The following is a 144179-nucleotide window of genomic DNA, read 5'->3' on the forward strand; positions in this document are numbered from 1 at the left end:
CTGTCACACCATGTTGTCGAGTTTTCATGGGCCTTAACAGCCTTGCTTGTTTGGCATCAATGCAGCTTCACACCTTTGCTGAGGTTTCGCAGTTCCTGCCCAGGATTGTACAGCCAAGTGTTAGATCAGTGATGAGTTGGCTTCTATAGCAAAGGTTTCCATGATCCCCAGAAAGAAGGGAGGGGAGAGGAGTGCTAGATATGAGTCACACGAAGATGGGAGGAGTCAGGCATGGCTCCCTGGGGAATTCTCCGTTCCTTTGGCTGTGCTCCGTTAAAGCCAATAACATTGCTCCGTTAAAGCCAATAACATTGACACTCTGTGCAATACTGCCTCTAACAAATGCTCTGTTGGCATTTAATCAAGGCAAGGCAATGGAAGGGGTGTAGGACAAAATGTCTGAACTGGAGCTCACTTGCTCTGCATCACAGGAACACAGGAAGCTGCCTATGACGAAGAAGCTGGTTGGCTTCTCTAGGGTTTCAGGTAGGGAACGTCTCCCACCCCTAGCTGCAGATACTGGGGGTTGAATCATAGAATTGTAGAGTTGGAAGAGTCATCCAGTCCAACCCCCTGCAATGCAGGGATCTCAGCGAAAGCATCCACGACAGATGGCCATCCAACCTCTGCTTAAATACCTCCAAGGAAAGAAAGTCCATAACCTCCTGAGGGAGACCGTTCCACTGTCAAACAGCTCTTACTCTCAGAAAGTTCTTCCTGGTGTGTAGTCAGAATCTCCCTTCTTGTAACTTGAAGCCATTGCTCTCAAGAACAGGAGAAAACAAGCTTGTTCCCTCTTCCATGTAACAGTCCCTAGGATATTTGGAGAGGGCTCTCATATCTCCACTCAGTCTCCTCTTCTCCAGGCTAAACATACTCAGCTTCTTCAACCATTCCTCATAAGGCTTGGTTTCAAGAGCCTCGATCATCTTGGTTGTCCTCCTCTGCTTGTCAAATATCCTGCTTGAACTGTGGTGCCCAGAACTGGACACAGTATTCTAGGTGTGGTCTGACCAAGGCAGAATAGAGTCATCTTAAAAAGCAGAGACATCACCTTGCCAACAAAGGTCTGTATAGTTCAAGCTATGGCTTTCCCAGTAGTGATGTATGGAAGTGAGAGCTGGACCATAAAGAAGGCTGATCGCCGAAGAATTGATGCTTTTGAATTATGGTGCTGGAGGAGACTCTTGAGAGTCCCATGGACTGCAAGAAGATCAAACCTATCCATTCTGAAGGAAATCAGCCCTGAGTGCTCATTGGAAGGACAGATCGTGAAGCTGAGGCTCCAATACTTTGGCCACCTCATGAGAAGAGAAGACTCCCTGGAAAAGACCCTGATGTTGGGAAAGATGGAGGGCACAAGGAGAAGGGGACGACAGAGGACGAGATGGTTGGACAGTGTTCTCGAAGCTACCAGCATGAGTTTGACCAAACTGTGGGAGGCAGTGGAAGACAGGAGTGCCTGGCGTGCTCTGGTCCATGGGGTCACGAAGAGTCGGACACGACTAAACGACTAAACAACAACAAATTGCTTCCCTTGATCTGTAGACTATACTAGAATGGCATTTGCTTTTTATACTGCTTCATCACACTGCTGACTCATGTAAAACTTGTGGTCCACCAAGCCCACAACCTGGGATGTTCTGCATCCAAGGCAGACTCTCTACCACTTCCCCATTCAAGAGCCTGAGATCAATATCTTGTTTTGATCTCCACCAGTCATGCTCTGTGGTTCTTTCTCCCCCGATTTGTTAGAAATGGCTGAATAGTCAAGGCGACTATTATATATGCCAAAAACCAAAGCTCTCTTGAAACAAGCAAATGAGAACACCCACTGAGAAACCTTTTCAGCAATTGCCTTGAATGTCCATTCTGTTGCAAACACTCATTTTTCTTCTATCCCCAGAATCTGATTAATATGAAATAATAATCCTATAGAGGACGGTATGTCATTTTGTCGGGTTGAAGGTGATCACCAGAATAATAAAATGATGTCTCTTAGACTATTGAATAAGATGAGAAATCAAGACAGATGCTTCCTTTCCTCCAAATAGCCTTCTGTGCAAAGGAAATGGGACAGAAGTGTTCAGAATAGCCAGTAAAAGCAGATTTTGAAAGGAGGGAGGGGAGATTAGATGCTAAGATAAATAAGTGGCTTGCGATTTGCTTCAGAACTCTGCAAATGTTAGAAAAAGTGATGCCCCCAAAGTCTCCCTAAAGAATGCAGTGATGCGAAAATGGTCTATACTCATTATTCTGTAGAGATGATTTCATGTGAACATTGAAATGTACAACCCAGGATGTTCAGAGCACAAGAAACCAAGCCTTATGAAGAGTGGTTGAAGGAGCTGGGTTTGTTTAGCCTGGAAAAAGGTTCTTAAGCAGTGGTTGGATGGCCATCTGTCATGGATGCTTTAGCTGAGATTCCTGCATTGAAGGGGGTTGGACTAGATGACCCTTGAGGTCCCTTCCAACTGCCATTCTATGATTCTAAGAAGAGCCCTGCTCGATCAAGCCAAAGACCATATAGTCCAGCAGTCTGTTCTCCCAATATCTAACCAGATGCTGATGGGAAGCTGGAAAGCAGGACATGAGAAGAATAGCATTTTCCCAACTTGCAGTTCCCAGCAATGGATATTCAAAGCCATACTGCCTCTAGTTGTGGAGGCAGAACACATCCACCACAGCTAGTTGCCGCTGATAGCTGTATCCTCAATGAATTCATCTAATACCCTTTCCAGGCCCTCCTGGTTGGTGGCTATCGTAACGTCAGATTTGGCTAAGTGCTCATGTCATGAGGCCAAATCAGAGCGAGAGCAGAAAGCATTTCCCTCATTCTGAACAGGCATCACTGCAATGCCAGGTTTTGTAATGTAAGTAGAGCCCTTCTTGTCCAGATTCCTGTTCTCACAGCTGACAACCAGATACCTATGGGAAGTTTGCGAGCAGAAGAAGAGTGGTACAGCGTCCTCCATGTTTGTGTTTCCAGCAACTGGCATTCCATGGAGTACTGATTCCGACGGTGGAGTTAGAACATCACCACCATTTCCGAGGCTACTAATCCCTTATTTTCAAATCTGAAAGTTGACAGCTATGGCACCAAAGACTTTTGCCGTTTCTGCAATATTTTGCTTGATTTTCAATTAATACAAGAGTTTAAAGGTAAAGGGACTCCTGACCATTAGGTCCAGTCGCGGACGACTCTGGGGTTGCGGCGCTCATCTCGCTTTACTGGCCGAGGGAGCCGGTGTACAGCTTCCGGGTCATGTGGCCAGCATGACTAAGCCACTTCTGGCAAACCAGAGCAGCGCACGGAAACGCTGTTTACCTTCCCACCAGAGTGGTACCTAGTTATCTACTTGCACTTTGACGTGATTTCGAACTGCTAGGTTGGCAGGAGCAGGGACCGAGCAATGGGAGCTCACACCCTGTTGTGGGGATTCAAACCGCCGACCTTCTGATCGGCAAGTCCTAGGCTCTGTGGTTTAACCCACAGCGCCACCCATGTCCCAATATATAAGAGTTTAAGTGGGGGCAAACAGCGGCCACTCCAACTAAGTTGATGGTGTCCTCAGAATCCTGTAGCTTGCTCCTCTGGCAAAATTAGAGAAAGGAGACTTTGCACATAGAACTGCAAAATCATGTGATGGACTCCTGGCTCTGCTCTTCAGCTCTCCCATGTGGTACTGATTTGAGGATCAGCCTGGGTACCAACAACTGACGATTCACCTTAGACATTATGCCATGTGAGATAACTGTTCTAAAGAACACCTGCCCAAGTTGAATTTTGCTGCATTTTTTAAAAAAAGGAGGGGGGGGGGAAGCAGTTGTTCCTGTCAGAGCAAAGTGCCTTTGATGTATTGACCACATATAATTTGATGGTTAATGATCACTTCTCGAAATCTTGACTCAAGGAAAATATAACTTCACAAGCTAACTGAGTCAGGAAACCGGAGATTCCATTATAAACTCCAATGAGGGAAAACTATACGAGCTTGTCAAATATGAAAGGAAAGCAGATGTGAATTCATCGTAAAACAGGAGCCCATCAGTGGGGTCATATTATTTATTAATAAATAGGTGCACGTTTTGCTGTCTCCTTAAGGCAGCCATTCATTCAGGAACTTTGGCATCATGTAGTTGTTCTGTGTCTCTGGCCTGAAATAAACCAGGATTTGAAAATAAAATAAAGAAAATGAACATTCCTTTTTGTATAGACTCATTATTTGACAAATGGGAAGAATCTTATTTATCTAAGCAGTGGTGGCTACTACCCGTTATGGGTGACAGGGCAGAAAGTGGGGAGACCAGCTGTAGATTGAGACCTGAGGTTGATTCCCAACTCTCTATGAAGCGAACCATGTCACCTTGTGGGGCACCCTTGGACTTCAACTCCACCAGGGCCAGGGCCTTCTCAGTGATGGCTCCGACCTGGTGGAATGCTCTGTCCCATGAGACTAGGGCCCTGCAGGATTTAACTTCCTTCCGCAAGGCCTGTAAGACAGAGCTATTCTGCCTGGCTTTCAATTTGAATTTAGCCTGATCTTTTATTCCCCTTCCTTCCCTCCCTCTCCCCTTTTTATGAAGATAACCCGCTCTGGGATCCCACAGCTAATTCTCCCCTCGTTTCCTCGCTGACCCAAATAGGACTAATTTAGCCAGCTAGCCCTGGTGATCATCTAATGTTTATTGGATGGATTTCCCCCCTAAATTGATTTTTGAATTCTGAATTTATTGTTACTCTCGTTTTATACTGTATTTTATGCTGTTACAGTGGTACCTCAGGTGACATACGCTTCAGGTTACATACGCTTCAGGTTACAGACTCCACTAACCCAGAAATAGTGCTTCAGGTTAAGAACTTTGCTTCAGGATGAGAACAGAAATCGTGCTCCAGCGGCGCAGCGGCAGCAGAAGGCCCCAATAGCTAAAGTGGTGCTTCAGGTTAAGAACAGTTTCAGGTTAAGAACGGACCTCTGGAATGAAGTACTTAACCTGAGGTACCGCTGTAAGTGCTTTAAATTTGTTAGCTGCCCTGAGCCCGGTTTTCTGAACCAAGAAGGGCGGGGTTTATTTATTTATTTATCTATTTATTTAGCAGTGTTGTCATGAGGCTTGGAACTGTGCTTTCTAGGCATGGGATGAGCGCAAGCCCGGATGAGCCCCACATCACTCTGATGGAGCAGGGCCCCAAACAGCTGAGTGTAAAACTCTTTCCCTACTGATCTCAGCAGAATTCAGTGATGATGAAAATACAAGCAGACTGGTTTACTGGAAGATGTTGGCTGCCTTATTCCATTATTTATAGCATGGCATTTTGTGGCTAAGCGCCAGGGAACAGCAAGAGCTGTAGCGGCAGCATCAATGCGCTCAGGAAAACGTGAGCAGAGTGCGGCCAGAATAAACATGGGTACCTGGTCTAACAACCCAGCAAAGCAGATACACAGAGCATCAGAACAAGGGCTGTCAAACAGACCACACGGAGCAAGTTTGAAAGGCTGATTTCTATCTCGACAAAGAAAGACTAAACAATTGGAGAGGCAGGTGTACTCCTGGGTACTGCAAAGTTTACCCTGGAATGCTCTTCTGTTTGTTATGGCTGGAGGGATTGGCTTTGTCCAGAGGAACTTTTAGGCTCCTGCCCAAATATGGTACCAGTTTCTTAACTCCCCATCTTAACTCCCCCATCAGGGGAAGGAAGGAAGGAAGGAAGGAAGGAAGGAAGGAAGGAAGGAAGGAAGGAAGGAAGGAAGAGGAAATAATTTGCCATAGGTGACACCCAACACAGCTTTCTTGCGTTACTTGTGCACATCTGTGGATGTCGTTAAAACTGCATCAAAAGGGAAAGGCAGCCGTTGGTATCATACTTGGTTGGCAGATGTCGGAAATGCAGGCGATTTAACTGTCAGTGAAAATGGCCCCAGGGGGAAGAATGCTCCAGAATGATCTTCTACACTGAGATTGCCTTTGGATGCAATCTCACTGCACATCCGAGATGGACGTAAGAGGAGCCTTCTGGATCATGCCAATGTTGGGATACTGCCAGGGAGATAAAGTCCATCATGGCCCCAAGCCGTGTGCCGGACGATCCATCGATCTCTGGTAGGCACGCAGTATCATCGATTAGTGACATGAGTGTCTAGAAAATATCTTGCCACATTCTAGAGCTCATGCACGCTCTATCAGCAGATAAAGTACAGCAGAAGTCGCACGCAGGAGAGCATTATTTACAAGCTTTATTCAGCGTTGATCAGAGCAAAGAAAGACATGACTGCGTCAGTGTCTCCGACAGAGAGAGAAAACAAAAGCAATAGGAAACATAAACATCCTGTGAACAGGACATGCGCAGACTCTCTGACTCACAAAGCCTGCTCCCTTTTAAGGTGGAACGGAAATATCCTAACAGCCAATGGCCCAACTAGCCCAGTATCCTGTTCCCACAGTGGCCAACCAGATGCCCTTGGGAAACCCACAAGCGGGATTTGAGCACAAGGGTCCTGCCCCCTCCTCTAGTTTTCACCACCTGCTTTCAGAAACATGGTTGCCACCAACTGTAGTGGCCGAGCCGAGCCATCATGGGTAGTAACCTTCATTAGCCATGAATTTGTCTAATCTTCTTTTAAAGCCATCAAGGTTGGGGAGCCTGTAGCCCTCCATAGGCTGTTGAACTACAGCTCCCATCTATCTCTGGCTGCTGCTTTTGCTGGCTGGGGATGTTGAGAGTTGGAAATCAATAGGACTTCAGTTGGCCTCATGGAGTCCAGTGGGTCTACAGGACATCTAACGCAGGTCACATCCACATGGTACATTTAAAGGCCTATGGCTTCCCCATAAGAATCCTGGGAACTTTGCTTCCATAAGGGTGCTGGGAATTGTAGATTTGTGAACTACACCTGGTACGCAGGCTAAGACCCTACCTGCCCGTGAACTGTCTCGCCAGAGTGGTGCATGCTCTAGTTATCTCCCACTTGGACTACTGCAACGCACTCTACGTGGGGCTACCTTTGAAGGTGACCCGGAAACTGCAATTAATCCAGAATGCAGCAGCTAGACTGGTGACTGGGAGTGGCCGCTGGGACCACATAACACCGGTTCTGAGAGGTCTGCATTGGCTCCCAGTTCGTTTCCGAGCACAATTCAAAGTGTTGGTGCTGACCTTTAAAGCCCTAAACAGCCTCGGTCCTGAAGGAGCGTCTCCACCCCCATCATTCAGCCCGGACACTGAGATCCAGCGTCGTCGAGGGCCTTCTGGCGGTTCCCTCACTGTGAGAAGTAAGGTTACAGGGAACCAAACAGAGGGCCTTCTCGGTAGTGGCGCCCACCCTGTGGAACACCCTCCCTTCAGATGTGAAGGAAATAAGTAGTTATCCTATCTTTAAAAGACATCTGAAGGCAACCCTGTTCAGGGAGGTTTTTAATATTTAACGCTGTATTGTTTTTAATACTTGATTGGGAGCCGCCCAGAGTGGCTGGGGAAACTCAGCCAGATGGGCGGGGTATAAATAATAAATTATTATAATGTTATTATTACAGTTCCTGAGATTCTTTGGGAGAATCTATGTGTGCTGTAAATGTATGGTGTGGCTGTGATCTTCGAGCCCAACCTTATATACATCTTCTCAGAAATGAGTCCACTTGGGTTCAATGTGGTTTACTTCCTTGTAAGAGGTCTGGATGCAACACCATATGCAACATTGCTTTTCAGATTCAAAAGACAAAGATGGACCATGAGGATTCTTCAACAACAAACAAGATGTTGACCACAGAAGATGGAAATGACAACCCTACTGTAGTTCGGATGTTTTGTTTTGTAAGGCCAGTCCCATGACACACACACATTTTCAATTCTATTCTGGGGACGGACAACAACCACCACCCGCTAATCATGACATGTGAAGAAATTTGGCATGAGGTTTACTTTCACTGAGAAATAACATCTCTCTCTCTTCTTAGTAGAGTTTTGAAAAAGCTGGCTTTATTTAATGCCATACAATGTCCATGATTGTTTGAGCATCAACGTCCTCTCTTCTTGTAAAGATCTTTCATGCTTTTCTTAGAAAATAAAGATCTTCAGTTGGATAATCCAACAACTTTGATGGCATTTCTATCTACTAGTGAAATGACAGGACTATTTCCTACATTTTTGTAGAGTTGGAAGGGATCCTGAGGGTCATCTAGTCCACCCCCCTACAATGCAGGAATCACAGCTAAAGCATCCATGACAGATGGCCATCCAACCTCTGCTTAAAAACCTCCAAGGAAGGGGAGTCTGCCTCCCCCCAAGGGAGACCGTTCCACTGTCGAACAGCTCTTACTGTCAGAAAGTTCTTCCTGATGTTTAGTCAGAATCTCCTTGTAACTTGAACCCATTACCTTGAGTCCTACCCTCAAGAGCAGGAGAAAACAAACTAGCTCCCTCTTCCATGTGACAGCCCTTAGGATAGTTGAAGATGGCTATCCTATTTCCTCCCAGTCTCCTCCTTTCCAGGATAAACATACCTAGATCCTTCAACTGTTCCTCATAAGGCTTGGTTTCCAGACAGTTGATGATCTTGGTTGCCCTCTTCTGCACACATTTCAGTAGAGGGCAATAGCAAGGTCAGGGCAGTGTAGACACACCAGCAGGAACAATGGATGAGCTCTGCCAGTGCATCCCTACAGCCCTGATCCCTGCTGCCACACTGCCTCCCCCCCAATTGCTGCCATTACGGATGGCTGGACTAGCATCCTAAACGGCCTCGGTCCAATACACCTGAACGAGTGTCTCCACCCCCATCGTTCTCTCCGGACACGGAGGTCCAGTGCCAAGTGCCTTCTGGCGGTTCCCTTGCTGCGAGAAGCCAAGTTACAGGGAACCAGGCAGAGGGCCTTCTCGGTAGTGGCACCTGCTCTGTGGAACGCCCTCCCACCAGATGTCAAAGAGAAAAACAACTACCAGACTTTTAGAAGACATCTGAAGGCAGCCCTGTTTAGGGAAGCTTTTAATGTTTAATAAATTATTGTATTTTAATATGCTGTTGAAAGCCACCCAGAGTGGCTGGGGAAACCCAGCCATATGGACAAGGTATGTATGTATGTATGTATGTATGTATGTATGTATGTATAAATAAATAAATAAATAAATAAATATCTAACCTCAGCACCAGAGACAGGACAGCATCCTGACATCTCACTGCTCTAGCTAGTGCCTGCTTGCTACTCACTCAAATACCACTCATGGCATCCCATGAGCATAGTGACACATGTGCATGCTGTAAGCTGAAGTATGTGGCCTGTGTCTTCTGCCTCCCTGTTGACTGATAGATGCCTAGCAGGCAGGTGACGAGGCTAGCCCAGGCCAGCAAAAAGCAAGCATTGCAGACTGGCGGAGAAATTGGCTTGACTTCACCTTTTAACACGAGTCTTCCTCATTTGCAATGACCTAAACACTGTGGGAATTGAATTGCAGAAACCTGCACTTCTCTGAATTTTGCAGTGCCGTTCCCCAACCGAAAGAAAATGTGTTCGGAATGTACCTATTAGGGAGAAAGTGTCCATTAAATGCATATATTAGTGAAAATGACATTGCATATCTTATATCCATTTCGGAGAACTGTGTTTCAATATGTGATATTTGACAGTTTGTTCTCTGCGGCGCTTGACCACAGGCAAAATACGAAATGACATTTAGAGCCGATAGCTGAGATGCAGCCATATTTAATGGACCTGACAATTACCGATGCAACATTTTGAAACGTTCTTAATATTTTGTAGCTGAAATGCTAAGGCATTTTAACAGGATTTGACAACTGACAGCTTATTATATTTCATAGTTGGCACCTGCCAGCATCAAAGCAAGAAATGCCAAAAAGTCTAAAGCACTAACGTTTCCAATTTTCAGGTAGAATTTTACCCCCAATTCAAATTTGAAATACTGCATGCAAACTCTTCAAAGTAAAATTTGAAATGTGTTCATTTCAACTCGCTGTTTGGGTCATAACACACACACACACACACACACACACGGGGGGGGGGGAGAGAAGATCTGGATCAGCCTCGTTGTTAATATCGTTATTTTATTATTTATACCCTGCCCATCTTAATGTGAACCAAAGTCATTTGCACTTCTGGAAAATGAAACACAGCTACCCTTCAAATTTTTCACTTCTCCAAAGTTTGTGAGGCTCTTCTCCAGCCATATGTATATTAGGGGACACAGTGTGTGTGCAAAATGCACATATTTGTGAAAATAACCACATAGAAGTTATATGTTAGATTAGTGAAAAATCTAAAAATTTTGCAAGAACTTCTAGGTTTTTTTAAAAAAAAGGAAATTGGAACATGGCTTTGCTCCTCTCTCCCGTGAACTCTTCACTGGTCACTTAAGTAGGAAGCTGCTAATGCACAAACCTCACACAGAGAGAGGAAAAATGGTGACATCGTCTTGCAAAGGGTGAGCATTAGGCCAAAATTTCATTTCAGCCAGTGCGGTGTTGAGATGCAGCATGGAGCAGTTTAACTAAGACTGGGGGATTTATTTTTTTAAAAAAAGGTAAAGGGACCCCTGACCGTTACGTCCAGTCGCAAACGACTCTGGGGTTGAGGCGCTCATCTCGCTTTATTGGCCAAGGGAGCTGGCGTACAGCTTCCAGGTCATGAGGCCAGCATGACTAAGCCACTTCTGGCGAACCAGAGCAGTGCACAGAAACGCCGTTTACCTTCCCGCTGGAGCGGTACCTATTTATCTACTTGCACTTTGACGTGCTTTCAAACTGCTAGGTTGGCAGGAGCAGGGACCGAACAACGGGAGCTCACCCTGTCGCGGGGATTCGAACCACCGACCTTCTGATCGGCAAGTCCTAGGCTCTGTGGTTTAACCCACAGCACCTTAAATCTGTGGGGATGATTAGGGAGGCAGGAGAGGATATATTATGCAATTATATCCTTCCTAACTTGCGCTAGCAAGTTCCATATTCTGGCAGAGTCCCCTTTTTTAAATTACGCAGTGATCAGCTTGTTGCTGACTCATCTGAGTCTTACTATTAAAGATTCCTTCCTGGTAAAATCCCTTCTGATCCCTCTTAAAAAGGAATAAACACAAGAATCTGATTAAACATTAATATAAAAGTAGTTTACTTACAGATTCATTCAGGTTCACAAACATATCCCTGAAGGCAGGCTTAGGTTGCATAACTACTATAACTATTCCTTAAAGGTCCTTATAGTTAAAGTTATGGTTTTCCCAGTAGTGATGTATGGAAGTGAGAGCTGGACCATAAAGAAGGCTGATCGCCGAAGAATTGATGCTTTTGAATTATGGTGCTGGAGGAGACTCTTGAGAGTCCCATGGACTGCAAGAAGATCAAACCTCTCCATTCTGAAGGAAATCAGCCCTGAGTGCTCACTGGAAGGACAGATCCTGAAGCTGAGGCTCCAATACTTTGGCCACCTCATGAGAAGAGAAGACTCCCTGGAAAAGACCCTGATGTTGGGAAAGATGGAGGGCACAAGGAGAAGGGGACGACAGAGGACGAGATGGTTGGACAGTGTTCTCGAAGCTACCAGCATGAGTTTGACCAAACTGCGGGAGGCAGTGGAAGACAGGAGTGCCTGGCGTGCTCTGGTCCATGGGATCACGGAGAGTCGGACACGACTAAATGACTAAACGACAACATTCCTTAAAGAAGTTAATCCCAAGTGACTGTGACTAAACAGTCACTTCTCCAAACACACAGCAACATACAAAATGGAGAACACACACTGGTCAGAACATGGAGGTCGTGTTCTCCTCCATGCTGGTACAACAGACCACACCCTCTTGCAAGTCTGTCCCAGCTCAGGAGGAAACAGGAATTCTTCTCCTGAGTGGTACAAAACATCCCCTAACATGTCCACTGTAGGAATGCTGTACTTGACTGCAGTTTTACATCCCGCAAAATCCCCACTTGGCCATGATGCTTCTCTGGTGTGACCTTGGGGCTAGTCACTGTCTCTCAGCATGACCCACCTCAAAGGGTTGTTGTGAAGATAAAATGGCCGGAGGGGGAAGAACCACATATGCTGTCTTGAAGGCGAGCTATAAATACAGTAAATACATTAATTGATCCATACATAAGTAAACTCCATTTATATTGACTTGCAGCATGGGACAAAAAAACCAAAAACGTCAGCTGCTCACTCGAGGGAAGATGGAGCCACCTGCTGGGCAAATTGTATTATCTGTATAACATACTTCATATATAATATGCCTGTTTTTCTTTCAGACGTTTGTTCTCCTGTTGGTTAACTGTGGCAGCGGTGGCGGCGGGGGGGGAGGGGGGGAGGAAAGCTGAACTAAACTAAACACCTAGATCTCCAAAAGTTGCATAATCTTGATTAAGAGCTTTATAAATGAAGCTACGTTATGGATACAAGGGAGGTGATAGTCGGAGGAGAGCTGAATCGAAAAGCTTACCCAAAAAAATGTAGTGTGATAAAGCAGGACTGCCATGGATTTTGTTACTAAAATGAGCACATCTCTCGAAAGGTTGCAGACTTTGGCTCGGTAGAGGAACATTCACCCAGAATTTGTGAATTTTGCGCTAGGAGAATGGATGCAACGTTGAAAGCTCTAGAACCTAAGATGCCTCAAGCTTGCCCCCTGTTCAGATCACTTTCCTGCTCTCCAGGGCCTAAGTGTTGGACCTGTATATACAGCCCAGGGAATCCCCTTGACTCCACTGCCCATGAGCTAGGAGTGGGCTGACCTTTCTTGAAGACAGGGGCTGAGTCTTACCTGAAATTTATGAGATGGCTGAGGGTTTGTTTGTTTTTGCTCTGCTTTTTAACATCTCTGACACCCTCCCAGGAGTGATGTGATATCATATTGCATGATGCCGCTCTGAAGACCTTCTGAGATGTGTGTTTCTGTGTGTATAGAATTTGCTTTCTGACTTCTAGCAGTGATGTATCTACAGTTTCACTTGCAAACTGCTTAGTGTGTGGTTTGACTCAGCAGCATGGAAACATTCTGTCTAAAAAACAAACCAGTGTGTTGTGGTGGCCAGAGCGCTGTTCTATGATGTGGGAGACCTGGGTTCAAATTTTCACTCGGTCGTGAAGCTCACCTTGGGACAGTCACTGCTTCTCCACCTAACCTACCTCAAAGGGGTGTTGTGAGGCTAATATGGTGTGGGGGAAGAATCCTTATCATGCCACCTTATCATAGAATTGTAGAGTTGGAAGGGATCCCTAGGGGTCATCTAGCCCAACCCCCTGCAATGCAGGAATCTCAACTAACGCATCCATGACAGATGGCCACCCAACCTCTGCTCATTGGAGGAAAAGGTCAGATATAATCACAAAAATAAATAAAATAACATTGAGTCACTGGCCTAGAGGGTGGGTTAGGCACTTTATTGTACGTCTCTTCTAATGTAAAGGTAAAGGGACCCCTGACCATTAGGTCCAGTCGTGGACGACTCTGGGGTTGTGGCGCTCATCTCGCTTTATTGGCCGAGGGAGCCGGCGTACAGCTTCCGGGTCATGTGGCCAGCATGACTAAGCCGCTTCTGGTGAACGAGAGCAGCGCACGGAATCACCGTTTCCTTTCCCGCTGGAGCGGTACCTATTTATCTACTTGCACTTTCGTGCTTTCAAACTGCTAGGTTGGCAGGAGCAGGGACCAAGCAACGGGAGCTCACACCGTCATGGGGATTCAAACCGCCGGTCTTCTGATCAGCAAGTCCTAGGCTCTGTGGTTTAAACCCACAGCGCCACCTGCGTCCCTCTCCTAATGTACACATTTTAAATTTAATATTTCTGCAAATGCCACATGGGTTTTGCCACACTTGGGAGCAAAAATCTCAATCTCACGGATTCGGAAGCAAGTCGCTCTGAATGCAAATGGGTCTTACTCCCAAGTTGCAGGACTTCAACCGTGAAGAGAAGAAGCCACGTTGTGAGTGGTGTTTGATGGACTTGGAGGGGTTGGCAGGAGATCGCAATTCTGCACATTCTAGCACTTTTCATATTTTCATTTTTGTGTGTGCCGCTTTGGGTTCCGTTTTGGGGGACCCTAAAATATAATAAACCATAATTCTCATGCAATTTTTTTTCAATTAAAAAAAGAGGCACACTTAAGAGGAGTATATTTAATACAAGCCAGTTTATTGCACTCAGGAAGTAGGCATATACACAGAGTTGGAGCAGTTACGTTGTGAAATCATCATTAGTCCTTCCAGAGCTGGACAAAGCTGCCCTCTTCCTTAAAAACCAAGGCTTTCTACCAAAGTCCCACTGAATTCCTGCTTCTTCCATCTTGGGTTGGTGGAGGGACAGTAACATTGTACGAACCAGACCATTCATCCATCTAGCTCAGTATTGTCTTCTCTGACAGTGGCTTTTCTGGGGTCTCTGGCAGGTGATACCCTCAACTCTACTTGGAGACGCTGGGAACGAACCTAGAAACCTCTGCATGCCAAACAGATGGTCTACCACTGAGCATCGGTCTTCCCTCAATCCAGCCCCATAGCCCCCTATTGTCTATGCATTTGTTTGGTCCATGAGTTTGGTCTGGTGCTCTGTTGTTTGCCTGCAAAGTGTCCCTTTCTGCTCACTATGCCTTGCAGAGATCAAGCCCTGACCTACTTCTGGGGGTTTTGCCTAGCTGTTCCAAGGCTAGGTCAGGGCTAGATAACAGGACTTTGCAAACAAAACCTTCTCCAAATATGACATGCATAACCAGTTTTAAGGTGCCCTAAGTATTCTCGTGATCTTTTCGACAAAACGAAATCCTGTGGTCACCAAAAAATGAAACGGCCAGAACTGGCTGCCCGCCGAGTCAGTGTTAGGCAAAATAAGCCACCATACGACACCCATCTCAGTTCAGCAGAGCGTCTAGCCTCTTGTAAGTCATTAACAAGAATTTGTGCAATTAATATTGTTACTAAGCTCAGCATATAAAATCATTTCCATACTTTCAACGTGATATTTCAATGTCACCTGGGTAAAATATACAGAAGGGGGCAGCTATGTACATATCCAACAGAAATAAACAATGACGTAAATCACTTCTTAGGATAGATTATGTAAGGTTCCAATTAGTGAACACCAAAAGGTTTTAAGTTCATTAAAGCCACATAGCCTGTACAGAATCCCTCGAGTTCAGGCAGTGAAAAACAACAACAACCCCAAACAAAGCAGGTTTCGAAATCCAGAGGTTTCTCGTGGAAAGGTTTTGAGGGAAAAGCTTTTAGGGAGTTAAGGATGTTAATACTTTGGCAAGTGTTTTTTCTGGCAAAGACACACAGAATTGTGGGGCGCAGGGTTCGTGTGTTGCTGAGCTGAAGGCAGGAAAAGAGTTAGGACACCCTCCCAGTCAAGAGTTCAGCTGATTCAGGCTGGATCTACACTGACCTGTTCAATGTTATTAGAACGATATATCATTCCAAAACATCACAGGGGATTCTGGCAATTTTAAAGCATTTCCACACCTTGTTTTTTTTCGTAAAAATGCTGTTTCCCTACTGCCAGTTCTTGGTTACTCTGCAGCGCCCTCTTGTGCCACATTTTAATAATGCATTATGAACGTTAAAAGTAGGATGCAATGTGTCCATCTGTGTTATGAAAACCCTTCCTTAACTTTATAAACCATGAGTTTAGATCTATCGTGTGTGAGGCAGAAGTGACTATTACCACTTCAGGCTGCAGGAAGGGGGTGGCCGTAGCTTTTGAACGGACTTCAGTTTATAGCAACTAGCTTATCTAGAGAAAAGGGCTTTAGCCGGGTCTGTTGTGTTAGCTTCCAACTTTCACGAATTTCTCTCTTTTTTAAAAAAAATTAATAATAATCCAAGCCTGCATTCAAAACTGCCACTCCCCAGGGGGAAGGAGATTTAGCTCAGCCAGCTGTGCTAGTTTTCTACTTCCAGGGATTTAAAAAATAATATATATATATATATATGGCAGCATCCAAAAACATCACCTCGTTCTGAAGTCATGCAGCCCCATTTTATCTCTTTAGGACCTGACCACTTCATTCAGAGGCCTGCGTAGACTGGGCTTTTTGTCTGAAGTAACTGGAACACAGGAACATAAGAAGGTCCTTGCGTGATCAGGCTAAGCCCAGGACCCTGTTCTCACAGCGGCCAACATGACGCTGATGGGAAACCCGCAAGAAGGCCTTGAGAACAGCACTCTCCCTGCTTGTGATTCCCAGCAACAGTGGAGGCAGAAGATAGCCATTGTGCCTAGTAGCCATTGATGGACTTATTGTCCATGGAGATGGAACACTATGTCAGGATTTGCTGGAGCTAGTATGTCTGTTGGAAGCAGGCTATCCAAGCCACATACTGGAATATATTCCTGGCAGTAAAGTATTCTTAAGACTCTGGACTGGTCCTGTCCATCCAGGCTGTGCACAGAGGGGCTATAAATGGTTTCCTGTTTGAGCTGGGACCTTGACTGAACCACAAGGTCTTCCTGGCTCTAAAGTGTTTCTGTGCATTCCTGGGCTTCAACTCCCTGCTGACCTGTGGCAGCTGCCCATGGCTAGTCATTGACACAGCAGATGATGTGCTTGATGCATAAATGCTGGGAGTTTATGCAGAATAGGTCTGCATGGATAGTGTCATTCTAAAGTTTAGTCACTAGGTGGCACTAGATCTAGTTGTATCTGAGTGGAGTCAGGCACTTCCCTTTGCTGTTCTGTTCTTGCTTAAAAATCAATGAAGTTCTTGTTTAGCTTCCTGACTGTTGGGTTCTCATATATCAGTGCTATTACCTAAAATGGGAACTGTGTATTATTTGGTACGTTTACAAGTTTGAAAGAGTAAGCTTTGGTAAAAAGATCTTGGGATTTCCTGTTCGCCCTCCTGCACAACTTGCTTGCTTGAGTCTGGTGAGGCCTTATAGCATTGCCAAATTTGTTATTTCAGTTGGAACAGGAGCGTGGGTCTTTGTAGGAACAGACGCAGCAGAGCATTTGCATTTCATGTAACAACAGTAACAAACAACAAGCAACACAACCTTGGTCCCGCATATCTTTCAATGGCCAGCGCCCATTTGTACAGTCATTTAATGGAAGCCCTTCCAATAGGAAGTTGACAGTGTTGGCTTGAATTATCCCTGCCATTGGGTCCTAGAGGCACCATTTAGGCCACATCTCCCTCGGCTTCTGCAGGCATTCGATCTGTGAGTTACCCAGAGTGGTTCATCCAGTGTGACACTGACCAGAGGCCTGTCGCAACAGCATGAAACCGGGAGGGAGTTTGTATAGAATTAGAACTTCACATAAGGCACATATGTTTGGAAATCTCTTGCATCTGGGTGCTACCTATTAAATACCCACCGTCACCCTAGGAGAAAAAAAACAACCCCACCTCTACCCCCGTTACCATGGCTACCTTCCATAGCATATGTTACTGAAGAATGTGCTTCTTTTTATTTTTTCTGTCTCGCTGCGCCACCTGTAAAGGAAAGGACACATCAATTTCCTTAGTGCCATTTTGAAGCAAAGGCGTTGCTTAATTTGGAGCATCATGTACGATCTCTGTCCGCACTGCAATCTGTTTAGCTCTAACACTGCTGCAGCTTCATGTGCCATTTTTTTCCTGGGGAGATGACTGAGAGTTTTAGCAGTCTACAAACCTCCCAAGCTGAAAGGGATACTGAAATTTGAGAGTTCCACTTTGGTTCTATGGTGGGGGAGAGGGAGCAGTTGATAAATATTGCGGATAAATGATTTTTTGCCTTGACTTGTGTTTTCAAGTGAATGCATTACTGGGAGGTGTGGAATGAAAATGTCTCTACAACAGCCTCCAACAGAAACAGCTTGCATGTTCGCCAAAGTCACTATGCGTATAAAGGCTATATTGACAGCATAGCTATTAAGATGAACATTTTATAACTTCTTTTAAAAACTGTACTTGAGCTTCTTGATTTTTGTTCATCTTCATGCACTGATTGGAAGATTTTCCTTTTTTGTGGGCTGTGTGATTGAGAATAGGGAACTCTGAATAGGATATTTACTGAACAAAGTGCTCTTATGGAGAAAGACTGGCCATTTGTGGACAATTATTGGGATCTCTTGGGAGAGATCTTCCATATCGTTTCCAGTACGGGTATTTACAGAGTTAGCTGGGTAAGGGTGTGGGAATGGAAGGCCTGGTAAAACAAACACACTGGTCATATAACAAGGTGTTTAGAGATCACATGTCATTGATTCATTGGGTTATGTTATGGTGGCTTGCAATCAGAAGGCAAAAGAGGAGTAACTATGCAATTTCAGGATATTCTTCTTCTTGTTTCTTGACACTTTGTCCTCCCCAAACACCCTCCATGCATCTTGGACTACAACATCCATTGTGCCTGACAACGGACCATGCTTGCTGGGAGTGATGGGACTTGGAGTGCGGCAACATCTAAAAGGCCACAGATGGGGGGGGGGAATGCCTGATTTACACCACCGAAGGCAAAATCTGAGTGGAGTCTCAGTGAGCAATGGAAGAACTGAAGAGTCCTTTGGATATCCAACAGCAGCGCAAACCCACCATCAGATTATCAGGACTTTGATCCATATTTATGTCACAGCTCCAGTGAACAGAGGAGTCTTTGGTGGTGGTGGGTTGGTGACTCACAGATACGCCCAGTGCTTTTTTTCTGGGGGCGATGCAGGGGTACGCATACCCCTAAACATCTTGTGAATCTTTGTACTTTTGTCCATTTATCCTTGGTTTCCAAACGGCCTAGTTCTCAAACGTTTTGGCTCCCGAACGCCGCAAACCCGGAAGTGACTGTTCCGGTTTGCAAACTATTTTTGGAAGCCGAACGTCCGATGGGGCTTCCGCAGCGTCCGATTGGTTACAGGAGCTTCCTGCAGCCAATCAGAAGCCGTGCTTTAGTTTTCGAACGTTTTGAAAATTGAACGGACTTCTGGAACGGATTCCATTCAACTTCCAAGGTACATCTGTACTGTATTTATTTCCCCCGATTTGAACTATAAAATGATGATCTTCTTGAGTCAAAATGAGAGTACCACTAAACATATTTTTTTAGAAAAAAAGCACTGGATACACCTGTCTGTGCACTGTGACCCTGCTGTCTGGAATAGGGTGGCCATGTGTCCTATTTCACAGAGGAAAGTCCTCTATTTTAAAGACCCGTTTAAATGCAACCCTAAGAAGGCAGAGCAGGTGGGCCATGAAGTTGCTCCTCAAAAACACCTTGTAAACCTGTGGGTAAGGACTGTCTTGTTTTGATTCAACCATACATCTAATATTGTACTTAATGTAGATATACTATTGTGTTTTATGTGTTCTGTTTTCTTCCTACCTTCTCTACTGGCTATTGACCAATGTGCACTTTGAATTAGGAATCTTTAGTTTGAGATTGGTCCAAGTTAAGGGGTTGTGGTAAGGACTGCAAACATGAGAAGTGGTTTCAACCTGCCAAAGCATTGTGCAAACAATAAGAGTTATATTATTAAAGGTGAAGGACCCCTGGATGGTTAAGTCCAGTCAAAAGTGACTATGGGGTTGTGGCGCTCATCTCGCTTTTAGGCTGAGGGAGCCGGCATTTTTCCACAGGCAGCTTTCTGGGTCATGTGGCCAGCAGGAACCAGAGCACATGGAAACGCCGTTCACCTTCCCGCCGGAGCAGTACCTATTTATCTACTTGCACTGGTGTGCTTTTGAACTGCTAGGTTGGCAGGAACTGGGACAGAGCAACGAGAGCTCACTCCGTCGCAGGGATTCGAACCGCCAACCTTCGGATCGGCAAGTCCAAGAGGCTCAGTGGTTGAGACCCGTGTACCTATATTACTAGAGTTATATTACTAGAGTGTTTCAACAATGGAGTGGGCCCAGTGCACAGAACGGTTTGGGCTGAAATCTTCACTCAAAGCTCTATTTTGCCATGAAGTTCAATGGATGGCTGTGGGAAAGCCTCAGTTGCATTCTACTGTTGCAAAGAAGGAGAACAGAACTGAAATTGCATTTTTACAGGATTTTAAGGTACGGAAAACAGAAATCAAGACGAAAAGGACACCCGTAATCCCCACACGCCTGACAACATTAAACGATTCAACAGGAGACGTAAATTTTCCTGTGAGGAAACGATGATTGGCTTGACACAAAAAAAAGGTAAGACCTTGGACCCAATCCTGAGCAACTAGGAGTCTTGCTAGTGACTCCAGTAGCTACAGAGATTGGACCTGGATGGCAAAATTACACACACGAAAAGAATATAGCGCATATAATTAGCCATTACAGAGGCAGAAGCACAGCTTTACGTGGCAATGATCATTAGGCATGGGAAGTCCCAAACGCGACGGTTAGTTCACACAGAGAAGCTGCCCCCGGTGGTTTACATACCTCACTGCAACTCACAACCTCTTTTTGCTTTATTATCTCCAGTATCAACCATCGCTTTTAAATCAGTGTCAACCACTGCTTTCAAATAAAAGAGAGACGCTGAATGTAGCCAGGTGATTAGCAATACCAAAACTGTTAACAACATGGCCATTCGGGCCAAAGGTCAGTGGGATGTCACAAAGAAGTCGCTTGATTAAAGACGTCTAAGCCGGTTAACCTCGGGAGCTTTAGTTGATCAGTCATAATTAATGAACTGATGACGCTTGCATACAAGTTAAGCAAGAGCTCTGAAGCAGAAAGGCAGACATCCATCTTTTTTATTTTTTTTTGTAGGATGGATGTATGCATTTGCAAGGAATGAAAATGCAGAGGTCCAGCTGTATGGCATCATAATTATTCTCTTGGAGGTTCAATAACTATTGTCAATGCCTACCAGCCACAATAGTTATGATCTACATCTATTGGCAGAAGCAGAATGACACTGAGTATGAGTTGCTGGGAATCACAACCGAGGAGAGTACTGTTGCACTGTTTGTGGGCTTCCCATGGGCATCTAATTGGTAGATTAGATGAGGGGGAGGGAAGAAATAATCTAATTTAGGTATACAGTGGTACCCTGGTACTCAAACGGCTTGGCTCTAGAACAAATCAGCTCCTAAACGCTGCAAAGCTGGAAGTGAGTGTTCCGGTTTGTGAACGTTTTTTCGGAAGCCAAATGTTTGACGCGGCTTCCGATTGAGTGCAGGAAGCTCCTGCAGCCAATCGGAAGCCGCGTCTTGGTTTTTGAACTGTTTTGGGAGTCAAATGGAATCCCGGAACGGATTAAGTTCGAGAACCGAGGTACCACTGTAAATAAGCTCAGCTTCCTGTCCATTATATAAAAGTATACCTCCAATAACACTTAGCCAACAATTTTCAGATACTCTGTTTCGAAACGGGATTTGGTGGAGAGGGGAAGACGTTCTCCCAGCCACTCAGATTTCTCACCACTTATTTACTGGACCAGTGTGCGCCTTTTTTTCTTTTTTACCCTCAAGATGCCAGAGGGAGGGCAGGCAGAACCCTCGGAGCTGGCTACAAACATCGCAGGGTGGCCACATCTCATTGGCTGTGTCACAAAGTCAAATCAGAGTAAGGGAACGGAAGCTCTGGAGACCCAGCTGGCGGAACTCCCTTGGTCGGAGTTGACTTCGCAAGGAAGTTGCGTAGCCAATCGGATTTGGCTATGCGATGGCGACATCTGAAGCTACCTCAGGCTAATGCCTGTCGTTGCTGCCCATGGTTTCTTATCTTGCAGTTGCGAACTGCCCTGAGATCTATGGATAACGGGCGGCACAAAAACGTAATAAATAAATAAATAAATAAATAAATGTGCCAGGCAGAAGTCGGGAGTGTGGCTGCCATTCCCAAAGGGGGTGAACGCTTTGCCCTTTTTCCCCATCCCTGAAAATCTCCAAAAGAGAGAGGGCAGGTCTGCCTGAATGAGGCCCGTGAGCGAGCTAGCTAAGTTCGGCTCAGTCTTGACCTCCAGCAATTACAATTCAAAAAGGGCTTACTTGAGTTGCTCTTGCTGTGCCTTTTCTTCTTCTTTCGCTTTGAGGAGCCCCTTTGGCCCTCCTTGTCGGCAAGGGCTTGCTCCGGAGGGACCGCCGCGGAGCACGAAGAATCTGTCACCGGCTCCTCCGAGAAGGACTTCTCCTGAGAGATGTCCACCACCAGAGAGTCTATAGAAGGTTCTTTGTTTTCCTTGATCGCTTCTTTCGGCGCCTCCGGGGTTAGTAGCTCTGTGGTATGTCCAGGATCTTCCTCCTTTCTGCCGCTTTTCCTGACAGCGCCGCTCACCTGGTCATTTGGATTTAAGCCGTTCTGCGAACAAACCAGTTCTGTTCCGCCAGCTGGGTCTCCAGAGCTTAATGAAATAGTTTCGCTTCCAAGGCCTGAGGTGCTGCTTCCAAACTCGATGAAGGAGGTCGACTGGGACAACACCAAGTCATTGAAGTCCACGTTGTCCTGGGCGCTACAAGGGACGGCCCCCTCTTGCATGCTTGTGCTGTTTCCTGATTTTCCACCTCCCTCCAGTGGAAACGAATTCAAGGAATTCGTCTCAGTACCAGGCCGGGTTGGAGAACATCTCCCACTCCCCACTCCGGGAACGGGCTTGTCAGAAGCCACGGGGTCAGCGACAGCCTCCTGCGTCTTAACTGGGGTTACGACATCCGAAGCTGTTTTTTCAACTGGATTCTGGAGCTTAGTTTGCGCAACCACATCCTTTTCCCCTTCATCCTTCGCTGGGTCTTTGGCAGGCTGGACACTTTGGCCTGAAAAAATTGACAAAATACACAAGGATCAGATCCATCTCTGGGTTGTTGTTTTTTTGTGAATGAGAAAGAAACACACTGTCGGACAAACATTGAGGCTGCTCCTGAGTTTCCCTAGTGCCAGCCCCCACCAAGACTTTCTGGTTTCTCCACCTCTCTTTCTTAAAGGTAAAGGGACCCCTGACCATTAGGTCCAGTCATGACCGACTCTGGGGTTGCGGTACTCATCTCGCTTTATTGGCCGAGGGAGCCGGTGTACAGCTTCCGGGTCATGTGGCCAGCATGACTAAGCCGCTTCTGGCGAACCAGAGCAGCGCACGGAAGCACCGTTTTCCTTCCCGCCAGAGCGGTACCTATTTATCTACTTGCACTTTGATGTGCTTTCGAACTGCTAGGTTGGCAGGAGCAGGGACTGAGCAACGGGAGCTCACCCCATCGCGGGGATTCAAACCGCCGACCTTCTGATCGGCAAGTCCTAGGCTCTGTGGTTTAACCCACAGCGCCACCCGCGTCCCTTACCGCTCTTTCTTAGTAATGCGAGTTTCCCTGCCCTTCCTTTATTCTACTGCCTGCCATTGGGGGAGATGGGAAATGTGATGTGATGCCACATGCTGAGTAACTGTTGATCTGGCAGTGTTGTGCAGTGGCTAGAGCAGGCATAGGCAAACGTGGCCCCCCCAGATGTTTTGGGACTACAACTCCCATCATCCTTGGCTAACAGGACCAGTGGTCAGGGATGATGGGAGTTGTAGTCCCGAAACATCTGGAGGGCCGAGTTTGCCTATGCCTGGGCTAGAGCATCAGCCTTGGAACTGGGCAGGGGTGCCTGCCTGAATAAAATATTGGGTGGGGGCAGGTAAGCACCATGCTGCATAACTGATCACATGATGCGGTACGCACACACCATTTGAATGGCAAAGCCCATCAATTTTTGGGGGGCCCAGCCCCCTCAAATATTTTATTGATTCCTATGGACCTGGGAGAAGAGGGTTCAGAACCCCACTCAGCCATGAAACTCACTGGGTGACCTTGAGCTGGTTACTGCCTTGCCACCTATCCTACCTCACAAGGTTGTTGTCAGCATTAAATGAGGAGGGAGAGAACAGCACACACCACCTTTAGCTCCTTGGAGAAGACGGTGGGATTTAAATTGAATGTCCTTGGGTTGCTGCTTTCTAGCTCAGCCTCCTATTTGCCCTAACGTCTAGTCCCAGCCTCCGAAATGGTAAATTCCAGATTCCGCCACACGGGGGCTCAGTCAGATGAAATGCTACTCACACAAAGCAGCATTGCACAGATGTTCTGGGTATCAGTTGCTGGGACCTGTTGTGTTCAGGTCCTACTTGTAGGCCTCCCATTGGAATCAGGTCCCGTAGGCCACTTTGAGAACAGAATGCCTGTCTAGGTGGACCTTTGCCACCTAAGCAAGCAGGAAATCTTATTTTCTTAAAATCCCCACCCCCTGTCGCCACCAAAAAGAGCAATTGTTTATGGGACAAGGCTGCCCATAAAATTAAAAAACCCATTTTCATTGCAGTGATGGGTGGATTTTTGCGACTGCAAGTTGTTTAAATCTGTTTTAATGTTGTATTTGATCTTGCCCTGGGATATCAGGGTAAAGGGTGGGGAATAACATGTTAGTTTTCACAGCAGCAGCAGCAGCAGCAGCAGCAGAAACAGCAACTGCCACTACAGTCGTACCTTGGAAGTCAAACAAAATCTGTTCTGGAAGTCCGTTCGACTTCCAAAACGTTCGCAAAATGGCGGCTTCCAATTGGCTGCAGGAAGCTTCTGCAGCCAATTGGAAGCCGCGGAAGCCCCGTTGGACATTTGGCTTTCAAAAATAGTTCGCAAACCGGAACAGTCACTTCCGGTTTTGCAGCGTTCAGGAGCCAACACGTCCAAGAACTAGGCAGTTCAAAAACCAAGATACGACTATTACTACGACTTTTAGATTTGCTGTTCTTACCATTTTCTTTCCCTTTCTGCGGTTGACTGGGTGATGTTTTCGCGGGCGTGTCTGTATCGGCTTTGTTCCTGGCCGTTTTCCGCAGCTGGAACCCCTTCCTGATGTCAGCCAGCAAAGCATCGATAACACACACTTCATCTTGCTTCACAGCTCCTTTCTTAACTGCAAGTGGAAATGGAGGAGAGGGTTAGCTGGACGATCAGTGTGACGAGCTGCTGACATGCTGGGGCTTCTGAATTTCAAAAGAAGGTACTTATATTTAAGCTCCCACGAGATGTAGTGATGGCTGCCATCCTGGATGGCTTTAAGAAAGGATTAGACAAAACCGCAGAGGATAACGCTGTTAATAGTTGTCGCCCAAAACATCTGGAGAGCATCAAGTTGGTGGAAGAAGAATACAGTGGCACCTCGGTTCTTGAACATAATCCATTTCGGAAGACCATTTGAGTTCTGAAGCGTTCGAAAACTGAGGCGCAAAGGGCTGCCTGCAAATTCAGTTGAGAAAATTGAAAAACATGCAGCGGAAGCCATTCGATTTCCAAGGCACGTTTGAAAACAGAAGCATTTACTTTGGGGTTTTCGGCGTTCAGGTTCTGAAATGTTCGTCAACGGAGACGTTTGAGAACCGAGGTACCACTGTAGTTTAATTGAAACTTTTTACTTAATTTCCTTCCATGCAGTGTGCTGCCTACTGGCAGCCCTACACCATTATTCTTTCCCTAGCAGCTTGGCTATATGATCCCAAAATCCATCATATTGGTGATCCTGAGAGGCAGAACGAGGAAAAGCCGTTAACATCTATTTCGCTTGTACTCCAGGTCTCCTGTAAAAATACAATGTCATAATCTCGGATGAATTTAACAAAGGACGGGTCAGCTCCCTTTTTAGGCCAGCCTGCAATATTCCATGTTAGAAAGCTAAAGGTGGCTTTGGCTTTGCTGGAGTCTAATCTTTGTCAATTATCTTCCGAAAAACTTTTGGAGTTTGCCATTTTTTGTGGCAACTGAATCCATCATACTGTGTTGCACTAGAAGCAGTGGTTCTCAAAGGGTGTGGTGGGAAGCTTCAAAGAAACATTTTAATATTTTAGTGTAATACAGTATAGCATACTATCACCATTAATTATTTTTTTTGCAGAATATGGTTGGGTATCTTTTTAAAGCATAGATACCACCTTGCCAACAAAGGTCCGTATATAGTTAAAGCTATGGTTTTTCCAGTAATGATGTATGGAAGTGAGAGCTGGACCATAAAGAAGGCTGATCGCCGAAGAATGGATGCTTTTGAATTATGGTGCTGGAGGAGACTCTTGAGAGTCCCATGGACTGCAAGAAGATTAAACCTCTCCATTCTGAAGGAAATCAGCCCTGAGTGCTCACTGGAAGGACAGATCCTGAAGCTGAGGCTCCAATACTTTGGCCACTTCATGAGAAGAGAAGACTCCCTGGAAAAGACCCTGATGTTGGGAAAGATGGAGGGCACAAGGAGAAGGGGACGACAGGGGCCGAGATGGTTGGACAGTGTTCTCGAAGCTACCAGCATGAGTTTGACCAAACTGCGGGAGGCAGTGGAAGAAAGGAGTGCCTGGCGTGCTCTGGTCCATGGGGTCACGAAGAGTCAGACGCAACTAAATGACTAAACAACAACCACAACATAATCCTCTGCCTGCTTCCACAATCTTTTCAAAACGAGAGCACTGCTAGGAGTTGTTTCTCTTTGTTTTCCAATGCATTTGTTATCAATAATAAAAATAATGAGTGTGGCACAAGCAAATTTTAATTCTGAAAGTGTGGCCCAAAGAAGAAAAAAAAAGTCTGAGAAACCACTGCACTAGTGAGTACTGGAACAGACTTTCATGATCCATGTTTGTAAAAATCACCTGGGAAGGCAGCAAGGCACTGAGCAGAACTTCCATGACCAAGAGCACTCTTGCTCAAACACCTACTGCATTACGTCAACAAGCCCATCGAGATACTCACTGATCTTTCCATTTTCTCCTTTCTGCCTCTTCGCCTCTTCTTCCTCCAGCTGCTTCTTCCGTTTCTCGGCTCTTGCTGCTTGCTCCTTTCGGTCCTTGTTCTCCTGTGGGTAGGAGACACTGGCATGTAAAGGGCATATCAAATGTTTGCTTTAGTTTTATTTGCAAATTATTTTTTATTGATTTTCCTTTAAAAAAAACAAAAACAAATTGTCACTAAATTAATACAAATTTAATACAAACTTAAAAACTGACTTCCCACCCCCCAGATGTTTTTTTCTTTTCCCATCCTTCCGTTGCTGCTCCAAATACATTAGCTTTCCTAATTTTCATTTCAATATTCAATTAAATTCAACGTAATTATGTTACAATGCTTCATCTCCTCTCCCTGCACATTGGTTGTACAAGTACTAATTTCTGCAGAGACTTTTATATATTATTATAACAAATCCACAAAATAATCAGGTAGAGTAAATCTCTTTTATCTGTCTATAATAATCATTAACTTTAAATCATTTTCCTCTGATACCACTCGGGTAGAGCTCTGCCTTAGAAAAACAAGCTCTACTTCTTTTTTCTAAAAAAACAAAAACACGAAAACAAAGGTTTGCTTTATTATCAGGCTGCCACAGCAGCTACTAACCACGATTGCTAAATTCTATCTCCACTGCCAGAAGCTTTATCTGATTTTTCCTGCGCTTCCTTTTCTGTACATATTGTAATCCTACACACTAAATGATGCTGCTGATGCTGATGTTGCAGTTCACAAACAGATTCCCCACCTTATCTCCTATTCCTTACAGTATTTAAAGGTAAAGGTAAAGGGACCCCTGACCATTAAGGTCCAGTCGTGACCGACTCTGGGGTTGTGGCGCTCATCTCACTTTATTGGCCAAGGGAGCCGGCTTACAGCTTCCGGGTCATGTGGCCAGCATGACTAAGCTGCTTCTGGCAAAACCAGGGCAGCATACGGAAACACCGTTTACCTTCCCGCCAGAGCAGTACCTATCTATCTACTTGCACTTTTGACGTGCTTTCGAACTGCTAGGTTGGCAGGAGCTGGGACCGAGCAACGGGAGTGCACCCCTTCGCGGGGATTCGAACTGCCAACCTTCTGATTGGCAAGTCCTAGGCTCTGTGGTTTAACCCACAGCGCCCACTATTTCATTCTCAAATTCAAACCTTTAACGCTTTGATGTAGAGATCCCGGAAAGTTTTCATGGTGTTAAACATATCTTCCAAAGACAACTTGTTTGGGTCCTCGCAGAGGTAGTTGGCAAGCTTTACTTTCTTCGTTTCAATGACTTCGAACTCGGCCTCCAACTTCTTGTTAGCGCTGATGCTCTCCTGAAAGACATTGGATTTAGGTCCGAATTAAAAAAACAAACCAACAAACACCTCAGCAGACTGCCCTGGCAAAATGGCGGAGGCCTCTAAGTGCAGTGAGCCTGTCGCACACCAACCTGAATGGCTTTTCCATACTGGGCTCTCACGTCTTCCGTTGATGATGACAATTTCCGTTCAAGATCCTGCAACTTTTTCAGATTGGAACTGGATTCAGAACGTATCACATCAAGGTTGATCCTGAAAAGGAACAGGCCACAAGTTCTGGCGTCTGGATCTGCTAATCCTGGGAAGGAACTGGGAGTTATGTGGGGCTTTTGAGGGATAAAATTCCCATTGGAAGTTTATTTATTGATAGGAGATATTCGCACCCCAAAATCCCAAGGCAAAATATAATGTGTGTGTGTGTGTGTGAGAGAGAGAGAGAGAGAGAGAATAATGTGTGTGTGTGTGAGAGAGAAATATATTGCATCAGTTTGCTATGCAAAAACATAAAACCATACAGTAATTTTATTTAAAAAATTAAAAGCAAAATAATTAAAAATAAAGAAACCCAGCACCAACAAGTTGTACATAAAGGCCCTTGCCTATTTTATATAAAAGCTCTTTCCAGAGATCAAGGTCAGGCAACTGTAGGTCTTGGGCAGAGGATTAAAAACTATGAGGAAGTTCACTACAGTACAGTGGCGTAGCGTGGGTTGTCAGCACCCGGGGCAAGGCAAGTAATTTGCGCCCCCTAACCCATGGATTTGCGCCCCCTAACCCCCAGATGTTGCACCCAGTGCGGCCAGCCCCCCCTGCACCCCCCACGCTACGCCACTGCTACAGTACATTTGGAAACAGGAACAGGGGCCCTCTAGCCAAATCTTGGACTACAGTCTCCATCATCCTTGACAACTGGCTATGCTGTTTGGGACTGACGTGACCTGGCAGTTCAACAACATCTGTAGGGGGTTGCAAGTTCCCCACTCTTGCTCTGAAGTATGACATTCAAAGACCAAAGCCCTGACAGTCTCATTTTTTTATTGGCAACAACTTTACATTTTTTAAAACACACCCGGCCACATGCATGCATGCACACAATGCGTTCCTACCCTGCTGCCTTTGAAACATATTCAATGTCTTTGGGAAGCTGCAGCAAGTCTGTGTGATTTTTTTCTACTTCCTAAGCAAAAAAAGAAAACATTTATTATCATCATCATTTAAATTTGTATATCGCCTTCCATCCACAGATCTCAGGGCGGTTCACACAGCATATATATAAAACACACGAAATATCAGGAAATACCTCCAAAATATGGTGGAGCAGCGTAATGCGAGTCTGGTTTGCTTTAGTTTCTGTTAGTTTGAGCAAAGTGCCAATTTTAAAGCCATCAGCATCTCCCGTGTGACTTCCCTGTGGAAAGAAGAAAAACACACCATAATGGACCCATAAGAAGAGCCTTGCTGGTTCAAGCAAAAGGCCCATCTAGATAAGCATCCTGTTCTCACATTAACCAGCCATTTGATTATGGGATGTTTGCAAGCAGGTTCTGAGTGCAATGGAACTCTTCCCAAAAGAGATTGCTAGCAACTGGCGTTTAGAGAAATGCTGTCTCTGACAGAGTCAGTAGGGATAGATGAATCTGCCCATTTTGGTTTCTGCCAGTTTCTCATTTTTCCAGTCGTCAAGTTCCGTTCACCACATTTCCGCATCAGTTTGAGCATTTTTTCTTACATAAAAAAACTCACGAAAAATTCACCTAAAATACCGTATTGGCCCGAATATATGCCGCACCTGAATATAAGCCGCACCTTTAAAATTGGAGGGGGGGAGGAAAAAAAAGAAAAAAATACCCAAATATAAGCCGCTCCATTCCTTGCTGCTCCTGACTGCATACTGGGGGGGGGGGGGTTAGCTGTGCTGTGTTCTGGCAGCCTTTCCCCTTCCTCGCTCTCTCCCTTCCAGGCCTTGGGCGAGAGGAGGGGGACTACGCATGGGACGGGTGCCACTTTGCCGCACTCCTGGCGCTGTTTGCCCTGCGCTCCTGGCTGCATACCGTAAGGTCGCGAATATAATCCACACTTTAACTTTTCATGGTCAGAATGTGGGGAAAAACTGAGGCTTATATTCAGGCCAATATGGTACATGTGGTTTTTTTTTTGCAAACGATTTCCCCAGATAGAAAGGTTTTTTTATGTTATTATTTTAAATATTATTAATAATGAATTTTTACACACACTTTGCCCTAGGGTGTGCCTTTTCTGTGAACATTACCCAACTGAAGAACTGCATAGCAAAATTCAGAGGAGTGTGAATTTTGAGGGATAACTATGTTTTGGTTTGCAGAAGTACAAACGTATGTAGGGTTGCCTTTAAAACTGAACTGAAACAAATCTCTCTCCCATCCCTAAACTGCAGGGAAAGGAAGGGAAAGACCTATCACTTACGTAGTTCAAGAAGTTTCCAACTTTCAGGATCAACTGACAGAAAACAGGCAACCGTTGGCTGGTGAGGAGATCTGGGGGAGGGAAAAAATTAACTGGTACAAAGCCTGAAAACAAGACCTTAGGGCAACGGCCCTCTCCCATCTGTCATTCCAAGCAACTGGTTTTTAGAGAAATACTGCATCTGATAGTGGATAGCTCAGCTGGTTAGATATTGCCGAAGTTGCAAGTTCGATCCCCGTATGAGACAGCTGAATTGCCGAGGGTTGGACTAGATGATCCTCAGGGTCCCTTCCAATGACCACTCTATGATTGTGGCTAGCAGCCATTGATCACCCTCTCCTTCATGAATTTGCCCAGTCCTCTTTTAAAGCCATCCAAGTTGGTGTCAATCACTGCCTCCTGCAGCAGTGAGTTCCACAGTTTGTATTGTGTGGGAAAGTACCATATTTTTCACTCTATAAGATGCACCAGACCACAAGACGCACCTAGTCTTTGGAGGAGGAAAACAAGAAAAAAAAATAATCTGAATCCCAGAAGCCAGAACAGCAAGAGGGATCACTGCGCAGCGAAAGCAGCAATCCCTCTTGCTGTTCTGGCTTCTGGGACAGCTGCGCAGCCTGCATCCGCACCATAAGACGCACACACATTCCCCCTTACTTTTTAGGAGGGAAAAGTGAGTCTTATAGAGCAAAAATACGGTACTTTCTTTTTGTGCATAACCATGGAAGATTCCTATACCAGATTTAGAACCAGGAGTCTAGGAAGTTGCCTTATGATGAGTAAATATCACTGGTCCATTTAGCTCAGCGCAGTTTACCCTGACTGGCAGCGGATCCCCAGGGTTTCAAAACAGGAGACATTTGAATCCCTAGATATGCGGAGAATTGAAACTGGGACCTTCTACATGCAAAGCTCTACTACTGAGCTACAGCCAAATAAAGGTTAGGAAACATACAGAGAGGCGAGGCCTGCCATCGTGCCCCCAGTCCTCCCTTGCAGAGTTATCTTTGCGTGAGTAAGCAAAATGCCTTAATTTGGGGGGTATGGAGAAGAACAGATTTCTAAGCCAGGAAGCTAGCTTTCAAGTGAAGGGCTCATTTATGGGCTGAGGTTTCTTTGGAAACTGTTGCTATGCAGATGGGATTAGTACACTGCATGCCGAACGGATCGTGGCTCCATTCCATTCACTATCACTAGGCTGGTTTGTGCTAGCCTAATCTGGAGGCACCAAGTACATAAGACAGCTAAAGTTTGCATTTCCTGCACAAACGCAGACCTGTGCATTGGGGCAGCATATGACCTGGTTTCTCATTAAAAAAGCCAATTCTTGCATTCGACCGAGTCCTACCTATAAATGAACCCAAGTTAGTCATTAACTTCAATGGGTCTACTCTATATAGGACTGCCGTAGAACACCTCCCGGGGAGTTTGATTTCTTGGGACATCGCCATCTGAGATGGGATATCCAAACATTGGGGAGCACAAAAGATCTCTTCTTCTTTGGTGATCACTCATAGCCAAGTAAGATTGTCTTCCATAAACACGGTTTTAACAATGAGTCCATAAGTGACTGTGGAGGCCAATTCTGGATCCACACGTCCTTCCACAGTGGGGACATTGGTTTCTGGGCAGGAGTTGATCACGGTGTGGATTTGCCAAGCATGCTTTCCTCTTAGCACGTTTCTCCCTTGCGTCCTGAGTTCGAGTGTCTTCAAAGCCCACGACACCTTTGGTAAAGGCTGTTCTCCAACTGGCGCGCTCGTAGGCCAGTGTTTCCCAGTTGTAAGTGTTTATACTACATTTTTAAAAAACTGACACAAGATCTACCTAGGGGTTAAGCCCTTGTTTACCTTCACAGGCCCTCCTGATGGTTTCGGCTTTGGGCTGCAGCATCTCCAGCAGAACGGCCGTCTCTTCGCACATGAGCATGCACTCAATCCGCAGCTGGTAGCTGGAACAGAAAGAGTGATGCTGGCACAAAACCATCGCTCATACACTATGCTGAAAGGATGAAAGCGCACTGCCCCCTTCTCTTCCCTGCTCTCTCTTCTCCCCCAACTTTATATGGTATACAGCATTAAAGTCTCACATCAACTAGAACTGATCTGTAAAAAGGACTTTATGATCTGAAAATAGAGAAAGATGTACCGTACTTTTCCATGTATAAGACGACCCCATGTATAAGACAACTCCTATTTTTGGGAGCCCTCAACAGTTTTTGAGCTTCTTTTGTAAGTTCGCTGAGCTGTTGAGCAGCTTTTCGACGATCCCCCGCTCTGGCTGGCAGAACTGGTGCTGTAATATACCACATACTGGCACTCACCAAATACTCTTCCTAAGCTGGGAAGATCAGGTAAGCAGCCTCCTCTCCAACATTTCCCTGCTACTGCTGCAACACCAGCCCTCGCTTACTCAGCATATTAACCAGTGTATACGAAGACTCTCAATTCATCGCAAAAAAATTCAGAAAAAAAGGTCGTCTGATACATGGAAAAACACGGTATGAACTTTTGTAACTCAAGAAAATATTTAATAAAAACTACTACTACTACTACTACTACTACTACTACTACTACTACTACTTATTATTTACACCCCACTCATCTGGCTGGGTTTCCCCAGCCACTCTGGGCGGCTTCCAACAAAACAGTAAAAATACATTAAAACATCAATCATTAAAAGCTTCCCTAAACAGGGCTGCCTTCAGATGTCTTCTAAAAGTCAGATAGTTGTTAATTTCTTTGACATCTGATGGGAGGGCGTTCCACAGGGCGGGCGCCACTACCGAGAAGGCCGTATGCCTGGTTCCCTGTAACTTCGCTTCTCGCAGCGAGGGAACCGCCAGAAGGCCCTCAGAGCTGGACCTCCGTGTCCAGGTTGAACGACAATAAAAATACATAGAAAACCAGTGCGGGAACACCATGCTATGCATTTAATCAGAACTAAGAATTGATATTATTTTAGGCTAGCTCTTGTTGAGGAGGAGCTTGGTCAAAGCTATGTTATGTTGATCTAAGTGGCCCAGTTTCCCTGCAGGCACCTCTAGATAGCTGAATTCTCAGGCACATTAACAGAGACAGGTCTTTTCATGGCTACTAGCCACCAGAGGCAGGTGGAACCTCCAAATCTGAAAGCAGTATACCTGATGTGGGCTGAACATATGTCACTGTCTTATACTGAACCACGTGGACTGGCCTATTCAGCTGAGGATCATTTTACTGTAGGGGGAGCCAGTGCGGGGGCCCCAGGGGCCGTGGAGTACAACTCTAATCAGTCTCACCCAACATGGTCAATGGTAGGAGATGATGGGAGTTGTAGTCAAACAATATATGGCAGCCTTTCTCAACCTGTGTGTCCCCAGATGTTGTTGAACTACAACTCCCATCACCCCTAGCTAGAAAGGGTAGAGCTCAGGGATGATGGGAGTTGTAGTCCAACAACATCCGGGGACACACAGGTTGAGAACCACTGATATACAACACTAGTGGAATAACAAATGGCACCACTATCTGAGGCAGTCCTGTTTAGGGATGTTTTAAATGTTTGATGTTTTATTGCTTTTTTATTATTATTAATATTCTGTTGGGAGCCGCCCAAAGTGGCTGGGGAGACCCAGCCAGATGGGTGGGGTATAAATAATAAATTTATTATTATTATTATTATTATTATTATTATTATTATTATTATTATCATCATCAAATATCTCAAGGGCTGTCACATGGAAGATGGAGCAAGCTTGTTTTCTCCTGCTCTGGAGGGTAGGACTCAAACCAATGGCTTCAAGTTACAAGAGAAAAAATTCTGAATAAACACCCTTTCTGGTACTACAGATAAAATGCCTCCACTTCCCAAAAACTAATAAAACGCAGGCAAGACAAAAAAAAAACCCAACCTTCCCTCAAAACAGACAACTCCTCACTAAGCAACAAAAGCCAAAAATTCTCAATTAAAAACACATAAATTGGGAGGTGAACCTTGATGTCCACAGATACAATGTCAGGGCCTCTGTCAATCTGTTAGAACATAGGATTCATTTCCTTAACAGCCCCTGTTAAAAGATGTGGGGCTTTCCATTACCTAGGAACCCCAAGGAGCAGAAGATAGAACTGGTCTGCATTTGCTAATTTGTCCTTTTCTTCTTTGAAGGATTTCAGGTTTTCTATCTGAGAAGAAAGCAGAAGGGTTAAGTTCCAAGAACATCACTGCGTTTACATACTCACTGCAACACAGAGAAGAACTGAAATAAGACTTTGCTTATGTGTGTTTAGAAAGAAGGGCACAGCTTACTTCATGTTTTTCGGGTAGGAGTTTCAGCAGCTGCTTGAGAACCTCCACGTCAAACTTCGTCCGGTCGCCTTTCTGGATCATGTCAACCACCTCCACATTTGGGCTATCGATCAAAGAGATTGTTGGTTAGATGCAACTACTGCCCTGCGGGGACAGGGGATTATGAACTGGGAGTGGAGGCAGGGAAATCATATGACCTCTTCTGATAATGTTAGAATTTGAAGGTTGCCCAATGAAGTTGCCTGGCAAGTCAGTTCAGGATGAATGTTAGGGATGGGAGAACCTATCAATTTTTGTGTTTCTCAGTTTCTCATTTTTCCAGCTTAAGTTTAGTTTTTCAAATTTCAACATCAGTTTTAATTTATTTTGGGGTTTTCAAATCCTCATGTAAAGTCATTAGCATTATAATGCCATTTTCTTCTGATACAACATGTTTGCATTTCCCCTTAATATACACATTTTGTAGTCACTAATATATTGTGCATTTTTGTATGTCAGTTTTGCTAAGAATATATGTTTCTATGCACACTTTTCTTCTGAGTGCACATTCCCCCCCGACACATTACTTGACGGAAGAACTGCATTGCAAAATTCAGAGTAGTGTAGATTCAAAGGATGACCGTGTTTTGGTTCCTGTAGTGCTTCAGAAAGTGTGAATAATGTGTGTTCACATCTAAAAGCAAACTGAATCAAATCTCCCTCCTCCCTGTCCCTAACAAAAGCAAACTCTTCTTCATTCTGTGCATAATTGTCTTATGGAGTTACTGCAACAAGCTGTAGTGCTGGTCATCAGCTAATTAAGACACAGTCAAGGAGGGTAGATCAACCAATGGCTATTAACCACTATCTAGCTTTGAATATCTATTGCTAAGGTCAATCAACAAACTGGGGACTCGGCTATACAGCTGCACATAAAACGTTTTAAGTGTGTTGTAAAAGTGCATTATACAAATATGACACTAGATGGCGAGATTGAGCTATGGCAAATGCAATGTATTTTTTAAAATCATTTAAAAAATCATTTCTCACAACTTTTTAAAAATGTGTCTGGATTCCACTTGGGTCTTTCATACTCTAGGCTGCTGCAAGAAAAAAACTACCTTGAAATAAAAGTAACGTAAGTTTAGCTGCTGTTCAGACAGCTGCAGGCTCACGTTGGGGCACAATTATTACAATCTTTGGGGGTTCTTCCTCTCACACCACCTCAATGCCAAAAAAGAGATCTGGGCTGAATACTTCAGCTAAAAACTAGTCAAAATATGCCATTACTGTTATTTAAATAAATCAAGACAGCTGCTTGTGGGAATTACCGTATTTTTCGTCCTATAGGATGCACTTTTCCCCTCCAAAAATGAAGGGGAAATGTGTGTGCGTCCTATGGGGCGAATGCAGGCTTTCGCTGAAGCTTGGAGAGCGCCCCTCGCGCCAGGCAGACATCCGCAGCATGTTGGAGCCCTGCGGGAGTTCCCGCAGGGCTCTCTATGCTGCGGATAGCAGCCTGCTGCCTGGCGCGCGGGGCGCCCTGAATCAGAGTGCCCCGCACAACGGGGAGACATCCGCAAGCTCCACAAGCTCAGGGGACAGCGGGGAGGCGCAGCGCCGCCATCCCGCTGTTCCTCGACCTGGTTTGGTTTCCCCGACCTGGTTTTTTTGGGGGGGGAAATAAAGGGAAAAAATTTTCCCTTTATTTCCCCCCCAAAAAACTAGGTGCATCCTATGGGACGGAGCGTCCTATGGGACGAAAAATACGGTATTTGCGTGCACGTAGGAGGTTCTGGATTCAGGGCAACATTTGCACAAATTTACAGGTTGCAATCTTTTGGACAACCACACTTCCTTAAATCCTATTGAATTGCATGAATAAAAGACCCCACAGGATTGCAGCATCTACTAGGATTGCTAAGGAGTGCTAATTTTTCATCAACATTTGACCTTAATGCTCTTTTTTTTAATTGTGAAACGAGATCTCACCACTTGAATTGCTTCAAAAAGATGTTCAAATTGAGACTCTTCTTGGAGTCCAGAAACGTGATCTATTTCGGAAAAGGAAAACATTTTTGGTCATTCTTACAAAGAAGCGCACGGAAGTTACTCGGCCACTTTTTCTTGATGGTTAGACCATTGGTCTATTTGGCACAGTACTGCCTACACGAATTGGCAGCAGCTCTCCAAGGTTACAGGGATGCGGGTGGCGCTGTGGGTTAAACCACAGAGCCTAGGATTTGACGATCAGAAGGTCGGCAGTTCGAATCCCCGCGACGGGGTGAGCTCCCGTTGCTCGGTCCTTGCTCCTGCCAACCTAGCAGTTCGAAAGCACGTCAAAGTGCAAGTAGATAAATAGGTACCACTCCGGCGGGAAGGTAAACGGCATTTCCATGCACTGCTCTGGTTCGCCAGAAGCAGCTTAGTCATGCTGGCCACATGACCCAGAAGCTGTACGCCGGGTCCCTCGGCCAATAAAGCGAGATGAGCGCAGCAACCCCAGAGTCAGTCATGATTGGACCTAATGGTCAGGGGTCCTTTACCTTTTACCTCCAAGGTTACTGTCAGGGAACTGACATCAGAGCCAGAGGCGGAGGGAAGGCTCCCAAATGATGCTGGAGAGGGACCCAGCAGGGAGAGAGGCAGCTCATCAGCTGGGGAAGGTAATCAGCGCAACACCAGGGACAAAGGGGGGGCAGATGGGGGAATCGGCGAGAGGGCTACCCACACCCTCCCTGCACAGAAGACTTCCGCGCAGGGAGAGTAGGAGAAGACTTGGCGTCAAACAGCTTTTATGCTGGAAAAGTTTTAAGAAACACCCACTGATGGATTCTGCTAGCGACTGAGGCAGCCACGAAGTGAAGGGCTGTCGAGACAGAAAGGGTTTAACAAGGCAACATAGCCAGGAGTGGCGGCAACTTACGCACAAGCAACCCCTATATTCATTACAGTTACAGTCAGGGGTCTCTTTCCCCAGCCCTACCTAGAGATGATGGGATTTGAACCTGGGACTTCCTGCATGCAAGACAGATGCTCTACCACTGAGCTATGGCCCTTCCGCAAGAAAAGAAGAGGATTAGACAAATTTAAAAGGATTTAAAAGAGGATCAAACAATTTCATGGCTACTAGCTATGATGGCTCTGCTTTGCCACGAGAGTTGGAGCCAGCCAAGCTTCTGAACACCAGTTGCTGGATATCTCAGGAGGGAGAGTGTTTTTGTGCTTGGGTCCTGTTTGCAAGAAAAGGCTGAAGGAGCTGTTTGTTTAGTCTGAAAAAGAGGAGACTGAAAGGAGTTATGATAGCCATCTTCAAATATCCCAAGGGCTGTCACATGGAGGATGGAGCGAGCTTGTTTTCTCCTGCTCTGGAGGGTAGGACTCGAACCCATGGCTTCAAGTTACAAGGAAGGAGATTCCGACTTCACACTTTCTGAGGGTAAGAGCTGTTTAACAGTGGAATGGGCTCCCTTAGCAGGTGGTGGACTCTCCTCCCTTGGAGGTTTTGAAGCAGAGGTTAGATGGCCATCTGTCAGGGATGCTTTAGTTGAGATTCCTGCTTCGTAGGGGGTTGGACTAGATGACCCTTGGGTCCCTTCCAACTCTGTAATTATATCATTCTATGATAAGAAAAGAAGCAACTTTCCTCACCAACTTCGAAAGCTTCCTTGCCTGGTCACCTAAAGGAGATTCTCCATCATCACAGGCAAGTGGCTATCTGCAAGGCAGTCTTATTGGTATCATTGGGACAGACTGCGCAGTTATCCAGATGGATCATTGTCTTACCTCCTTCGGTTCCACCTTCACCGGGGCTGCCTGTTTCTCCTTGGGCTTCGTTTGTGGGAAGCAAAACAATTGCTCTATGCTCGTGTAGTCCGGCTCCATGATCTCCTCGCTACTGCTTGTCACGGAAGCCCACATAGAGTGCCCCTCTGCAAGACAAAAGGCATTATGGCAGGCGGCACACAACAAGTTCCCCTTGCATATATCCCCTCGAAGTGAGGCACTGCAGGAAAATTATTAGATATTGGATGCAAAAAAGAAAAAGAAAATAGTACAGTAGAAAATGAAAAGGTTGATGGCACTGAAGTCTTTGAGATGCCACAGGACTAGGGTAAAGTTGGACTGAATTACGGAAAGCCTCTCCTGCTGTCCTTTCTATCGTGCATCAATCATAAGCTGTACTCATTATAGTCTTGGGTGGCAGTTATTTGCTGCCCCATTTTCAATACTGTTTTGGGGGGAATGTTCTCAGAAAGAATCTGCATGGCCGTGGCTGCAATCCATCAATTTGCATTAAAAAGAAATCTCAGCAGGAGAGCCAACGATACTAAAATTGATGACGAGATATGAAAAAGAGACAGCCAAATACTTTGTTTTTACAAACACGTCAAAATAGCAGCATTCTAGAGTGTATAAATAAATATACCAAGTTCAAGCCAGGCATCATGGCAGCTCGAAAGCCTATCAGGACAAGGTGGCCACATGCAGCTGTCGAAACGACAGGGAGGAAAGTGAGGCATACATCTTTGGGGAGAGAGTTCCATAGCACTGGGGCTACCCAGTGGCGTAGCGTGGGTTGTCAGCACCCGGGGCAAGGCAAGTAATTTGCGCCCCTAACCCGTGGATTTGCGCCCCCTAACCCGTGGATTTGCGCCCCCTAACCCTAACCCCCAGATGTTGCGCCCGGTGCGGCCAGCCCCCCTGCACCCCCCACGCTACGCCACTGGGGCTACCACCGAGAAGACCCTACCAGCTATGCTTCAGGAGGACCTGGCGTGTGGAAAAGGACCTGCAAGGAGGACCTTAACATGCAGGTAGGCTTGCACTGGGAGAGAATTTGCGCTGGCGACAAAGCGAACGGGACGTGGCGTCAGTGGCGTAGCGTGGGTTATCAGCACCCGGGGCAAGGCAAGTAATTTGCACCCCCTAACCCGTGGATTTGCGCCGCCTAACCCTAACCCCTAGATGCTGCGCCCGGTGCGGCCGGCCCCCCTGCACCCCCCACGCTACGCCACTGACGCAACTGTGTGGCGTTGGCATAACTTACCTCTCACCACATTGGAGGGCAGCTTCTGCCAGTTCAACTTCTTCATCCTTAGCGTCGGAGGCTTCACCCTCTTGTGGAAGGGCCTGTTGTAGCCAAGGGGGACCTCGACACGAGCAATCACAATTTCATCCACGTTGCCTGCGAGGGGTGGAGGCGGTGGCACACCTCCCATGCTAGGGAGCGGGGGAGGGGGTGGCACACCTCCCATGCCAGGGAGTGGGGGAGGCGGTGGCACACCTCCCATGCCAGGGAGTGGGGGAGGCGGTGGCACACCTCCCATGCCAGGGAGCGGGGGAGGGGGTGGCACACCTCCCATACCAGGGAGCGGGGGAGGGGGTGGCACACCTCCCATGCCAGGGAGTGTGGGCGGGGGCGGGATCGCTGCCATGCCAGGCAGAGGGGGAGCTGGAGGTGGCGCGCTTATCATGCCAGGGAGCGGGGGTGGTGGAGGAATCGCTGCCATGCCAGGCAGAAGGGGAGGAGGGGGAGGGACCCCCGCCATGCCAGGCAGAGGGGGGGCTGGAGGTGGTGCACTTATCATGCCAGGGAGAGGTGGTGGTGGAGGCGGCGGCGGTGGCGGCAGCTGTTGTGATGCCATGCTGGCTGTTCCAGGAAGCGGAGGGGGAGGTGGAGGCAGTAGAGGGACACTCGATGGAGTGGAGCTTTGCCCAGGCAATGCCGAGCAGGTCAGTAGCTGGGGTGGCGTAACGCTCTCAGACACATTTGGAGCCTCTGGGTTGGGTGGGCCACCGGAAGAGCAAGTTGCGGGAAGAGGACATTTCTGGCAGGCGCTTGGAAGACCCTCAGAAGCATCATTGGTCTGAGTGCTCTCATTCACTTTGCTGGCGCCTCGCCGGGAGTCTGGACTTCTTTTCTTTGGCCTCTTCTTGATGGACAGCAGCCTCTCCATGACTTCTTCCACGCTGTTGCCTTGTACTGCAATGAAGGGGAGAAGATCTAAGGCATCCTTAGAACCAGTTCAAAGCCTCTTTCTGCACAAACAGCAACTACTACTACTATGACTACTATTGCAGAACAAGGGATACCCAGTCCAATGGCTGGTGGAGGGAAATTTTGGGGTGGCCGTAGAAAACCACTGTGGAAGAGTCAAGCATCTCCTCAGCTGCACACCTCTATCAAAAACGATGGACAGGTCCTCTGGCTTTATTAGAGGTGCTTTGGGTTGGTGGTTTCCAAATGATGTCGTTACCCTGCTGGAAGCTCTGCCATTCCTTCATGAGAATATAAATGATGGGTATCACAGGGGTTTGTTAGATGCACTTTCTGTTCAGATGACAGCTAGACACAACTTTCTTTGCCATAGAATGTAGGAAGGCAGACCAATAGTCTGCCTCCTTGTTGCCCTTCTGCTGGCTTTGGTGAACTGACTGCTTTCTAACAAAAGGGCTGATATCCTGTCATCCTTATTGTAATTATCTGTATGTTTTACATTTATAGAATTAAAACTATATATAAATACAGAATATATATTAATTTTGTATTTATATACAGTTTTAATTCTGTAAATGTTTATTTTTTAAAAAAATGATTTCCCTACCACCACCATTTTTTAAAGCTGTTTCTATTTTATCTGTAAGCTGTCTTTGAGTCTCTGTTAGGGAAAAAGGCATTATAAATATAAATGTAAATGTAAATATGCAGGGAAATGTTTCCCCTGTAGTATGTTTCCCTTTGTAGAATATCCTTTTAAAAATAGAAATAGTCCTAAACCAGAAACAATATTCTCAACATTTCCAGTGTCGAAGAAGTTGTTCTTCAACATCAACTTCGTTGGGCTGGTCATGCTGTTCGGATGCCTGATTATCATCTTCCAAAGCAACTACTTATTCCCAGCTCAAGAATGGAAAGCAAAATACCGGTGGACAACAAAAGAAGTTTAAAGATGCTCTCAAGGCAAATCTAAAAAAAGGTAGTATAAACACTGAAAACTGGGAAACACTGGCCTGTGAGAGCTCCAATTGGAGAAGAGCCATTCCCAAAGGTGTCATGGACTTTGAAGAAGCACAAACTCAGGACAAAAGGGAGAAATGTGCCAAGAGAAAGGCATGTTTGGCAAACCCTAACCGTGACCAACTCCTGCCCAGAAACCTATGTCCCCACCATGGAAGTATGTGTGGATCCAGAATTGGCCTCCATAGTCACTTACGGACTCACTGTTAAAACTGTGTTCATGGAAGACAATCTTATTCAGCTATGAGTGATCGCCAAAGAATAAGAAGAAGACGACAATGACGACAACAACACAAAGACAGCACTGCGGCTGCATCATAGGTTACAGTGAGCTTCCACTTACTGTCATTTGCAAGCAAGATGGCTCTGCTTACTAGGATTTCTAAGGATTCCCATAGCAACAGGCTGGAGCGATGGGAAGGTTCGAGATGCAAGAGGCTCTGGAGAATGGACAGCAGTTGGATGGAGGCTGGAAAGCTGCTCACCTGAAACGAAAAGCAGCCACCACAAGTTAAGCTTTCCAGATCGTAAGTCATTGTTACATGGCAGGGTGCCCATCCGGCCATTAAAACCTACGCTGTTGTAAGCCCAGGGCTGTCAAGTTATTTGTTGCTGATGCTGGATGTAAGGGCCAAGCCAAATTTCCCAGTTGTGGAAGCAGGCACAGGATACATGTGGGCGAATTCTTGTGTGCATGTGTGGCAGAGGGCATCTCTGCATGAGGGATGTATAAACCTCAGGATATATGGGCACCTTGCTCACAAACCTCCATGGTGCAGTGTGACTGTGAGTGAAACAAGGATCGCATTCTACATCACATCCAATATTCATGGAGGACAAGGCTGGATGGTTACCTGCCACCTTCAGGATCTGAAGCACCATGCATAATGGTGGCAGAAGACTGTTGCCCTCACAGTTTGCTTGTAGGTTTCCCAAAGGCATCTGGCTGGCCACTGTGGCAAGGGGAAGCTGGGCTTCACAGCCCCTAGGTTTGGGCCAGCATGACTCGTTGCATCTTCTAACTTCTGTTGCAGCTGTTTCTGTTCTGACAAAGCTTTCCCTCTCCTGGCTCCTTCACTGCATATATTTAGGCACCAGGCAAAAACATTCCTCTTAAATTGTTAATTAAACAATCTATGGCCTTTTAAACTGTGTATGTGCGGGGGTTATTTGTCTGTTATTATGGCGTGCATTTTTGCGTTTTTATATTGCAAACTGCCCCATGATCCTCGGATGAAGGGCAGTATAGATATTTAATAATAATAATAAGAGTAATAATTGATATGGTTGTTTTTAATGGGCTGAGTTGCTTTCCTTTGTTTATTGCTTAATAACCGATATTTATTAGGTTTTTTTAATGGATACTTGTTATTAGCTATTTGGAAAATGCGGGGGGTGGGGAACAGAACAGGAATGTTCTAAAAATGTTTAAAGCTGCATTTAAAACGAAGACCCCTACTCACTTTGTTAAACAGGGATGAGAAAACCTCTTGATGGTTGCTCATGTCAATCCCATCGCATATCCTCAGCAATTCCTCGTCGTCTTCGGACTTGGCCTCCTCAAACGTTTCACACTGGATAAGCAAGTCCTCATCCTCTATATCTCTGCAGAGAACCCGCAACAGTAGATATTTGCAAAACCCTCCGTTAAAAAACTGAGCTCATTTTGAGTTACATACAGGTATGAGAGGGTGCCCCCAAATCTCAACTCCTTCCTGCTCTCCTTAGTACAAGCATCTATACTGAAAAGGTGAAATACACATATTTAGGGAAACCTCTTCATATTTTAAGTCTCCCAAAACATTTTTTGGAGGGCAGGTCAATTTGCAAATCAGAGAATCCTGTGGCTTTTCTTAGTAGCAGTGCCCTTGGTTGGGGCCATAGCTGCCAACTTTCAGATTTGAAAATAAGGGATCAGCAGCCTCGAAAATAAGGGATCAGCAGCCTCACCTGTCTTGGGGACAGTCTACGGGATATCTAACAATCTGGGATAGCAGCGGGAAGCAGCGGGAAACGGCGCTGGAATAAGGGAATTTCCCGCAAAAAAAGGGAAGGTTGACAGCTATGGTTGGGGCACAGCTACCCTCCAGACACCAGCATCACTGGTGTTTACCTGGATGGGGATGCAGGTGGTGGTAAGGTTGGGGCGAATGCAGCTATGCTGGCAGGACTGCCGCTGCCAATCCAGCTCTCCACCCAGTGCAGCTGTATGTATGACTCTGACCTCACCACTGCCCTGTTTCAACCCAGTCCTGGTAAGCCATTGCTACACCCGGTTCAGGAGGGCAAACCCATGGCTCTGCCTCGTTACAAGTGCTGCTAGTGTCCTCTTCCAGTAAAATGCACCCATGGACCAAAGATAAATGAGAAGAAGGAATAAACGGGGGTTTCTTACTGGTGGGTTTAGCGAGAGACATTTATGGATCAAATCCTGGCTCAATAACCTTGCTTACTGTTAAGTGAGAGCTGGACCATAAAGAAGGCTGATCACCGAAGAATTGATGCTTTTGAATTATGGTGCTGGAGGAGACTCTTGAGAGTCCCATGGACTGCAAGAAGATCAAACCTATCCATTCTGAAGGAAATCAGCCCTGAGTGCTCACTGGAAGGACAGATCCTGAAGCTGAGGCTCCAATACTTTGGCCACCTCATGAGAAGAGAAGACTCCCTGGAAAAGACCCTGATGTTGGGAAAGATGGAGGGCACAAGGAGAAGGGGACGACAGAGGACGAGATGGTTGGATAGTGTCTTCGAAGCTACCAGCATGAGTTTGACTAAACTGCGGGAGGCAGTGGAGGACAGAAGTGCCTGGCGTGCTCTGGTCGATGGGGTCACGAAGAGTCGGACACGACTAAACAACTAAACAACAACAACAACAACTGTTAACTACTGCTTCTCATTATGTATGAACTGGGAACTGAAGTTAATGGCTTCCAAACCAGCTAGAATTTGGAAGTGGGAAGCAAGTAGTTTATTAAGCCAGTGCTTAATCATGAAAACTGGGCCACCCGCCTAGAGCAATTGTCTCAGTCTAGGTCAGGTGGGACTGGAGTTGCTTGGCTGGATTGTGAAGAAATCCTAGGTGGTCATAGCAGAATCTGGTGGGTTTGGAAAAAGCATGCTTCTAGACCTCATGGTAGCAAAAATCAAACTGAAAATGCATACCTATATTGTCATTATTTGCAAGAAAAAGATTGAGGGGTCTTAGAAAAATGATGGAGATAGTAAAAATCTCCAACACGCTCCAGTGTTATTAGTCATTTTGACTAGGGGGAAAATTCCTTCCAGGATCTAAATACAGTGATCCATCAGTCCCTAAATGTGAGCACAGCACAGCTGTTTCAAAGGAAATGTAATGGTGGTACAAGTCTATTCAAGCCCGAATCTCTTGATGCATAGGTCTGTCATGCAAAGTGGTTGGAGCTAGACAGAAATAACCACAGACATAATGGCTGGCCTGAAGATTTGTACCGACAATGATCATGATCATCCTGAAATGATGCGCTGCTGCAAAATAAATCTCAACGGATATGGTCAGAAAGATAATAAATGACTCACCTCAGCTTGGTTAAAATATCCAACAACTGGAGACCTGGAAGGAGCGAATTAAAAATGTCTTGAAGAGTTTCACTGACATAAAAGCAAATAGGGCTGGGTGATATATCAATATATCATCCAAAACCAGTTTGAAGTCCATATTGTGAGATTGGTTTCATAATATTTGACCTTGCAATATATTGCGAATCATTATTTTTTAAAAATATATATATATATATATTTATCACCATTTCCAAAATCAAATTCAAATATACATTTCCACTATTAATATCTTTCTTTATAATAAAACAATCAACAACTTCCCTTCTTCCCCTTCCCTGGTTCCTTTGATTTTCCCACTATTCCTGCATATTCTTATACAGTATATCCATTTAGTTTGATTTCTCCCCTTATTTTTCCTTTATTACATATTTTACTGTTGAATTTACCTTAATATTGCTAGCGTTTTCACATGTTTACAGTTATTTTCCAAATACTCCACAATTTTTCCCACTCCACTTTTATACTTGATCTACTTGCTCCCTTATTTTACTTGTTAGGCCTGCGAACTTTGAATATTCTATCATTTTTTTATCGCCAATACTCCTTATTAGGGACCTCACTCACAGACATGTGTCTATGTGCTATGCATAAATAAAGATGAGGGACAAACCACAAAGCCAGCCAATGCCTTAACATAGCTATTTCCTTATTTCAGACATTGTGATAGACCAGTATATTGCGATGTTTAGATGGTGATATATCATGATGTTGAAAACCAGGTTGTGCCCAGCCCTACTAACAAACTTATTTTATTTATTTAAATCTCACCCTTCCTCACAAAGGAGCTCAGTGTAGCAAACAGCAAGAGTAAAAGGTAAAGGTAAAGGGACCCCTGACCATTAGGTCCAGTTGTGACCGACTCTGGGGTTGCGGCGCTCATCTCGCTTTATTGGCCGAGGGAGCCCGCGTACAGCTTCCGGGCATTATGGCCAGCATGACTAAGCTGCTTCTGGAGAACCAAAGCAGCACACGGAAACGCCGTTTACCTTCCCACCGGAGCGGTACCTATTTATCTACTTGCACTTTGTGCTTTCGAACTGCTAAGTTGGCAGGAGCAGGGACCGAGCAACGGGAGCTCACCCCGACCTTCTGATTGGCAACCGCTGACCTTCTGACTGGCAAGCCCTAGGCTCTGTGGTTTAACCCACAGCGCCACCCGCGTCCCTTCTGTATATGACTAGTCTATACCTAGACCACAGCATCCTAGAACCGCAGTCTGGATCAAGGATGGCTCTGTCATTAACGTTGCATCATGTTCTTGGTTTCCGGATTGCTGTCCTTACCAATGAACTCATTGCGGAGCTGCATCCGAGCTCTCAGTTCTTCTGTCCCCAGGATGACCGCGTTGATGGCACTCAAGAGGGTTATCATGTAGGGCACGTTGTCAGTGGTCGAGAGCTCATTCATGATGACACTGAAGCGGTACTGTTGGTTCTTCACCGTCTGTGACACAGAAATAGCAGACGTGTCAAATCGAGGTTCAAAATCAAGAGGAACACGGGAAGCTACTTGCATCAAAACTGCCCAGACCCTTTGGACATCGAGCCCAGAAATGCCTACTTTTGACTGTCAAGGGCTCTCCGGGGTCACAGAAGGGTTTTCTTCCCCATCAACTGCCCTTCATGGAGATGCTGATGACCAACCCTGGGATTTCCCCCCTGCAGAGTACAGTGGTACCTTGCAAGACGAATGCCTCGCAAGACGAAAAATGCGCAAGACGAAAGAGTTTTCCGGTTTTTGAGTTGTTCTGCAAGACGAATTTCCCTATTGGCTTGCTTCGCAAGACGAAACGTCTTGCGAGTTCTTGCGAGTTTGTTTCCTTTTTCTTAAAGCCGCTAAGCCACTAAGCCATTAATAGCCACTAAGCCGCTAATAGCCGCTAAGCCGCTAATAGCCGTGCTTCGCAAGACGAAAAAACCGCAAGACCAAGAGACTCGCGGAACGGATTAATTTCGTCTTGCGAGGCACCACTGTAAGTGCTTTACAACTTAGCTATAGTCTCTTAATAAAGCAGCCAAACATAAAAAGCTCCTTTAAAATGAGTCAGGCAATTGGTTCTTCTAGCTCAGTACTGTCTAAACTGGCTGGCAGTGCTACACTCCAGCAGGCAGGAGATAAGTAACTATACAGCCTTTGGAAGACATATGAAGGCAGCCCTGTATAGGGAACTTTTTAACATTTAATGTGGAACTTCGGAAGCCAAATGCCTGTGAACTCAAATGTTTTGCCCCCCGAACGCTCGGAAATTGGAAGTGATTGTTCCGGTTTTCAAATTATTTCCAGAAGCCGAACATCTGGAACAGCTTCCGCAGCTTCCGATTGGCTGCAGGACATTCCTGCAGCCAATCGGAAGACGCGCCTTGGAAGTCGAACGTTTTGGAAGTCGAACAAGGTACATCTGCATTATGTGTTTGTACATGCTGGCTGGGGAAACCCAGTCAGCCGGGTTAATATTAACATTAATATCCACACTGATATTAATATTGATATTAATATTGAACCTGGGGCCCTCTGCAACCAAAGCAGATGCCCTACTAGAAGAGCTACAGCTCTCCCCATATCGCTCTATATGAAGAGCCTACATATGTAGATACACAGGAAGTTGCCTTATACAGAGTCAGACCATTGGTCCATCTCATTGCTGCCTACACTGACAGGCACCAGCTCTCCAGGGTTTTGGGCAGGAGATATTCCCAGCCTTACCTGGTGGTGCTGGAGATTGAAGTTAGGACCTTCTGCATGCAAAGGGTGCTACAGCCCTTCCCCACTACTAAATCTCATTATTATTATCTATTTACATTTGCTAGGTAAACCACTTTCAAAGTGGCCAATCCACCCATCCCTATATGAAGCTCTACCTGTAGGATAGCTGGAGGCTATCCAGTTAGTCACTGTGGGAAACAAGACACTAGAGTAGATAACCTTTGATCTGATTCAGCAGAGCATTTTTATACGTGTGTGTACATTGTGCCCTTAACAATACACCTGACTTTCTGCTTGCCTTGTAATGATCCAGGGCGTCCAACGCCAGAGCGTGACCATCCACAGAGTAAATGCAGAGAGCGGCCAGGAGCTCAAACGCTTGTTTCTTGACCATGACGTTCGAGGTGTCAAGTGCTGCAGAGACAGAGGGACAGAGGTCAGCAATGAGGGCACATTTAACCTTTGGTTACCAGATTTTTTTCAATGACTCCGGGGACACTTTTTTTTTTTTTTTGAAGCTGAGTAGCAACAGGGAGTCAGTAGTGGGGAGGATGAGGCAAAAGACCCTGGGCCCAAGCACACATGCATATTGTATAAAGGTGCAAAGCCCTTCTTTCGCACCCTGTAAAACATAAATGTGCAGAGTTTTTTAAAAACTGGGCAATGGCGCGCCGCTCACCCACGACTCCCAAGCCTCCCCCGATCTCCTTCCCCCTTCCTCCTTTGTTCTGACTGATCGGGGGAGGCTCGCGAGTCATGGGCAGGTGGCTGTTGTCTGGTTTTCTAAAAAAACTGCACATTTATGTTTCACAGGGTGCAAAAGAAGGGCTTTGCACCTTGCCTGGCAGAGAAACCACGCGCCTTGTGCCCCTCCTGGGCAGTGCCTGCCCGCCTGTGACTCCCGAGCCTCCCCTGATCTGTCAAAACAAAGGGGGAAGGGGGCAGAAGATCTGTACCGCCGGACATCCCTGGTTCCCCTTCGGCAGTGGTGGCAGCAGTGAGCAGCTCCTGAAGCCAGCCAGAGCCAAATGACCTACCAGACTGGCTCCGGGCTGCTGAGGCTGCCACTGCCACGTTTCCCGGGGACAGATTTGCAAATCTGGGGACATTCCAGGGACGGAATTTGTCCAGGGACAGGTTTACAAATCCAGGGATTGTCCCTGGGAACCGGGGATGACTAATAACCCTAGTCTAACCTCGAGACAACAAATTAGGAAACGGCTTAGTTCAGGAAGGCACAAATCCCACCTGCTTGAGGGAAAGTGAGCCCCTGCTCAGTTTGGTTGCGTACTTCCAGTGCTTTTTTTCCTGGGGGTACGCATGCTCCTAAACATTTTGTGACTCTAATGGAAGAAGAAACTAAAAAAAAAATAAAAATCTAAGTTTCTTCTCTAGCATGGTGAATTGTCAGTTCTGTTGCTACCCCTGATGGCGGCCTCATTTCCTCCCACAGTGTTTCCTGAGTCTCAGACAGAAGCGATTGTTTAATGTGTGGAGCAGTGTGGAATGTGGATGTGTGGTGTTTTACTAATGACAAGTTTGGCCTCATCGAGGGGCAGTATTTCAATATGAGTAGGGAAATTACTATAATGGAGATTTTCTTGAGTAAAAAAGTCCAGTATACCTGAAGGAGCATCTCCACCCCCATCGTTCTGCCCGGACACTGAGGTCCAGCTGGGAGGGCCTTCTGGTGGTTCCCTCACTGTGAGAAGCCAAGTTACAGGGAACCAGGCAGAGGGCCTTCTCAGTAGTGGCGCCCGCCCTGTGGAACGCCCTCCCATCAGATGTTAAAGAAATAAACAACCATCTGATGTTTAGAAGACATCTGAAGGCAGCCCTGTTAAGGGAAGTTTTTAATGACTTATGTTTTATTGTATTTTTATCTTTTGTTGGAAGCCACCCAGAGTGGCTGGAAAACCCAGCCAGATGGGCAGAGTATAAATTATTATTATTATTATTATTATTAGGGTTCCCCTAAACATTTTTTTAAAGAAAAAAGCACTACGTATTTCTAAACATTTTATTTATTGTCTAGGTCAGGCGTCAGCAAACTTTTTCAGCAGGGGGCCGGTCAACAGTCCTTCAGACCTTGTGGGGGGCCGGACTATATTTTGACGGGGGGGAAATGAACGAATTCCTATGCTCCACAAATAACCCAGAGATGCATTTTAAATAAAAGCACGCATTCTACTCATGTAAAAACACCAGGCAGGCCCCACAAATAACCCACAGGTGCATTTTAAATAAAAGGACACATTCTACTCATGTAAAAACACGCTGATTCCCAGACCATCCGTGGGGCAGATTTAGAATGCGATTGGGCCGGATCGGGCTCCCAGGCCTTAGTTTGTCCTACCCATGGTCTAGGTCTACTTTTGTTGCATTGCAACTACATGTTTTAGGTAAAGGGACCCCTGACCATTGGGTCCAGTCATGACCGACTCTGGGGTTGTAGCGCTCATCTCGCTTTATTGGCTGAGGGAGCCGGCGTACAGCTTCTGGGTCATGTGGCCAGCATGACTAAGCCGCTTCTGGTGAACCAGAGCAGCACACAGAAACGCGATTTACCTTCCCGCCAGCGCGGTACCTATTTATCTACTTGCACTTTGACGTGCTTTTGAACTGCTAGGTTGGCAGGAGCAGGGACCGAGCAACGGGAGCTCACCCTGTCGCGGGGATTCGAACCGCCAACCTTCTGATCAGCAAGTCCTAGGCTCTGTGGTTTAACCCACAGTGCCACCCGCATCCCACTACATGTTTTGTGTGCCTGCAAACACTGCGTGGAACGGACGAGGGAAACATTCTCTCACCTTGGGAGAGTTTCCTGACGTAGCCTTCATTGCTCACGATGTACTCGATGCCCTTCTGAGAGTTCATGACTGCTCGCACGCAGTTGATGCAAGTCAGCTGCAACAGGGCATCCGAGATCCTGGAGACCCCCCTCCCGGAAAGCCTGTCCAGGGCCTCAAGCAGGAGATCCAGTCCGCAGAGCTCCAGGAACTGGACCATCCAGCCATCGTCGCTGCTCTCCAGCCGCTTCTTGAGCCCTGAGTAGTTCACCACGGATGGGATCTGCAGGAGGCGGATGCACAGCTCCGGCTCTGCGTTTTCCAGGTTGGCCTCCGTCTGATCGGAGTCCTGAGAACCCAGCTTCTCCTTCAAGGCAGCCCATTTCTTCTGCACACCTTCCTTCTTGAGAGACATGTTGGCCGGTGACTCCTAAAGTGGGAGAGAGAAAGAGAGAAGCTCAGGCATTTATTTATTGTTGGTTTATTTACTTAAATATCCATAAACTGCACTTTTATATAACTCCTCACAAGGTGGCACCACAGACTATAAAACACCGCATTACAATAAGGGATTGGATGGCCATCGGCCGTGGAAGCTTTAGATTCCTGCATTGCAGAGGGGGTTGGACTAGATGACCCCTGGGGTCCCACTTCCAACTCTACAAGTCTAAAAAATGTCAGACACATCAGCAAGAGATGGTTGGCAAAGAATCTCGGGTGCGAAAAGCCAGCCTGAATAATAACAGTTCTTAGGATACAAGTAGAGATGGCTGCTGCTGAACCTCTAGTGGCAAGGAGTTCCACAGGGCAGGTGCTGTCCCACTGGAAGTTCAGCCCCTGATGACGTGCAGCCAAACCTCAGGGGCATGGGGGAACCACTAAAAGTGCCTCAACTTTCAAAATGTTGCCAGCTTTCAGATAAAACTCAGCGGCTGCTGCAAAAGCCTCTCCCCTACAACACAGATGTGTCACCACAAAGGAATGTGCTGGACTTCCAGTTTCTCTCCGCAGAGCCTTATCCATGTGATCAAGCTCCTGTACTGCAGCCAACACACTTCAAATCCACCGACTGGGTTTCCAAACAACTCAACAGAAGTCTTCAAAAAGTGCCTGGGGTGCATGCAGGGAGGGGAGGGGGCGAAACTACATATTTCTGCGGCAAGCACTACGTGGAATGCAGTGGTGCACACCTACTGGCTGTGATGTCAAATGAGCAACAAATGAGTCTAGGGCAGGGGTCAGCAAACTTTTTCAGCAGGGGGCCGGTCCACTGTCCCTCAGACCTTGTGGGGGGCCGGACTATGTTTTGAAGGGGGGAAAAAATGAACAAATTCCTATGCCCCACAAATAACCCAGAGACACATTTTAAATAAAAGCACACATTCTACTCATGTAAAAACACCAGGCATGCCCCACAAATGACCCAGAGATGCATTTTAAACAAAAGCACACATTCTACTCATGTAAAAAGATGCTGATTCTTGGACCGTCGGAGGGCCGGATTTAGGTGATTGGGCCGGATATGGCCCCCGGGCCATAGTTTGCCTATTCATGGTCTAGTGCAGGGGTGCCAAAACTTTTTTCAAGAAGGGCCAGATTTGATGAAGTGAAGGGCCGTGAGGGCCAACCAAAGTTGTTGCGCTTTTTTTAGGATTGAAATTGTTGAGCTTTTTTTTTTAGGGTTGAAGTTGTTGAGGGGTTTTTTGAGGATTTTACCCCATAAACTGCCGAAGGGGCCGGATTAGGCCCCCGAAATGGACTTTGGACATGTCTGTGGTAGAGCCTTTGGCCAACAAGGGAATCAAAAGTGTGCTAAAGGTGGGAAAGGAGGTAGCAGAGGAGCTGAACGGATTACTTGCATCTGTCTTCAGAGCAGAAGACTCGCGAGTAATAAGGTGAAACAGGAGAGATGCGAGCCGGGAAGGGCGACAGAAGGGCCCGGCCGGGCGGCGACTCACCTCGCAGGCGGTGCGCCATCCCTTTGGCCCAGGCGAGGCGGCGGCGGCTGCTCAGCGACCTCCTTGCCCGTCTCCTCGTGAGGGAAACGCGGTGGCAGCGGCGGAGCGCCTCCGGCGGAGCAAGGCCACTGGCCTGCCTTCCCCCCCACCTTCCTCCTTTTCGCCGCGCCGCCTGCACCTCTGCTGCCTCCCGCTCTCGGCAGGCCCTCCCGGGCGTCAGGCTCTGAGGGCGAAGGCACCCCACTCCACCACGCCCATCTGCAGCATGGCCCCCACCGCCACGCTCCCGCCAGCCGCCCTGGCCGCTTCGCCCGCCTCCTCCTCGGGCTCGAACCCCGGGTTGTCCCGGCTCCAGGCCTGCCTCGAGCAAGAGGAGAGCGGCGGCAACGGCAAGCAAGACGAAGGAGGAGGAGAAGGAGAAGAAGTGGCGGCGATTCCGCCGCCGCCGCCGCTGCCCGGCGGGTCCCGCAGCCGCCCCAGCTCCAGATGCTCCAGGCCGCTGGGAGGGCAAAGTCCTGCTATGGCCCCCGGACCCTGGACGAAGGCCGCCGCCGCCTCAGAAATTTTCTCTCAGGCCGGCCGAGTAACAGCGCGGGAAGGGAGCGCCTTCGCTTTCTCTACCGTCCGCCTTCCAGCCCCCCATCCCCGCCCAAAGCGCGCCGCCTCGCAGGGGGAAGCGGGCTGGCAGCTACACGGGCCACATGATGAGGTCTGGCGGGCCGGATTCGGCCCGCGGGCCTTGTGTTTGACACCCGTGGTCTAGTGTCTCCAACTCCCATTTTAGCTCCCAGCTAGCATGGTGAATCGGGAGATGAAGACTCACAGAAATGTAGAAGTGGAAGGGACTTCCAACCCCCAACCCCCAGCAATGCAAGAATCACAGCTAAATAATCCCTGATTATCCTGGAGAAGTCCATCACCTTCCAAGGAAGGCTGTTTTATTGTTGAACAGCTCTTGGAGGTTGCAGTCGGAGGCCAATGAGATCTGAAGATCCTCCCCACCCCCATCCCTGAGGACTGGGGAGGCTCAAGTCAAAAATCCCACCCAACCACTGGGTGAGCTTGGGCCTGTCAATCTCTCTAGCCTAATATACCTCACAGGGTTGTTGTGAAGATAAAATGGGTTGGAGGGGAAGAGCCATACATGCAGGGAAGAGTGGACAACACTGAGCCAGATGGACAATTGGTCTGGCTTGGTCCAATGCAGTTCCCTAGGTTTCCTATGCTGCTGGCATCGAATTCCTTGCAAGAAAAGGGTGGGATGAGAATGTCCAATAAGTGAAAAAAGGGCTTAAGCATCAGGCTCTTTGTTTTTCGCCTTCTCTGCTACTCTTGAATTCCAAATAGCTTGGACAACAGCCCAGCTGCTAAACCACTCTGCTGGCTAACAAAAAAAAAAAAAAAAAAAAGAAAGAAAGAAAAAGAAAAAGAAAAAGAAAAGAAAGCAGGGCAGCATTGCTGGAAAATGTGAAACAGTGAATAAGCTTTTTGTGCGCGTACCGTGAAGCTTAGGAGGAGAAAATGCACATGGCAAATAAAATCACCAGGGAGCAAAGGATATGTTGAGGAGCAACTATTTCCAGCAGAAGAACTCATTGCCTTCTTCCAAGGAGCTCTGGAAACAACCCCTTCTCCTGACCCCTTCTGAGCCAAGCCCTTCTGGCCTTGGCAGAGAAGAGGGATGAGGAATTTGTGGGGGCAGAAGAGATAAATCTGTCTTCTGCTTCCTCAAGCCTGAATGCTAAGCAGTGACTAAAAGGCTTCTTTAACATTTCCAAGCTGCCTTTTCTGAAAACCCTTTAGACTGAGAGAGAAAATGCTGAGAGAAATAAAATCAAATGTCTCATGATCTTCACTTTCTTGAGTGGGAGGATATTCTAGGGCAGCTTTGCAGGATGAATTTCTGGTCAACTAACAAATACTGTAGCTGTCATTTGATACCTAGAGCAAAGAATAATTCAATAAAATTAACCAAGAGCCTGAAACAATGAAATTAGCTCTATCCTTTTACACACACACAGGTTTCAAAAGTTTCTAGCTCCTCACAGGAGCTTTAAACAGAGCAGAGAAGTACATTCTAAGGCAGTGTTTCCCAAACTTTTTTGGGCAACGGCACACCTGTTTACTGAAAAAAAATCTCGCGGCACACCACCATTAAAGCCCCGCCCCGTGACGTCAGCGCGCAGCGTCACGCCGGGAGGGACGCACGAAAGTGAAAGTTTTTTCCCTCCCCCTTGCCGGGGAACCTCCAAGCTTTGGGGGTGGGAGGAGGCAGCAGAGCGAGGGACTGAGGGACGGCGGCAACTGAGGCGGCGGCAGCTGTTGTGGTGGTGGCGGCGATAGCGGGCGGAGGAGGGGGCGGCGGCGGGGCTTGAGGAGCTGTCGCCGGGAGTTGCTGCTGCTGTTGTTGCTGCTGCTGCCCGGACATGCCGGCCTCCTCCTCCTCCGCTGTCTCGCGCTCCTCCCTTTTGCACGCGCTGCCCCGCCGCTCGGCACCACCACCGCGGAGCCGCCCCCGGCTCGACGCGGATCCTCGCCGCCGCCGCCTCTCGCCGCCCGACTCGCCCGCCTCCCTCCCACGGCACACCAGCCAATGTCTCACGGCACAGTAGTGTGCCGCGGAACACCGGTTGGGAAACACTGTTCTAAGGCACAGTCTTGATCAGGACAGGCCCAAGCCATTTTGCTGCCTGAGGTGAAGGAAAAGATGGCTGCTTCCATGGGCAGAAGGCAGCTGGTCTGCCAGTCGAATTGTACTTCATACACAACGTTTCTCCACCGCACCTGAAGCTAGCTTAGGGAGCAAACGGCCGGCTGCATGGTTACACACAGCTCCATCCTCCAAACCTACCCCACAGCTCACCATCCCTTAACATTTGCCGCCTGAGGCAGCTACTTCATATGCTTGGGCAGGCCCTGTTCTTCATTCACAGCAATGTGACCTAACATTATTGGAATAGTCAGGACTGATAAATTCCAGTACTTCTTCACACAGCACTGAGTTAAACTACAGGAGGCCCTGGTGGCCACCACTATGGATAGCTCTAAAAGAGGGTTGGAGAAATCGATGGAGAAGAAGGAAATCAATGGCTCTGAGGCTCCAGGGGAGAGTGCTCTTGGGATCGGGCCCTGCTTGTGGGTTTCCCCCATACATCTGGTTGGCCACGATGAGAACAAGATGATGGACTAAATGGGACAGTGGTTTGAGCCAGCAGACTCTTCTTACGTTCTTAACATGCCTACATGAGCCAAACATGAACCAGTCACAACATAAAAAAATTCCTTCCAGTAGCACCTTAAAGACCAACTAAGTTAGTTCTTGGTATGAGCTTTCGTGTGCATGCACACTTCTTCAGATACACCTCTTCAGTGTATCTGAAGAAGTGTGCATGCACACGAAAGCTCATACCAAGAACTAACTTAGTTGGTCTTTAAGGTGCTACTGGAAGGTTCAGTGTATCTGAAGAAGTGTGCATGCACACGAAAGCTCATACCAAGAACTAACTTAGTTGGTCTTTAAGGTGCTACTGGAAGGAATTTTTTTATTTTGACTATGGCAGACCAACTCGGCTACCTATCTACAACCAGTCACAACATGGTTCCTAATTCTCTGCCCAGTGTTCACCGTTTCCTCAACAGGTCAGTCAGGGGCTGCTTCCTGACAACCTGTTTAATGCACAAATTTTAGGTGGTTTTAAGATGAAACTGACTCTTTATGGAGCGTTCAATCTGATGGCAGGGATGTTAGACAACATCGAGCAATTGTTACCCCACACACTTTCTGGCGTGTTTTTCTGCCATTTTAGTGATCACAAAAAGTATTGCTTTTGAGAAGAACTGAGCTTGTTGTGGAAGAGTACCGAATTCACTTCAATTGCACAACCTGAATTTGCCAGTATGTACGTGATTGAATCCCACCAGAAAAAAAAACTACCGTCTGGAAGAATAATAGTGTGTCAAAAGAAAGAAAAAAAGCATTCCCTGAAGGCCTAAAAGGTTTGAAAGCCTCTGCTTTAAAACCACAAATGACAGCAAGCTTATCTGTTCAATTGGCATTAACACACAGCTTTGAGGGGGGATTCTTCAGGAGAATAATAAAAACCGAGTCTCTTGAAGGCAGGGTTATCACAGCTGAAAGTAAACCAAACAATGAAACACAGTTATGTCTGCTATTTGAAACGCTCACCACTTAATACTCATCCAGGAATGGAGAAACCAAGCTATGAAACGAGGCTTGCAGTGACACAGCCTTCTTGTTTTCACTTGGTTATAATGAAGACAGGCTTGTAAGACAATATAAGATTCCCCGTCACACAAAACTGAAAATAAATGATGCTGTCATTCTTGTTGATTTAACATGTCTATGCAGGGTTAGTACCAAAGTAAAGCAGGAAATCCTGGACTCGGTTTCCTGTTTTTCACTTTTCTTTAAGTAATAACATTGAGTTAAGCGTTTCCTCTCCACCTGTGTCTAAAAGACCTCAGTGTAGGCAGCTCTTTGGAATAAATCCAGGTGGACACGTGTGGAACTAAGAAAGCCTATGGCTGTTGTTGTATCACAAAGTGGGGTGGGGTGGGGTAGAGATCTAGACTGAGCTTATTTCGCAATGAAAACAGCTATCACCATCACGACCATAACATTCATAGCACTTTTCCTAACGTGCAAAGATGTTCTTTTAATTGTGGTTTCTCTCAGCTTCTCATTTTTCCAAAATCCATATTGCAAAAATCAGAGAAGTGTGAATTTTGAAGGATAACTGTGTTTCTGTTCCCCTACTGGCTCGAAAAGTGTGCCTTGAGTAGTTTCTTATTAAAATGCAAACAACAGTGAATTTCTCCATTGTTCCTACCCACTTCCCCTCTGTCCCACTGACAGTTAGCAGGAATGGGATGTACTATGAGGTGAGAGTTGAGGAAAAGGAGCTGTATCGGGAACTGCAGAAAAAAAGGGTAAAGGGACCCCTGACCATTAAGGTCCAGTCGTGACCGACTCTGGGGTTGCGGCGCTCATCTCGCTTTATTGGCCGAGGGAGCCGGCGTTTGTCCGCAGACAGCTTCCGGGTCATGTGGCCAGCATGACAAAGCCGCTTCTGGCAAACCAGAGCAGCACACGGAAACGCCGTTTACCTTCCCGCCGGAGCGGTACCTATTTATCTACTTGCACTTTGACATGCTTTTGAACTGCTAGGTGGGCAGGAGCAGGGACCGAGCAACAGGAGCTCACCCTGTCACAGGGATTCGAACCGCCAACCTTCTGATGAAGAAGTCCTAGGCTCTGTGGTTTAACCCACAGTGCCACCCGCGTCCCAACTGCAGAATAAATAGGTCCAAATTGAAATGTGAATCAAACCAAATCTCTCCCCAATCTCCACTGACAGTTATGCCAGCAGAATCCCATCACTTACTCCTGTGGGAGTGAGTCATATATTTTATCTATGTGCAGTGTTTTTTCATCTGTCCCGAATCTTCCAACATTTGGCTTCAATGGATGTCCACAAGTTCTGGTGTTGCAAAAGAGGGAGCAAAAGGTTTCTTTTTATTTCCTCCAGCTACCATGGCCAGTTGCCAGAAAGGATGGAAGCTGCAGTTTCACAACATCTGGAGGGCCAAAATGTCCCCATTTCAGCATGAGAGTGAGAAGGTGTGATACTGCCACAATTTGGCCACAACCCCCCCCCCAAACCACCAGCAGTTCTTGCAACCCATTTAACACCCGTCTCCTTTTAATCGCTTTTAAGCTGACCACAAGGAGAGTTTAACTGGTAAATGACTCAGTCAATGGGTTGGGAATAATGGGGCATTAGTAGGTAATGAGCACTTTGCAAACTATTGAAAGAATTAAAACTAGCAGTGGTATGTTTGCTAACTGTTCTTTTGCTTTTGTATGCAATAGAGAGTTTAATTCTGCCTTTGGAATGAGAACAGAGATCAGCTGTATCCATTTTCTCTCTCTCTCCTTCACACACAGCAGCTGGAATGAGGTAAGCATCAAATAAAGCCATCAAGGAGGATTATATTTATGAAATTAGCTGCATGGTTCCAAAGTTTCATAGAAACAGTGAGCATTATCTGTTTAATAGTTCAATAATATACAATATTTCTAGTTACAGATAGGTAGCCATGTTGGTCTGCGGTAGTCAAAAAATAATAAAAATAAAAAAATTCCTTCCAGTAGGACCTTAGAGACCAACTAAGTTTGTCATTGGTAAGAGCTTTCATGTGCATGCACTCTTCTTCAGATACACAATATTTTGCATTTTAATTGTGCTACTTTCAGCTTTTCCTGTCAGTTGATTTTTGCACTTTGCACTTACTGTACTCCCAGGATCTACCTTTTCAGTTAAAAACAAACAAAAACATTTTCAGTGCAGATTAAGGGGTGTGTGCATGTGTGTGTGTGTGTAGGTATGTATTGTGGCTTTGTGCACAGTGGAGAGGAAATCGGTGAACAGATCTAGTTGACTTTCCCTCCCCCCTTGAAAATAGAGTTTTTAACTCGGAACAAACAAAAAAAAAGATCAACCTTTTGGATTGCCTCCCACTGGGATGGCTTTTAAAAAAGGATTAGGCAAAATTCATGGAGGGTACTGCCAGTGGCGTAGCGTGGGGGGTGCAGGGGGGGCCGGCACCCCCTACATACAGCAACAGTGGCAAATGGCATTTGATACCTCTTCGGTCCATAAATTACCATATGGCATATATTCAACACACAAAAAAGCGACAATTTGTTGTTGACAGAGGATAAAGGGCCCCATTACCTTCAGTAGCTTAGGGCTTCATCAAACCTAAATCCAGCCCCATTCAGGTGGCAACGCTGTAGACTTGTGTTGGGGAGCTGGACCATAAAGAAGGCTGATCGACGAAGAATTGATGCTTTTGAATTATGGTGCTGGAGGAGACTCTTGAGAGTCCCATGGACTGCAAGAAGATCAAACCTATCCATTCTGAAGGAAATCAGCCCTGAGTGCTCACTGGAAGGACAGATTGTGAAGCTGAGGCTCCAATACTTTGGCCATCTCACGAGAAGAGAAGACTCCCTGGAAAAGACCCTGATGTTGGGAAAGATGGAGGGCACAAGGAGAAGGGGATGACAGAGGATGAGATGATTTGACAGTGTTCTCGAAGCTACCAACGTGAGTTTGACCAAAGTGCGGGAGGCAGTGGAAGACAGGAGTGCCTGGCGTGCTCTGGTCCATGGGGTCACGTAGAGTCGGACACGACTAAACGACTAACAAGAACAACACCTGGTGGGAGAACGGTTCCCCACACCTGGTCTAAATTGAACACATTTGCTGACTGAACTTGCTCTGCACACAGTTCATCACACAGAAGGGGTCAAGGACTATGCAAGTTTGAAGCTCTTTCTCAAGTATTTTTCCACTTTCCAGCATCAACATAAGCTCTGAAAAACCCTGAAGCGAAAGCTTGCATTCACTTTCCGGCTGAAATCAGTTCAATAATAGCTCTCACCATCCCTATTTTGTTTCCCTGCTAGGATATGTACAGTATGTACTCAGTACACTTCGTTTTTCTTTTCTTCTGGTCCTGTTTAATATCAATGTTCATCCGGATTCAGGAAACATTCCCAAGACCATCTGTTTTACAGCAAGGAGACCAGAAGGAGAGCCCTGCTGGAGCACACCAAAAAAATGTCCATCGAGTCCAGGATCCTGTCCCTGCACCATGGCCAACCAGATGCCTCTTGGAAGCCCATAAGGAGGTCATCAAGGCAACAGTACTAGGAGTTGGGAAACTACGGTCCTTTAGATGTTGTTGGGACTGTAGCTCCTATCATCTCTGACCATGGGCCACGCTGGCTGGGGCTGATGGGATTTGGAGTCCATCAATATCTGGAGTCACAGCTTGTCTACCCTTGATATCTATGCCCGCTGTTGCTCCCAAGTATTTGGCACTACAGCCACATTCACACCGTAGATTTAAGGCACTATTCCACCACTTTCAACAGTCATGGTTCCCCCAAGGAATTCTGAGAACTATGGTTTGTTACGGGTGCTGAGAATTGTTAGGAAACCCCTACTGCTGGGATAGCTCAGCTGGTAGAACCCGAGACTCTTAATCTCAGGGTTTAGGGGTTCGAGCCCAATGTTGGGGCAGAAGAGTCCTGCATTGCAGGGGACTGGATTAGATGACCCTCGTGGTTTCTTCCAACTCTACAATGCTATGATTCCTCTCACAGAACTACCATTAAACCCGGAGTGGTTTAATAATTCTGCAGTTACAGAACGTTTGCTCACTGAACACGGGCACCAGCTGTCTCTACGCAGGTACGAGTGTTTGTGTGAAAAGGGAACCTAGGAAACTGCCTTACACCAATCAGAACATTCGTCCATCTAGCTCAGTATTGTCTACATTGACTTGTAGCATCCTCAAATGGTTCAGACAGGGGTTTTTCCCAGGTCTACAGGGAGAAGAGGCCAGGGACTGAACATGGGACTTTCTGAGTGCAAAGCAGATGCAAGCTATGGTCCCAACACGTGTTCATCTGTGTACAGCTCAGCTAATTGTGCACACAGCCTGCACTCCTTGAACACCAGAGTCAAATAACTGGAAGAGTGTACTGCTCAACTATTTCTCTGCACAGGTACCAAGATTGTACACTCGTTGCATGTAACACCCTTAGAGTACCTAGCGGTTGCTGCAGAATATTCTTTTTAGCAGCTGCTCCTTCTCTGGCTGACGGATGTGCCCAACTCAGTTATTTGTGGGAGGCAGTGGGGAACAGTAGAGGCCAGAGTATGCTGCCCTTTGGCTCTGATGTACTAAAATGAGCTTGTGAACAATTTTCGGTCCTGCCTCGGTTTTTTCAGATGTAATCAGGGTACAAGAAATATATGGCTATTGGGTTGTCCTACCTTAAGAATAGTCAGGAACATATATATATATATCCCAATGTTCAAGTAAAGCTTTAAATTTGTTTGAATATATTTAGACCAGTGTTTCCCAAACTTGGGTCTCCGGCTGTTTTGGGACTACAAGTCCCATCCTCCCTAGCTAGCAAGACCATTGGGCAGGGATGATGGGAATTGTAGTCCCAAAACAGCTGGAGACCCAAGTTTGGGAAACCCTGCTTTGGACAATATTAAGTGGGTTCTATTTATTTATTTTCTTAATAAAATATATCAGTTCAACCACTATTTTTTTTTTGGGGGGGGAGCTTTCAGTACAGTGGTACCTCGGGTTACATACGCTTCAGGTTACATACGCTTCAGGTTACAGACTCCGCTAATCCAGAAATATTACCTCGGGTTAAGATCTTTGCTTCAGGATGAGAACAGAAATTGTGCTCCGGTGGTGTGGCGGCAGCAGGAGGCCCCATTAGCTAAAGTGGTGCTTCAGGTTAAGAACAGTTTCAGGTTAAGTACGGAACTCCGGAAAGAATTAAGTACTTAACCCAAGGTACCACTGTATATGTATACAGCCCATGGAGTTTTATGCAATACAGACCTCATGCTGCATAACCTCCAGGTTACGGAATCTTCGGGTTATGGCTGCGTCAAACCTGGAAGTGTATACTTCTGGGTTTCACCGTGCATGCATGTGCAGAAGCGCTCAATTGCCCTGCGTGTGTGCGCACAAGGGCACCTCCGGTTACAAAGTTTTCGGGATATGGCCGGGCTTCCGGAACAGATCCCGTTCGTAACTGTTGGTACCGCTGTACTATTTCTACTCAAGAGTAGACTCATTGCAAGCAGTCTAATTTAGGACTATTGATTTTGATTGGTCTACTCATAGTAAGGCTAACATTGCTCAAAAGGCATGTTATTATTATAGTTTGATGTAACAGAAGCCTTTGCTATACAATTTTTTAAAAATACATTGCTTAACCCACTTTGAATCCATTAAACTGGATGCATTCAATGGAGAAAGGGGTGGGGGATACACAGAGAGTCAGCAAACCACTCCAAGAAGCTGCATTAGTTTGCTGCAGCTTGAAAAGAACCCGGGGCGGCTTAAAGAGTAACAAATATGTTGTGAGTCATCGGCTTATTTCCTTAGAAATTCCATCAAACATTCACCTAAACCATGAAAGCTTGCACAACAGCGAACTTGTTAGCTTTCAAGGAGCCACAGGACTTTCTGCTGTTTTCAAATGAATAATGAGAAGTCAGGAACAGCCCAGAGGACGGCTTGACAACTGTGATATCAATGGTCACTTCAAGGAGGCAGCATAGCTCAATGGCAAATGCCCACAGAAAGTCCCAGATGCAATAGCTGTTGTCTCCCCTTAAAGCAGCGGTGCGGAACTGGACCTGGGAGGAGCTACCCACCTGTCAATCACCCAATTGCCAGCACTTCTTGCCTGCAAAGCACTGACGATCCTAGAATCATGGAATTGTAGACTTGGAAGGGACCATGAGGGCCATCCAAGTCTTTTGCCCAGTGTGGGGCTCGAACCCACAATGCTGAGTCTCATTGTCTACCAACTGAGCTATCAGCTGACTGTCAGGTTGTGTGAAGGGAGGGGCACAGTGCTTCCCACAGGGTTCTGCAAGGTTTTGCTCGCAAGCCTTCTTTTGGTCCAGCCACGGCTCTCCCTGCTTGGCTGGCTGGCTGGCTGGCTGGAGGGCCCTAGCAGACCTAATGGGGACCACGGACAGCAGGTTTCCCCACCGCTGCCTTAGTATTAGGTGTAGGGAACCTCTGGCCCTTCAGATATTGCTGAACTACAACTCCCATCATCCCTGGCCATTGGCCATACTTGCTGGGGCTGATGGGTGTTGTGGTTCAGCATAACAACAACAACAACAATTTATTATTTATACCCCGCCCATCTGGCTGGGTTTCCCAAGCCACTCTGGGCGGCTTCCAACAGAATATTAAAAACAACACAGCACCTCCCGGAAGGCTACAGGTTTGCCTTAAATGACCAGGTAGCGAGTGATGTAAACATCGTATGCCTGAGACTCTAGATTTAAAGGTTAAGGTAAAGGACCCCTGACAGTTAAGTCCAGTCGCAGATGACTCTGGGGTTGCGGCGCTCATCTCACTTTATAGGCCGAGGGAGCCGGCGTTTGTCCGCAGACAGTTTTTCTGGGTCATGTGCCCAGCATGACTAAGCAACGGAATGCCGAAACCAGAGCAGCGCACAGAAACACCGTTTACCTTCCCACCGGAGCTGTACCTATTTATGTACTCACATTGGTGTGCTTTCAAACTGCTAGGTTGGCAGGAGCTGGGATCGAGCAACAGGAGCTCACCCCGTTGCAGGGATTCGAATCGCCGACCTTCTGATTGGCAAACCCTTGGCTCTGTGGTTTAGACTGCAGCGCTAGGAAGCCACTGCCAATCAGAATACACAGCATTGGCCTTGGCTGGGACTGATGGGAGTTGTAGCCCAAAACAAAAAGAAAGCATCACGTTGGGAAAGACTGGGCTAGAGAGACCAATGGTCAGTCTTAAGAAAAGACGGCTTCATATGCTCATTGCCCAATAACAGGGAGGGCACAGCACTTGATGAGCTGGTTAAAGGGATGTGGCAGCTCCCAACTTTACTCCATCTCAGACAATGAGGCTAACAGTGCAATCCTGTACTATCTTCTCAGACGTAAGCTCCATTGAGTTGAATGGGAATTACTCCCAGATAAGCAAAAATACAGGATTGAGGTGTTAATTTATTGGACTGCTCACACTAGATCCCCCCCCCAGCTGTTGAGGAAAACCATGAGACTAAAATAGCAGTGTAATGTTGCACTTCCATCATTTTTATTGCTCTGCAATGAGGGACTGCTTGCTAAAAAAAACGAGGATGGAGGAAGGAAAGAAGGCTTTTAAATCCATTATCCTGTCAACGAATTGTGCTGTATCGGAAAGCTCAACAGGATGTCAGTGCGAACATTATATAAACATCAGTCTTAAAAAGTCTCTGGAGAGAGAAAACGGGTGCTTGTCACACAGAGTGGGCTCTTCCTCTCACTCCTGCCTCCTGTGCCCCTCAAAGCTGCTCCTAAGGGTTGAAGGAGCCCCTGGACTGGGGTGGGGTGCTGCACAGATGGCTGCAGTGGGGCAGGGGAATGGGGAAAATTCAGCTAGGCTGCCTTCAGTAACTGTTTGTGAGGATTCAATAGATTCGATAAGGCTATCCATAGCATAGGCATGAGGGGGTGGCGTGCCCTCATATTAAAAAATAATAACAGGAACAATGGAAAGCAGACAGACAGAGATGCAGGCAGAATAAAAAGGCTGGAATGGATCTGGAATGGACCTGCAGCTTCTGTCTGCATCTCTCTCTGTCTGGGAGTGGCAGTGGGGTGACTGGCTCCAGCAATGGCAGTAAGGGAGAAGTGACCCCTCCATCACAGACAGAAGCTGCAGATCCATTCCAACCTTTTTCTTCTGCCTTATAGCACCATCTCTGTCTGAGCTCCACTTACCACCTTCGTGGACAGATCTGTGGGGTTAGGGGGCCTTCTTGGTAGTGGTGCCCCCCTGTGGAACGCCCACCCATCAGATGTCAAGAAAATTAAACAAATATCAGACTTTAAGAAGTCATCTGAAGGCTACTCCTGAAAGTGACTCAGAAACTACAATTAATCCAGAATGCGGTAGCAAGATTGGTGATTAGGAGTGGCTGCCGGGACCATATAACACTGGTCCTAAAAGACCCATTATTGGCTCCTAGTATGTTTCCGAGCACAATTCAAAGTGTTGGTACTGACCTTTAAAGCCCTAAACAGCCTCGGCCCTGTATACCTAAAGGAGCTTCTACACCTCCATCATTCAGCCCAGACACTGAAGTCTTCCTCCAAGGGTCTTTTGCTGGTTCTCTCACTGCGAGAAGCGAAGTTACAAGGAACCAGGCAGAAGGCCTTCTCAGTAGTGGCACCCTCCCTGTGGAACGCCCTCCCGTCAGATGTCAATGAGAGAAATAATTACACAACCTTCCATAGAGATCTGAAGGCAGCCCTGTATCAGGAAGCTTTTAAGGTGTGATGTTCTGTTGTGTTTTTGTATATTCTGTTGGACGCTGCCCAGAGTGGCTGCGGCAACCCAGTCAGATGGGTGGGGGTGCAGAAACATATTATTAAATGTAGTTCTGAGTAGAAAAGAGTTTGCCTGGGTCAAATCCACGTCATACATTGAAAGCACAGGGTTTACCCCAAAGAATCCTGGGATCTGTAGTTTTGCAGGGGGGTGGACAATATGAACTTATGGAATCCCTTCCAACTCTACAATTCTATAGATGTTTTGGGGGAAGTCATGCGCTTTTCAAATATACGGTATGATTGTAATGTCCATGCATGGCATAATGCTGGTTTACATGAGCAAAGAATGAGCGCCAGTGGACTTCTATCATTGCTTTGCTCTCCCCAGGGCTGAATGCCCTCCACCTGGCCTTTCCATATAGACACAGAGCTTCATCCTGACGGAAGGCTGAGTTCACTGTTCTGGGAAATGAACCAACCTACCCTAAAAAACGTTATCTCCCAATCCACTTTCTCCAACAAAGGAAGGAGACTGAAGAGCTGTTTCTGTAATACAGGAGACATCATAATTTGTTATGGATTTCACATCTCTAACAGCATTTTCTGTTAGGCTTATTTTCGGAGGCGCAATCCATAAATCCTCATAAGGGTTTGCTGCTGGGCTTCGCTCTTAGAACAAATAATCATTCACTTCACAGGACACCGTCAATGGACAACAGCAAAGGATGCACAAGACAGAACGTCGATATTGCAGACTTCATTATAGGAAGAAACTCAGAGAGGTCACGGAAAACCTGCAAATTATCCTTTTATTGCCGGAGTGGCAGGAACATATGTAGCATATTACTTATACCAAAAGAGATTAGCCAGTCTAATCCAATGAAACTAGCTTGTCTTTTTCATTGATATTAATAATTGACAGTAATAATAATTTTTCATTGTAATTATCAAGAACATAGGAAGCTGCCTTATATTGATTTAGACCACTGGTCTATCCAGTTCAGTACTGTTTGCACTGACTGGCAGCAGCTCTTTCCCAACCTTACCTGGTGGAGATGCCAGGGACTGATGTTCTACCACTAACCTGTGGACTACCCCCAAATGGGCCCATTTGCTCCTGGTTTTTGGGACTTCCAGAGGAACGTAAGAAGCTGCCATTACTGCTTCCATCTAGCTTAGTACTGTCTACACTGAGCAGCAGTAGGGTTTCAGACAGGGATCTTTCCCAATCCCACCTGCAGACACCAGGGATTGAGCCCGGGACCTTCTGCATGCGAAATAGATGCTCTGATGCTGAACTGCAATAGAAGCTAAAATAGCATCCAGGGGAAAGCAAGCAAGGGAGAGACCTTTTCCCTACGTCAGTGGAGAGGTTGGAGTGCACATCTGGGGGTAATGTCAATAGATGTTTAATAGATTATTGTATTTTAATATTCTGTTGGAAGCCGCCCAGAGTGGCTGGGAAAACCCAGCCAGATGGCCGGGGTATAAATAACAAATTATTATTATTATTATTATTATTATTATTATTATTATTACAAAAATGACTTCCCAGGGATGCAAAGCTTATGCGGTCCAAAGGAAAGGAGACCAATACATTTGACACCAGATGTGTCTTGGTTGCAGGAATTGCTGGAAGGAGGTGTACAAGGGACACCATCCAGCCATCTTAGGGACTCTACTCCGGATATCTGTAGGGATTACTCCTTACGCTTTTCTTCTCCTGAATATATCCTGCAAGGCAGCAGAAGTTTAGGACCAGAGTTTTCCTTCTCCTAGATAACTTCCCAGGTTGATGAGACCCATCTGCCCCTCACCTCCCTCTACGGCACACGCAGGAACCGCCTTCTTGGCCATTGGACCCACTATTGGTCTCATCTGCCAGAGTTTGTCTTCGCATGCAGGGAAAGTCCCTAACTCACTGAGGTTTCGAGTCTGATCAGCTACTCTCACCTGGTTTAGCTGGTCAGCAGAAGCTGTTCCCAAGGTGTGGCAACTGTCGCATGGAGACAGCTTCTAGGAGCCACAGGTGACAGCTGAGTGCAGGGTGGGAACCAAAGATGGAGAAACTGCTCCAGAAGGAGCATGATGTGTCCCCCATCAGAGGTACTAACAACCTTTCAAACCAGTGCACAGCCTGGGAGTCATTTTGTACTCACAGCTGTCCATGGAGGCGCAGGTCAATTCTGTGTCCAGGGCAGCTGTCTACCAGCTCCATCTGGTACGCAGGCTGAGACCCTATCTGCCCGCCAACTGTCTCGCCAGAGTGGTGCATGCCCTAGTTATCTCCTGCTTGGACTACTGCAATGCGCTCTACCTGGAGCTACCTTTGAAGGTGACCTGGAAACTAATCCAGAATGCAACAGCTAAACTGGTGACTAGGAGTGGCTGCTGAGACCACATAACACCAGTCTTGAAAGACCTACATTGGCTTCCAGTACATTTCTGAGCACAATTCAAAGTATTGGTGCTGACCTTTAAAGCCCTAAACAACCTCGGTCCTGTATACCTGAAGGAGCGTCTTTACCCCCATTGTTAAGTCTGGACACTGAGGTCCAGCCCTGAGGGCCTTCTAGCAGTTCCCTCACCGTGAGAGGTGAGGTTACAGGGAACCAGGCAGAAGGCCTTCTCGGCAGTGGCGCCTGCCCTGTGGAACGCCCTCCCATCAGATGTCAAGGCAACTATCTTATTCTTAAAAAACATCTGAAGGTAGTCCTCTTTAGGGAAGTTTTTAATGTTTAATGCTGTATTGTGTTTTTAATATTTGGTTGGGAGCCACCCAGAGTGGCTGGGGAAACCCAGCCAGATGGGCGTGGTATAAATAAATTATTATTATTATTAGCACAAAGAAAAGTGCTTAGCATTCCTTAGAGCAGAGATGGTTCCCTATGGCAGGCAGGCCGCATGTCAGTTTATTTGCGGCACCCAAGATCAAATTTCTCATCTTTAATTTTTTTACTCCTCCTGAGGTTCCTCTAATGTGATGCCATGATGGCAAAAGGTTTTTGTGACACCCCTCCCAAGACCCCCCCCCCCAAATGTCTTTTTCTTTTGGGGTAAAAGAAAGAGAGAGAAAAATAAGAAATTGGCCAGGCCCACTTTTACGCTTTGAACAGGATCGTTTTACACGCAGCCCTGCAGGAATGCTCACAGGCCAGTATGGCCCTCAAGTTCAAAAATGTTAGTCACCCATGGCTTAGAAACAGCTGCATCACAGGTGAAGGGTTAGAGAAGAAGTGGGCATTGGGGGATGAAGCTTGGGAGTGACAATGTCAGTTCAGCCTTTATGGATGAGCAGCAAGATTTTCCCCAGGGTGTCTGTACTAAGGAAGTAGCTGTGAGCCTGAGAGCGACTACCAAGGGAAGGAGAAAAAGCAGTGTCTGAGTTCAGTGGGGATTTGGGTACATCGCTCTTGGGTTCAGAATCAGGAGCGCAGCCACAGCTGATATATTATTTACACAGCCTGCCTTGCAGAATGTAAACTCGCTTTTCCATCTGGATGCACCAACTGATGATGCAAATGCAACGCAAGGTTGGAGGAGGTGGGAGGGCACGTCCTTTCCTGGGCTGGCAATGCATGACTTAGCAGAGGGGAACTGGCTTCCCGGAGAGATAAGCAGGAAGCAGCCCGCAAGATGACTTCCGCCAGCACAAAGCAAAGGTCCACAGAGAAGGAAAGAGCCCCGTTTCACTTGCTAAAAATAATTCGCCGTAACTGACAGCAACCTGGTTTTTCCCCACTATCGTGGCAAACAGACACAGCTGAGTCAACTTAATATGTGTGCTGTCTCATAATGTGCCGTCTCCAGGGATTTGCCTACACCAGAGAGGGAAGGCATGCAGATTAAAAGACAGGCTAATATAAGCACCTATGAAATGCCCATAAAAAAACCAACAACCAAAACCAAAGGCCAACACCATTATTTAATCGTGTTAAAGTCACTGCATGGTGAGTTTTCTCTACAATGGTACCTCGAGTTACATACGCTTCAGGTTACATACACTTCGGGTTACAGACTCCGCTACCCAGAAATAGTACCTCTGGTTAAGTACTTTGCTTCAGGATGAGAACAGAAATCATGCTCTGGCGGCGCAGCAGCAGCAGAAGGCCCCATAAGCTAAAGTGGTGCTTCAGGTTAAGAACAGTTTCAGGTTAAGAACAGACCTGTGGAACGAATTTACGTACTTAACCAGAGGTACCACCCTTTGGTGCTTGCATTTTCAAATTCTTGTTCAAATGGGCCATGTGGAAGAAATGGAAACAAGAAGAAATTCCGACAAAAGAAGAATGGCAGACGAAGATAATGGACTATGCAGAATTGGACAAAATGACAGGAAGGATTCAAAACCTGTGGGACCAGAGATTTACAGAAGATGTGAACTACTTGAAAAGAAATTGTAACCAACAAATTATGCTAGTAGGACTGCAAGAAGTTTTGTAAGGAGGAATACATGAAGTGCTACAAAGTAGATAAAAAATAGAGATATTGGTTATGAGTTTTAAACGTAACAGGGAAAATAAGAAATGTATACTAAGAGATTAGATTGGAAAATTTTCAGACAGGACTGATAGAAGTTACAAAAATTGAATAAGATGTAAAAATATGTTTAATTATTGTTGAAAATGGTATGTTAAAAAAACCTAATAAAAATTTATATAAATTACAACAACAAATGGGCCATGTGGAAGGGAGATCTACTTATCCTTTATTTATTTACTTCATTTGTAGCCCATCTTTTTATCCAAGGAGCTCAAGGCCATACACCTAGTTCTCCTTCTCCCCATTTTATCCTGAAAAGAGCCCTATAAGTCAGGTTAGGTTGAGAGGCATTGACTGGCCCAAAATCACCCAGTGAGCATCGTGGCTCAGTGGGGATTTGAACCCTGGTCTCCTGGGGCAGGGGCAGTACATGAGTTGTAAAATGTATTTATCAGCCAGTCTTCTCCAGCCTAGTGCCTTCCAATACAAGTGAGATCATGGACACAAATGGCGACAACATTCATGAAACATATGGCTGCTGATCAGGTGGTCTGGGCACATCATTGAACAAGAGGAAGGGGTCAACGTGAGAGAGCTCTCACACCTTTGACTACCAAGGGGTCTGGCCTGACAACATATTTGGAGAACCTTGCATAGCATCCTAAGCCCCACACAAACTTGGCAGGGTGTGTGTGTGTGTGTGTGTGTGTGTGTGTGTGTTTGACCCTTAATTCACAATGCCCTTGAGAATGACGTGTCAGGCAAATTTGTTTTCAGAACCGCATAATTGCAAACACAGGCGACACCTCTACGCAAAATCTGGGTTACTTTTGGTGTAGTTTTCTTTTTTCTTCCAATATAGAGTGCATGCAACTCCAGGTACTGTTTTGGAGGGCAGAGGGGTTGCATTCAGCTCTTGGAGACTTTGGCAGTCAAGAAATCTTTTCAATATGTCGCGGAAGCTGTTTGGCAAGCGTAGGCGCAGTGCTGATCTCATCTCAGAGCCAAGCCACCAACCAAGAACCTTCCCTGATTTCATTCCCCCACCCCACCCCCAGAAGAAAAAGGACAAGGCTGCCAATTTGCAGCGCAGGCTCGTTAAACCGCGTTTCCAATTACACTCCACGGCAATCACTCTTGCGCTTGCATATGCTAGGATGACTCAACAGTGGGCGAGCAGACATATGCCCATGCGCGCTCAGAAACACCCTTTTTCATTCCCGTTTCTATAGCCGCTTCCCTTCGAATCGGCTACCCGTCTACAGACACTGGCATCTGGAAACCATTACAGAGAAAGCCTGCGACACGCAAGCCATTTCTTTTATGGCTTCGAGAGCTTTGTCAATGGGATAAAAATTACCCAAATCCTGCTGTGCCCTCCTGCCTGGTGCAACAACAACAACAACTTGAAATTGTTGCTTGTCATTTTAGCATTCCTGCAGCATCCACACCTAAACGAAACAGGGAGAAGGGAAAAAGGTTGCCAGACGGCCACACCCAACTCACAGCAGCACCGCTGGGGGAAAAGCCAGCTTAATGAACTTTAAAAAGAGGGGGAAATAAGGATGCTAAACTTGGGAGAAGGCTCAACTTTGACCTAGCTTTCTTTTTCTGAGCCAATCTTCTGTATACTTTCCTGCCCCCCGGGCACTGCAATTGCATAAGAGCCTCCAAACAATTCAGAAGATGTTTGCAATTCCACCGCTCTCTCGTGCACTCTGGCAGGCAGCAAAGCCAAAAGGTTTTAAAATCCTTAAAAATAATGAAACCAGCAAATGTCTGCTGCCCCTAGAGCGCCGCATGGCTGTTGGATGCTTCATGTCTGCCCTTAAAAATGTACTGCGTGAACTCAGTAAACATGCGATGGGCTGCAGCTCCCTGTGGAATCTACTGAGAGAGGGGTAAAACCAGGTCATATGAGAAACAGATTTTTATCTGTTCCACACATAGGGAACTCATTTGACCCAGTACACTGGTGGAAGGGAACTTTAGGGTTGGGGACTGAATGTGGCCCTCCGGGCCTCTCCATGTGGCCCTCAGAAGTCTCCCCAGACCACAACAGTGTGGTCCTGCTCCACACTCAAAGTGGTTTTGCGTGGCTGGAAAGGGTCCTTGAATCTTGACAGTGCCTCTTGGCTAGAGAGGAGAGTGTTGCAACACAGGTCTCTCCCTGACCCTCAAGTCATGTCCAGCCCCTCACATTGTGTCTGCAAGGTTTCCGGGAGTAGGGACGGCAGAATCTGTCAATTGCAGCATCTCTCCATTTCCCATTTCTCCAGTCTTAAGCTCTGTTCTCCACATGTCCACTCCAGTTTGTGATTATTATTATTTACAGTGTCCTTGTGAAAATTCATCAGCACCATGGTGTGAATTTCTCCTAATGTACACATACAGTCATACCTCAGGTTACAGATGCTTCAGGTTCTGTTTTTTCGGGTTATGGACCCGCCAAAACCCGGAAGCACAGGAATGGGTTACTTCTGGGTTTGGGGAGTTGTGCATGCGCGATAAATTGCGCTTTGCACATGCACAGAAGCACTGAATCTGAACCTGCGTGTGCGCAGACGTGCCGCTGCGGGTTGAGAACTCTGCAGGTTGCGAACTTGCATCCTGCACGGATCACGTTCACAACCCGAGCATCCACTGTATTTGATTGCTGGTTCCCCTGTGAGTTAAAACACTGAGCCTAGGACTTGCTGATCAGAAGGTCGGCGGTTCGAATCCCCGTGACAGGGTGAGCTCCCGTTGCTCGCTCCCTGCTCCTGCCAACCTAGTAGTTCAAAAGCACGTCAAAGTGCAAGTAGATAAATAGGTACCGCTCCAGCGGGAAGGTAAACGGCATTTCCGTGCGCTGCTCTGGTTCGCCAGAAGCGGCTTAGTCATGCTGGCCACATGACCCGGAAGCTGTACACCGGCTCTCTCAGCCAATAAAGCGAGATAAGCACCGCAACCCCAGAGTCGGTCACGACTGGACCTAATGGTCAGGGGTTCCTTTACCTTTCCCCTAATATAACGAACTTTTGCATGTTTTATGCATGAATATATACAGTTATATGCACACACTTTACTCTAGTATATGCATTTTTTTTATTTTGCACACATTTCTTTATCAGAGAACTGCATTTACAGGCAACGCTACCAAATCTGCACTTTCTGAAAAAGCACATGAGCAAAGTTTGAAGGATTCTGTTTCAGCAAACAGCAGTTCCCTCTGGTTGCCACCCAGAGCTTCAGTACTGTATATTTTAAAAAATATTCCTGCAGAGCCTCAGCGTATTTCTCAGAGGTTTCCATGCCTAAGGCACCCCTCGCAGATTTCACTGCCCTACCATTTTTGAGGCCGAGATCTGAACTGTCAAGAGTCGGCCCCTCATATCTGGACAAGTTCACCAAGCAGATGATGCAACAATTTCATTATGCATGTTAAACTAGGATTTATGAGCCTCTGTAAGAGGGGAAGGTTGCAACCCCTCCAAGGTCAGCTTAATTGTCTTTCTGACAACCATGTTTACTTATGGTGCCCTGAGTCACTGAACTGATTCTGCAAAGCTTGATCCCTACACAGGTTCATCTGGGAGTCAGTTCCATTGAGTTCAATAGAACTTCCAAGTTAAACAGAAGCTTGGTTTTCTTTTGGGGTGGGTTAAGGGTGTTTGGAAGTGTCTGGAAGTGAGAGCTGGACCATAAAGAAGGTTGATTGCCAAAGAATTGATGCTTTTGAATTAAGGTGCTGGAGAAGACTCTTGAGAGTCCCATGGACTGCAAGAAGACCAAACCTCTCCATTCTTAAGGAAATCAGCCCTGAGTGCTCACTGGAAGGACAGATCCTGAAGCTGAGGCTCCAATACTTTGGCCTCCTCATGAGAAGAGAAGGCTCCCTGGAAAAGACCCTGATGTTGGGAAAGATGGAGGGCACAAGGAGAAGGGGATGACAGAGGACGAGATGGTTGGACAGTGTTCTCGAAGCTACCAGCATAAGTTTGACCAAACTGTGGGAGGCAGTGGAAGACAGGAGTGCCTGGCGTGCTCTGGTCCATTGGGTCACGAAGAGTCGGACACGAATGAACGACTAAACAACAACAACAAAGGGTGTTTGGATGACTCCATGGTTAAAGAACATGGAGCAAGCCCTGTTCCACACCCACAGCCTCTACGTGTTTTGGGGAAGTATACGTGTTTAGAGCCCTTTCTGATGTGCTTTGAACGCAGATGGCGGAGGCATGTCCACCGCACATTTCTGCACGGCCCCACAACCTGCCTCACAAGTTCTTCCAATATTGGGAAGGGGGGAGGTTGCAGTGGAGGTTATCTGACCACCCACTGCCCCAAATGTATCAATTGAAGATAAAATATGGTTTGAGCTGCAATGCGAAGCTGCTATGTTTTATCCTGCAAAGCTTTTGGGGGTCTCAAAGTATGCCTTGATTTTCCTTGTCCCGATCACCTTTTTTGGGGCACTCCATTACAGCTGAAAGCAAGGGTGGCACAGGAGAATAAAGGTAAAGGTAAAGTTAAAGGGACCCCTGACCATTAGGTCCAGTCGTGACCGACTCTGGCGTTGCGTGCTCATCTTGCTCTATAGGCCGAGGGAGCCGGCGTTTGTCCGCAGACAGCTTCCGGGTCATGTCGCCAGCATGACTAAGCCGCTTCTGGTGAACGCCACACGGAACGCACACGGAAACGCCATTTACCTTCCTGCCGGAGCGGTACCTATTTATCTACTTGCACTTTGACGTGCTTTCGAACTGCTAGGTTGGCAGGAGGCACAGGAGAATAGGATGCTGCAAATGTCAAACCAGGTTTTTAAAAAACCATTTATTTGTGGCCGCCTTCACCCATTTCTTCATTGTTACAAAAGCTATTCAACTTAAAATAGCTCTTTTATGACAGCAGGAACGGTATATTGCTCTTTTATTTGATCTAATTGGCCTTTTTAGATGGCTATGTAAATGCAGCTGTCAAACTTTTTTTTAAAAAAGATTCTTGCATGCACTCATTGACTGATTGCATTTATATCCACCTTTTGCTGCAATAAGCTGAAATACATGATTCTCCCAGATCCTAGTCCAACACTCTAACCACCACACCACACTGTTTTTACAGCTCCCCATGAATGAGGAGATATTTCCATTTTTGAGTTGGAAATGCCATGGATTGTAGCTGGGACCTTTTGTGTGCAAAGAATTTGCTCTGCCACTGTCTCAGTGACTTATAACAAAGAATCGCACAAATTGCAGAGTTGGAAGGGACCACGAGGGTCATTCAGTCCAACCCCCTGAAATGCAAGGATCTTTTGCCCCACATGGTGCTCAAACCCACAACCCTGAGATTAAGAGTCTCGTGCTCTTCCAACGACAGAGCTATCTCGGTAATGCAATTAAAGCAAATACAAAGCACACAATTATATCAAAACAGTAAGAAAACACACAGAGAAACTAAGTGCTAAAAATGGGAACAACACTAAAACCATCCATAGTTGCAAGAAGAAAATTAAAACAGCTGAAATGCCTGGTAAAATAAAAACATATTAACTGTTCACCCAACGGGTAAGGAGAGAGGGAGCGAACTGTGGGGGACTACTGGGTTGTTGTTTTTATTTTTATTATGTATTTTGTGTTTTATTTTGTATTATTGTATTTTGTATTATTTTATATTTTATTATGTATTTATTGTGATTTTATTTTGTGAACCGCCCTGAGACCCCCGGGTACAGGGCGGTATATAAATTCAAATAATAATAATAATAGTAATAATAATAATAACAACTGGGCATTACGGAAAAGGGCATTCCACAATTGTGGCACCCCTACTGACAAGGTCCTGCCGCGCATCCCAGCCAGCCATCCCTCTGAAGGCAAAGTGGAATGAAGGCCTCAAATAACCTTGATTAAACTGGGAGAATGAGATTTTCAAGCAGAAGTTGGGTGGCCATCTTGTCATGGACGTTTTCATTGAGAGTTCTACACTTCAGGGGGTTCGAATGGATGACCCTTGACACCCCTTCCACCTCGACAATTCTACCATCCTATCTGAGATCCAAGAGAGAATAATCAAGTACAGTGGTACCTCTGGTTGCGAACGGGATCCGATCCGGAGGCCCGTTCGCAACAAGAAAAGAGTGTAACCTGCAGTGGCTCGTCTGTGCACCTGCGGGTTGTGATTTGCCGCTTCTGCACATGCGCATGACGTCATTTTGCACTTCTGCGCATGCGTGAGTGGCAGAACCCAGAAGTAACCCTTTCTGGTATTTCCATGTCACCGCGGGACGTAACCTGGAAGAACATATCATGAAGCGGACGTAACATGAGGTATGACTGTAATCTGTAATTCTCTGAATAAGAGAGAGGAATACTCTGCCCACCCCACATCAAGGGGGCGGGGGAGAACATTGGCTTTGCATTCAGAAGGTTGTGAGTTCAATTCCTAGTGTCTCCAGGTAGGGCTCAAATGCTGGAAAGCCCCTGCCGGTCAGTGCAGACCATACTGAGATAGATGAACTGCCTGACTCAATATCTTCCTCTGCTCCCATGATAGACCGCTCTATGGAGGGACTGTAGCTAAATTACAAAGTCCTGTGTGTGTGTGTGTGTGGAAATCCCAGTCCTCAGCATCTCCATGGATGACAAGATCAGGGGGCAGAGGATGGGGAAGACCAGGGCTTTTTCCCTCCAGCCGGAACTCACTGGAACTCACCTGTCAGGTGGGTGTCACAGACATTATAAGAAAGCAAGGGAGGCATTCATTGTGGTGAGTTCTTTTTCTAGAAAAATAGCCCTGGGGAAGACCCTCCTCTCCCTGGGACCCAGAGAGCCCACAACAGTCAAAGCAGACAATTCTGGGCTAGGTGTCTAAAGAGCCCGTCCGGATATGATGCAGCTTTCTGCGTTCCTCATCAAGCTTGCTTTTGAGGAATAATAGCCTTTGATTGGAGATGTCTGTGTTTTCTCCTCTGTGTCACAGACGGTGCAGAACCAACAGTGCTGGCCAAGTGTCCTATGTTCCTAGGACCTGTTATTAATTCAGGGCCGCCACGCTGCTCTGAAATTACATGATGGGGAAGGGCACAGTGGGGATCTGTCTTCGGACCCAACCAATTCCCCACACCCTGTCAGGGAAGGCCCTGACCTGACGCACAGCTTTAAAGCCTGCAATTTTCTTTGGCCCACATTCCTCCCTCTGTTATTTTCCACACTGCCTGTTTTTTGTGTGTGTGTGACTTGGGAGCACCTTGGGGGCAGGTACCTGTCTAGGCCAGCGGGGTGTGTGTGTAATTTCTTTCTGCTCATCAAAACAAAAACTTTGCAACGATCATCGCGTACAACTTTAGGAGGAAGATTTGACCAGTTTGTTTAACACAGTTATTATTATCATTAGGGCTTTTTCCCCCCTGCCCAAACTCAATTCTAGCACCTCTCAGGTGGGCGCCATTGTCATTCTAAGAGAACCAGGGGGTGTTCATAGAGAGTTCCGGCACCTCTTTTTCTAGAAAAATAGCACTGGTTATTATAGATCTCAGGGAAGTTAAACATGGTTTGCCCTTCAGGTACACACTGCATAAACAAACATGTCCACATCTGTGAGTCCAAATGGGGAAATCGAGATATGTAGTTCTGCAGTCCAGATATCCTGCTGTATTCTGGGCTACATTCTGTTATTCACATTTCTGTTCATATACAAAATAAAGATATACCAATCTGCAGTAAATGTCTCCATGTTTCTTTCCTTTTCACGTGCAAAGTTTGGGGTGTGTAAGTTTTTCAGTCAGAGTAACTGGGCATACTTTTGTACAATGGTACTCCATGTTTGAACCTTTAAAAAACTTTCCAGTAATTCCCCGACCTTACGCAACTCTGTACTGTGCCATGTTCTCTGATGGGGTGGCACAAACAATGCCTTTACACACTGTTCATTTCACTGCTCTTACTGGTCCCTCCCAAGTCCACCAACGGGATGTTGACAAGTCATCTCTCACTTGCCAGAGGCAACTGGGTGTGTAGCTACTTATAACTTAAGCCTTAACCACCACCACTGCAGCTGCCACGAGAGAAAATCATGGGCAACCAGCCCCATGACTTGCATTTTCCCTTTCCTATTTATTCCCTGCCTCAGATTTTCACAGAATCATTAAGTTGGAAGGGATCTCCAGGGGTCATCTAGTCCAACCCCCTGCAATGCAGGAATCTCAACCAAACCATCCATGACAGAGGACCGTCCAGTTGTTGTACTTGGCATCCGTCTGTCATGAGAGACAACGGAGTGCGCCTCCAGTGGTGAAGTCAAGCCACTGCGTGAGCAGCACCGGAATGGCCTCCCTGGGGCTCAAACCTGGAGATCGAACCTGCAACCTTGGTGTTAACAGCACCAGGCTGTTAACCTGTGGGTCCCCAGATGTTGTTGGACTACAACTCCCATCATCCCTGACCACTGGTCATGCTGGCTAGGAATGATGGGAGTTGTAGTCCAACAACATCTGGGGACCCACAGGTTGAGAAACACTGCGTCTAACCCAATGTGGCAAGGCTACCATATTGACAAACCAGAATATGGGTGATGGCCCCATCATATGGAGGAGCTGTTCTTGCTGGTTTTGATCTTCTATCTTACAAGCTACTTTTAGAACACAGGAAGTGCTTTTTTAAGGAAAGCAGCCCAACCCCATTTTCCATGAGAAAGTACAAATATATATTTTAGCTTATTCGTTTCCCAGCTATATTTACAATCACCGGCCATTGAAACCCTCCAAGCAGCTGCTTCCATTCCTTCTGAATGGATGGGTGATAGAAGGGGGAGAAGCTTGCTCCTGACATCCTGTAATCTGATTGGACTATGTTGGCTTTGGAACTTAATGCGCACAGACGCTTCGTGTTCACATTTTGTGATCATGTTGGATGGGTATATTTCTCCATTTGTCCTATTTATATCCTGCCTCTTCTCCCAGGATATCAAGGCTGTATGCATGGTTCTCCTTCCATGACAGGTGTGTATAAAATATTGCAAAATGTAGAGAAAGGCAATCAAGGGCAAACCTCATACAGAACTAGAAACCGGAGCCATCCAATGAAATGGAAGCTTAGAGGATTCCTGGAATTCATAGAACGGTAGAGTTGGAAGGGACCCCGATGGTCATTGGGAATGGTTGCAGGAATCTCAACACACGACCCCCCATCAAATTTGAAAACATACCAGACCCTGCTTAGCTTTGCAAATATGCTGGCAGTTTTATTGCTTCATCACTAGGAGGATTGAGAACAGATTATCAATCCCCAAACCAGTGTGGAGAGCCAGTGTGGTGTAGTGGTTAAGAGCGGTAGTCTCGTAATCTGGGGAACTGGGTTCGCATCTCCGCTCCTCCACATGCAGCTGCTGGGTGACCTTGGGCCAGTCACACTTCTTTGAAGTCTCTCAGCCCCACTCACCTCACAGAGTGCTTGTTGTGGGGAGGAAGGGAAAGGAGAATGTTAGCCGCTTTGAGACTCCTTTGGGTAGTGATAAAGCGGGATATCAAATCCAAACTCTTCTTCTTCTTCAAACCTTCTGCGTACAAAGGCCTTTTCAGTAGTTGCACCCGCCCTGTGGAATGCCCTCACGGCAGATGTTAATGAGTTAAATAACGGAAAAGAATTTTGTAGACATTTGAAGGCAGCCCTGTTTCAGGAAGCTTTTAATGTTTGATGCTGTTGGTTTTCCTATATTTTTGTTAGATGCTACTCTGTGTGGCTGGGCAACCCAGTCTGATGGGTGGAGTATTAATATTATTATTATTATTATTATTAATGCTCTACCACTGAGCTACAGCCCTTCCCTATGGTCTCAGGGACCCTTTGGCCTCTTACATTGATAAGATTCCACTCAGGGTTGCTTCACGCCTATATGTACATCGCCTGATATTTCTTCACTTGATGACTGGCAGATAAATAGCCATGCTGCCTCCGTTGAAACACATGGTTTATCTTATGTAACTGTGCGGCATAAAGTAATGGATAGATAAAGTACAGTGAGATTAATTGGAAGTCAGTTTTAAATTTCTTCTCTATAAGTATATATGATGATAATTATATTAATCTTCTTGTAGCTTATAGTGTGGTGGTTTGTTTGAATTTTCTGTTACTTGTTTGTTGTATGTTTGTTTACTTGTATGTATGTCTGTTTTCTCATAAATGTATTTATTTTAAATTAATAAAGATATATTAAAAAAGGAGAAACACATGGTTTATCTGTGACAATGCAAGAGAATAGGCACGCCCTCTCTATGGGGTTAGATCTGTGGTGAACCATGCGCATGTGCACATTGCTAAGGGATGCTGCTGGCATCAAGGGTGGAATGTGCAGACAAAAGCCACCCCTCTGTCCGGCCACTGCTGCCCCCCACTTGGCCTGCAAGCAAACATGCGAGGCCTCAGGGATGCAAGTCAGGGTAGTGGAGAAGGCTAGGTGTTCAACTGCACAAGGAGTGAAACTGCCCTGGGTAAGGGCCTTGCACTAGATTCTCTCTACTTTTTGTTGCCTTGCATGGTAGATTCTGGGGTCAGGCTGTGTGTTTTTAGGGGCAGCTGCGGGGAGGAGGAAGGGGCCGGAAACAGCTATCAAACTGCAGCGTAAACAACTCTGCAAAAATAAAAGCTAATCATAAAAATCTCGGGTTTATATTTCTGGCTTAAATAAAAGCTAACGGATGTAATTTGGTACATGTACTGAAGTACAGATCATATTCAGAGGAAAACAAACTGAAAGGGGATGCGAGCTTTTATTCAGGGACAAGTGTGCAAAGCAGAGAGGAGATAGATGCGTCAGCCGAAATTGGAAGGAGGAGATAACACTCTTCTTAGATTTCAGTTACATCGGTCAGAAACAGAGATGGTTGGGGTGGAAAAACTTGCTGAGGCAGCTCACAATTTCGGAGAGGGTGTACTATTAATTGCACCTCTGCAACTTCATACAAACGTCCTATCACCATTGCAGCATTGCTCTGATATGGGGCAACAAGACGGAGCAAAGGTTTAGGATTGGGGTGCTGGTCATTGCTACCAGAGGGAAGTGGTTGGAATAACCATCTAGTTCCCAATATGCAGTGACATTACAAATTATGCAAATCAAAACATAATAGTCATCATAGCACAGCAGCGTTGGGTTTAGAGCAAGGGGTCCAGGTTCAAATAAAATTAGGAGATGATTCACAACTCAGTGATAGATCATATGATCTGTTTGTACAAGGTCCTGTGTTTAATCCTAGACACCTCTCTCTCTCTCTCTCTCTCTCTCTCTCTCTCTGGTCAGGGATGATGGGAATTGTAGTCCAAAACCAGCTGGAGACTCAAGTTTGGAAAACTAAACTCTGGGCTAGATTGACCAATGGTCTGGCTCAATCTATGCCAGCCTCAACTCAGTTTTATTATGCAGATTCAACGAAACTGTGAAGGATAAGCCTATCAGCTATCTTATTTGAACCTCCATATTCAAGGGCAGGATACCTCCAAATATGAGTTGTTTGGGGAGGGCTGATACCTCCATTTTCTGTGGGCTACTATGGTTAGCTGGAAACAGGATGCAGGTCTCGATGGACTCATCTTCTGTCCCAGAAAGGCTCCTCTTATGTTCTTATCCCCACAAAGCTCGCTGGATTGTGGATACTCTTAAGTCACTGTCTCTGAGGCACAAGGGAGTAACATGACTGTCACTGTCCCATGACAGCCCCACACTGAATGTTCTTCCTCTGTTTGTTCAGCTTGCAAAAATCAGTGTTTCCTCTCCTTTTAACTGATACTGCTATCCTCCACTCTATAAATATGAGGCAATACCACTGTCTGTTTAACTACATCTTATGCTTGTTTCAATTGCACTGTGATTTATTTTAAAAACAACTGTTAGCTGCCTTGCAAATCAGTCCCGCTGAAGGGGAGAGATAGCCATGTTTTTAAATAAATAAATACCTCCGGGTCACAGCTACAACTTCTGCCCATGTGATTTGGGGCAGATCACGGAGTTACTTACCTGACACACTAGCAACCCATCCTTCCAACGACGCATCATGTGTACCCAGCCACACATTTTGCCCTGACCAGGTGGGCAGAAGTTGCAGGTGTTATTAGGAGTAGTCTGGGAGCACACCTCTCCTAATAGCATAGGAGCAAGGCCTCAGCCTAAGCGTTTTTTCATGCAGCTGTTTCAAAGATAAAGTTATTCAGAGATTTATTTGCATAACCTGCCCTAAAGCTAAGGTGGGAAAGGATTTGAAGGCTGTAATTCTGAGAGGGAGTAGGCACGCTGAAGTGAGTGATACTTTCAAGTAAATACACATACATTAAGTTTATGCTTGTGGGAGAAAGTACATATTCACTGGAACCATACGCATGAGATTATAGCCTTGAGGGCAAATGAATGGACACTGGACTATGCAAATATCCTCTACAGGTTTCCTACTGATCGTCACTTAACCAACAGAACGCCCATGAATGAGAAGAAAAATGTGCCACCTCTCTCTCACTCTTGGCACTTCTAGGCTGTCACAAATTTCGGGTGGGAATCAATCCCACGCCAGCAAATTCCTGTTGCACAATGAAAGCTGATTCTGAAGTCTTACATGTCAAACCCGATTCCACAAAAAGATAAGAGTTTTGGGGCTAAGGAAAATGACAAGGAGACACACTGCGAAGTAAGGGACAACACCTTGCTTGACACGACACCATCTAACTTCCTCGCATAGGCATCAGAACGAATGCTCAATAAACAGGACGTCTCTACACACACACACACACGTGGATATATCAAGGGCAATTGTGCAGTTCCCATCATCCCCAGTCAGCACAGCCAATGGGTCACAGATGATGGGAGTTGTAGTTCTACAGCACCCTGGAGGGCAGCCACCGATTTCCCCATGCTTGCACAAAGGCACAGCTAAATCCAAGTCAAGAGAACTCCAGTTGGCAACAACCCTACAATTGCCTAAGTGATGGAGTTGCTTTGGCTGACAAGAGTTGGCGGCTGGGAAAACCAGCCCTTCCATGATCGCTCAGAACTAGGAGTGAGTTAAAGAAGTCGCAGCAAAGGGAAGGAGACACAGCTGGTCAAGTGAGTTCTAGTTCAGGGGAGCTTATTCCGCAAATAAATCTGTTACAAAGAGTACTGAAGAGAGGGAGAACAACAACAACGAGAGGAGTTAAGACACTGTGTATTTGCTGCGAGGCAAAAGGGAAAAAAAGGCTCCTTGGATCTATTCTCTATCATTATTTAATAATTTGCAAATTGCTATGTAGTCGATAAACAAAACCATCGTGCGTCCAGCTCTCCATTCCTCCCACCCAAAGGCTCCCTTTTCAACCCCTGGGAAACAGAGAGGGATCTTACCCGGGTGGAGAGAGCCCCTTAGTTTCTCCTTCCTCCACTTCTTACTTCTTCGATCTAGCCGGGGATGGCAGCCACATCCTTCGCCGCCGGCTCCTCCTCGACTCCTTCGCGGACCGAGCGCGAAAAGCTCAGGGGGAAATAACAAGCCGAGGGCGGGGGAAAAAGAGACCCAGCGGATCCCCGCGCAGACAGGCTTCCAGGATGGACGAAATCAAGACGCCGCTGCTGCTGCCGCCAGCCAGTCAAGCTCCGCTGCGACTCCACCCTGCAAGAAACTCGCTGGGAGCCGGAGAGCCCTGCCCGTGCTCCCACGTGGAAGGCGCGGGGGAAGAGGAGGGCTGGGCGCCCGGCGGCAGCGCCCGCAAGGCGGGGCCTGGAGCTGCCTGGCAGCCGGTTACGAGGCAAGCAGGCTCGGCGGCTGCACCGGAGGTGACTTGTCCCGCCCGCTACAGAGAAGGGAAAGGCGCGTTCCGGAGGCGGCTCCGGAGAAGGAAGGTCTTTTCTGGACTCCTACGCAGGGAGGGCGCAGAGGGTCGCTTCACACGTGGCGGCTGACACGCGGGTTGCTCTTGAAAGGAACGCCTCCCCTCGGAAGTGGATTTATTTTTTTTGCCAAGCGGCCCGAGTGTCACCTTTTTTCTTCCCATCCCGCACAACACGCCCCGTTCTTTTTATTTATGGGGAAATCGCTGGAGCCGACGTGTTCCCACGGCGCGACCCGCGTTGGGCTGGGAGGAGACTTTATTTGCCTGCAGCGCAAAGGTTTAGGTAGTCGGAAGTCCGTGGGGCAGCGAGGAAACCGCTTGCACGTTAGCAAAACTAAGCAAGCAGGGTCCTATATGGTTTGAAATTGGTTGGGGGGCCGCTTGTTGACATTCCTGCATGACCGTGGATTGGACTAGATGAACCGCGGATCCCTTCCAACTCTATAATCCTATAACTCTGTGTGATTTGTTCAGCCTGATTTGAAAGCAGGGCTCAGTTCTGGGATGTAGGTGTTTGTGTGCAGTGTAAAGGTAAAAGGACCCCTGACCATTAGCTGACTCTGGGGTTGCGGAGCTCATCTCGCTTTACTGGCCGAGGGAGCCGGCGTACAGCTTCCGGGTCATGTGGCCAGCATGACGAAGCCGCTTCTGGCGAACCAGAGCAGCACACGGAAGCGCCGTTTTCCTTCCCGCCAGAGCGGTACCTATTTATCTACTTGCACTTCGATGTGCTTTCGAACTGCTAGGTTGGCAGGAGCAGGGACTGAGCAACGGGAGCTCACCTCATCACGGGGATTTGAGCCGCCGACCTTCTGATCGGCAAGCTCTAGGCTCTGTGGTTTAACCTACAACGCCACCCGCATCCCTTGTAGTATACAGAGCTATGTCCAAAAAAACCACATATTGATGGGAGCAACCACGAAGCCTACCATTCTGTTGGCATCTGTCTGTATTGAGAGACAGTAGGGTGCACCTCTGGGCGTGAAGTCAAACCACTGTGTGAGTGGCACCCAAGGGACCTTCCTGGGGTCAAGTCTGGGCAGTGTGTATGGAGATCCTGGGCTGGTCAGATGACAAGAACCCCCCCTCCCCACACACTTTGGCCTGGCTGATGTGGTCCAAAGGAAAGCAGAGCAATATGGTTGGCTCCAACTTGGTTTCAGGAGTTGCCGGAGGGAGGCACACAAGGCACCACCCAAGGGCCCCCACTCCAGATTTGTGTAGGGTTGACTCCTTAGCGTTATCTTTCCCCAAAGATTAGGGTTAGCGACTCATCCACTCAATCTGCTGCAGTCTGTCTTTGACTGCAGGGGAAGTCCCTAACCCATCGGCTGTCCACACCTGTTTCAGCCAGCCAGTCGAAGCCATTTCCTGTGTAGCCGCTGTCGCATGCTGACACTGTATTATCGCCACAACATTGTTTGATTTGGTGAGAGCACTGTTTTACAGCTTGTTTACCGTGAGGGTGGCCATTAGGACTGGAAGTTTCCATTCCAGGATTTCATTAGGATTCAGCCCTGGAAAATGTTTTTGGGCGAATGCAAGGCCTTGGGTGAGGTCTGGGATGGTAAACTTGTTGCCCTACAGATCTTGCTGGACTCCAACTCCCATTAGCTGTCATGGCCAGAGGTCAGGGGTGATGGAGGCCATAGTCCAGTAAGATTGAGGGGGCCGCAAATCACCACCACCACCCCGGCTGAGATGCTGCGAGCATTTCTTTTTTAGCTTTTCTATTTTTTATTAAAGATTTTATTGATTTACAAAAGTGTGTGCAATATCTCTCTCTCGTAATTTCCCCCCCCCATGTAACATTTTTTACAAATCAGTTTCATTTGTTATTGTTCCCCTGAATGAGCCCAAATGGCTCTTAACCACAGAACAATGGATTGTAGGAGAAAGTCATAGAATCATAGACTTAAAGGTGTTGACCTTTAAAGCCCTAAACGGCCTCGGCCCAGTATACCTGAGGGAACGTCTCCACCCCCATTGTTCTGCCTGGACACTGAGGTCCAGCTCTGAGGGCCTTCTGGCGGTTCCCTCACTGCGAGAAGCCAAGCTACAGGAAACCAGGCAGAGGGCCTTCTCAGTAGTGGCACCCGCCCTGTGGAAAGCCCTCCCACCAGATGCCAAAGAGAAAAACAACTACCTGACATTTAGAAGACATCTGAATGCAGCCCTGTGTAGGGAAGTTTTTAATGTGTGACATTTTAATTTATTTTTTATCTTTGTTGGAAGCCGCCCAGAGTGGCCGGGGAAACTCAGCCAGATGGGCGGGGTACAAATATATTATTATTATTATTATTATTATTATTATTATTATTATTATTATTACTACTACTACTACTACAGAGTTGGAAGGGGCCGAAAGGGTCATCTAGTCCAAACTCCTTCAGTGCAGGGAAAGTAAGAAAGTTCAGAGGCGCTGCGTAGGAGTTTTGAACCATACATGATCAGGGAGAGGGGAGAATGAAAGCCCTTCCAGTTCCCACACAGCATAACCGCCCCACTGCCAGTGATGCCCTGTGCACCACTAGAGAATAATGTTGTCTTAGCTGAACCTATATCAGGCTCTCTGCCTTGCCTTGCCATTCTGCCTCCTATGGAACTCTCTGCCACTAGATATGTCCTTAAAAGGGGATTGGACCAATTCGTGGGAGAACATTTCACAATAGCACTTCTCACCTCCTTTGCGAAGTGTCTCCAGTCTACTGTGGCAGGTTCCTTCCCCCTCATTCCGCTGCATGCATAATAAACCAGGAGCCGTCTTCTAGTTTGACTTTACCATCCAAGTCACGTTATCTTCTTCCCTTGTTATCTGATTCAGAGATACGCCATTTCTTCCTGCTCCTTCTAATTAGCTGAACATGGCCGAGCCCTCTTGGTTGACATTCTTAAAGCTGCATGCAGCTGTACCATCGCACACCCCGTCCCCCGTGTCTGCAACAAAACTCCTGCCCAAAAGGAAGCACATTTAAACTGCCTTGGCTTTCCTTTCCAGCATGTCCATGGTGGCGGTCCATGATATGTCAACAGGCCAGGCGCGTGTCTGAACGCATGTGGTTGTCAAATCCAGTTTAAGCCTCGGATGAGTCATCATCGCCTCCTTTAAATGTGGGGTACTGTGCCTTGAATGCTAATTATAGCTGCCCCCTTGGAATTCTTCTGCTGGAGGCAGCCCTGTGAATGAAGTGGGGCGGGGGGGGGATAAGACAAATGAAACTCAGGAAAGCTGAAGGGAGAGGGAGAATTGTGCTCTGCTGGTGATTTCCTTTAGAAGCCTCCAGCCCTGTCCTATGTGTGGGCAGACACACAGCTCCCCCTTCCTTGCTTGAGTGTTTTGTTGCTTCGTTCTTGATCCTTTTCAAGGCTCCTGCCTTCTAATCCACAATTGAAATCCGGCCAAAAAAAAAAGCAATAATAAAGGGGCCGGGAACTATTCAGAGTCACCATATTCCCCAGGCGTTCTTAATAGGAACAAGCAGAAGCCTAATTTACAACAATTATCAACGCTATGGGGATCCATCTACCATTTTACCTGCACAACTTCAAGTTCCCTAAAAAAAAAAAAAGGCATTAAACTGAACATCCGCCTCCGTGACTTAGGAACCTAATGATTAAGCCTTCTTTGCAAGTAGTAAAGAAGCTGAGATACAGTGGTGCCTCGCAAGACGAAATTAATCCGTTCCACGAGTCTCTTCGTCTTGTGGTTTTTTCGTCTTTCGAAGCACGGCTATTAGCGGCTTAGCGGCTATTAACGGCTTAGCGGCTTTAAGTCACACTTCTTTGAAGTCTCTCAGCCCCACTCACCTCACAGAGTGTTTGTTGTGGGGGAGGAAGGGAAAGGAGAATGTTAGCCGCTTTGAGACTCCTTAAAAGAGAGTGAAAGGTGGGATGTCAAATCCAAACTCTTCTTCTTCTCTTCTAAGAAAAAGGAAACAAACTCGCAAGACGTTTCGTCTTGCGAAGCATGCCCATAGGAAAATTCGTCTTGCGGAACGACTCAAAAAACGAAAAACTCTTTCGTCTTGCGCGTTTTTCGTCTTGCGAGGCATTCGTCTTGCGAGGTACCACTGTATTAAAGTAGCGCTCAAAGTTTTGCAGGTTGTGGACTCTCCTTCTTTGCAGGTTCTTAAGCAGAGGTTGGATGGTCACCTGGTATGGATGCTTTAGCTGAGATTCCTACATTGCAAGGGGTTGGGCTGTACAATTCTATGAAAAAGTGCCTGAGCTTGCTTATTTCTTCTTCCCTCCTCATCCCCTTTTCCTTTTGTGTTGTGTCTTCTAGAAAACAAACAAACAAACAAACAAACACATCTACACAGATAAAAAGACAGGTGTAGCAGATCCTACCCCATTGGTAACAAATACTTAAAAACCCTTCAGACCAAGGATGTTCACGAATAATATGCATTTATAGGTGTACTTTACCCTACTTTATCAGTCTTAGTGTATGCAAGTGAGCACATTCCTCTGCCTGAGAACGGCATTGGAAAATTCAGAGAACTGCAGATTTAGAAGCATGGCTGTGTTTCAGTTTGTGACATGCTTCAGAAACTGCAGATTAGGTAGATTCATCTTTAAAAGCGAGATCAAATTTCTACCTCATCCCTGTTACAAATGTGTGCCATTTGGAAGTGAAAAAAAAATGTGTTTTCTGGGTTTTAGGAGAATGTAGGCTTAGAAGTTTACATTGCCAAAATTCTCTGGACTGGCATCTCTCCAGACACCTTGGCACTGGTTTACCTATTTGGATTTCTTTCCACAGGATAGTTCTCACAGTGGCCTAGTTAATTTCATTGGTGGTGTATGGGAATGTGTATGTGTGTGTGTATCAATTTTAACAAACAAATTATCAATCAATATAACTATTTACATTCCCCTCTTTTCTCCCCCCCCCCCCCGCAAGGACTTCCCTCAGCTCCCCTCTCTGGTTTCTTTGCACATATTGTTCTCTGCATATTATAAAATTGTACATATCATTGCCTTATCAATCATGTATTCAACTAATAAATTTGTGGATGTTTATTCAAAACCTGCCAAGGAGTCCAAATCATTTTGTTGTCTTTTTAGATAATTTATAAAAAGTTCCCATTCTTCCTTGAAGTCACGATTGTCCTTGTCACACAGTTTATATGTCAACTTAGCCAATTCGGCATAGCTCATCTGTTTTTCTTGCCACTGTTCTTTCATTGGGATTTCCTCATTCTTCCATCCTTCTGCTAACAAGACTCTTGGACTTCCGGTCTGCTGTGTATGGAAATGTTAAGCCAACATCACACCTGCTCCTCTGGACATTAGAATTCTTCCAGGCGCTAATAATCTTCCAGAGAGAGAGAGGGGTGGGGGTGGTCTGGAATGCATCCTAAGGGTTCAACCAACTTACACTACAGTCCTAACCATGTGCAAATGACCATGGTTAGCATGGCAACCTAGGTTTTGGGATCCAATCCATTTCTATACGTAGAATCTGACAGCAATTCCATATGTAGAATTGGCATAACTTGAAAACATTCATTTTTTTAGCATTTTAAAATTAGCTTTTCAATTTTTTCAAATTCTTTTAAACAACCACCAGAACATATATCTCATAGCTGTTGACTTCCCGCCCACCCTTCCATGCTGTTCTTTTCTTACCTTATAAAGCTGCTATATTACTTATATTTTACCCATTATATTTGCTAATTATAAATGCTTAAACTACCACTTCTCATCTGCTGCTATGCTTCAAATCCTGCATACGTTTCAACATAACCATGACCCCCCCAAATATTCTACAGAATATTTCCATTCATCAAATTTTTTCTCTCTCCATTGTGTTCTTTAATTCTCATGGTTAGTCTAGCCATCTCAGCTTTTCCATCATCTTCATAAGCCATTCTTTGTTTGTTGGCACTTCCTCCTTCCATTTTTGCGCGTAGACTATTCTTGCCGCCGTCATTATGCACAGAAACAGATTAAGCAATTCTTTTGGAAGCTCTGGTCCAATTATATTGGTTTATGCCCCCTCCGCCTATCAGGAAGGGCACTGCAGTCTGAATTCCCTCATCGGGGCCCCAGTGAAGCCTCCTCCGTCTCGCAACACGGCCGCACCAAAAGGGGTGAGGGGACTTCTTGTCACAAGTCAGATGTCACAGGAGAATGCTGGTCTAGCTCTGCATGCCTGCACAGGCTGGCAGCATCACTCTAGGGTTTCATACCTGAGCTATCCCCAGGCAAACCTGGCAATGGTGGGAACGGGAACCTGGGACCTTCCACAGTTGCAAACCAGGCACTAAGGCAACCAGTTTTTGCATGAATACTCGGAGTTTCCCTGAGCCATTGCTTTTGAAAGGGTGACGAATCATCATAGCATTTCCCAGGGCATTTTTTTTCCAGCAGGAAAAGCTGAAGTGAAACTCCAAAATGTTGCAGACTTCATCTGTAATGCAACGCATGATGAATTTTGTGGCCAACCGAAACTTTTGACATTAGATGGAGGTCACACAATCCACATTAACAGGGGCAAGAAGTGTGCAGTTCCTGTGATGCTGCAAAACCCTTTTCTGTGGAAATTTGATCAACTTTGCTCTGCGTTTTAAGAGCATAGGGAGAGGTGGATCAGATCAAAGGTCCTTCCAGACCAGCATCGTTTTTCCGACAGCGGCTACTGAGAAGCTTCTGGGAATCTCATAAGCAGAAAATGAAGGCAGCACCTCATCTCTATTAGCTGTTATGGCCAATAGACCTGCCTTCCTTGGGAGCTGGTGTGGCCTAATGGCCAAGGCACTGAGCTGTGAATCAAAAAGTCCTTGGTTCAAATCACACCTTTGCCACAAATTCATTAGATCAGAGGGTGAGAAATCTATTTCTCACAAGAACCACATTCTCTCCAGGACAACCTTATTTATAGGAGCCACATGTCTGCGATGGGTGGGAGCAGAGGCAAAAGTGGACAGAACAAGCAAGTAATTTTACCTTTATACCGTAAGCTGTTTTCTACATGCATGGGAAGAACTTTCTGACAGTAGGAGGTGTTTGACAGTGGAACAGACTCAGGTGGTGGACTGTCCTTCCTTGGAGGTTTTTAAGCAGAGCTTGGATGGCCACCTGTCATGTTTGATCTGTGGGAATGTTCAGGGATGCAGGAGAGGATATATTGTCTGATAATACCCTTTCCAACTTGGGTTAACAAGTTTACAATTCCCTACTCAGAGTAAAGTCTCACGGAGTTCAATGAGTTTAGGTAAACAGGTATAGAATATCAGCTTGAATTTTCCTTTGTATTTTCCATTGTATTTCATTCCAGAAAACAACCTGGGCTTTGTTTTTTTAAATTTAACTCTCCTCCCATGCCTCTGGTTACCAAGAGGGTGTGTGGACTCTGCAGTAATTTTGCACACACTTGTTTATAATGTGTGTACATATTCTAAATCTCAGATTGGCGGAGCCATTTGAGTACAGGGTGTGTTGCCTCCTATCAGCCTTTTGCTGCTGCCTGCTCACAGAAAATATCAAAGATGAATTGTACTGCATTGTTCCCGTACAATGTACAGTGAGATTGTAAAATGCTCCAGCTGCTGATTATGGACCGTGGGGAAAACTAACACAAAGCAGAAAAGGGCCACGGTCCACTGAGAGCCAGTGTGGGGCAGTGTTTGGTGTGTTGGATGAGGACCTGGGAGACTTGGTTTCGAATCGCCACTCCACCATGAAGCTCACTGGCTGATCTTCACCAGGTGGTCTATTCGGACCCTTCATATGGAGAAGTGTTCAGCTGCAGGACTCCCCACCTGCATTGTGAAATGGTACAGCCAGTGGTGGACCTACATTTTGGGGGGTCTTGATGCTCAAACTGTCATAGGGGCCCCTTCACAACCAGCAACCAGGTCTGGGTCACCACCGCTATCTTCTTCATTGAGGCTGTTTCACGACAGATCACCAAACCTTTACAACATCTGTGCTACAGACTCTCAAACTTTGGGATTGTTGAAATATATTGTTGAAATTAATCCGTTTGAGTTGGACCACTCCTATTGGGTCTACTAGACCCCAATATTTTAAGCAATGTGGACTAAAGTTGATTCTGGGGACCCTCCAGGATTTGGGGTCCTGAAGGTCCATTAGTTTCACAGGAGATCTGCCCCTGGGTACACCCCAAACACAGTTTTTCCTACTTCAATGAGAGGTAGGCCTTTATCATTCAGAGTGGCCAAATGCCCTATTCCACAGAGGACAGTCCTCTATTTGTTGGTAGGGCTGCCTGGTCTAAGACCAGTTTAAAGATACCTAAGAAGAGAATTTGAAGTTGCCCATCAACAGCATCTAGACATCTTGCATTGCGGAGGGTTGGACATGATGATCCTTGGGAGGAGGATGGATGGCGGCTAACAGATTGAGGTTGAATCCTGACAAGACAGAAGTACTGTTTTGGGGGACAGGAGGCGGGCAGGTGTGGAGGATTCCCTGGTCCTGAATTTGTGCCACTGAAGGACCAGGTGCGCAGCCTGGGAGTCATTTTGGACTCACAGCTGTCCATGGAGGCACAGGTCAAATCTGTGTCCAGGGCAGCTGTTTACCAGCTCCATCTGGTACATAGGCTGAGACCCTATCTGTCTGCAGACTGTCTCGCCAGAGTGGTGCATGCTCTGGTTATCTCCCGCTTGGACTACTACAATGCGCTCTACGTGGGGCTACCTTTGAAGGTGACTCGGAAACTACAACTAATCCAGAATGCGGCAGCTAGACTGGTGACTGGGAGCGGCCGCCAAGACCATATAACACCGGTCTTGAAAGACCTACATTGGCTCCCAGTACGTTTCCGAGTACAATTCAAAGTGTTGGTGCTGACCTTTAAAGCCCTAAACGGCCTTGGTCCAGTATACCTGAAGGAGTGTCTCCACCCCCATCGTTCTGCCTGGACGCTGAGGTCCAGCGCCGAGGGCCTTCTGGCGGTTCCCTCATTGCGAGAAGCAAAGCCACAGGGAACCAGGCAGAGGGCCTTCTCGGTAATGGCGCACGCCCTGTGGAACGCAATTCCAGCAGATGTCAAAGCGATAAACAACTACCTGACATTCAGAAGACATCTTAAGGCAGCCCTGTTCAGGGAAGTTTTTAACGTGTGATATTTTAGTGTACTTTTGGTTTCTATGGAAGCTGCCCAGAGTGGCTGGGGAGGCCCAGCCAGATGGGCGGGGTATAAATAATAAATAATAATAATAATAATAATAATTATTATTATTATTATTATAGAACAACCGAGCCTTGATAGCTCAGTTGGTTAGAGTGTGGTGCTGATAATGCCAAGGTTGCAGGTTCAATCCCCCTATGGGACAACTGCATATTCATGCATTGCAGAGGGTTGGACTACATCAGTGTTTCCCAAACTTGGTCTCCAGCTGGTTTCAGACTACAACTCCCATCATCCCTAGCTAGCAGGACCAGTGGTCAGGGGTGATGGGAATTGTAGTCTGAAACCGGCTGGCGATCCAAGTTTGGGAAACACTGGACTAGTTGATCCTTTCCAACTCTATGAAACTTTGGAGGGCTGATGCTGGAATGAGTCCGTGGGCATAGCAATACTGGTTCAAAATCCTTGCTAATATGTAAGCCCTGAACAAGTCTATAGGGAAACTGCAGGGAGGAGGGTGTGTGGGTTAGGTCCCAGCATAACCATTCTGTTTTACAAATCAGGTTTGTTCAAAAATAATACCATCAGCAGTGTTCTGTTATGCACTTCAGGCTCGAAGGCAGATCAAAAGGCAAAATCTTGGAGAGCCTTTGACTTGGAACACTTGGGACTTTGTTAATTAGTTTGTGTTTGGAGGAAGTTCGGAGTCTCCACACCACACTTGGCTCCGTGAATTGGGTTTTTCTAGCACTCGTTGGATGACTCATGTTTTATGTCCTTTTCCTGTAATATTATGGAGTGCTCATCAAGCCCAGGTTCCGTTTGAAGTGAAGAGCTGAGTAATCGTACAATAGCACTTCTGAAACGCAGATTTGTAGCATAATCCACTTGTAAATGTTCTTTGGCTCGAAGGCCGGGAGGCTGGGAGCAAATGCTTCCTAGCTTGGAGATGTGAAGCAGCTCTTGCCAAGATTTCATTTCCTGTAACAGAGAATCTAAAGGTGACAGACATAGATTCACATACAGCGTCCTTCGGGTTACCAGGGCTTCTTCCTCTTTATGCGCCATCTGCACTCCCACAGGATTAAATAACATCTGCTGGGCATAATTAATAAACCTGCATTTTAAGATGCTGATGCTACCAGTAGCCTAGAGCAGATCCCAGATGTCGGGGATCTATTTTATGAGGGGTTTTTTTTGGGGGGGAGGGGTGGTTTGCAAGCAGGTGAAGCTACACCAGCAGATGAAAAATGAGTACTCCATGTTCCTTGTGCTGGGATGGCCTGTATATACAAATACAATTCTACACCTGGAACAAGTTCAAATATAGGATGTGATCAGTGCTTTATTGGGGAGGGAGGGGAGGAACTCTCCAGGCCTCTCTGCTGGCCCTTGGGACAGTTCCTGGGCCACACCCCCTCTTTAGCCACACCCTCTCTTTCCAGGCCACACCCCTCACTGGTCTTGCATCACATCCTCTTTGACTGTTTTTGCCTGCCTGCAATATATCCTTGACCTCTGGTAATGCTTCTCCATCCCCTGTTCTGTCTCATTCACACTGCACTAACATTGCTTAAAAAGAGTAAATAAAACACACAGGTCCCATCAGTTTCTTTCTTAAAAAAGTTCTTTACAGTCATACCTTGGATCCTGAACACGTTGCGAGTCAAACGTTTTGGCTCCTGAACGCCACAAACCTGGAAGTGGGTGTTCCGGTTTGCGAACGTTCTTTGGAACCCGAACGTCCGACATGGCTTCTGATTGGCTGCAGGAGCTTCCTGCAACCAATCGGAAGGCGCGCTTTGGTTTCTGAACATTTTGGAAGTCGAACAGGTTTCCGGAACGGATTCTGTTCTACTTTCGAGGTACCACTGTACTTCCAATTTCTATGCATATGCAAAGGATGGCTTGGGAATCAAACCTACATGGCGGAGCTAGTTTCTTATGGTAGCCCCTGCAGGAGAGAGGGAGGGAGAAGGAGAGCAGGGAAGGAAGGGGAAGATCTTAACTGTTTTGTGGCAAACCACAAAGTGTGTTTTCCCTGATTATCTGTTTGTTTCAGCCTTGCCCTTTGCTGATTGGAGGCACGCGAGATTCCTTATACCCAATATCTCCTGGTTTCAGTGTCAAGGGTGCTGGGGATAGATTGTGTAGCAAATTGTCATACAAACGACACCCACAGAAATTCCCTGCTCCCTTTTTCCACCCGTGCAGCCGAGATGCCCAGATTTCGTCTTTCTTGCCTGATGTGATTGCAGAAACACGGAATAAAACACCTGGCCCGCTACAGAATCACATGCCGGGAGGAGCCGCAGCTCAGCCTCTGCCTCCACAGCACCAAGAGCTTTGGTCAAACATTTGATGCGTGTTTGTGAATAAATTGTGCTGAAAACATGGACCCAAAGGCTGGGAATTCTCTCTTCAGAAAAGGTCCGTTGTCATTCAGATGACTGGGGGAGGCGGGTTAGTTTACAAGGAACATGCAATTCTGCTGTGTTTGCATAAAAAGGAAAGAAACTCCAGGTTGGATGCAGGATCAAATTATGCCTCAGTGGCATTTGTGCAGTGTCTCCTGCACAGAGATTTTAAAGTGCACTCTTATACATACCTAATGAAAAGTATGCCCCAGTGTGTTCGATGTAGCTTGCTCCCAGTTAAGTGCCACATTTCCACAATAGACTGCATTTTTAAAAAAAAAAAAAATCATCAGGAAAATTAATCAGTGTATTAATGTTAATTTCTCACAATTTACACATTTTTGTCTGCAATTCTGACCAATGGAGTACAACAACAACAACAACAACCACTTTATCATTTATACTCCGCCCATCTGGCTGGGTTTCCCCAGCCACTCTGTACACATCCTCCCCACGGCATTGATTGGCCAGGTGGGTGTGACACGGCTGGGGGTTGGCGCGAAGGGGGCATCAATCCCCTACCCCTGAGCCAGATCACTGCAAGGGCCCGAATTCCCGGCTGCAATGCTGCCCACCACAAAAGGTGAGCGGTCTTCCCAAACTCTCCAGGCAGAGTTTGGTTGTCTAATACAGTGGTGCCTTGCAAGACGAAAAGAATCCGTTCTGTGATTCTCTTTGTCTAGCGGTTTTTTCATTTTGCGAAGCAAGCCCATTGATGAATTAGCGGATTAGCGCTATTAGCGGCTTTTAGCGGCTTATCGGATCAGCTGATAAGCGGCTTAGAAAAAGGGGGGGGGGAGGAAAAAAACCCGCAGGAACTCGCAAGACATTTTCGTCTTGCGAAGCAAGCCCATAGGAGATTCGTTTTGCGAAGCACCTCCAAAACGGAAAACTCTTTCGTCTAGCGAGTTTTCCGTCTTGCGAGGCATTTGTCTTGCGGGGCACCACTGTATCCTCTTGTCTCCAAGACCCAGGCTGCTTTCACTTTCTCTATGCTTCTATCCCTTCTCACCAATATCTCTCTTTCTGCCTGAACTGGAGTAGAGGCAACTGGCCCTGAACTCTATGCCACAAGTCCTTTGCGTCCCTTTGTCCCTTTGCCAGCTTTTCCTAAATGAAGCACACCAGTTCTCCTTTGTGAGTGGGTTTCAAACCGAATGTGTGGCTTCCAGGGAGGGGCAGGGGTGGGGGAAGGAAAGAGAGAGAGAGATGGTTGTGTCAAAAGGTCTTCAGTGTTAGGCGGGAGCAGATGTAAACAACAGGCCTCTTCTGCATACAAGGCAAGTCTTTTAATGCGTTGGGCCCTCGGTTTGACAAAGGGCCTCCTCTGCTTGTCAGCTGGAGAGTGAACAAAAGGGCAGAAAGCTTATGAATTGTGCCTGTTCTGGAAAGAGAGAGAGAGACGTCATGTTTGATTGTAAACAAAAAGGGTGAGGTCTGAGCAGCTAAAATGAGATTATTAGTCTTCTCAAAAAAGGAAGATGCTCTGTGCTCTGTTATTGAGGCTTTATTTACTATCCAAACATAAGAAATGGGTGCAGTCTGACTCTGGAAAGTGACCGCATGGCTCCATCATCATAGAATCATAGAGTTGGAAGAGACCACAAGGGCCATCGAGTCCAACCCCCTGCCAAGTAGGAAACACCATCAGAGCACTCCTCATATATGGTTGTCAAGCCTCTGCTTAAAGACCTCCAAAGTAGGAGACTCCACCACACTCCTTGGCAGCAAATTCCACTGTTGAACAGCTCTTACTGTCAGGAAGTTCTTCCCAATGTTTAGGTGGAATCTTCTTTCTTGTAGTTTGGATCCATTGCTCCGTGTCCGCTTCTCTGGAGCAGCAGAAAACAACCTTTCTCCCTCCTCTATGTGACATCCTTTTATATATTTCAACATGGCTATCATATCACCCCTTAACCTCCTCTTCTCCAGGCTAAACATGCCCAGCTCCCTTAGCCATTCCTCATAAGGCATCGTTTCCAGGCCTTTGACCATTTTGGTTGCCCTCCTCTGGACACGTTCCAGTTTGTCAGTGTCCTTCTTGAACTGTGGTGCCCAGAACTGGACACAGTACTCCAGGTGAGGTCTGACCAAAGCAGAATACAGTGGCACTATTACTTCCCTTGATCTAGATGCTATACTCCTATTGATGCAGCCCATCGTGGACTGCAGTTTGTGCTCTGCGGAGATTTATAATTGGGAGCATTCTCAGATGCTTTTCAAAGGTTATCATAGAATCATAGAACTATAGAGTTGGAAGGGACCTGAGGATAACCTAATCCAATCCCTTGCAATGCAGGAATATGCGGGTGGCCCATAAGGGGATCGAACCCGCGACCTTGGTGTTAGCAGCACTGTGCTCTAGCCCACTGAGCTAACGGGAAAGAGTCATTGTGGCCATTTCCTTGGAGAAGAGCCTAGTTCAGCGGAAGAGCATCTGCTTTGCATGCAGAAAGTCGCAGGTTCAACCCTCACCATCTCTAGGCAGGGCTGGGAAAGAGACCCCTGCCTGTAACCTTGGAGAACTGCTGCCAGTCAGTGTAGACAGTACTGAGCTGAGTGGATCAATGATCTGACTCAGTATAAGGCAGTTTCCTATGTTCCTACAACATAAAAGGTGAGAGAGCCATAGCGTGTTAGTCAGGTGGATAATCGCTTTAATTCTGGCCCACACAATCATAGGTGTTGACCTATAGGTGTTGACCTATAAAGCCTTACATGGCTCAGGACCTCAATACCTTAAGAATCGCCTCTCCCCATATAATAATAATAATAATAATAATAAATTTATTTACCGTATTTTTTGCCCTATAGGACGCACTGGCCATAGGACGCACCTAGTTTTTTTTGGGGGGGGGGAATAAAGGAAAAAAATTTATCCCCCCCCCCCAGCCACGGCTTCAGCGCGCCCCGCGCTCCGGGCAGCAGGCTGCTATCCGCAGCCTAGTGAGCCCTGCAGGAACTCCCGCGGGCTCCCCAGGCTTGCTGATAGCTTCCTGAAGCCTGGAGAGCGAGAGGGATCGGTGCGCACCGACCCCTCTCGCTCTCCAAGCTTCAGCGAAAGCCTGCATTCGCCCCATAGGACGCACACAGATTTCCCCTTCATTTTTGGAGGGGAAAAAGTGCGTCCTATAGGGCGAAAAATATGGTATATCCCGCCCTGCCCAGCCGAAGCTGGGCTCAGGGTGGCTAACAACAATAAAATAAGACAACATTTTTAAATCATTTCATTAAAAAATTATTTCAGATCAAATTGATGGCAACCATTGGGTAGAGTTCTGTGAAGATTGCCAAAGGAGGGAGTCAGGCTATGCCCTAGCCAAAGGCTTGGCGGAACAGCTCTGTCTTCCAGGCCCTGCAGAAAGATGTCAAGTCCTGCAGGGCCCTAATCTCTTGTGGCGGAGCGTTCCACCAGATCGAAGCCACAGCCGAAAAAGCCCTGGCTCTGGTTGAGGCCAGCCTAACCTCTCTGTGGCCTGGGACCTCCAAGATGTTTTTGTTTGAAGATTGTAAGTTCCTCTGTGGGACATACCAGGAGAGCCGGTTCCGTAGGTACAAGGGTCCTAGGCCGTATAGGGTTTTAAAGGTTAAAACCAGCACCTTGATCCTGTACTCCACTGGGAGCCAGTGCAGCTGGTATAGCACCGGGTGAATGTGATCTCGCAGCGAAGACCCCATAAGGAGTCTCGCCGCGGCATTCTGCACCCGCTGGAGTTTCTGGGTCAGTCTCAAGGGCAGCCCCACATGGAGCGAGCTACAATAATCCAGTCTGGAGGTGACCGTCGCATGGATCACAGTGGCTAGGTCAGGGCGAGAGAGGTAAGGAGCCAACTGCTTAGCTTGGCGGAGATGAAAAAATGCCGCCTTTGTTATAGCTGCAATCCGACCCGGACCCTGCGCTTGTCATCTGAGGCCCTTCTCTATGTTCCCCATCCCAGAGAGGTTCGGAGGGCGGCTACAAGAGAACAGGTCTTTTCTGTGATGGCTCCCCAACTATGGAACGCTCTCCGGGCCCCATCATTGCATGTCTTTAGGCACCAGGCAAAAACATTCCTTTTTGCCCAGGCCTTTGGCCATTGAATAATCTACTGTATGGTCTGTGAAAGTGTGGGGGAGAGGGCTACCATATTTTTCTGTGTATAAGATGATATTTCCCCCCATTTTTTTAAAAAAAGTTTTAAATTGGGGGTCGTCTTATACACGGAATGTTGCAATTAAATATACAGTGGTACCTCAGGTTACAGACGCTTCAGGTTACAGACTCCACTAACCCAGAAATAGTGGTACCTCGGGTTAAGAACTTTGCTTCAGGATGAGAACAGAAATCGTGCAGCAGCGGCACAGGAGGCCCCATTAGCTAAAGTGGTGCCTCAGGTTAAGAACAGTTTCAGGTTAAGAACGGACCTCCAGAACGAATTAAGTTCTTAACCCGAGGTACCACTGTATCTATCTGCCCAAATTTTTTTGGGTCATGGGGGTGGGGGAGAGAGAGAAAAAGGGAAGTGAGAACAAAAGGTTTTAGTGAATAAATATGTAAGTTTATGTGGAAGCGATGATCTCACGGCTTAGCTGGGATTAGGCAAGACTCGTGCAGTAAGTGCAGCAGCTGTTGGCACGGGTGCGAGAATCCTGTGACTCATGGCTTCCATCCAACTTGAGGGCAGTTTCCTTCACCCATGAGCTGAAGAAAGAGAAGGGGCTGAAAAAACTACTATTACTGTTACAAGAAGTTTTGTGAGGAGGACTTTATAAATTATTGTGAAAAGGGCTAAGATAAGCTTGGATTTATAGCAATAAGCATAGTAATAAAACACAAAAACAGAAAGAAATTTAGAAAACCATTAGAAGGGGTTGAAGGAAGTCTTAGGCTGTGATAGCCAAAGATTTGTGATGTTGCTTTGGAGTTGCTATGTTGGAAAATGTGTGCAAAAAGTAATTAAAAATATATTTAAAAAAAGAAAAGAAAAAACTGCTATTATTAGTGGAACTGTGGTGTTAGAGACATGGGAAAATGCATTATATGGAGCCCTACAGTATAAAGTGAAGGGACGCGGCTGGCCCTGTGGGTTAAACCACTGAGCCTAGGGCTTGCTGATCAGAAGGTCAGCGGTTTGAATCCCCATGATGGGGTGAGCTCCCGTTGTTCGGTCCTTGCTCCTGCCAACCTAGCAGTTTGAAAGCACGTCAAAGTGCAAGTAGATAAATAGGTACCTCTCCGGCGGGAAGGTAAAAGGCATTTCCATGCACTGCTCTGGTTCGCCAGAAGCGGCTTAGTCATGCTGGCCACATGACCCGGAAGCTGTATGCCGGCTCCCTCGGCCAATAAAGCGAGATGAACGCCGCAACCCCAGAGTCGGTCACGACTGTACCTAATGGTCAGGGGTCCTGTTACCTTTACCTTTTCAGTAAAGTGGTTCATGTAGATTGGCATTGACTATATACTAGCACATGCATGCCTACCCACACATGGTTGAAGGGCGGGGTGGTGGTGAGTCGTGGGGTTGGAGAAATGAAGTCTAGAAATAACAGAGTGTATAAATATGTGAAAGCTGCAACCTCAGTATGTAGCCTATTGTCAGGGAACTGACATCAGAGGAAAGGGAGTTGGTAGGGCTCCCAGAGACTGGGAGAGAGTCAGCAGCCAAAGCAGGGACCAGTAGGGGGAGCGAGGGGTCTCTGGAGGAGGATCTCAGTAATGCTGAGAGAGACGCAGCAGCCCAGGCAGGAAACAGCAGGGGAGAGAAAGGGGTGAGAGACACGTCCAGCGAAAATAGCGGGGAGGTGTCAGAAGCAACTGCAGGGAGACCCATGCTTCGCCGGAAGCTGCCACGTCGTGAGTCCAGGAGACGCGTTTCCGTTAAGGAGCTTCTTTGCTGGAAGCGCTTCCGCAGGCAGCCACTGTCAGACACTACTAGTGACTAGAGCAGACATGTCTGAGGAGCTCTGTCACACACAGAGGTTTGTGGGGCCGCACAAACTCTGAAGGGGCACAATTTTAAGCACAAGCAGCTAATCATCCCCTGACAGCAGTCTGACAGTCTTTGTACGCTGCCTGTGCAGGAGAAAGCATCATGAGCAACCCAGCCGGAACCGGAGAGGCAGGGGTTGGAGCTGGTCCAAGCTTGGAAGAAAGGTATCAAGCTCTGGAGGTCCAACTTGCGCTGCAGACGGCGAGGCTCGAGGAGAGAAGGGCTCAGGATGCTGACAAAAAGGGGAGAACCACTCAGTTCCCCAGAAAGGTACCAGGATTGGTGCAGAAGTTTGGGGGGGACCCCAAGGATTACCATGCCTTTAGGACCGAGATGCAATATGCCCTGAATGTGCAGTTTGATGAGTTCCCTGATGAGGAATCGCGAGTTGCTTTCGTAATTGGGCATCTTGAGAAGGGGGCGCGGGACTGGGTTCGACCCCTGATGGCAACGCACAACGATATCCTAAAGGACACTATGAAGTTCTTTCGTGCAATGGATATCATGTTTTCCAGCGATATTGAGGAAGGGGTGGTGCGCAGACAGCTAATGGCTTGCAAGCAGGGAAGCAGATCTGTCCGTGAGTACTGGACTGAATTTACCATGCTGATTCACAGATTGGGGTGGGATTTATCGGCAGCACCCATTCAGATGCTATTTGAAGAAGGTCTTTCTTCGGCTGTGAAAGACGAGCTGTCCAGGAGCCCCAGGGCGGTGTCTATGGATCAGCTGACCAAATCTGCGCTGACCATTGGAGCGCGCCAGGAGGCAAGAGCCTTGGAGAGGCGGGAAGGGAGAGGGGAACGTTGGAAGGAGTTACGCATTCCAGACATTCCTGAGCCAGCTTTCCCGCCGGCAGAGCCGATGGAAATCGGAACAGCCCGCGCGCGCGCAGTTTCAAAGCCCAGTGAGGGGGCGAAGAAGGAGGGAAAGGGAGCCCGGAAATGCTATCTCTGCCAACAGCCAGGCCACTTTGCCAGAGTCTGCCCCCAGAGGAAGGAATGGCAAGGGATGGTGGGAGCAGTTGAGGGGGGAGAGCAGGGAGAAACGGAGCAGGTAAAAGCCAACGCCTGGTTGCCACCGTCAGGGCACTGCAGCCAGGCCAAAGAGCAGTAAAAGTGCCCGTGCCAGAAGCTCCTCGACCTGCTCTAGTAATTGAAGTGTCGCTAGAGCTGCAAAATGGACACCCCCTAAAAATAAAGGCGCTGTTGGACTCAGGCAGCTCCTGCAATTTTATGAGCAAGGAGTTTGCTGCTGAACATCAGATACAGACTATCCCTTTAAGCAACCCCCTGCAGGTGACCACGATCGATGGCAGGGAACTGTTGGGAGGAGGAGTCAGCTTGCAGACCGTCCCAATGATAATGAGGGTGGCAAGGCACACAGAACTGATAGCGTTTAATGTGGCCACCTTGGGAGGCGCTCCCATTATTTTGGGAATGAGCTGGCTAGCCCTACATGATCCGCTGGTGGGCTGGCATCAAAGAGTGGTTTCCTTCGGTTCAGCACATTGCTTAGAACACTGCAGGGGGGAAAAGGGGTCAGCAGGGGCCCAAGCCACCCTGGCAGGGACTGAAGTAATGGGGAAGGGGAAGGTGCCACCACAGTATGCTGATCTCAGCGACGTGTTCAGCGAGAAGGAAGCTGACCAACTACCCCCGCATAGGCCCTTTGATTGCCAGATCAATTTACTCCCTGGAGCACAGCTTCCTGTAGGCAAGTTGTATGCCATGTCAGACAGGGAAATGCAGGAGTTGCGAGCGTTCATTGACAAGAACCTGAAGAGAGGCTTCATCAGAGAGTCCAAGGCAGCGGGGGGTAGCCCAGTGTTTTTTGTGGATAAAAAAAACACGGACAAGCCGAGACTTGTATGTGATTTTAGGCGGTTAAATGCAGTGACAGAGCCGGCGGCTTTTCCTATGCCCAGGATTGATGATATTTTGACCAGGGTGCGGAAAGGAAAGATTTTTACAAAGCTGGACCTAAGGGGGGCGTACAACCTGATACGTATAAGGAAAGGGGATGAATGGAAGACCACCATGTTCACCCCTTTGGGGGCATTTGAATACCTCGTTATGCCTTTTGGATTACAAACAGGCTCCGCGTGTTTTCAAGCCTTCATGAACCACGTACTGGGGCCTTTGCTCTACAAGAATTGCGTGGCCTTCTTAGATGACGTGTTGGTGTATTCGGAGAATGAGGAGCAACATGTGAGAGACGTCAGAGAAGTGTTGAGCAGGCTGCAAGCCAACAGGCTGTGGGTGAAACTGGAGAAGTGTCAGTTTCATACCAAGGAGGTGGAATTCCTGGGGTACCGCTTGTCAGACAAGGGGTTGGCCATGGACCCCGGCAAGGTTCAAGCGGTGCTGGAATGGAAAACACCCAAAACCAAGAAGGATGTGCAGAGGTTCCTAGGGTTTGGAAACTTTTATCGTAAGTTCATCCGAAACTTCGCCCACCTGACGGCGCCCATCACGGACTGTCTCAGCAGTAAAAAGAAGTTTGTTTGGACGGGGGAGGCGGAGCGAGCGTTTGAGGAACTGAAAAGGGCCTTCGCCTCTGATGAACAACTTCTACATGTGGATTTACAAAAAAAGCTGAGGGTCGAAACAGACGCTTCGGACAGAGCCATAGGGGCGGTGCTTCTTCTGCAGCCGGGGAAGGAGGGGTCAGAGTGGCGACCGTGTGCCTTCTTTTCGCGAAAGCTGAACAAATCTGAGAGGAACTACACGGTGTACGACCGGGAACTTCTTGCGATTCATGAGGCCTTCCGGAGATGGAGGCACCTGCTAATTGGTGCACAACAGAAGGTGCAAGTGTGCACGGACCATAAGAATCTAGAGTATTGGAGAACTGCGCGAGTGCTCAACCAGCGGCAGTTGAGATGGGCCCAGGAGTTCTCCAAATTTAACTTTGAGATTTGTTACGTGCCAGGCCCAGAGAACGTTAGGGCGGACGCTCTCTCACGCAAACCTGAATATTTGGAGGGAGAGGGTGCACCCGAAGAGACCCATGTCATTCCCGAGGACCGCTGGGTGTGTGGGGCGGCATTGGTGGGGCAAAGGGAACTGGTAGAGGGAACGGTGCAGGATGAATACGCCCAGGACAAACTCAGGGGTCTCAGGAGGGAGGGAGACAAACCCGGGGGTTTTGAGGAGAGAAACGGGGCGTTGTACTACAAGGGAGCGTTATACATACCTGAAGGGGAATTGAGGGAAAAGGTACTCAAGCAACTGCACGATAGCCCCACAGCAGGGCATTTTGGGCAACACAAAACCATGTGGCTGGTTACCAGGGAATTCTGGTGGCCCAAGGTCAGGGAAGATGTGCGGGAGTATGTGAGAGGGTGTGACCAATGCCAACGAGCCAAGGGGGAGAGGCGGGCACCGGCAGGTTTATTAGAACCACTACCCACGCCGGAAAGGCCATGGGAGGCAGTGGCAATAGATTTCATGACTGATCTGCCCAGGTCCAAAGGGAAAACAGCCATCATGGTTGTGGTAGACCTGTTAACCAAGATGGCCCACTTTATAGCCTGCTCACATGCGGTCACAGCGGAAGAAACCGCTAAATTGTTTGTGGAAAATGTGTTTAGGCTGCATGGCGCCCCCTTGAGGGTGGTTTCTGACCGAGGGAAACAATTTACTTCCAGGTTCTGGAGGAAGCTCATGAGCTTATTGCATGTAGAGGTGAATTTCTCAACTGCCCGTCATCCAGAAACCAACGGGCAGGCGGAAAGAGCTAATGGTGTCCTCCAGCAATATTTGAGGTGTTATGTGAATGACAGAGAGAATGATTGGGTGGAGAAGCTGGCGTTGGCAGAATTTGCCTACAACAATGCAGAGAACGTGTCCACGGGGATGAGCCCCTTTTTGGCTAATCACGGGTGTCATCCCCGAGCCTTCCCAGGGGGGGAAGGGGAGAACTGGAGCGTTCCAGCCGCAGAACAGTTCGTTGAAGAAATGGAAGCGATCCATCGCCAGCTCCAACTTAATTTAAACAGGGCGAAGGAGGAATATAAGAGGCAGGCAGACAAAACCAGAAGGGAAGGGGAAAGCATTAGGGTGGGGGACCAGGTGTGGCTGTCCACCCAAGGGTTACCATTCAAAGGAGGTTGTAAGAAGTTAAGACCCAAAAGGCTGGGCCCATTTGAAGTCACGCAGCAGGTCAACCCAGTGGCTTTCAGACTCCGGTTACCGAACCACATGAAGTTGCACCCAGTGTTCCACAGGTCGTTGCTGTCACCGTATAAAGGGGACAGAGAAGGGAGGGTCAATAGGGGACCAGCTATGGAGGAAAAAGAACACAGCTACCATGTAGCGGAGATTCTCGATTCCAGGTGGAAGGGAGATCAAGTAGAGTATTTGGTAATGTGGGAAGGGGAGCCGGAGTCGGAAAACACCTGGGTCAGGGCAGAGGATGTAGATGACGAGGTTTTGATAGAAACTTTTCATCAGAGATTCCCTCGTAAACCCCAGCCAGTGGCGAGGTTCCGGAGGGAATACTTCGCCACCACCGACGAAGAAGAAGAGTTGGAGGGGTTCTCTGATTCCGAGGTGGAGGAGGATTCAGCGAGTCGGAACGAAGACCGATGGAGGGAAATGTTCGAGACGTCTGAAGATGAAGAGGATTCTTTTCGGGGTTTCAGCTCCTCACCGCCCAGAGGAGAGAGTAGGGGCGGGGGAGAAGGGTGCCCTGGAGGGGAGGTGGATGTCAGGGAACTGACATCAGAGGAAAGGGAGTTGGTAGGGCTCCCAGAGACTGGGAGAGAGTCAGCAGCCAAAGCAGGGACCAGTAGGGGGAGCGAGGGGTCTCTGGAGGAGGATCTCAGTAATGCTGAGAGAGACGCAGCAGCCCAGGCAGGAAACAGCAGGGGAGAGAAAGGGGTGAGAGACACGTCCAGCGAAAATAGCGGGGAGGTGTCAGAAGCAACTGCAGGGAGACCCATGCTTCGCCGGAAGCTGCCACGTCGTGGGTCCAGGAGACGCGTTTCCGTTAAGGAGCTTCTTTGCTGGAAGCGCTTCCGCAGGCAGCCACTGTCAGACACTACTAGTGACTAGAGCAGACATGTCTGAGGAGCTCTGTCACACACAGAGGTTTGTGGGGCCGCACAAACTCTGAAGGGGCACAATTTTAAGCACAAGCAGCTAATCATCCCCTGACACCTATGTACAGTGACCATTCTCAAACCAATGTTGATGACTGATAGCACACACATATTGGCAGGGGAAAGCCAATTAACATCCTGCTGCGGGATAACCCTCCCATTATCTAGATTCAGGCCAGAGTTGATGAAATCAAACTTTTGCAATAAGTTGGGGCTCAACGGTTTCACGCTGGAACGTTCCTGACATTCTGAAGTTGTTAGGCGTGCGGGTTTATGCACATGGGCACTAGAGAGCAGGTCCCTCTGCACTCCATGTTGCATCTAGATGTCCCACAGAAGAAGATGTTTTCTGCAACTCACACCAACTCCAGTAACCCAGCTAACAGCATTTTAACAAAGTATGCCAAAAGGCAACCCCCCCATTTATTTTGGTACAAATAGGGGTCTCATTTAGCAGGGATACAGGGACCAAAAGGCTGCTGTATGGCTGCAGTCCTATACATCAGTGTTTCTCAAACTTGGGTCCACGACTGCTGTTGGACTACAACTCCCATCATCCCTGACCACTGGCCCTGCTAGTTAGGGATGATGGGATTTGTAGTCCAGCGACAGTTAGGGAACCAAGCTTGAGAAACACTGCTGTACATGCTTACCTGGGTGTGATCCCCATCAAACTCAGCAGGGCTTGCTTCTCTGTAAATATACATAGCACTGGGCTGAAAGGTTTCTTTAAGCAGTTGGCAGCCTGAGGCTCCTGCAGATGACCTATTTATTGAGCATTCATCTTGATTTGCTTATACAAATCTTATGGGGAGTTTGTACTATAACTGTGTACACACCATACATTTAAAACACCCCCCAAAACCCTGGGAATGGTAGTTTAACCCCTCACAGAGTTACAATTGCCAGTACAGTGGTACTTCTGGTTAAGAACTTAATCCGTTCTGGAGGTCCGTTCTTAACCTGAAACTGTTCTTAACCTGAGAAACCACTTTAACTAAAGGGGCCTCCCGCCGCTGCGCAATTTCTGTTCTCATCCTGAAGCAAAGTTCTTAACCTGAGGTACTATTTCTGGGTTAGCGGAGTCTGTAACCTGAAGTGTCTGTAACACGAGGTACCACTGTATAGTGTGCAAGCAACCCTACTCCAGCCTTTATTGAATGTTCATTGTGATTTGTTTGTGAGCATTCATTCATTCTGATCTGCTTATTATACATCTTCTATTGGAGAATGGTTAATCCCACACTTTTTAGTGCATTTCCCTTTCACTCTGAAAAACGCATCGTGTTTTTGACCATCTTTTGAAGTGGGTTTGTTGCACCTGAGTACAGTGGTACCTTGGGTTAAAGACGCCTCAGGTTACAAACACTTCAGGTTAAAGACTCCGCTAACCCAGAAATATTACCTCGGGTTAAGAACTTTGCTTCAGGATGAGAACAGAAATCGTGCAGTGGCGGCACAGCAGCAGCGGGAGGCCCCATTAGCTAAAGTGGTGCTTCAGGTTAAGAACAGTTTCAGGTTAAGAACGGACCTCCAGAACAAATTAATTTCTTAACCTGAGGTACCACTGTACTTTAATCCACTTTCACTGCGCAAGGCTACGTTTCCTGTATGCGACTAGATCCCTCCTGCAAAAGCCTTGGAAATCTGGAGGAGACCCTAGTTTGAAATTAAACCAAAGAGGGGGATAAAAACCCCTGTAATGCAGCGAATTTTTCTGCAACCAGCTTGCCTACTGCTTTTCTAGTCCCCCACACCAAACAGGAACCATGACTCAACCATCCTCTCTGAGTCACCTTCATAGCCGGCCCGATCCTGGGGTGGTGCCACTGATGCATCTCTCTGTTTGCACCCGAATTCACAATCCCAGCTCTTGTTTCCAGCTCTCTTTGCTCTGTACTGGAATGTCCCAACCCATAAAGGATTTGTTTGCACCTGGGCTGGAGCCGCCAGACAAGCTGATAGGCCTGGGATGCCCCTTTTCAGAGCAAACTTAGATACAGGGCTGGAGGTTAGAGATCAGGAACTCTGCGGCTTTTTAGTTCGATAGCCGTTTGCAGACTCACAGGGCTGCTTCGAAGGTGGCAGAAGAGGCGTTGTGGGAGAGGGTGTAAAATGTTCTTGCTTTGCATTTTTCCAGCTCTAAATCCCTCTCCCTGCCTCCCCCATAAGTTGCCGTTAGCTCAGTAAAGCAGAAGGGATGCTGAAGTTTTGCACAGCCTCTTTGACAAATCAGTGGGACTGAGCAGGATTGGTGCAAACTGTCAGGAAAAAGCAGCAATGCAAGAGCGAGCTGCAGGTGGCTGCAAAGCAAAACAGGATGTTGATGTTTGGGACTGAACCATGGCAACAAAGGGGCAGTCTATTCACTGTACTGAGCACCGGATGTTAGCTCAGAGTGTCATATGACCTGTACTGGAAGTACAGGGGAGGGGTTTATCTCTCTACTGTTGGAGACTGGAGAGTACAGACGCGTTTCTCTGTACTGCTGCAAAGACAGAAATAAAGACATGTAAATAGAATTCTGTCTGTCTCTTTCCCCCTCCCTGGGGAGGCAGGGAGGAGGGGAGGAGTGGTGTGTCCCTCTCACGCTGAGTGGGATCGCCGATAGTGACCTAGCCTGTATCCTGCCGGGAGACGCAGACGGGGAGGTCAACAAGGATCTCAAGCCGAGTGCCTGGAGAGTGGCCAGTTTCCTCTGAATGAGGCTAGAGAATCCGACCCCCTCTCCCCTCTCCGGGTGCATTCAGTGTAATGTACTTTGGTCAATGATGTTTCTGCCCTTTTGCTGATGCATGAAGCATTGCCTGTGCAAGGAATATGTCCAGCTGCTACTTGTGTCCCTGTTGTCAAAGACACAGCAGCCGTGTCAGAGATTGGCGGGCCAGTGGGTTCAAGGTGGCAACCTTAAGGTCACCATTAATTTACTTCCAGAGGAGTCGCCGTGTTAGTCTTTTGCAGCATAAACACTCAAACATCTCGTGGCATCGGAAAGCAGAAAGCAGGAGATCCAGCCTCCGGGCCTTAGTTTGCCTACCCATGATGTAAGTAATGGCCCCTGCCTGCTAGCTTGCTCCCTAAAATATCACTGGTTTGTTCATTTGTATAGAGTGCCTACGTTCTGCAGCATGTACAAATTTATTAGGTCCATAAATTACCATATAGCATATATTCAACACAAAAAAACAGTGACAATTTGTTGTTGACAAAGGACAGCTGGACACATAAAGGGCCCCATTACCTTCAGTAGCTTAGGGCCTCATCAAACCTAAATCCGGCCCTGGGTGAGGGGCTGCTGGCTTCTGCAGCCGGGGTGTGTGTGACATAACTGGGCTCCTGAGCCCCACAGGGGAGCCACAGAAGAAATGTACAGTGGTGCCTCGCAAGACGAAATTAATTCGTTCCGCAAGTTTTTTCTTCTTGCGAGTTTTTCATCTTGCGAAGCACGGTTTCCCATAGGAATGCATTGAAAATCAATTAATGCGTTCCTATGGAAACCGCTTGCCAGGCTGGCGGTGCGGAGAAGGGCTTTTCTCCCCACCGCAAGCCTTCAGGACAGGTACGGGAACAGAGGGGAAAGGGCGCAGCGCTTCTCCTCTGTTCCCGGGGCTTGCGGTGGGAGGAGGGTTTTTCCTCCCCACCGCCAACATTCAGAACAGCATTCTGAATGTTGGCGGTGGGAAGGAAAACCCTCCTCCCACCGCAAGTCTTCAGGACAGCCATCCGAAGGCTGGCGCGGGGAGAAGGGCTTTCCGCCCCACCGCCAGCCTTCGGAGCAGCCTTCCGAAGGCTGGCGCGGGGAGAAGGGCTTTTCTCCCCACCGCCAGCCTTCGGAGGAGCCTTCCGAAGGCTGGCGCGGGGAGAAGGGCTTTCCGCCCTACCGCCAGCCTTCGGAGGAGGTCCGAGGACAGTGGGGAAGACGCGCTGCGAAGGAAGCCCATAGGGAAATTCGTTTTGCGAAGCGCCTCCAAAACGGAAAACCCTTTCGTCTAGCGGGTTTTCCGTCTTGCGAGGCGTTCGTCTTGCGGGGCACCACTGTAGTTGGTCAAGGGAGGCGTAGACTCAAAAAGGTTGAAAACTTCTGCATTTAAGTCAAATACGGCTAAAAAAAACATCTTTTTGCTCCGGAGCTGTGCTGAGGAGAGTGGGCGGCGTTTGCGTGAAGATTAACAAGAAATCATCTGTGTAGAAGAAACAGCAGCATTTGCCATCTTACTTTCTGACTGAACTGCAAAATAGAATCATCCTTCAGGAAGGCATTTCTTGTTCGGCCCCAAGATGTCTTGCCTGAGGTTTCATAAGGACATCGTTTTCGTAATGAGATGCGAACCTGCGCACACATGCTCTGAGCGAAGATTCACAAAGCAAACAGCTCAGCGAGGCCCGTCTCGTTCTGCTGCTCCAGTTATTCTTAGCTCGCGGGGTCACTGGAATCTAAAACTAAACAAAAAAGGTTGTGCTCATTTCCTAGGGGAAACCACACGGAGATGTCAGCCTCTCTTATCCTGCTTGAGGAAGTGATAGAGGAGCTCCAGCTACCAGGAATGATAAATTCACAGCAAGCAATTTTAGGCTCTTTCCCAGGACTCTCAACTGGTCTGTCTGTCTGGTTTGGGTAGGGATGGGGAGAAATTCAATTCAATTTGGCTGTAAAGGGAAAATGAACAAACTGAAAGCTGCCGTTCAAAATTTTCACAATTCATTCTGCAATGCGATTCCCTAGCCGTGTAATGTGTACAAAAACGACTATACCGGGGTAAAGCATACCTAAAAGTGCATATATTCATGTAAATAGCAACTGAAACGTGTGTATGCTGGGCAGAATTGCACACAAACCTGTATAATAATAATAATAATAATAATAATAATAATAATAATAATAATTTATTATTTATACCCCGCCCATCTGGCCGGGCCTCCCCAGCCACTCTGGGCGGCTTCCAAAAGAATATTAAAATACTATAATACATCAAACATTAAAAGCTTCCCGAAACTGGGCTGCCTTCAGATGTCTTCTAAACATCTGTATGTTGGGTTGAAATCGAAACGAATAAATTTAAGTCAGGGGAGGGTAGATTTGGGTTGACTATTAGGAGACACCTTTTGGCAGTAGAATTTCTTCTTGCAGCTGATATTCTGTGAAACCCTTTATCCGTGAGGCCAGTGTCACTGCGTAAGAGTGAGACCTGCCTACCAAAACTGGCAAGAATCAGTTTAGGAGGAACGTAAGACTGACTGTTAGAGCGAGGAAGAACTCCAGATAAGGTGCAAGGAAGTCTCTGCATGCATGGAAAAAAATCTGGGTTGAGTAAGTGCCTTCAAAGACTATGGCTGGATGAGAGATGGTGCAGTACAGTGGTACCTCGGGTTAAGTACTTAATTCGTTCTGGAGGTCCGTTCTTAACCTGAAACTGTTCTTAACCTGAAGACCACTTTAGCTAATGGGGCATCCTGCTGCCGCTGCGCCGCCGGAGCACAATTTTGGTTCTCATCCTGAAGCAAAGTTCTTAACCCGAGGTACTATTTCTGGGTTAGCGGAGTCTGTAACCTGAAGCTTATGTAATCCAAGGTACCACTGTACTGGGCTGACAGATGGTTGTACAGTGGTACCTCAGGTTACAGACCCTTCAGGTTACAGACTCCGCTAACCCATAAATAGTACCTCGGGTTAAGAACTTTGCTTCAGGATGAGAACAGAAATCGCGTGGTGGCGGTGTGGCGGCAGCGGAAGGCCCCATTAGCTAAAGTGGTACCTCATGGGGCACAACCTCCCAATGATGTGGGTCTGTGATCTGAGGTGACACAAAGCTTATTTCAGGTTGCAAATGCACAGTTCCTTATTCCTGAGTGCAATTTGGGGGCAACGTGTGTGAATGCTTGCTGCACAAAAAGTTTTTTTTAAAAAAATAATATTTTATTAGTTTTTATCCATAAAAAAGTTTAGAAAAATAGAAAAAACAAAAAAGATACAAAATTACAAAATGCAGAAATACAAACATTAAACACTAAAAAGAAAAGAAAGAAAAAACACATATAAAAAGACAAAAATTCCTTCTTTCTTAATTTCTCCTCTTTGATTAACTTATTTTCCTGACTCCCTCGCGTCTCCCATTTTTGTATCCCTTTTAAACGTTAGTTCAGCAAATTCATATCCTGTTAGTCTATCTATTTATTAGTCCAGTCTTGCATTTTACCTTGTTGCTGAAACCCCTGCAACTCATTTCAATGTCCTCAACATTCAAAAATTTTACAATATTTCTGCAAATACATTTTAAATTTCCTCCAGTCTTCTTCCACCAACTCTTCTCCCTGATCTCGGATTCTGCCAGTCATTTCCGCCATCTCCATATAGTCTATTAGTTGCGTCTGCCATTCTTCCAAGGTGGGTAGGTCTTGTGTCTTCCAATGCTTTGCGATGAGAATTCTTGCTGCTGCTGTAGCATCCATGAAAAGAAGTTCTATCCTTTTTTAACACCGATTGGCCAACTATGCCCAGAATACTTTGGGCTGGAGAGACCGCTGACGCCACGGAGGGTGTACGGCCTGGAGTAGCCCACAGGTTACTTTGTGGTTCAGGGCATGCAAACCTCATCTCTGTGCTGAAGAAGGAACCAGCATCTAGGAATAAGGAACTGCGACCTAGGAACCAGACACTGCAGCAGCTTGGGTTTGTTTGCTGCCTCTGCACCTCACGGCCAACTGTGGTCTTCCTTGCCTGTTCTGCAGCCAGTTGGACTCATAGGTGTAGTTCCATTGTTATGTTGGGGGGTAGTCAGGGCAAACATCATTTGGTCACAAGACGTGTGGAAGCAGCACATGAGGCAATACCACCCTCAAAGACTGACCACAAAAGGCAGCCTTCTTCAACCTGAGATGCAATTTCATTATGTATATTGGTCAGGGGTGCCAACTTGAATAAAATACTCGGAGGGTGGGCAGGTAAGCCCCTTCCCACATAATCAATCACATGACACAGTGCACACACACCATCTGAATGGCAATGGCCACCAACTTTAGGGGTGCCCGGCCCCCAAAATATTATATTGGGGGAGCTGAAGGGACCTCGGTCCCTAGGAATCATAGAATCATAGAATCATAGAGTTGGAAGAGACCACAAGGGCCATCGAGTCCAACCCCCTGCCAAGCAGGAAACACCATCAGAGCACTCCTGACATATGGTTGTCAAGCCTCTGCTTAAAGACCTCCAAAGTAGGAGACTCTTCTTGGCAGCAAATTCCACTGTCGAAAAGCTCTTACTGTCAGGAAGTTCTTCCTAATGTTTAGGTGGAATCTTCTTTCTTGTAGTTTGGATCCATTGCTCCGTGTCCGCTTCTCTGGAGCAGCAGAAAACAACCTTTCTCCCTCCTCTATGTGACATCCTTTTATATATTTGAACATGGCTATCATATCACCCCTTAACCTCCTCTTCTCCAGGCTAAACATGCCCAGCTCCCTTAGCTGTTCCTCATAAGGCATTGTTTCCAGGCCTTTGACCATTTTGGTTGCCCTCCTCTGGACACGTTCCAGTTTGTCAGTGTCCTAGGAGATGGCTCCTATGATACTGGTTTTAAACAGCTGATCTTACATCTATTTTCTTTTGATGTTTGATATATGGCCCATCAGAGATGCGGGTGGCGCTGTGGGTTAAACCACAGAGCCTAGGACTTGCTGATCAGAAGGTCGGTGGTTGGAATCCCGCGACAGGGTGAGCTCCCGTTGCTCGGTCCCTGCTCCTGCCAACCTAGCAGTTTGAAAGCACGTCAAAATACAAGTAGATAAATAGGTACCACTATGGCGGGAAGGTAAACGGCGTTTCCATGCGCTGCTCTGGTTCGCCAGAAGCGGCTTAGTCATGCTGGCCACATGACCCGGAAGCTGTATGCCAGCTCCCTCAGCCAATAAAGCGAGATGAGCGCCGCAACCCCAGAGTCGGTCACGACTGGACCAAATGGTCAGGGGTCCCTTTACCTTTACTATATGGCCCATCATCTCACATCACATCATCCAACATCACAGTGACATTAGGTGACTTGTCTTTGTTTGCACGGATAATCAGCTGAGTGTGGGGGCTTGCAAGGTGAATCCCTTTGGCCTCGCTGTGTCTTCGCATCCCCCACACCTGACATGGGCATGGTTTGGCTGAAATGGTTTTGTGGGCCAAACTGGGTCGCTTGGTTGACCTCATTAGGTTTTGCCTCCGCAGGATAATAAAGAAAAGCCAAGCAGATGGGCAGAAGCAAGGGTGGAATGCCTATGCAACTTTGCCTCACCTATGAAATTGCGTGGTTTGCCAGTTTTGCATAAATCACTGTCTCAGCCCATCAAAAAGCTTGCTGAATGAATGTGAGACATCTGGGTTCAAATCCTATCATTAGTAACTTGACACAAAAGCGTATCTTTCCCCCATCTTTCAATTTCGCTTGTGAGATCTAGAAATTATTATATTGGCTGGCCAGCTATTACCATCACAGCTGGGTCTTAAAGATAGCACTTGGGAGGGGGGAAACTTTTGCACACTCAAAACGCTCTCTGTAGATGACTCATTGCCACAACTGTGGCTCTCCCATTGATGAGCACTGCCTTGATTCAAAAAAAGGGACTTTTTCCTCTAGGCAAATCCTTTGTCAGCCACCTGGGATCTCATCACAGGCTCTCAGCTGCTGCATCAGACACATCTGGGATCCAGGGTTTTCCGAACGGATGAATCCCCACTTACACAGTACAGATGGTAGCTGAGCTAGGCGCTTTCCCATCCCGCGGTGTAAATTAGAGGCCAATTTGCAACACACAAGCCAGCATTTTCACAGCTGCAGCTGGCAAGCCCTTTCCAGGATCAGAATCTGGCCTCTCTTGACACAAGGCAGCTGCCTGTTGCCATTTTCTGGTTCCGCCAACCAGATTTGGACATAATTGAATCATTCCACAGAATGAAAAACGTTAATGGGGAACAGCTTTTGAATTTCCTTTCCTCGTTGGCAGATTCCCAGGGACACTATACACAAATACCAATGTTCCAGACACAACCTGTTTCTACCCCCATAAAAGATAGCATTTATTCTTTCTTTCTTTTTTTAATGGACTCGTACTTTGCGAGAGTTAGAACAATGTCATCCTTAGGAACGGCTGGCCAGGGCTGGCCCAAGACATTTTGGCGACTGAGGCGAACCACAAAATGGTTCCCGTTCCCAGCCAGGGGTGATTAAAGATCTACATCAGGAACAAGGGAGGGAATAAACATTGTAAGGATGAAATGGGGAGGAGGAGAACCATGGGCACCACTTTGAGCTCCTTGGAAGAAAAGGTGGTACATAAATGAGATTAAAAATAAATAAATAGTGGGAAGTGAACAAAACCAACACACAGAGACACACAAACACACCAGTCACTCCATACATCTAAAGGGCTATGAGAGCACTTCAGTCATGGCTTCCCCCAAAGAATTCTGGGAGATGTAGTTTGTCAAGGGTGCTGAGAGGTGTTTGTTGTCGTTTAGTCGTTTAGTCGTGTCTGACTCCTCACGACCCCATGGACCAGAGCACGCCAGGCACTCCTGTCTTCCACTGCCTCCCGCAGTTTGGTCAAACTCATGCTGGTAGCTTCAAGAACACAGTCCAACCATCTCGTCCTCTGTCGTCCCCTTCTCCTTGTGCCCTCCATCTTTCCCAACATCAGGGCCTTTTCCAGGGAGTCTTCTCTTCTCATGAGCTGGCCAAAGTATTGGAGCCTCAGCTTCACAATCTGTCCTTCCAGTGAGCACTCAGGGCTGATTTCCTTCAGAATGGAGAGGTTTGATCTTCTTGCAGTCCATGGGACTTAAAGGTAAAGGTAAAGGTACCCCTGCCCGAACGGGCCAGTCTTGACAGACTCTGGGGTTTGTGCGCCCATCTCACTCAAGAGGCCGGGGGCCAGCGCTGTCCGGAGACACTTCCGGGTCACATGGCCAGCGTGACAAAGCTGCATCTGGCGAGCCAGCGCAGCACACGGAACGCCGTTTACCTTCCCGCTGGTAAGCGGTCCCTATTTATCTACTTGCACCCGGGGGTGCTTTCGAACTGCTAGGTTGGCAGGCGCTGGGACCGAGCAGCGGGAGCGCACCCCGCTGCGGGGATTCGAACCGCCGACCTTTCGATCGGCAAGCCCTAGACGCTGAGGCTTTTACCCACAGCGCCACCCGCGTCCAGGGACTTAGGAGGCCGCTATTCCCCTCCTGCTATTCCCGTAATATTTCCACAGCGGCTTAACCATCATTCCCTCTTCCCAGAAAACATTGGAATCATAGCTCTGGGAGGGGAATAGGGGTCTCCCCACACCTCCCACCAGCAGACTCACTAGTATGTTCTTAAGTGTCAGGCTCCTGCTGCAGCAAAGATTATTTTAAGGACCCTGTGAATTTTGTTTCCTTCTGGTGCTACCCAGTGGCTTCTGCGAGGTATAACAATTGGCTTTCTTCAATCTCACTTCTATAAAGCCCGTGGTGCTGCTGCTGCTGCCACCTTTCAAAAGTCCAAAACACTGCTCTTTGGACATATGAAAGATTAAGTTGTAAACGACAACAACCACCCAAACCCATTATATTTAAGAGCGCTTGTAAGAGTACTGGACTAGGGCCACATTCACACCATAAATTTATTCCCCCCCAATAATATTTATTAAGGTTTAATCAACAAATTTTAAACAAGTTTTAAACATAAAATACATACAGCAGTGAAGAGGGAAAAAAAGCAGATTAAAACATATTCAGTAAAAAGACAAAAAAAAAAACAACAAGAAAAAAAACAGTCATAGCAAACACCAATAAGCACGCCCAGAAAAAGAAAGAAAAAAGAAAAACTGTATCTCCATATATTATATTTTGTTCACTAGTTTCTTGACCTCCTCACACCTCCCTTTTTGTATTCCAATTCAAAAATTTAGTTCAGCAAATCCTTACCCTCTGTCATTTAACCTTACTCAACATCTTAAACTATAGTCAAAATATAATTTCCATCATTATCAATCCAAATTTACATATTCTTATTGATCTTATTACTAACACCACTTATTTTCAGTCCAACATCCCTTTAACATTCATTAATTTTACAGTATTTCTGTAAATAGTCTTTAAATTTTTTCCAATCTTCTTCCACCGACTCTTCTCCCTGGTCTTGGATTCTGCCAGTCATTTCCGCCAATTCCATGTAGTCAATCACCTTCATCTGCCATTCTTCCAGAGTGGGTAAATCTTGCGTCTTCCAATACTTTGCGATGAGTATTCTTGCTGCTGTTGTTGCATACATAAAAAAGTTCTATCCTTCTTTGGCACCAAATGGCCGGCAATGCCCAGGAGAAAGGCCTCTGGTTTCTTCGGGAAGGTATATTTATATACCTTTTTCAGTTCATTATATATCATTTCCCAGAAAGCCTTAATCTTTGGGCACGTCCACCAAAGGTGAAAGAATGTACCTTCAGTCTCTTTACATTTCCAACATTTGTTATCGGGCAAATGATAGATTTTTGCAAGCTTGACTGGGGTCATGTACCACCTGTAAATCATTTTCATAATATTCTCTCTTAAGGCATTACATGCCGTAAATTTTATACCGGTGGTCCACACCATAAATTTAAAGCACTTTAAACAGTAAATAAAGGGACACGGGTGGCGCTGTGGGTTAAACCACAGAGCCTAGGACTTGCCGATCAGAAGGCTGGCGGTTCGAATCCCTGTGACGGGGTGAGCTCCCATTGCTTGGTTCCTGCTCCTGCCAACCTAGCAGTTCGAAAGCACACCAGTGCAAGTAGATAAATAGGTACCACTCCGGTGGGAAGGTAAATGGCGTTTCCATGCGCTGCTCTGGTTCGCCAGAAGCACCACTGCCATGAAGCTCGCTGGGTGACTAGTTCTTTGCTGTTGCAACTGAGAATATTCAAACTCCAATAGGCTAGCTTTTCTGGCAGCCCTTAGATTAGAGCTGCCATACGTCTGGGTTTTCCCCGACACGTATGGGAATTGGGTAGGAAAATGGCAGCCGGGCAGATTTTCGGCAAATTGGCCAAATGCCCGGGGAAACTAAGGTGTATGGCAAGGGGGGGGGGAGGTATTATTTTTTAAAAAACTTCAGAAAAGGCCCAAAACATTTGGAGATGTTCCCAAAGAAAGCGCAACAACTTTGAGGGGTGGGGGAGCTCAGATTGTTTCAGGCAAAGTTTTTTGCCCTTCTGCAAACCTCTGCATTCCTCTGAGCATACCTGCTCTCTCGAGGTTCTTTCCCCACCAATGGTTACATTTCAACGCCATTTTTGTCAGAACCCACCATCATCAAAGTTGATGATGATAATTTCCGTTTAGAGACTGCTTCCTATGTGAAATAACTTGAAGCAATTTACAAAAGATAAATATATAAGCCAATATGTATATGTACACACACACACACACACACACACACACACACACACACACACACACAAAAACGGGAAGTACTCATTCACGTAACAAGACCTATAAACACTATCCATATTCATAAAAATTATATAAAAACAAATAAAATCAGAGCACAAGAAGGTAGTATAATACAAAAGTTCAATCAACACAACATGCATACAGTCCCTCACCCAATCTCACTCACCATCCATGTAACCATCCACCACCTCAAACAGTACCGAGAAAAATTGTGATAAATCACTTCAGATCCTTGACCAGGAGGATTAAATCTACCTAGGTCTCAACTGGTCAGGAGAAAGGCACTGCCTGCCCCGTGAAAGGACTCTCTCCTTCTAGTCGTGTTGCCTCCTGGAATTGAGGCATCATGCCTCTGAATACTGGTTGCTGGGAATGAATAGGAAGAAAAGGCTATTTGCCTCCCTGCTCTGCTTGTGAGCTTCTCAGGGACATCTGTCTGGCCAGTGTCGGATACAGGAAGTTGCACTAGATTAGCGTTGAGGAACCTTTGGCAGCCTGAGAACAACATGCTTTCATGGACAACATTCGGTGGGTCGTGTGCCAGAGATGGTTAAGACCAAAGTGAAGGGGGAGGGGGGCAGAGGCAAAAGTTGCTGTGGACAGGGCACTGGTTGTTGGATTCTCTAGCCTTTATCAGAGGTAACTGGCCACTTTCCTGGCACTCGACTTGAGATCCTTGTTGACCTCCCCGTCTGCGTCTCCCGGCAGGATACAGGCAAGGTCACGATCAGCGATCCCACTCAGCGTGAGAGGGACACACCACTCCCCCTCCTCCCTGCTTCCCCAGGGAGGGGAAAGAGACAGACAGAAATCTATTTACATTGCTTTATTTCTGTCTTTGCAGCAGTACAGAGAAACGTGTGTGCACTCTCCAGTCTCCAACAGTAGAGAGACAAAACTCTACCCCTGTACTTCCAGTACAGGTCAGATGACACTCTGAGCTAACATCCGGTGCTCAGTACAGTGAATAGACTGCCCCTTTGTTTCCCTGGTACAGTCCCCAACAGTTACATCCTGTTTAGCATTCCAGCCACCTGCAGCTCGCTCTCGCATTGCTGCTTTTTCCTGACACTGGTTGTACAGTAGGTAGATTCCAGACATAGAAAAGTCAGAGGTTTGTTTTCTTTACTCTCTCTCACACCATATTTCCATCCTCCATCCAGGGAAGCAAAAGGCATGATCTGTAGGAATGGATTTAGACACTGGGAGAGAATATATTGATTAGTTATCATCTTTCTTTGCTCACGTGAGTGAGATCAGTGGCTTAGACTTGGAAGCTAAGACAAGTTCTATTTAACCTTCTAGAAGCAATAATCCAGGATGCTCTAAGGGAGACTGGATTTCCCTGGTATACCCCTTTTCTCCCCCTTAAAACCACAATAACAAACACGTTGTTTTGTGAAGAAATAAAAGAAATAAAAGTAGTATTTACTTACATAATCTAGGACTTGAAGCGGCAATTACAGGAGCGAAATGAAGGCAGGTTTATAAAGATTATCTAAGTTACAAAAGTACAAAATGTAAGTTCAAAAATGGTGCCCGAGCTCCCGATTTCAGCTTGGAAGCATGATGAAGAAAGAGGAGGCTGCCCAGGCTGCAGTGTTACAGCTTCCTGCCATGCAGTGGCATAGCGTGGGGGGTGCAGGGGGGGCGGCCGCACCGGGCGCAACATCTGGGGGTTAGGGGGCACAAATCCAACGGTTAGGGGGTGCAAATCCACGGGTTAGGGGGTGCAAATTACTTGCCTTGCCCCGGGTGCTGACAACCCACGCTACGCCACTGCTGCCATGGCAAAGAAAGGAAGTGATCTCACAGAGTTCTCTCTAGCAAATTTTATAGGAAAGCTCTGTGAGCCCCAGCACCTTCATGTGCCTATCTGGCAAAACATGAATTGTTGGTTTGAATGAAATAATGTCCCACATGAGCATAGTTCAAGGACACATTCCTGCCAGGTAAAAGCACTCAAAGAGGAGCAGGTGGAGCAGGACCAAAGATGGGCTGCAGCCTGGGGTGAGGGGGTCCAGCCTGGGGATTCTTCCAAGGGCCAGGTAGGGAGACTGGGAGGGCCACAATCGGTCCATTGACTTGATGTACCAGATTCCTGGTCTACCTAGACCACATGTCAATGGTGTAAGTTAACAAATGAATCTAAACTCTAGTTAAACATATAGTCAGTTGGACAATCAGCAATGGAACAGGGAGAAAGCCGGTCTTCTTGAATTACTTATTCGGAAGCTGCATTTCTTTTATTAAAAAAAAACCTTTAGCAGTCAGTACACTTTAAAGTAGTTGCAGAATGGGTGTCTTATGTTATGACTATATATACCTTGAATATGTGGGAGGAGAAACTGAAAGGTCCTCTTCTTTGATGATAGTTATGGCTGACATGGTTAGGGTGATAAATTAGGTATACAGAGCAGCTAATGATGGAATTAAATGGCGTAATGAATATGGATTAGGCATCTCTCCCAAGGTCAGAGATATGTTATAATAGCAGATAGCTGCCACTCATTGACATTCAGGGCTGCCTGCTACCGGGGAAGCAGAAAGGACGCTGTAGTGTGATTGAGAGAAGATGTTAGGAAAATGGAAAAGTTGTCGGTTCTAAAACTTCCATTCCCTTGGCCTAGTTCCATCCATAGTTGCAGCTGGGGTGAGGAACCTAAGCACCAATGGCAGGATACACCCCTCAGGTTAATTTCATGCAGCCCTTGGCATTATTTTATGTGGAGAGAGAGGGGGGCATTGAATTAAGAGACAGACAGGAAAAAATGGGAGCTCCCCCCACTTTTGGCTTTTGTCCTGCCCACTGCTAGCTCCTATTCCATTCACCGCCAGAGTAGGGTTGCAGTAAATTACCTAAACTACAACTAATCCAGAATGCGATGGCTAGACTGGTGACTGGGAGCAGTCGCCGAGACCATATAACACCGGGCTTGAAAGACCTACATTGGCTCCCAGTACATAGGTAGTACCATCTCATAGAGCGGAAACTACGACTAATCCAGAATGTGGCAACTAGACTAGTGTCAAAGAAATAAACAACTATTTGACGTTTAGAAGACATCTGAAGTCAGCCCTGTTTAGGGAAGTTTTTAATGACTAATGTTTTAATGTATTTTTAATCTTTTGTTGGAAGCCACGCAGAGTGGCTGGGGAAACCCAGCCAGATGGGTGGGGTATAAATTATTATTATTATTATTATTATTATTATTATTATTAATTACCTTAAAAGGTAATGCAATCTTCTATGGGAAAAAAAGTCACCTATCCTATCATTCGTAGTAATGCTATGTGTGTACTGTGAAGCCAAGCTGCAGCAGTACAGAATGAGGTGAGAACCAGGCCATTACGCAGCTTTTAAAGGGCATTAAGCACTGGGATGGGGACGCGGGTGGCGCTGTGGGTTAAACCACAGAGCCTAGGGCTTGCCGATCAGAAGGTCAGTGGTTCGAATCCCTGCAACAGGGTGAGCTCCCATTGCTTGGTCCCAGCTCCTGCCAACCTAGCAGTTCGAAAGCACGTCAAAGTGCAAGTAGATAAATAGGTACCGCTCTGGCGGGAAGGTAAATGGCGTTTCTGTGTGCTGCTCTGGTTCGCCAGAAGCGGCTTAGTCATGCTGGCCACATGACCCGGAAGCTGTCTGAGGACACACGCTGGTTCCCTCGGACAATAAAGCGAGATGAGTGCCGCAAGCCCAGAGTTGGCCACGACTGGACCTAATGGTCAGGGGTCCCTTTACCTTTAAGCACTGGGGTGGGATCAGAGGTTGGCACTGCCAGACTTCTTCCAAGGTTTGCATGTCAGCAGAGGCCCCCCTGTCCCCCCTGGAATCTCCTGGTCTTGATTTCCGTCCTTGCTGTCACTCAGGTGCCCCAACTCCATGGGGCCGAGGCCTCTACAACCCCCCCAACCATGTCCACTGGGACACGGCTCAGCCCTCCCCCCATCTTGAGGGGGCAGAGGAGGCCTGGCAGGATGTTGGCATGGGCTGTACAGGACCAGCGCAGCCTGGTGGGCAAAGGTTACATTGGGAAGAGGCTGACAAGGCCTCTCCCAATGCGGCGGTCATCACGCACACAGTGCATGAAGTGCATGATGCACTTGACATCATGCGCATCACGTGCGACAACAGCTCCCTCCCCAATGTTGGCTGCTACTCAGCACCTGTGCTGTCACTTGTCTGTTTGTCTGACCCCTCTAAGCAAGTCAGATCTGACAGAAGAAGGGAGAAAGAACCAGAGATTCATTTTAGGCTAAGCAGCAGCATCCCTGGCGAAAGCACTATTGACTTGAGCTGTTCAACATTGGAATGGACTCCCTCAGGAGTCTGTGGACTCTTCTGCCTTGGAGGCTTTTAAGCAGAGGTTAGATGGCCATCTGCCATGGCTGCTTTAGTTGAGATTCCTGCATTTCAGAAAGTTGAACTTGAGGCCCCTTCTGACGTCCATGACAGGTCAGCAAACTTTTTCAGCAGGGGGTTGGTCCACTGTGCCTCAGACCTTGTGGGGGGCTGGACTATATTTTTTGGGGGGAAATGAACGAATTCCTATGCCCCACAAATAACCCAGAAATGCATTTTAAATAAAAGCACACATTCTATTCATGTAAAAAGACCTGGAAGGCCCTGCAAATAACCCAGAGATGCATTTTAAATAAAAGGACACATTCTACTCATGTAAAAACACACTGATTCCTGGACTGTCCGTGGGCCAGCTTTAGAAGGCGATTTGGCCGGATTTGGCCCCCGGGCCTTAGTTTGCCTATCCATGTTCTATGACTTCTGTTCTCCTGAAACGGATTGTACTGCTGCCCATTTGACACAAGAGGGAGACAACGATCCATCCACAGACATGCCAGTGGAAACCTCTGTGGAAAAGGCACATGTTATTTGGGAAATTCCAAAGAAAGGAAGCCTTAAATATTGTTCAGGTGAAAAGAAGTGATTGATGAAGTGGAGCTCACTGTCTTTAGAGGACTGGAGAACTTGGCTTTGAATGTCGTTGCCTGAGGTTTCTTCCATGAATCAAAAAAGCTGCTCTCTCGCTTTCTATTACTGGGTGCACTGCATGCTTTTTAGAGTGAAATCTGGGTAGAAATACTCTCCGGTTGCAAAGTTTCCACCTTTGGAAGGTGGATCACCTTGCCAACAAACGTCTGTATAGTTCAAACTATGGTTTTCCCAGTAGTGATGTATGGAAGTGAGAGCTGGACCATAAAGAAGGCTGATCGCCAAAGAATTGATGCTTTTGAATTATGGTGCTGGAGGAGACTCATGAGAGTCCCACGGACTGCAAGAAGATCAAACCTATCCATTCTGAAGGAAATCAGCCCTGAGTGTGCACTGGAAGGACAGATCCTGAAGCTGAGGCTCCAATACTTTGGCCACCTAATGAGAAGAGAAGACTCCCTGGAAAAGACCCTGATGTTGGGAAAGATGGAGGGCACAAGGAGAAGGGGACGACAGAGGACGAGATGTTGGACAGTGTTCTCGAAGCCACCAGCATGAGTTTGACCAAACTGCGGGAGGCAGTGGAAGACAGGAGTGCCTGGCGTGCTCTGGTCCATGGGGTCACAAAGAGTCGGACACGACTAAACGACTAAACAACAACAACAACAGCTCAGTATTGTCCACACTGACCGGAACAGGTTTGGACGGAGAACATTCCCAGCTCTACCTGAAGATGATGGAGATTGAACCTGCCATCACTTGTATTCAAAGCAGGAGCTTTACCCCTGAGCTGCAGCCCTTCTCAAAGACACTGGAATAGGTTCCCCAGCCTTTCCTCTCCTGTGTGCACAGAATGCAGAAAATAGTGTAATTGGCATGCAGGAGTGTGGCTCAACCTTGCTAGACTGGGGATTCAGGGCTTTATATTTTATGTCATATGTTCCTCCATAAATTACAATTCCTTATAACAGCTGAATTTTTTAGCTCCCCCCCCCTTAAAATACCCACTGACTATGGTTTATGTCTCTGTGAATAAGGCATTGTGAAGAATATTGTACATTATCTCCTGGAATGTCTCTATTTATAGGAGATAAGAACTAAATGGATTTCTCCTTTGTGCTCAGGCAAACAATACCTTCACTTTTCTCCCCTTAATGCCTAGATTCCCCTCCACCCAACTTGGCATAAAAATAGAGAAAACATTATTTATGCTGTCATGCCGTTTTCTTGCTGGCCCCACAGAAGCTCATGCGTTTATTGGTATTCTGTAGACTGCAAAACAATTAAAGGCTTTTTGCTAGCAGTGAATGGTGTTGACTGTATACAAAACGCTTTGTTTTCTTGTTTGGGATTTGCATGCTGCTCATTCGATATACGTGCTTGGGATCTGTTGCAGCGGGCAAAAATTCGGCACTTTTAAGGACATGCTTTATTCTTATACAGTCGTGCTTTGGTTGTCGAATGCCCTGGAACTCTTAAGTTTCGACTCCAGAATGTCGCAAAGTGATCGTTCCGGTTTGCAAACGTCCTTTTGGAACCCGAACGTCCGATGGGGCTTCCGTGGTTTCTGATTGGCTGCAGGAGCTTCCTGTAGCCAATCAGAAGCTGCAATTTGGTTTTGGAAGTCGAATGGACTTTCGGAACGGATTCTGTTCGACTTCCAAGGTACTACTGTATTGAAATCAGTGCAAGTGAAACGATGGTTGGTGAGAGCCAGTGTGGTGTAGTCATTAAGAGCGGTAAACTCGTAATCTGGGGAACCGGGTTCGCGTCTCCGCTAATCCACATGCAGCTGCTGGGTGACCTTGGGCCAGTCACACTTCTCTGAAGTCTCTCAGCCCCACTCACCTCACAGAGTGTTTGTTGTGGGCGAGGAAGGGAAAGGAGAATGTTAGCCGCTTTGAGACTCCTTCGGGTAGTGATAAAGCGGGATATCAAATCCAAACTCCTCTTCTTCTTCTTCTAGTATTATTATGAACATAAGAAGAGCGCGCTGGATCAGGCCAATGGCCCTTCTTGTCCTGCCTCCTCTTCTTACAGTGCCAACCAGATGTCCATGGGAAGCTTGCAAGCAGGACCTAAGTACATCAGCACTCTGCCCAAATGCAAAACCCAGCAGCTGGTTTGTTGTTGTTTAGTCATTTAGTCGTGTCCGACTCTTTGTGACCCCATGGACCAGAGCACGCCAGGCACTCCTGTCTTCCACTGCCTCCCGCAGTTTGGTCAAACTCATGCTGGTAGCTTCGAGAACACTATCCAACCATCTCGTCCTCTGTCGTCCCCTTCTCCTTGTGCCCTCCATCTTTCCCAACATCAGGGTCTTTTCCAGGGAGTCTTCTCTTCTCATGAGGTGGCCAAAGTATTGGAGCCTCAGCTTCACGATCTGTCCATCCAGTGAGCACTCAGGGCTGATTTCCTTAAGAATGGAGCTGGGCATTACATACCCTCCAACATATCCTCTTCCCAGATGCCATCTTCCCATTTTTATTGTGAGAGCATGGCACAAAACACTACATCAACCACTGCTGTCATTGCTTACAAAGAGCATACCCGTCGACCCTCCCAATTTGACCAGAACACCCCAGAATTAGAGAAGCCACCCCAGCTTCTGATTGGATCCGCAAATGTCCGGTTTTCGATGCCACGCTTTCGCATGAGTCTGGTAGTACCTGAGAGAGATTGGCACTGAAAGATGTATGTGTTTTGTGTGAAAGAAGGCAGCCGAGCCAGAGCCCATGGAGGGGTTGGAGGGGGAGCTGCTGGTGGTACAAGGCCAGGCCGCACCCACTGGGCCCAGGCTCTGCACCGCCTCCACCCGATGCCATCCCTGCTGGAGGAGGAGAAGACAACAGAAGACAAGGATGGGGATGGGGAAGAGAAGGAGTTGGAGGTGCTGATGATCACTGAGGGAATTGAGGCCAGTAACATAGAATCATAGAATCATAGAATCATAGAATCATAGAATCATAGAATCATAGAGTCATAGAATCATAGAGTCATAGAATCATAGAGTTGGAAGAGACCACAAGGGCCATCGAGTCCAACCCCCTGCCAAGCAGGAAACACCATCAGAGCACTCCTGACATATGGTTGTCAAGCCTCTGCTTAAAGACCTCCAAAGTAGGAGACTCCACCACACTCCTTGGCAGCAAATTCCACTGTCAAACATCTCTTACTGTCAGGAAGTTCTTCCTAATGTTTAGGTGGAATCTTCTTTCTTGTAGTTTGGATCCATTGCTCCGTGTCCGCTTCTCTGGAGCAGCAGAAAACAACCTTTCTCCCTCCTCTATGTGACATCCTTTTATATATTTGAACATGGCTATCATATCACCCCTTAACCTCCTCTTCTCCAGGCTAAACATGCCCAGCTCCCTTAGCCGTTCCTCATAAGGCATCGTTTCCAGGCCTTTGACCATTTTGGTTGCCCTCCTCTGGACACGTTCCAGTTTGTCAGTGTCCTTCTTGAATTGTGGTGCCCAGAACTGGACACAATACTCCAGGTGAGGTCTGACCAGAGCAGAATACAGAAAACAGAGACAGGGGGCTGTTGTGGGGTAGCCCCAGCTGGCTCGCACGGGAGCACAGAATCAAAAGATGTGTGTCCTTATTTTAATCAGCAGATATTGGAGAGTATGAAAGAGACCCTCTTTGCACCTCTTCTCTAGTCAGGATAGAAGAGAGAACCCTCGTGGAGGAGCGGAGACGCGAACCTGGTTCCCCAGATTATGAGTCTACCACTCTTAACCACTACACCACACTGGCTCTCAAAGACAAGAGAAAGTTTCTTACGGTCCTTTTTTATTTCAAACTTTTCACAGAGAGGCTATAGAACCCAGCCTCTTAGATAATGGTATTGTTCCAAGTTAATCTCCAATCACCTTCTCTCCCACTTCGTCATTCACCACCATCATCACCTCCTCTACAGGTGCCCCTAAGGACCCTCTGTCTTCGAGCCCTTTGCTCTCCTACTTTTAAGGCTCGCCGGGTTCTGGGAGATGGAGGGTTTGGAATGCCTTCTAATGACAATGTGTCAGGCAGCTGTTGCTCTGGCTCTCCCATGGTTTCCCAACTTTACCCCTCATCTGCCTCTGAGCTGTGACCTCCTTCAAACCCCTGTTGTCAATCTCGATTGTCTTCCTCTTCCTCCCCCCTGGAAGGGTCAGGATTTGAGGGAGGCGGTCTCCACCATTCTCCCTCTGCCCAGTCCCAATGAAATGTGGGCATGTTTAAAGGTGTGTGTTCAACATAGGAGAGGCTGAGCCAATGCAAACAGGAACTGAGCTGGAAGAGCAAACCATCGATCATGAATTGCAGATTCTTGAGGGGATGTTTACTGAGGCCTTTACTGAGGAGGTATTAGTGGGAATACTGACATCCATGGGTACCATGTTAGGTGCCCCTGCACAACAACTCTGAAAGGTTAGTTGGGCTGAGAGACAGCATTGTGTCGAAAGGGACCCAGGGAACGACATGGCTGAGAGGATATTTCATCTCTTTGCACACAGGCCCACTCCAGATCCTACATATGAGCTCTAAGTTGAACTTTCATGCAGACTCTCTCTCTCTTTATTGATGTTCAATATTGGGGAAGCTTTGCAAACATTCCACCTTCAACCTCTCTGCATCTGTACACGCATATTTCTCTGTAGATTTTGGATATTTCCTCTGACGTCTCTCTCTGATGCTGTTGTTTTAAAGCCCATTTGCATTTTTATCTCGGTGCAGCTTTGATCCAGCTGTCTGAAAGGTATGAGGAATACAAAGTAAATAGCTTAGTCCTATCAGTGAAGTTCAGGGAGGGCAAGAGGCAAATGGAACGACTGAGAACTGTTTCCCAAGCATCACTGCTCCTAATAAAACGGGATGGAATATATAAATATATATATTTCAAAAGACCCCTTTACATGGACTATTTATGACTTCACTCCTTTTCCTACTTACCAGGCAGTAAGCCCCTCAGAATCCAAGGAAGTCTGCTTTTATGTAAATACTGTATATATAGCCTGCTTAGTCTGGTTGTAAGTTGAAGTATAGGTGGGTTCCCACGAGGCAAGACACAGTGATAACAGCAAGAACCTTTATTGAACTAACAGAACTGGACAACAGGGGCAAAGCAACTGCTTATACACATTTCTGAAGGCCTGGGCCACTCCCGCTCCCAACATGATTGGCTGTCTAAACTTCCAAGCTGCGAATCATGACTCAGAGTTTAAGGGCCAATGGCAGAGGCCCAAATCCTGAAATGTTCTGTGATTGGAGATCATGTATCGAATCAGAACACAGGGGCTCAGAATCCTTAGTCCAGACTCAAGCTCAGGCAAGCACAGACCACTGAATACATATCATAAGTCGCTTTGTGTTGCCTTGGGCAAGAAAAAGCAACTAAGAAATATATATACAGTGGGATCTCTGGTTGCGAACGGGATCCGTTCCGGAGTCCCGTTCACAACATGAGCAGAACGCAACCCACAACTGTGTGTCTGTGCATGCGCATGACATTGTCTTGCACTTCTGCGCATGCGCAAGCGGCAAAACCCGGAAGTAACCTGTTCCGTTACTTTCGGGTTGCCGCGGGACGTATCCTGAAAGAACATAACCTGAACTGAACGTAACAAGGGGTATGACTGTATATATAAAGAGAGAGAGAGAGAGAGAGAATTTACCGTATTTTTTGCACCATAACACTCACTTTTTTCCTCCTAGAAAGTAAGGGGAAATGTCTGTGCGTGTTATGGAGCGAATGCCTACGGATGACAGGGGGATCTGCTGCAGTCGTGAGCAAAGGATCCATGGTTACAGCCTGCACCAAAAAAATCACGCACCCACTGTTGCCTGGGGACACAATGGTGCAAAAACATGGTTACAAAGCATGGATCCACATGGATCCTCAGGATTTTTGCATTGGGCCACCCCAAACTCACCGTCAGATCACATGTCTGTGGCTGCAGCATGAACCACAAAAATCATACATCCACTGTTTCGTTTAGAATATTTTTTTTCTTGTTTTCCTCCTCTCAAAACTATGTGCGTGTTATGGTCAGGTGCGTGTTATAGAGCGAAAAATACGGTATATTCCGCCCTATATCCGGAGGTCTCAGAGTGGCTCAAGAACAATAATCATCCTAATAATATAGTGTTGCACTACAAGATCTCATAGAATCAAAGAATCATAGAGTTGGAAGGGACCCCAAGTGTCATCTAGTCCAGCCCCCTGCAATGCAGGAATCTCAGCTAAAGCATCCATGACAGATGGGCAGCCAACCTCTGTTTAAACCTTCTGCATTAAAACACCTAGCAGTGCAACCCTAACTACTTCTTACTCAGAAGTGAGTCCTACTGAATCCAGTGGGGCTTACTCCCAGGTAAGTAGGGTTGCTGTCCAAAACAACAATGGTCCAGTTCTGTGTATATATCTACTCAGAAATAAGTCCCACTGAGCTCAATGTATTTCCCTAACACAATGCATGTTTGTGTGTTATTTTCACCAGTTGTTTGGATGGAGAACGGCATTTCAAGATTAAGAGAAAGGCGGATTTGAGGGATAGCTCTGTTTCAGCTTGGAGTTTGGCCAGAGAAGTGCAAATTAGGTAGTTTCTCATTAAAATGCAAACAAAAGTGAATTTCTCCCCCAACCCCAACTGTGAATTGACGCTAAAGGGATTCGTTTCTGGAGAATTCTCCACTGTGGGCTCTGTTGGAGAGCTTTTATTCGACAGGTTTCATTGATAGCAAAGTAAATGGTGTTGCCCGCCTGGAAGGATATAAATATTCTGGAAGTTTATGTGTGATTTTTTCAGGCTGCTGAGCTGGCGAGAAATGAATTGATAGTACGCAAGAGAAGGGGGGGGGACAGATAATGAATGGTAATGGAATGTGGTCTGCATTTATGGATTATGTCATGAACTAAACAGAAATGAGAATTTTATGTATGTAAGGTTTATATATTATTAAATTGGGATATGCATGTTGGGGGATGCATTCAGCAGCAGTGATTAGTATTATGATGTTTTGGTTTGGATTTTATGGAGTTACAGTGTTGACAAGTGGACTCCGTATGAGAGTTTTGAAATAAAATTAAAAATGACAGCAGTAGCAAAGCACTTTGACATTGCTCCCATGATAATGGAGGGAAATAGTGCTAGGAATGTGTCTGTTATTTAAAATTTAAACTCCACAGTTCTCTTCAGGCATGACAACGTGTCATGGAACGTGTCCAGAGGAGGGCAACCAAAATGGTCAAAGGCCTGGAAACGATGCCTTATGAGGAACGGCTAAGGGAGCTGGGCATGTTTAGCCTGGAGAAGAGGAGGTTAAGGGGTGATATGATAGCCATGTTCAAATATATAAAAGGATGTCACATGGAGGAGGGAGAAAGGTTGTTTTCTGCTGCTCCAGAGAAGCGGACACGGAGCAATGGATCCAAACTACAAGAAAGAAGATTCCACCTAAACATTAGGAAGAACTTCATGACAGTGAGAGCTGTTCGACAGTGGAGTTTGCTGCCAAGGAGTGTGGTGGAGTCTCCTTCTTTGGAGGTCTTTAAGCAGAGGCTTGACAACCATATGTCAGGAGTGCTCTGATGGTGTTTCCTGCTTGGCAGGGGGTTGGACTCGATGGCCCTTGTGGTCTCTTCCAACTCTATGATTCTATGATTCTATGACAAAGGAGGCACAAATTGTGGGTTTCTCCAGCTGCAGTTTCCCCAAACTTCTCCTCCTGCTTCCTTTATACCAGAGCTGGGTAATCTACCTCAGTCTCATGGACAACTTTCCAGGGACCACATGCCAATACTGGGCAGGGCCACTGAAAAAGTAGGTGGAGGAGCAGGTGTGGCTTGGGCTGTTGTTCACTAGATCACATTCCAGCCACTGTCCTCCATCCCGGCAAGGATGAAGCACTTTCACAGTTCAAGGAACACATTTCAGCGCATGCAAAAGCACCTGAAGAGGATGAAGAGCAACTGTGGAGGTGAGGGGCTTAGGGAGAATCCTGGTGGTTTGGCAGAGGGGCCGGGAGGGTTGTATTTAGTCTCTGGGCCCGAGGTTCCCCATATCTGATATCAAAGCAGGGAGAGCAGAGATGGGCTTCTGCCAGCATAGACAATAAATAATGTTGGGAGTCCTATAGAGTCTGGTTCAAGCCTGGTTCAAAGCCTGTCAGATACAGTGCCAGATTTATGTATAAGCTAAACAAACTACAGGGACGTGGGTGGCGCTGTGGGTTAAACCACAGAGACTAGGACTTGCTGATCAGAAGGTTGGCGGTTCGAATCCCCGTGACGGGGTGAACTCCCATTGCTCTGTCCCTGCTCCTGCCAACCTAGCAGATCGAAAGCAGGTCAAAGTGCAAGTAGATAAATAGGTACCGCTCCGGCAGGAAGGTAAACGGCGTTTCTGTGCGCTGCTCTGGTTCGCCAGAAGCGGCTTAGTCACGCTGGCTATATGACCCGGAAGCTGTACGCTGGCTCCCTCGGCCAACAATGCGAGATGAGCGCCACAACCCAAGAATCGGCCACGACTGGACCTAAAGGTCAGGGGTCCCTTTACCTTTAAACAAGCTATAGCTTAGGGCCCCACTCTCTTGGGATCCCCCAAAAAATTAAAATAAAAAATAACTTAATGTACATTTCCAAAATATAAGATAAAAAACCAAATAAAATAAAACCTACATACAGCAACAGTGTTTTGATTTGTGTGGGCTCTTATTTGTTATGTGCAAATGGCTTTAGATACCTATTAGGTCCATAAATTACCATATAACATATATTCAACACAATAAACAGTGACAATTTGTTGTTGACAAAGGACAGCTGGACATATAAAGGGCCCCATTACCTTCAGTAGCTTAGGGCCTCATCAAACCTAAATCTGGCCCTGGTCAGATAACAACAGCTATGGCTGGGGTATCAATCCCAAGTGATGTCTCCATGCATCTTCTGTCTCGAATAAAGAGGAATGAGAAATTATACATGAAACAGATGAATAATAGATAGTTCTTACCAAAATTTATTAAGATGTATTTCCATCCGCCCAGATTATTTTGGGGTGGGTGGGAGATGTTTAGGGGGTTTTACTTAAATATATGGCAAACCCATATGAGTGCTTCATCAATATGAATGACTAATTAAACCTTAATTCAAAGTCAAGTCTTGCCTTTATTTGCTTTGGGGGAAATGATGCACAAGAAAAATTGTTTTCATTTCATGCAGTGGTGATAGATAGCATGAGATAGGATGATTAGTACTTTAGAATGGGATTCTTTTGGAAGAGCCTTGATTTAGAGTAGCCTTCCCCATCTTGTTGCCTTGGTAAGAGCTGTTCAGCAGTGGAACGGTCTCCCTCAGAGAGTGGTGGGCTCTCCGTTGGAGGTTTTCAAGCAGCGGTTGGATGGCCACCTGTGGGGGATGCTTTAGTTGAGATTCCTGCATCACAGGGGCTTGGACGAGATGACCCTTGGGTCCCTTCTAACTCTACAGTTCTATGATTCTGTAAGTCCCATCAGCCCAGTCAGGATGTTCAGTAATTGGGGCTGATGGGAGTTTTGGTCCCAAACATCTGGAAGGTCCTAAGTTGTGGAAGGCTGGTTCAGAAGAGCGGCTATCTTCCTGAAACTGTTGAAACTCTGTCCCAGCTCCTGCCAGCCTTTGTTGTTGTTGTTGTTGTTTAGTCGTGTCCGACTCTTCGTGACCCCATGGACCAGAGCACGCCAGGCACTCCTGTCTTCTACTGCCTCCCGCAGTTTGGTCAAATTCATATTAGTAGCTTCGAGAACACTATTCAACCATCTCGTCCTCTGTCGTCCCCTTCTACTTGTGCCCTCCATCTTTCCCAACATCAGGGTATTTTCCAGGGAGTCTTCTCTTCTCATGAGGTGGCCAAAGTATTGGAGTCTCAGCTTCAGGATCTGTCCTTCCAGTGAGCACTCAGGGCTGATTTCCTTCAGAATGGATAGCTTTGATCTTCTTGCAGTCCATAGGACTCTCAAGAGTCTCCTCCAGCACCATAAAGTAGTATAAAATAATATCAGCATATAAAATTACAGAAATTCACCCTTAACAGTTACGATAAATAATTTCTAAACTATAATCAATAAAGCAACGGCAAGCCACAGTACATGAAATAATACAATACAAATTGAGAAGCAGAGACTAGAGCAGGGGTCTGCAACCTTTAAGACAAAAAGAGCCACTTGGACCCATTTCCGAAGAAAAAACAACAACTGGGAGCCGCAAAACCATTGCGACATTTAAAACAAATATAACACTGCATATATTGTTTCTTACCTTAATGTCCGATCTGACAGCGGGCAGGAAGGTGACGTCGGGACGGTGCGTGACTAACACACCCACCACCCCCATGCGACGTCACAGCCAGTACAGCGCCTGCCACAGTGGGGAGTGTCGGGGTGCACAATGCGCCTCCTCCCCTTGCTAGTATCCGCCCCGGAGCAAAGGTGTAAAAGAGCCACATGCGGCTCCGGAGCCGCGGGTTGCAGACCCCGGGACTAGAGGATGGAGCAAGGCAGGCCTTGCCTGATGGAGTCTCTCCCCTCACAGTTCTTCCTCCAGGCACAGCTTCCTTATGCGGAGACCCAGGGCAGGAGCAGGGGCAAGGCAGGTGGAAAGTTAGTTAGTTATGTTTTTCTTCCTCAAAAAGTGCAAAGAGCTAGAGGAGGAAGTTGGATGAGTGGCTAGAGGGGATAGTGGGCATTCGCTCAAAAGTCCAAATGTGCCCACAGGCGTAAAATGGTTTATTATTCAGGATTGTTGCACTAGACCTCCCGATCCACTTTAGTCGTGCAGCCTGAATTTGTTGCTATGTGATTGAACCCCCCAAACAGTGACAGCCTGAAAGTACCAGCGTGAGACAATTTTTTTGGTTCCAATCTCCACAGTTTAGTCTTCCTGATGGAAAGGGCTGGTGGATTGATAAGACTGTTTAATTATTCAGTGATTTAAATGAGATAGGCAAAAGGATCTTTTTTTATTGATTTCCATATAAAAGTTATGAAACCCAATATAATATAGGAACACAGACAAATTAGTAGGCTGTTAAAAAACATGAGTGAATCATGGTTTTATTAAAGCGGCGAGATAACAGGCTGCAACCCATCTGAAAATAAAAGGTCAAAGGGAAAAAAAAACCTCAGCCTACAGCACGTTAATGGAGTAGGGAATGGGGCTTCGCTAATAACTCCCAAGCATAAAAATTTATATTTTTCAACATAGCAATCATTTCTTTTACCCTATTGGGTGTTTTAAAAGTGCTCTTGTGTATATAATATTAATTTCGCCATAAAATAAGAGGCAGTAATTCAGAGAGCAGCCCATGTGAGCTATTAAGTTTAAAAGAACCACGCAAAAGTATTTGTGGTTATGGTCTTTCTGCAATTCAGGGTATGGTGAAAATGCAATCCACTTAGGGCACAACCAGAAATGTTTGTCTTTTCAAAAAAGAGGGCCTCTTGCAGCTACCATCACATCAAAAGGTCCATGCTATAGGATGTCACAACTGGACCCTTAGGTGGCGACAGCTATCCTTTGGAACTCCCTCCTGCTGCTTAACAGACAGGCTTCACCTCAGTGGAAAAAAAGCTCTTGAAGACATTTTTTCAATACATAGTTAGACTATGGCAGTGTTTCCCAACCGGTGTTCCGCGGCACACTAGTGTGCCGCGAGACGTTGCCTGGTGTGCCGTGGGAGGGAGGCGGGCGAGTCGGGCGGCGAGAGGCGGGGCGGCGGCGGTGAGGAGCGAGCTCCCTCCCACATCCCATCGCCGCTCTGCCGCACGCTAGCTCTTGACTGCTCTTGCCGCTCTTGCCGCACGGCTAGGCTAGGCCGGCCTACTGGGCTGTCGCAGGCGGAAGGCCTGCGCATGCGCGAGGTTTTCGCGCCTTCGGGATTCCCTTCACGCCTTCCTCCTCCCGGGGCCTTGAGAGCGCGGGAAGCGGCAGCGCGAGACCGGTGTTGAGCCTGGCAGGTATTGCGCTTGCCAAGGCAGTCATTTGGGAAATGAAAACTTGCAAAGCAAGCAACCAGTTCAATCTGAGGTATGTGTATGCTTAATATCCTGTATCTGAAACCTGTTCTGCCCCCTCCCCCACACTTGGTGCCATTTTGCAGACTGTCTACTGAAACGTCATACTTTTCTCAGCTTAAATGTTAATAAGGCCTCATCTACACATGCAGCAGAGTAAGTTGACCCAGAATAGTACCAATTCAGATGGCAGATGGGAGAATGACAGTGCTGAATGCTTCCCCATGTAGAACAGTCCCTGCAAATAAAAACCTAGCATATTTGGAAGAGGGATGCTAGCCTAACCATTACCTTCTATGCTGTTACTATTTTTTTATTTTTTTTTACATAAGTAAAAAGTGACCTTTCCCCATCTGGCATGGTGGTGTGCCTCGAGATTTTTTTCATGAAACAAGTGTGCCTTTGCCCAAAAAAGGTTGGGAAACACTGGACTATGGGACTCACTCCCACAGGAGGCAGTGATGGTCGCTGTTAGAAGTGGGTCTTGAGACCTTCAAAATAAAACCTGAACAAAATTGGTGAAGCAGCAAAGAGTTTATGGATCACAAAACGTTCTTGCAAGAGCAGGTGTCCAGAGCAGGCACCCCCCCAAAAAACTGGCAAAACGCAAGCTTATATCCCCTATACCCAAAGCGCAGGTTCCCTCCCTTGTCTCCCCATTGGCTGGGTACTACAAGGGTTGCAGCCTATCACGACTGCCTAATTACCCTACTAACATTTGTTATTATTTCCCTTGTTTGATCTATGTCCCTATGCATTTACCGGTACATACTGATGCAAGTGACAGAGCCACATTCTGACCACTACTTGTCCCAGTTACAGGTGTGAGCGAATTCTATGCCAGCTGAAGCCTACAAATAAACCATATTCCAGCTGCAAGCTGTCCTGTTTACAAGCATCCTAACCACAAGCTGTTCTAACTATGAATGTACCGGTAAGCAAGTCTGGGCTGTCTGAGGTTGTCTAGCAGTTGCAGCATCGTGGCTTACGTATGTGTAAAAGTAACATCCTCATTCCTAACAGTCGCCAACTTGGATGGCTTTGAAAGGGGAGCCTAGATATAGACCTCCTCACTCCGAACAAGTGATCAGAGAGTTATTGCCACTCTGGATGTAAATTGAATATCAATGGTAATGGTAATAAGTGCAATCCTGGTGGCACATTTTTCTTGCCCATGTAACCCAAAGCAGAATAACGAGATCCAGTATCCAGTCTGTGCTGGATCTGGAGCCCCTGGAATGATGATGATGATGATGATGATGATGATGATGATGATAATAATAATAATAATAATAATAATAATAATAATTTATTTATACCCCGCCCATCTGGCTGGGCTTCTTCAGCCACTCTCGGTGGCTTTCAACAAAATATTAAAATACAGCAATCCATCAAACATTAAAAACTTCCCTAAACAGGGCTACCTTCTAGGCTTCTATTTCAGTTGACTAGAGCATGGTGCTGATAACACCAAGGCTGCGGGTTTGATTGCTGTTAGACGTGGGTCTTGAGATCCTCAAAATAAAACCTGAACAAAATTGGTGAAGCAGCAACGAGTTTATTGATCACAAAACGTTCTTGCAAGAGCGGGTGTCCAGAGGAGGCGCACCCCAAAACTGGCAAAACACAAGCTTATATCCCCTATACCCGAAGTCCAGGTTCCCTCCCTTGTTTCCCCATTGGCTGGGTACTTGTGAGGTTTACAGCCTATCACGACCCATTAATTAAACAATTAAAATCTCCGCCTTTGCTGACATCTCCCATTACTCTGATTTCAATGACCACCACTCCTGTTTATCTTTCTCCTTATTTGGTCCATGTTTCTATGTCTTTACACATTGACTCAAGCAACAAGGCCACATCCTGAGCACTAGCAGGTGTAAACGAGTTCTATACCTGCTGAAGCAAACAAATAAACTGTTTTCCAGCTGCAAGCTGGCCTGTTTACACGCATCTGAACCACGAGCTGTTCTAAAGATACTGTAAGTATAAGCAGGTCTGTGCTGTCTGCTGTCATCTAGCCATTGCAGCATCTGTGAAAAAGCAACACTATTATTCCTTACAATTCCCATATGGGACCACTGCATAGTCTTTCATTGCAGGGGGTTGGACTAGATGATCCACAAGGTCCCTACCAACTCCACGATTCTACGATTCTCTTTCAGCCTAGGGGTGTTCTTTGGAAACATGGAATCCCTGCTATCATAGTTGTTTCCCAGAGCCTCACCTGTGGCCCCATCCCCTCTGTTTGGGAAGGGGATCTGTAAAAGAGGAATTAATGGCTGCCATGTCCCATTGCCATGCGTGCACTCAGTAATCCCCCAGTTGGGTAATCGGGGTGTGTCCAGAGACCTTGGAATGGTTCTGAATTGTTGTTGTTTAGTCATTTAGTCGTGTCTGACTCTTCGTGACCCCATGGATCAGAGCACGGCAGGCACTCCTGTCTTCCACTGCCTCCTGCAGTTTGGTCAAACACATGCTGGTAGCTTTGAGAACAGTATCCAACCATCTCGTCCTCTGTTGTCCCCTTCTCCTTGTGCCCTCCATCTTTCCCAGCACCAGGGTCTTTTCCAGTGAGTCTTCTCTTCTTATGAGGTGGTCAAAGTATTGGAGCCTCAGCTTCAGGATCTGTCCTTCCAGTGAGCACTCAGGTCTGATTTCCTTAAGAATGGATAGGTTTGATCTTCTTGCAGTCCATGGGACTCTCAAGAGTCTCCTCCAGCACCATAATTCAAAAGCATCAATTCTTCGGCGATCAGCCTTCTTTATGGTCCAGCTCTCACTTCCATACATCACTACTGGGAAAACCATGGCTTGAACTATACGGACCTTTGTTGGCAAGGTGATGTCTCTGCTTTTTAGGATGCTGACTATGTTTGTCATTGCTTTTCTCCAAAGAAGCAGGAGTCTTTTAATTTCGTGGCTGCTGTCACCATCTGCAGTGATCACGGAGCCCAAGAAAGTAAAATCTCTCACTGCCTCCATTTCTTCCCTTTCTATTTGCCAGGAGGTGATGGGACCAGTGGCCATGATCTTCGTTTTTTTGATGTTGAGCTTCAAACCATATTTTGCACTCTCCTCTTTCACCCTCATTAAAAGGTTCTTTAATTCCTCCTCACTTTCTGCCATCAAGGTTGTGTCATCTGCATATCTGAGGTTGTTGATATTTCTTCCGGCAATCTTAATTCCGGCTAGGGATTCATCCAGCCCAGCCTTTCGCATGATGAATTCTGCATATAAGTTGAATAAGCAGGGAGACAATATGCAGCCTTGCTGTACTCCTTTCCCAATTTTGAACCAATCAGTTGTTCCATATCCAGTCCTAACTGTAGCTTCTTGTCCCACATAGAGATTTCTCAGGAGACAGATGATGTGATCAAGAAGTGTGCAAATTTGGAGCATCTTTGAATCTTCTGACTTTCTAGTAGGTGTTTGTGGGTGTATCTCACGTATTCCACAAAGTTAACTTCATATACAGTTCAGGCTTGACCACTCCTGCAGATGGGGAACTGGAATAGATGAACTGCATTTTAAAAAGTCTTCCCGCAGATGTTGAAGGTGGTAGCAGCTGCAGCAGCAGCGGTTGTGGCCTCCCCACCTGAACAAGCAGAAATACATCTTGATTGCCACAGCCTAGCAGACTGGCTGACTGTGAGGCAAACTTGTTTCATGTCGAGGCTTATCAGGCATGAAATATTCACATGCATCTGTGCCGGGAAGCCTCAGCGACAATCTCACAGGCACCCAAACAAATGGAAATAAGTAAAATAGGGCTTAATAAAATCCCTGCTGTGACTGGACCGAATATTTGCTTATGTCTTCCCTGGGAAATGAAGTTTGACTTTGCAGATTCCAGATATGCTGCTTTGTTTGCAATTTCATCGCGTGAGTCTTTGTTTCCTGATGTCTCACTTGATCAGATCCCATTTTCAAGGTAGCTCTTTCAGAAACACCCTTTGGTGGTGTAATGTCACTCTGACGCCAAACACTTTACAAGCTGAGGCTTGCAAACCAGAGTTGTGCATCTTAATTTTTCATGCAGTTTGCAACTGAGCAGATGAATGAAACATTTTAGTGCTTGAAAACCATGGAAGGATCCCACACTGAGTCTCCACCCCATGGCTGTATTACCTTTCCCAGACACTGGGGTAAAGAATGGGGGAGTTCTAGCATAAGCTCATCCCAAATGATCTGGGTTTTGCCCCATATTATCCCACAGGTACAGGAAGAAGTCATGCTACAGCTCTTTTTTACATCAGCATTACCCATCTGACTGGGTTGCCCCAGCCACTCTGGGTGGCTTCCAACATAAATAAAAACATAATAAAACATTAAACATTAAAATACTTCCCTATGCAGGGCTGCCTTCAGATGTCTTCTAAAGGTTGTATAGTTACTTATTTTCTTGGCTCAGGGGTCATAAAAGTCCATAACCTTCAACATTTCTCCGATGAAAATAGGGGTGTCCTAAGGAAAAGCGGGATCAAATTAGAAACCGGGACGGCTTCTGTAAATTCGGGACTGTCCCTGGAAAATCGGGACACTTGGAGGATATCATCCCGGTGGGATGTAATCCATTGGTGCAGTCAAATGCTACATTCCTTATTTCCCTAGAGTGGACACAGGCAGGGGGACATCCAGTCAGGGTAACTTCCTCTTCCACTGGTCTGGAGCTTCTTCCCCCTGCATGTGACCTGGGAGATGGGCGTGGCTCTGGCTGACTCCATAAAAGAGCCGAGTCACGCAGCCATTTTCTCACTTGCAGTTTTGTCTTTTGTTCATCTTGATACTGCTGTTGTCTTGTTCTTATCTTTTGCTGCCATGCTGCTCTCCTGCAGCCATTTTGTTGTCTTAATGTAATTTTGCTGTCAGCTGGCTCTCAGCCAGCAGCACATGAGTTCAGGCTCCACATGAGATGAACTCACAGTTTCTTTGTGTAACTACTAAGTAAAGCCTGCCTTTCAGGGATCAAACCGTGAACTGAAATGTGAGTAAACTTTTTGTTACTTTACTCTGAAAGACTCTTGTGTCTTTATTCTTTTAAGAGCGATCAAAGGGGACACCAGGAAAGAAACTTAACTAAGAGATTCAAACAAATCTGCAGACTAGCTTCCAGCTATATTGAGGGGAATCTGCTCTGCTACACCACTTACTAGCGTGAGTGAAGGAAGGATAATACTTATTCAATATATCCTTTCCTACCATCCTTAATGTTCCCACTATCCCCCCACCCACCACACCTCCATTTTCCCAGGATTCAGAGTCAGCTGGTTGGTCCCCATCCAGCTCACCTCTAAGTTTGGCCACTGGTTCTTCCAGGTGGGGGCAGAATGTGCTTTAAATGTATAGTGCATGTTGTTGTTGTTTAGTCATTTAGTCATGTCCGACTCTTCATGACCGCATGGACCAGAGCATTCTAGGCACTCCTGTCTTCCACTGCCTCCCGCACTTTGGTCAAACTCATGCTGGTAGCTTTGAGAACACTGTCCAACCATTTCGTCCTCTGTCGTCCCCTTCACCTTGTGCCCTCAATCTTTCCCAACACCAGGGTCTTTTCCAGGGAGTCTTCTCTTCTCATCAGGTGGCCAAAGTCTTGGAGCCTCAGCTTCAGGATCTGTCCTTCCAGTGAGCACTCAGGGCTGATTTCCTTCAGAACAGATAGGTTTGATCTTCTTGCAGACCATGGGACTCTCAAGAGTCTCCTCCAGCACCATAATTCAAAAGCATCAATTCTTCGGCGATCAGCCTTTTTTATGGTCCAGCTCTCACTTCCATACATTGTTGTCTTTGTCCATGGAGTTTTCTTGGCAGGGATACTGGAGTGCCTTGCCGGTTCCTGCTCCAGGTGGATCACATTTGGTCAAAACTCTCCACTATGACCTGTCCATCTTGGGTGGCCCTGCACGGCATAGTTCATAGCTTCTCTGAGTTATTCAAGCCCCTTCGCCACGGCAAGGCAGTGATCCATGAAGGGATATAGTGCATACACAGCTTAAATCTCTTCCCACAGGGGAACTGATGTTCCAAAAGGCCCTGGAGAAGGAGCAAGCCCCAATGGCACATAAGACTGGTGTCATGGCACGAATCCTCCGTCTATTGCAGTCACAAAGGCACATCACATTCCTTCCGAGCTGCATGTGGCAAATCAATCACTTCCGAAGGCACCATTCTCCTGTCTTTTAATGCAAAAGTGGGGGTGGGGGTGGTCCCACTGCCAGTCAGCAGGAAGCTTCGCAGTCCCTTTAGGCAACTTAAACAGCCATTAATCACCCCAAAGCTCCTCCCTCTTTTGCGCCATTAATGCTGCTGTTAGGTTGGAGGCAGGATAATTTATTGCTTCTCTTGATGCAGTTAGCCGGACTGTCTGATTAATTTTTGCTCTGGGATTAAATCAGCTAACAAAATTTGACTTCCATGAGCAAATGATATATATCCCTTTGCCCCCTTTGGAGGAAGCAGGACTATGTCTTCTGACTTTTTATTTTTTAAAAATCATATCTTCAAATATAACCAGAAGAGGGCATTGTGTACTAATGGATTATTACTTGCTGTTTGGACTTCTAACTGATTCTCAAGCTCAGGAGGTAGCTGCCTTCTTGGTTCTGACACAGGAGAGAAAACAAGTGGATTTGGGGAACAGTTCGAATGCCTTCCTCTGCCCTAGCTGCAACAAAACACGTCTCTTCTACACCAGTCTCTACAGCCACAGCAGGCGCTGCGACTCTCCAATGGATTGACTTTACCCCCTCCATTGTCTTCTGAGACAGACGGACACCAACCAATATTCTATTAGCTGAGGGTTGAGGGGGTCCCCTTTCTTATCCTCTGGACCCCCTGGGAAATTCAGCAAACCTGCTGCACTTGGAACTGGGTGTGGAGAGGGCAGCTGAATGGGACACAGCTGCGGGCATCCACCTTGGGCCTGCCCGTAAAAAGCAAGTCTTGAGGGAGAGACTAGGGTGGTATGTGCTGTCCTTTTCTCATTGTGAGAATTTTATGGGGGAGCTGATAGTTTGTTTGGGTGACAACCCAGAGAAAGAGTGTATCAGAAGGAAAATGACTTGGTATTGAGATACACACACACACACACACACACACACACACACCCCGGTATATATATATATATTAGTAATTTTGTATTAATGCAACATTTTAAAATATGAAACACTGTATTTTTGTAATCTTTTATTAGTTGAATGTCAGGGGCGGGGCACAGCTGTTTCATTCTCTGAAGAAAGCAAGGATATATATATATATATATAGAGAGAGAGAGAGAGAGAGAGAACATTAGTCTACAGCGCCTGAATCTTTATGGGAAGAGTGGTTTGCAGACCCCCCCCCCTTTGTGTCCTTTGCAATTTATTGCACATTCATGAAGCTTTGTGCTCATGGTGGCTATCTGGGTGGTCTTTTTGGGAGCCCACTCTCACGACTGTGCACACGCAAATGTTTTGGGGTGGGCATGCCACATGGCCCATGGAAGATGGAGCGAGCTGGTTTTGTGCCACTCCAGAGGATGGGAGATGCGCCAATGGATTCAAATTATAAGAAAGCTGATTCTGACTGAATGGTAGGAAGAACCTTCTGATGGTATGAGCTGTTTGACAGTGGAATGGACTACTTTGGAAGGTGGTGAAGTCTTATTCATTGGAGGTTTTTAAGCAGAGGTGAAATGGCCATCCATCATGGATGCCTTAGGTGAGATTCCTGCATTGCAGGGGGTCGGACTAGATGATCCTTGGGGTCCCTTCTAACTCTGTTATTCTGTGATTCTATGATGCTACAGTGGTACCTCAGGTTAAGTACTTAATTCGTTCTGGAGGTCTGTACTTAACCCGAAACTGTTCTTAACCTGAAGCACCACTTTAGCTAATGGGGCCTCCTGCTGCCGCCGCACCGCCAGAGCCCGATTTCTGTTCTCATCCTGAAGCAACGTTCTTAACCTGAAGCATTATTTCTGGGTTAGCGGAGTCTGTAACCTGAAGCGTATGTAACCTGAAGCGTATGTAACCTGAAGCATATGTAACCTGAGGTACCACTGTACTTCCTTTCCAATCAGTGCATTGCCCATAGCTTCCCTCTGAGAGCCAGTGTGGTGTAGTGGTTAAGAGCGGTAGACTCGTAATCTGGGGAACCGGGTTCGCGTCTCTGCTCCTCCACATGCAGCTGCTGGGTGACCTTGGGCTAGTCACACTTCTC

The 144179-nt window shown here is 46.7% G+C and overlaps 1 protein-coding gene across 4 annotated transcripts; it reads right to left on the minus strand.

Moving 5' to 3' along the window:
• Window positions 1-15799: 15799 nt before the first annotated feature.
• INF2 (inverted formin 2) lies at window positions 15800-83909 on the minus strand. Of its 4 annotated transcripts, none has more exons than XM_082216656.1 (23): window positions 83474-83909; window positions 50770-51178; window positions 48258-48373; window positions 46540-46699; window positions 45215-45248; window positions 43120-43261; window positions 42000-42141; window positions 39686-40621; window positions 38422-38567; window positions 36628-36689; window positions 34657-34759; window positions 34447-34532; window positions 32220-32320; window positions 30370-30440; window positions 29228-29335; window positions 29034-29104; window positions 28059-28179; window positions 27778-27942; window positions 26598-26699; window positions 24618-24783; window positions 21887-22648; window positions 20331-20408; window positions 15800-17426 (listed from the first exon to the last, which is right to left on the minus strand). In XM_082216656.1, exons 2-22 carry the CDS (start codon window positions 51161-51163, stop codon window positions 20332-20334), a joined length of 4065 nt encoding a protein of 1354 aa, XP_082072782.1. In that variant the 5' UTR covers window positions 51164-51178; window positions 83474-83909; the 3' UTR covers window positions 15800-17426; window position 20331. The 4 variants fall into 4 exon arrangements, with proteins under 4 accessions (XP_082072782.1, XP_082072784.1, XP_082072783.1 ...); XM_082216658.1 differs by having other exon boundaries at window positions 24618-24779; window positions 26597-26699; XM_082216657.1 differs by having other exon boundaries at window positions 20331-20405; window positions 83474-83907.
• Window positions 83910-144179: the final 60270 nt, after the last annotated feature.

Source organism: Podarcis vaucheri (assembly GCF_965113315.1).
Source record: "Podarcis vaucheri genome assembly, chromosome: 1".
In the NCBI taxonomy this organism is placed as follows: Eukaryota; Metazoa; Chordata; class Lepidosauria; order Squamata; family Lacertidae; genus Podarcis; species Podarcis vaucheri.

Excerpts from the sequence above, each read along its gene's own strand:
- INF2 (XM_082216656.1), bottom strand. The coding sequence starts at position 51,163 with ATGTCTCTCAAGAAGGAAGGTGTGCAGAAGAAATGGGCTGCCTTGAAG. Across the intron at positions 34,760-36,627 it reads TTTTTGAAGCAATTCAAGTG|CCCAAATGTGGAGGTGGTTG; the intron begins GTGAGATCTCGT and ends TTTGATCGATAG. Across the intron at positions 20,409-21,886 it reads GCACAGCAAGAGCAACTCAA|CAGTGGTTGACACTGATTTA; the intron begins GTAAGCCCTTTT and ends TTTATTTGAAAG.